Raw genomic sequence first — 125,352 nt, 5'->3', positions numbered from 1 at the left:
TCTCTCACCACTCCCAACCACTGTATATTAATATTAAAAAGATTCTACACGGTTATGAAAACATTCTAGGATAAATATCTACAGTAACTTATTAATAACTAGCAAATGTTCAAGCCATAAAGAGAGAGAGGATTTTTCCCTGTGACAAATACCATTTATATACTATTTGCCCAGCAGAGTGGGCTGGAAACAGATTCTTCTCTATGGCAGAGACAATAGATATTACAGAGGCATTAAATCATTCACTTACAATTCTGATTAATCATCAATCACCCTCCAGGGCTATGTCACAGCCTATTGCAAGTGTCCAAACTTCAGGGGAGTCTTTGTCCGTGGACTTTGAGGCTGGAATACTCCCGGCTTCAGGGGAAAGGAGAATCTTCCCGGCTCCTGGGGAAATGACAGTCTCTGATCTTGTTCTCCTAGCAACGGATGCAATCTCTGCCTATGTGCTGCTGGCTTCTTCTGGATGCTCTGTCCAGGGATTCTTAGCAGGCAGGACCTCAGGTGCACGAGTAGGATGGTGCCGTGTGGTCTGAGCATGGTCTCAACATTGGCTAGCAGGCCGATAGCATGCAGACAATACAGTCTGCTTTCTGGTAACTCAGCGATCATGGCGCTTAACAGGTGATGATAGGCAGCGGGCATGCAAGGTGTGCACGGCGTCTTGTGAGATTGTGCTCCATAGGTAAAGGCAGGCAATACAGGATCTGGTCCTGATAACACGGTGTCGTGCAAGTGTGCACAGCTGACTGGGAGACTATGGGCTCCACATATATATATAGGCAAGCTTAAGTGACTCTGCAACAAAGTACGCAGGCAGGCAATCAATGTACGGAGTCCGGGCTATGCAGGGGGAGCCTGCGCTGCAAGTGGGTCAGAGCATGAGGGTCTGAGCATGTTGTTTACCTGTGTACCCCTATTTATTGAATGTGGGATGAGATTAATGGCCCCTTGGCCACTAGAATGATCAATCAGGTTGGCAGCCAGCCAAACCTTGCCACAATAGGCAAATGTACTTGCCTGGACCCCTAACACCCTGTGATCCTGTGATCCTCCATGGCAGGGAGGTTGGAATTGACTTTCCCCAAATATGGGAATCACATGGGCTTACACCAGGGAAGCATGAGCTGGGTGTGTGGGGGCTTACACAACGTGTTTACAATCAGGAGTCCTGGCAGACCAGACTTTGTGGCACCAGGCCTATTGTATCCCTTTTATCCATTTAATGTGTTTAGGCAGAAAAACATGTCTAGGCAGGGTAAGGCATAAACAAGCCTATTTTTCGGCCTACAGGCCTTCCACAACACTGTTTTCCAAGTTCTGATTATTTAAACTGTTTAATTCTAGGAAATTACTTCCTATCAACCAAAAATCCAAAGAATCTCAAGGAATTTTCCCTGGTTTTGAATATTAATTAAAAATACATTCATACAGAAATTAACATTCATAACAAATTATTAACTTCCAATACACCAAGGCATTCACCTGACTGCCAGGATTTTTCAGATGTTATAGAGAGTGGCTTTGCAACCACATCAGACAATTCCTTCAAAATTCTTACATGCATCTCATCAAGTTCCATAGATTTATTTGTGTTCAGGTTCCTCAGGTGGTCCTGAACCTGACCTTCCCTTACAATAGGAGAGACTTTATTGCTTTGGTCCTGATGTAGTAGTCTGTAAACTTGGAAGGAGTACAGAGCAAGATTGCCAGTGAAGACTGAGGAAAAATGTTGAATACTTCAGTCTCCTTCTCATCTGTTGACACCAGCTCTCCATCCTCACTCATCAGAGGGATAATTCTTTCTTTAACCTTTCCTTTCTGGCTGATATACCTGCAGAATATTTTCTGTTGTTTTTTTTGCATCCCTTGCCAGGTTCAGTTTCAGCTGTGCCTTGGCCTTCCTGACTTCATCTCTACACAGCCCTGAAGTGTCCCTATTCAGTCAGCTGTCTTCCACTGAGGCCAATAAATGAAAGGGAGCTATAATAACTTAAATTTCTGATGAAAACTTGGATCATTCCATCAAAGATATGATCCTGGTTTTACTACAGGCTGCCCAGGGAGATGGTAGAGTCACCATCCCTGGAGGTGTTTAAAAAAATGGATGTTACACTTGGTGCCATAGTTGAGTTGATTAGATAATGTTGGGTGATATGTTGGACTTGACGGTCTTGAAGGTCTTTTCCAACCTAACTGATTCTGTGAATCTGCAATTTTTCTGAGTTCTTAAAGCCATGGCTTTTTAGACATGAGGCATCTATGGGTTTCCAGAGGTGATATGAATGTGTCCTTGTATATATTTCTTGCAACACAAGTCCCTCCTAAGGACATAAATGAATAGGATATAAAATGCTGCATAATGACTAATTTGAGAACACAGTAAAGGAAATAATACTAGTTCAGAAAACATGTTTTGTAGATGAAAGTAGATTAATTCTATGATTCTGTAAAGGCATAGGTACTCTTGTAATTTTTTACGTAGACTTAGTCTCTTTGGGAATACTTGAAACACAGAGCATTAATGTTCTGAGCAAAACAGAGATAAATGAGTGGATGTTCTTTGTATGTAAACTGAGTTTCAAGTTAGATTAAGTAATATGCATGGCAAAATGCTTTGTCAGCATTTCCAAGATCCCTCCAATACTAAAATGTAAAAATGAAGAAGGCAAAGTATCCAGCTTCAATATAAACTTCCTTCGGACATCTGAATGACAACTCCAAAGAAACATAAGTGGCTTGAATAGTCAAGTAAGAGGACCCAGAAACTACTGAGGAGCATGTGAGAGAGTGTGATAATTCTGCAGATGTTGATTTCTTTTTTTCAATCTAGTTCATTGAATGAATTCCAGGTGGTGAGTTCTAGGGAAACTGAAGAAATTGTCTGCTTAAATACAGATGAGATATTAATTTTGTGTTGTTTTATTTGTAAAATGTTGTATTTGCAACAAAGAGTTTTAAATATTTTGCTTCCAATCCTGACTTTTCTTGGTAATTAAATTTATGCTTTGTTTCACTATTAAGCCTGTCTGTTGTAGGTACAAGGTAAATCAGGGTAAAACTGGTAAATTTGGGATTCAATATCTACATAAAGGTAAAAGCAAGGCATCTTAAGAGAACTGCAAGAAGATGCAAATATAAATCAGCAAATACATAATCTTTCAACTCTTTTTACTGAGATGTCTTAAATCAATGTCAGGCTGCAAAGCTATGCAATTTAAACATGCCTAAGATAAAATCTATATTTCATATGGAAAAAATAATCGATGTAATGTCCTCTACATGCTTAAGTGTGCTCACATGAAAAAATGTGAGCATTGCTTAGTAATGCAATTAATAATTTAAGCACTGTTAGTCACAAGTAAGCACATTGAAGAAGGTTTTTATTTTTTCAGAAATAATAATGATTTTTAACAACTTCTTCCATTCTTCTGACCCTAGCATGCCAACCCTAAATAGTAAACTAAACATCCATGAAAGATTAATCACTTAGGAAATTAGTATCTTCTTATATTTCAGTCAGTGAAACTTCACCAGCGCCACTCGTTCAGTGACTGACAAGACAATGTTGATGTGGTACATTTCATCTTGAACCACTCGACCTTCAGACAGTTTCTTTATGCAGACAGCAGCTGGAGGAGCCTTGTGAAGTACCCACTATGGTTAAACACGAAACCATCACTAACGGAAATGGTAATTACAACAATCACGAATCTTAAGATCATATTAATCTTGCTTGTAACTCAACTCTGTGCAAATTTTGTTTTGTTTTGTTTTCCTTGTTCTTTCTAACACAAAATCTACTTTGTTACATTTCATTACCTGTTGTTCATAAATGTGTTTTACTTGGCTTTTGAAAGCAGTTTTCCTATGTAAGTTGGGTACTTGTAGCAGGGCAGTGTGGCTTTCCACTTGTTAGTAAATTAACAGTGCAACCACATCCCTGTTACTTGTCTTATGCCTATATGTAGTTTACAGGAAAGAATAAATAAACAATAGTATTTTGTAGTGTCTGAGGCAATGCCCTCTTACTGTTTTCAGTATTCTATATGAAATTTCAAACATTCTTCAAAATAAGATTAACAGTATTTATATACTGATACTGAACTGTTATGGACCTACAAAATATTTTGGTAGAGTAATAATGCCTAAGGGCTTATTCTGGCAAACTACAAAGTTATTGCTTTAGGACACACTTTCAGTTTCTATGGGCAATACTACTCATTGCAAAATATGAATCTTTCTTATGTGGAACAGCCGTGATAGTTCTTATCTTCAGCAAGGAAGAAAATTACCAGAGATTTTATTCTAGAGTAATTTCTGAAAGAATTTTTCAGGTCTTGCTGAGTACCAGGGCAGGTAATACTGAACAACAATTTCTCTATTTTTAATCCACACTTGTAATGTGCAGTAGTAATGAAATGGGTTAAAATTCCATGGAAAATATCAGTGGGGATTGCTTAGCATTTTGGCAGAAGATGTCCTATTTTCTTCCCTTTTATTGCTTGAGTACCTTATTTTTTTATTATTTTTCTTTCAAATGCCTTTACTGGCCAATTTGATTTTGAAGCAGTGGCTGCTAAAGGAGCTCATTTTAACATGAGAGAAGCAGAGAAATCAATGCAGCATAGGCGAAATACTTCCGAACTTCAACAGAATTTTAACATGAATAAGAAACAAAATAACATGATCATAGAGCACATATTTTACAAGCATTTCTAACTATCAGAATATCAAGGTTCTGAGTTTACCATAAGCATCTGCCTTATACTTGTAAATATCTAATGGAGCTAAACTATGATTCAGAGACTTTATTATTCATTCAAAGTGCATAAATTAGCATTCCCATAGTGAACAAAACCCACACATCTTCTAACTGGAGAAGTTTAAGATCTTCAGTCCGCAGAATCATGACTACTCTGACACATTTTGCATGAAAATTTAACCTCTATGTATTTTATAATAAAATAAAACTACCTTAATGACAGATATGAATATATTCGAAGATGAGATTATACAAATAAATCCAAGACTCAGTCTTAAGAAGATTTAAAGATTTGGATGTCTACTCTAAGTAAGAAATACTCTTACAAGGAATGGACCACCTCAATAATTGCAAAATTGCACTCTAGGGCTGTACAGTTTTGGTTTTGATATCTTTTTCTCAAATGAAGCCCTGGTTTGGCTATTCTTTTTGTTTCGTGGCATGTCTTCTTCAAAGCCCATGGTAGTAGAAAATATGTGGTTCATCAGACTAAATTCATGAACGAGAATTCTTTGTTCTATGTTTCTCATATAGGTAAAGCAGATTAGGACGCAGATTTTCAGAGTGGATATTTAAAGGAGATCTGATAGAGAATGCCTACTATCTTCCAAAAACAGTAAAGAAAATATATGGTGAACTGGTCAGCTGTAGGTATCAACCAAAAAAGTGATGACTTCTCATGAGATAGCAAAAAATATAACTGACTTCAAATTCACCAAGAATGCTACATTTGGAAATTGAATATAAACTATTATCTCCACAATAGCTTGTTCTTCTCTTCACAGAATTGTGGATGAGTAACAATAAGAGTATATTGAACACAATATTCTAATCCTAATTCTTACAGTAAGACTGCAATGAAAATGAAAAATTGCCCACCATGAAGCCATCTGTGTGCTGAAGAGACAAGAAAAATGTGTCTTCAGCTTGTTGTTTTACCATAGTAACCAATGGTCCCTCAAGATTGTCAGATCTCTAGTCTTGTGAAGGAGAAAGCACTGTATTGTTAGGCCATTGCCTGGAGACACTGTAAGACAGGGGCATGTAAACTTTCAATCGTGCTTTCCTGATGGTATTGGAATGCTAAGTGGTTTCTCACTAAATACCTTCTTCCTCTCCCTTCTGTAGATTTTGTAAGAGCAAAAGCAGATATGGCCTAAATTCTCATACTGAAATAATGCAATAAACTTATGTATCATTGAAGAGGAACTTTGCCTGACCCATGGACTGAGAGACAACACTCAGACTTTGTGGTGTGCAAGCACAGCCCAGAAGCAAACTAGAAAGAGGAAAATGTAATGAGTATAACAACCGCAGTTCCTGTTTGATCAGTATGAGCTTAGTCTCTGTCATAGAGCATTTGTAATTTCTCCTTACCAGTGGAAAACAAACAAGCAGCTTATGGATGTGAATGGAATGGGTTCAATTTGTTCATTGTGGCACCCATGTCTAATTTAAAAATGTTGACTGGACTACAGTTAGTTGGACAAATTCTCTCCAGTGGCAATCTGCAAAGAGTGTAAAAATTACTGCCCCTCAGGCAGCTTGTGGAAACTGTGTGGATGTAGAATTCTGCAGGCCACAGCATATACATCAAGACTAGTAAATCTGAGACTTTAGTGGATTATGATGCTATATTATATATAGTGTTCATATTTTGATATTTACAGTCTTGTCAGTTCAAGTACAGAAAAATAACCACTGTATTTACTAGTGGAAGTGTAACTGGACAGAAATTATTATTTTATTTCATAAATTCATAGCTGCTGTTGGACAGGACATATTTGAGAGGTTGTGATTTCCATTTTAGTCCACTGGAAAGAAAAAATGCTACACTAACTGGGAAAAAAATATAGAGGAAGAATCAAACATGGTCTTGAATACTAAGTATTCTGGTTATTCTATAGATGTAATTTTTTCTTTGTAATTTCCGTGTTTCAATTCCAGTTCTATTTTGCCCAAAAGTGAGCAAATCTGTTATCACCAATGTTTGGAAAAATATTAAGAGTCTGGGGATTGTAGTGTTGATGTCTTGAATCTTTGATGTAGAAGTCTGATCTGTTCATTCTTGCCCTAGAATTTCTGTGAGATCTTGGTATATTATTTCCGGTGTGTTTCACAACTGCTGCTTCTAATGATAACCATCCTTACAGAAGTGTTGTGAGACATTTGTATTTACATGATCAGAAAGAATAGCGTGGACACGTACTGTTTGACTAGTACTTTACATATATTTGTTGTCTAATACAGTCTTGCATTGCATTTAGTCTTGTTGGCTCATTAATGGCTATAGTCTAAAACATAAATAAAACTTCAGGTAAAATGATAGCTTCTTCACATTACTCAGTTTCCCTGAGAAGGAGACAGTGGTGCACAAGACATGGAAGGAGACTAATTCAATCAGGCCAGCAAGCTCTCACCAAACTGTGGTTAAGACTCCTCAGATAGTACCACAGATCATGACATAAAGTAGTGTGAGGAAACTGGAGGATCAGAGAGTTCCCTTTGGCTTCCAGCTATTAAAAAAAATAAATTCTAGTACAACACTTTCTGCATCACACCTCAAGTCCTGGGAGAGATGTGTTAGTTTGTGGATATACCAGAATTAGGACAAATTTGCAACATTCCTCCCCTTCACATGTTTTGTCCCTGTGTGTCGGCGAGGCTTTGGAGGAAGGAATTTTCTAAAGTTCCTTTTGGAGTATTAGTTCTAATTTTTTTGAGAAATAACTTTTGAAGCTGTGTTTGTGCTTGTTGAGTATGTCCATACTACTCACTAATCTTATATCTACATGATTCCTTGTAATCACTGGTAATGCTTTCTAGGCCTGTTTTGTGGCATTGTATACTTCTATTTGATTTTATGTTTTTTCTTCATTTGTTTTAAAAATCCTTCTTTACCACTCATATTTCTGAGCATTCCAATGAAGAATAAGGACATAATCACAGAGGAGTCACTCTTTGGATACATTTATCCCTAGCAGTGCTCCTGCTATTTACCATAAACAGCCCAAAATCTGTTAATTAGTTTAATACTTCAGTATATCTATCTGAAATGTTGGATTTAGACTAGGACATTTGTTATCCCTGTGTTATTGGAATTAATTAAACCCCACAGCCACCTTCTACCCTGATTAAGCTTCTGTATTGCATAATCCTTTGTCACTTTCATAGTTATGTCAATATGAATCAGCTCCAGGAGGATGCACCTTCTATGAAACTATACTTCAAAGCACAGATACCTCAAGAGAGCTTATTCCCTCCTGGCTTCTCAAGTGTTAGCTGGATTGCTTCTGAAGCAATATTTTCAGTATATAGGATAAACCTCCAGCCATTTGCTTGTTGTATAGGCTCATTAGAATCATCAGTGAGTCCAATCTTATACTTTTAAAGTGCTTCCCTGGGAATTTATGCTTGGCTGGAGGAGATTAACAAAAGTAGTAGTTGCAATGAAAGACCATGCCCTATTGTTGAGTGTAAAGAATCTCTTTATAAGTGTCTGTCTACATCTTTGCAAACTTTCAAAAGCAACATAATGATCTTTGTCAAATAGAGATCCTATTACTCTCATCAACAGAAGGCATATGCCCAGACAGGACAAAGAAGCACTCATTTTCACATGCCACTGATGATATCAAGTTATATTTTTGCATAACCTTAACAAGTGACTGTGTATATGCTGTGGAAATAACAGAAAAGGTAATTACAATTGAATATTTTATGATGTAATGGGTAAACTCTTATTATCTAGAATTTAACAGATGTTTCAAGAGTTGTGCATTACTGCACACAGTGAAACAAGACCTTAGATTCCTACATATCTTACTGCTGTTTTTGATACCAGGTAAACTTAAGATGTACCTGTTAGAATAATTTGGCTACAGCAGCTTCCAAATAAGTGGATTTGTGTATAAATTTTGGATAAGTCTCTTAGTGGCTTAACAATATTTATAAAATAAAGTGAGAAACTAGGGTGTGGGTGGAGAAAGAATACAAAGAAAAAAAAAAAGAAAATATTACAGATAAGTGAAGAATGAAGAAACTGCACTCTCTTTTGAAAAATGCAACTACAGGGACCACGACATGTCGCTTGTTCTGTACGTATAGAGAGGAAGTTAGACAACGTTTATCTGAAATGACAATGGTATATAGCAGCAGAATAACAGTTGCCTATTTCCATTCATAGTAATATTTCTTAGTGTGCTCATTAATCTCCTACGGCCGTGTGTTTTTATATATTCCACTCTGCCCCACGTGTACAAGGTCAGAGAGCTTATTACTTCCTGGCTTCACAGGTATTAGTTGGATTGCTTCCGAAGAAACATTGCTGGTGAATACCACTAGCAATTTCAGGACTGACCTGGACTGGCAGCATTTGCAAGGAGTGTATTAATTAAATGTTATGATGAATATAGTGCATATGCATGAGGAGTGTTTTTGCTTCTTTGCATGTGCAGGATCTCAGTTTCAAAGTGTATCAGAAAAATGAATTGGATACTTTCCTGATTTTTGGTGGGCAGAAGTTTCTTATTCGAGCACTTATTGAACTCACTGAGACTGAAAAAACTTAACTGAGAGATTCCACTCCAAAACAAAGATGTTTCTGATCAGAAATACTACTCACTTTTGCAAGACTACTCTATCTCTAGAGTCTCCAATATCTTTCTGTCTTGTGAGTATTAGAAGAGGACTGTGACACAGCATACAACCAAGCTGGGTCAAATTCTGTCTCTATGCTTTGAGATTTGCTCTGTGGATGGAAAGTTAAGTCTTTTCTTTCTCCTGGTCCTGCATACTTCAGTTCTGCAGCAGCTCTGAAGCTTCCATCTCCACAGAAAATTATTATTTTAATATTCTTTAATCTCTGCCAGTGTTTATTTTCATATGTTTAAGAAAAGTGAGAATTGTCTAAAAAAATATTTAATTTTCCTTATTCTTGTCCCCAGATTGTGTGATATTGCTATCATCATTTTGAGGGTCCTCCTGTCCTACATCTTTCTTCCATGAGAGCAAGTTCTTAACGGTATCACTTTGGGGTTTACTTATTCAGGTGCTGAAGTAAAGTATAATGACTTTTTCTGTCTTCATCTTATTTCTTTAAGGCTGTTTACCATGGTCCAAAAAGCTGGGTTTGTGAAATGGTATAAGGCAGTAAAATGAAGGAGTTTGCTAAACATGTTTTAAAAACTCTGCATTCCTAGTGTCTGATCTACACTTCACATGCACTGATCTTTGTTTTCACTCCACAGGTGGCAGTGATGTTGACAATGAAGGCAGTGCAGCTGAGAATGAAGAAAATGTCAAAGGAACTGGTCAGTACTGTGGATTACCTTGAGGCCACCCTCGGAAGTTTTCTGATCAACTACAAGAGTAAAGGAGAAGAAAAGGTCTCTTTCTAACATATTGCCATCTTGTTTCTTTCTTTCTTTTTTTTTTTTTTTTTTTTTGTGTGGTTTTTGTTTGTTTGTTTGTTTTTCTCCATCACAGATAAAGGAAAGAAGAGAGCACCGAGAACCAGAAGGGGACGTGCCAGAGGGAGAGCCAGGCGTGGTGATGAGGAAGATGAGGATGATGAAGATGAGACAGGAAAAGCTGGGAACCGCAGACATAGAAACCGCAGAGGACGGGGACGAGTAGCAGGAAGTGAGGGTGATGAGTCTGATGGAGAACCTGCAAAAGCCAGGAAGAATCAAGAAAATCAGAAATCTAAAGAAGATGGTGAAGAAGTGGAAGATGAGAAAGGGGGTAAAAGTGTCAAAGGCAAAAGTGATAAGAAACAGGACAAAAAGGCTGATAAGAAAGGAAAAAAAGAGAAAGCCAATAAGAAGAAAAAAGAGAAAAAGAAATCAGGATCTGGGTAATTTTTTTTTTTTTTAACCTTTGTTATATTACATAAAACCTACTTTATTTTATAGCTGTGAAATACTGAGTCAGTATAACTTCCTTAGTCATTACAGGACAAACATAATTGGACAAATATTTTTTTCCTGCAGTGAAGAAATGCTCGCTGAGTGAAGTGGAAACTTTCCGCAAGGCTCTATCCACTTTGGTGGAATAAAGTCAAGAATTGTCTCAGGTCAGGGGTAGGACCTCAGGAAATGGCCAGCCAAGCCCCTCTAGGCTAACTGATATCCTGAAAATTTAGATCAAATCTGCTTAGGAAAAATGGGAACTCAAGCCAATGTCACCCTAATTGTAGTCAAATATCCTAAGATTACAAGCTGTTCTCTAGAGAAATGGAGAGATAATAATAGTGGAGGGGAGCAAAGAGAGAGGGAGGTGATAACAGGTGAGATCGTTCCTGCTTTTTAATTTCCTCAAAATTAAATTCTCCCAAACTCCAAGTTGATAATCCTAAAAAAAAAAAAAAAAAAAAAAAAGGCAAGCTAATTTCCAGTGCAGAAATAAAATCTTGACATTTGCTACAAGATCATGTTCCTGTTTTGACCCAGCTTTTATTTAAGATCTTAACATCAAAATAACATGTGTTTGAGTTAAATAATTAGAAATTGCTATGTGGATCAAAACTTTATTCTTGAACTCATGAGCACAGCATTTGGAGAAAGATTAATGATGCTCTGGAAATACCTCAATAATATTATATTTGTGGTCTTTTAGGGGACCAGCTGACAAGATTTCATAATAATTACTGTAAGAACATTTAAAAAATATTTTTAAAGAAAAAAAACCCCAAAAATAGGGAAATAGGCTGGTCAGTTTAGCTGTTGTTCGGATATAGGATTTGCAGACCTTCACAACAGAAGAAAACGGTGCCATCACAGAAATATAGCTTGCCTAGCAAGTCCAGGAGGACCTATCAGAATAAATCCTAAATAATGCTCAAAATGTACATTATACTGATGTAGTTTTTAATTGCTGTGACATTTCAATATGAAAAACTGTAACAGTAAAATAAGAAGTTGAGAAGAAAACCCAAAACAACAAACCAATATAAAAATCTTAAAATAAAAGGAAAAGTGAAATGACATGTGATATTGCTCCACAAGGACATGATACTGTAATTGCTGCTATCGTTACAGATGACTCTACAAGTGAAGCCCTTCTATCTATATCATAGCACAAGCCAATAGAATCTGCTGCTGTTGCCCCCTTCCTCTCTCTCTACTTTTCTCTGAAGTGGGGAAAACCTCTTTAGACATTAATTATTCTACATAAAGGAATCCTGGGTGGATTCTGTCTTAGTTCTTTTTTTAGCTTGATTATTTTCATCTCTGTTAATTTGTGGGAGTGAGTTTCACAGGGTAATTCCTTGGTGAAGAGTTGTTTCTGCATGGATTTTAAATTCTCCTCTGTTCGCTCTCATTGGTTGTTAATGTAGCTCATTGTTAACTGTTAACAAGGGTAGAAGGAAGGCCTGCTCTACACTGGTCATAATTCCAAAATTATTGATAATAAATTACTTCTTACAGTCTCACTGTGAAGTTCTGTGATATTGCTAGGTTGAAAAGCTACTTATTTCTTTACAAGCTTATCTAATTATGACTGATTTGCTTTAGAAACAATAAGCAGTGGCCCAGACTACAAATCATTAGAGGTGGAATCTTATATTCTTCCTAGCCTGTAAGATTTCTGTATTTACTGTATAGCTCTGTAGCTTTATCTGTGAGCAAATAAACTGATTTTTAGTAGGAAGATCAAGGCAGTAAAAACACTCCATCTTGTTGCTAGCAGGAAAATTGCTGAAGAGCTCTAACTTCCAGAGCATGCTATGGGGATTATCAATAAAGAGAATTAAAAAAAAAAAAAAAGTGTAGTCAAATACATTCACTTGTCACTCAAGACTATTAAAGTCTTACTAGACTTTTCACTGAAACTATCCAAGCTCCAAGAAAACATTTTCGTCTTGGTTTTTACCTCTATAAAATGGCTTTTAGGGGAAAAAAAGAAAGTGGATAATGTCCATAAAATGGAGAGGAAACTAAAACCATCACACACATATATTTAATATGAGCATAAACCCAAAACATAGAGAGTAGGTAACAGATGTGTGATTTGAGGAAACATTCTTAATTTCAAGCACTATACTGAGTCAGGAAAAGATCCATTATATGTATTAAATTGAAGCCAAGGAAGATAGGGGCCTGATAGGAAGATATTTACTGATGCTTTACACTCTGTATTAGTTTTAAGGTCACAGGGAACCTTTCTGGCCTTCAAAAGTATGCCTTACAATCTTCATGACACTGCAGAAAACAAAATTCTGATTTCCTGACTTGAATCTCATAGCATCCAACCACTTGAGCTAGAGGAAATCCCTGCTGTAACTGCATGAAGTTTGACTCTGCAGTGTAGACACACTTGGAAACAATTATTTCTTAAAGATGCTTGGAAATATGGAATTTTTTTCCTGGTTCCAATGTAAAGTGAAAAGTGAAAGATGGGACATGTTTGCGAAGACAACGCAGTAGTGGGCAGTATTCACAAGAGGCAATGTTATCCCTACTTTAGCTTCTGTTCTGATTATCTTCCTTTCTTCAATAAGCTCTCTGTTTTACCACCTACCACTTGTATTTCTCATCACACTTGTTGCAATATTGTAAAACTGAATTTCCAGTTTGCACAACCCAGGTATCTTCTGTTGAAGGAAATCCTTAATATTTGCACCTTACTGTCTGCTTTGTAAAATCCAAGGCAGCTCCTTATAACAACTACAGGTTTAAATCTTGCTCAAAACCAGATTCCTTTAATCCTTTTCCTCTTAAAGACATGACTCCTGTTGGATTATAATACCTCAAAATTGTATGCACGAGTCTTTTTATTGACTTCCACGTATTTGACTTAAGTTCTTCACTTGCTTGTCACAGTACTAGAATAACAGTAAACATGTCTGGTATTTGGGATCAGTCTTTCTGTAATTTCTTATTTCTATGGCATTAGTTTTTATCACAGCAAGTTTTATGACTGAGGGGTTTCATTTTCTTATAATCTTTGCAATGAACAGTGTTTCACTACTTAATAGCAGGGCATATGATAACTGTGAGAGCCTCTTTTTTTTTGTTAACTTCTATGTGAGATTTCTAGACTGACCTTTTGTTTTCTTTTGCTATAAGGCTGCATATTTAGTGAAAATTAAAGGTACATGGCCAACGAGAAATTTGTATTTTGCTGTATTGCAGAAAGAATTTTGCATTTATTATGCTTGTTTGTTTTGAAACTTTAAATACTCTTGTTGATAGAACTTTTTATCTTTTATATCATATAAAGAAGCCTTTTGACTTTCATGTCAAAGCTGTGTTTTAGCTAGCTGTGTTATCCTTTTTGGTAGAAAAATAAATTTAGAATGCTTTAGTTACAGTTAGGTGACATAGGTAATGAATCATTCAGTTCCAACACTGGATTTTGAACATAACTCTCAGAATGGTGGACTGTAAGCAAAAGAGTCCAGAAAGTGCTTGCTTGGCAAAAATCTGAACAAACCGTTTCTGAAAAAAAAACTAGAAAACTGTTAAAAACTACTCTGCAATACATTTTCAAACATCTAAAACAATTAAAAAGGCAAAAGAAAAAAAACTAGGAACATACAGATCAAACATACAAAAATACAGATCAAACTGATTTTATTAAGAACTCACCTATGGTAGTTGTCACTGTCAGGTTTTTAGGGTAGGAAGTCAGTGTCTGATAATTTCCTTTTTATCAGTTTCCTGTTTGCTGGCATAAGAAGATGAAACACCTGTTGCTAACAATTTGCTATATACTGTTTGGTGAGATGTAAGATTGCTCACAGAAAAGGGTGTCTATGCATGCTATAGGAAAGTGGATATTGCCTTAACCAGACATGCTTTCTGAAGATACTAGAAGCTGTTACATGGATAAGAAATTCAGATTACGAGCACAACACACCTGAACATGATATTACTGATTCATTTGCTTACTTTGTGTACTAGGACACATCACACAGCCTTACTGCAATGCAGATTTCATTTGTTTCTGTCTCTGAAAAGTTACTGTCTTGATCAGCGGAGAGGCTGTCATTTGGTGCTTAAAACAGCCTTTGCTGTGGCTGTCGTGCCTCTTCTTTCTCCTGCGCCACACTGAAGGGGGTGAACAAATTTGGTTTTATGGCTGCAGTTATAGTGCCCTAACTTGCCCATTTTGAGGATAGGCTGGTCTCTCAGGACAGCTACTCTTGCAGAAACAGTCTGTCAGACAGTTTCCTAAGAGCACTACCCACTTTCCATGGAACACTCAGCACGTAGAGCTGGTTCAGCTGTGGTTTTGTATGCAGGCTTTGCCTTTCATGCTTAAATTAGTCACAAGTCTAACTGCATATTCCCTTCTATGTAATAGAGAAGGCATTTATCTAGGCCACAAAGTTAACAAGAACTAACACTAAGTACAGGCTTCAGTCAAAACTTTTGTTCTTTCTGAGGTTTAGTTATGGATTTTGTTTATGCTTCTGTTTGAAGATCTGATTCTGACTCTGAGGAGGAGCCAATTACAGAGGAGGAATTGGCCAAGCTGAAAGAAGAGGTAGAAGAAAAAAAGAAACTAATTGCCACACTACGAAACAAGCCATGGAAGATGAAAAAGAAGTTGTCTGTCCTGAAGTACGTTTTGATTTCCTTTTTATGTTTCTATTGCACCTCCTTGCAATTTTCTTTAGTTGGGTTAATTGTTGGGTAAATGATTCCATTTGATAAGTTAAATATCTCATTTAAAGATAATGATGCTGTTTCTGAAATATATGAAGATTACTGGGGTGGGAAGGGAGCACCTTCTATATTAACTTTCTGGAAACAAGCCTAAGATTTTGTAAGTTATGAAAACGCAAACTGATTTGAGCTTTCATTTTCACACATATTTAGGTAGGCCACATATAAAACTATATTTCCCCCTAGCAAATCTATCACTGCATTTCATGAAGGTGAAAAATTAAGTCTCCAATTATGGTAAAATTTCTACAAAGCAGAAAAATGAGTAAACTCAGGGAACATCATTCTTTTGTGAAAACAGTGGAATTCTTCTGTTTTGAATAACTCATCCAATGCAGTACTACCCAAATGCTTATAAAATATATGGTCATGTATTATTAGACATGAAACATTCACTTTCTTGCAGATAGTTTTTTGATATGGATAAACCCCACAGGCATAATGTTAAACTATAGGCAATCCAGGAGATTCTTGGAGCATACTGAGGACAAGTTCTTAGGCCAGGGAATAGCCAGCCTTACCAGAAGGGATGCCAATAGAATCAAAGAATCAACCAGGTTGGAAGAGACTTCCAAGATAATCCAGTCCAACCTATCACCCAGCCCTAGCCAGTCAACTAGACCATGGCACCAAGTGCCTCAGCCAGGCTTTTCTTGAACACCTCCAGGGACGGTGACTCCACCATCTCCCTGGGCAGCCCATTCCAATGCAAATCACTCTCTCTGGCAAGAACTTCCTCCTAACATCCAGCCTATACTTCCCCTGGCACAACTTGAGACTGTGTCCCCTTGTTCTGTTGCTGGTTGTCTGGGAGAAGAGACCAACCCCCACCTGGCAACAGCCTCCCTTCAGGTAGTTGTAGACAGCAATGATTACACCCCTGAGCCTCCTCTTCTCCAGGCTAAGCAACCCCAACTCCCTCAGCCTCTCCTCATAGAGTTTATGTTCCAGGCCTTTCACCAGCTTTGTCGCCCTTCTCTGGACACGTTCCAATATCTCAAAATCTCTCTTGAATTGAGGAGCCCAGAACTGGACACAGTCCTCGAGGTGTGGCCTGACCAGTGTTGAGTACAGGGGGAAAATTACCTGCCTTCTCCCACTGGCCACACTCTTCCTGATGCAGGCCAGGATGCCATTGGCTCTCTTAGCCACCTGGGCACACTGCTGGCTCATTTTCAGCCTACTATCTATCAGTACCCCCAGGTCCCTTTCCTCCTGGCTGCTCTCCAGCCACTCTGTCACCAGCTTGTAGCACTGCTTGGGGTTGTAGTGGCCAAAGTGCAGAACCCTGCACTTGGCCTTGTTAAATCTCATCCCATTGGCCTCTGCCCACCCATCCAGCCTGTCCAGGTCCCTCTGCAGGGCTCTCCTACCTTCCAACAGATCAACACCTGCTCCTAGCTTGGGGGGCATCTGCAAACTTACTGACGCAGGACTCAATGTCCTTGTCCAGATCATCAGTAAAGATATTGAACAGGACTGGGCCCAGCACTGATCCTTGGGGAACACCACTAGTGACTGGCTGCCAACTGGGTGTGGCACCATTCACCACCACTCTCTGGGCTCTGCCATCCAGCCAGTTCCTGACCCAGCACAGAGTGAACCTGTCCAAGCCATGAGCTGCCAGCTTGGCTAGGAGCTTGTTGTGGCAGGCTGTGTCAAAGGCTTTGCTGCAGTCCAGGTAGACTACATTCACAGCCTTCCCCACATTCAGCAGGCGGGCAACCTGATTGTAAAAGGAGATTAGGTTGGTGAGACAAGACCTGCCCTTCCTAAACCCATGCTGGCTGGGCCTGATCCCTCGGCCATCCTGTAGGTGCTTTGTGAAGGCACTCAAGATGACCTGTTCCATGACCCTGCCTGGCACTGAGGTCAGGCTCACAGGTCTGTAGTTTTCTGGTTCCTCCTTTCGACCATTCTTGTGGATGGGCATCACATTGGCCAGCTTCCAGTCTTCAGGAACTTCTCCAGTGAGCCAGGAGTGTTGATAAATGATGGAGAGTGGCTTGGCCAGCTCAGCTGCCAGCTCTCTCAGCACCCTAGGATGGATCCCATCTGGTCCAGTGAGGATCCAAGTGTCTCAGCAGGTCCCTTACTTCTTCCTCATGGATTACAGGGGATTATACTGGGCCTCGACTCCATGGAGACAACCTGTCCCACTATTGAAGATTGAGGCAAAGAAGGTGTTAAGCACCTCTGCCTTTTCCTCATCCTTTCTCACTATATTCCCCTCTCTATCTAATAAGGACTGGAGGTTGTCCTTGGCCCTTCTCTTGCCATTCATATATTTATAGAAACATTTTTTATTTTCCTTGACAGCCATGGCCAGCCTGAGTTCTAAATGAGCTTTTGCCTCTCTAATTTTTCCTCTACAAGACCTAGCAACTTCCTTGAACTTTTCCTGGGACACCTCCCCTTTTTTCCAGATGCAATATACTCTCTTTTTAATCGTTAATTCCTTCAGCAGTTCCCTGCCCATCCACTCTGGCTGCCTCCCTCGTCAGCTCATCTTCCTGCTCAATGGCACCGCCTGCTCCTGTGCCTTCAGGAGTTCTTTCTTGAAGCAGGTCCAACCTTCCTGGACCCCTTTGTTTTCAAGGGCTTTTTCCCAAGGAACTTTCTGAGTTAGTTCCTTAAATAGGCTGAAGTCTGCCCTTCAGAAGTCCAGTGTGGAGGTTCTGTTGATGCCCCTCCTGGTTTCTCCATATTTTGAAAACTCTGTAATTTCATGGTCACTGGACCCCAGGCAGCCTCCAACTACCACATCCCCTACCAGCCCCTCTCTATTTGTGAGCAGCAGGTCAAGCAGGGCTGCCCCCCTGGTAGGCTCACGTAACAGCTGGGATAAGAAGTTGTCTTCCACACATTGCAGAAACCTTCTAGACTGCCTCTTCTCTGCAGTGTTTAAGTCCCAGCAGATGTCTGGTAGGTTAAAGTCGCCCACCAGAACAAGGGCAGGTGATCTTGAGGCAGCCTCCAGTGGCTTAAAGAGTAATAAACCAACCTCTTCTTCCTGGTTGGGTGGTGTATAACAGACTCCAATGAGGATATCGATCTTGTTGGCCTTCCCCTTAATTCTCACCCATAAAGACTCAACTTGATCATTCTTGATTTCTACCCCCACGACATCCAGAGCATCCCTAATATACAGAGCTACTCCTCCACCTCTTCTCCCTTGCCTGTCTCTCCTGAAGAGTCTGTAGACATTGATTACAGCACTCCAATCATGCAAGCCATCCCACCATGTTTCGGTGACGGCGACATCATAGTTTTCCTCCAGCACCAGAGCTTCCAGCTCCTCTTGTTTGTTACCCATACTGCTTGCATTAGTGTACATGCACTTCAGCTGGGCTGCTGCTTTTACCCCTATCTCTAGCCTACCATCCTCAAGTTCCTTTGATTTATCTCTAGTGCTATCATGTTTAACCCCCTCCCCCTTCCACTCTCGTTTAAAGCCCTCTCAACAAGCCCAGCCAGCTCATGTGCCAGGGTCCTTCTCCCCCTCTGCGTCAGTTGTATCCCATCTGTTGATCGCAGACCTGTGGCAATATAAACATTCCCAAGATCAGAGAATCTGAAGTTATGTTGGAGACACCAGCCTCTGAGTCACTTGTTAATCAAATGTGCTTTCCTATTCCTCTCTGCACCCCAACCTGTGACTAAGGGTAAAGATGAAAAGACTATCTGTGCTCCTGCTCCCTCAACTGCTTTTCCTAGTGTCTTGAAGTCCCTTTTGATAGCTTTTAGTCCTCTGGTATCAACCTGTCAATAATGCAAATGAGCTGATCGCAGATGTCAAGACTGGAGGCAGCCTGGTGGAGTTTGCAGTGTTAAGGTATATGGATCAGGAGAGGAATAAAGTTTGGACAATGCATTTTAGGAAAACATAACTCCATCTGTTCACAAGATTAGTCAGTGGGACCTTCTGGGAAACTACTTGCAGAAACAGGGACTGGAACAGATGTAGCAGATTTGTGAGAAGGGCTAGAAAAAGGGTTCAGAGAACTAGAGACCTTCCCTGGAACCAAGGCGAGACTGCAAAGTAGATCATCCTCAGTCCCATTATACAGCATGTGTAGGGCAAGCAGGTGATCAGGCCTAGTCATCATGGATTAATGAAGGGCAGGTCCTGCTTGACAAACACAATTTCCTTCTATCACAAGGTGACCCACTTAGGAAAGGTTGTGGGTGTTGTTTACCTGGACTTCAGTGCAGCATTTAACACTGTCTTACATAGCATTCTCTTGGAGAAACTGGATGCTCGTGGCTTGTTTGGATGGGTGGATGCTTCATCTGGCTGCATGGACAGGCCCAAACAGTTGTTGTGAAATGAGTTAGAGCCAGTTAAACAAAAGCAGCATCCTCCATGGCTCAGTATTGTGGCCAATTCTCTTTAATGTCTTTATCAATGATCTCTATAAGGCAGGACTTCACTTACAAAAAGGATATTTAGCTACTGGACTGTGTCCAGAAAAGAGCAACAAAGTTGGTGGAGGGTTGTTGAACAATAGAATAGGTTCCACAGGGAGGTGGTTGAATCACAATTGTTGGAGATGTTGAGAAGATCCAAAGATGTGATATTAAGGGACATGGCTTAACACCAGACTTGACAGAGTTAGATTATGGTTGGACTTAATGATCTTAAATGTCTTTTTCCTACCAAAAGGATTCTATGATCTTTAAGGACATTTTCTATTCAGTGCAAGAACTCTCAATTCCTAGGTGTAAGAAATCAGAAAAGATGACAAGAGGTGGGTATGGATGAATCAAGATCTTGTTGGTCAAATTAAAGAGCAAGCAGGAAATGCATAGGCAGTGGAAGCAGAGGCAGGTGTCCTGGTAAGAGTATAGGGACACTGTCCAATTATGTAGGGATGGGGTCAGAAAGGCAAAGGTGCAGCTGGAGCTGAACTTGGCAAGGGATGTAAGGAATAAGGAACACAGGAGAAGCATGGACCTTCTGGATTTGGTCCAGAGGAGGGCCACCAAGATGGAGAGCTGGAGTACCTCTCTTGTGAAGGTAGGCTGAAAGAACTGAGGTTCTTCAGCCTGCAGAAGGCTCTGGGAAGACCTTACAGCTACATTTCAATATCTGAAGTGGACCTATAGGAAGACTGGAGAAAGACTGCTTTGAAGGGCTTGTAGTCATAGGATGAGGGGCAGTGATTTCAGACTGAAGCACAGTGGATTTAGGTTAGACCAAAGGAAGAAGTTCTTTGTAATGAGTGGTAAAATAATGGATATTATGGGCTGACTTGAGTCTGCTGCTGATAGTCATTACTGTGCTGCCATCACACCAGCTTAAAAATGAAAGAGCTGGCTGGAGCAGAGCATCCTGTGCCAGTTGCTGCTTCTGATTTATGGGCTTAGGCTGTCGGTCTTTGCCATTGAATGGGCTGTAGGTTGGTGGACTGGAGGTGGTCTCTCTCTTCTGCTGCTGTTTGTGCTCTTTAATGGCCTTTTCTGCAAACAGGCTAACACATCTTATCACCTCAGCAAATTCTTTATCTCAGCCCAGATTATTTTTTGTGTGTTGTATTCCCTCTCATCTGTTTTGGGGGATTGAGGCTAGAGAGAGTGAGTTGTGTTAACCCAGGGCAGCTCATATTTGGCATCCCAATGTGAGGCTTCAAAAGCAGCTGTCTTAACCAAAATGGCCAATTTCAGCAGGAGATGAAAGGACTGAGATAGCAAGAAGCAAAATACTAAGTGTGCTAATTTGAAGCAGGGTAGAATGTTTTGGTGGGAAGAACTAGATCATAGGCTGTGAAAGGAAAACAATGGTGATGTCTACTCACCTCACAGTCTCGTTGAGATGTATGGGAACAAGAAGGGTAAACACTAGATAACACTTTCGCCATTTTGCTGCACTCTCGGGCTGGGCTTTGACTGAGCTACATCTCCCTAACCTCACCTGCCACTCACCTCTGCTTCTTAACCTCTTGGCTGAACCTCTATTCTTCTTTAGGACTGGGGTAAGGTTGAGAGGGGCAGGGGGAAGGTGCAGGGGTGGTTGAGAACCCCTCCTGGGGACTCAGGTTTCTGAGAGGGGAGTTGTGTTTTGTATTACTTTTACTTTGTATATTTCTGTCTATAACTGTATATATCTGCTTGTATAGTGTGCTAGCTGTAAATAAATAGCTTAATTCATATTCCCAGAGATGGCTGAGACTAGTCTGGATACCTTCTAAAGTCTGGGGGGCAGGAAACACCCAAACCATCACACTAAGACAATGCAATTAATGTTTGAGGCTTGTTATCAGAGTTTTAACATTTTTTTCCCCTGTGCTGTATTTGCTATGTTGATTCATTTGCTTTCTGGCAAAAAAAGCTTGCAGCTGATGTGTTGGAGTCCTGTTTGTGCTGTCTCTTGTGGTATGTGTCACCTCTGGGGAATGGCTTAGAGCTGTGCTGTTGCAGTGCTGGTTTTTGGAGGGCCAGGTTTTGTCTAGAACAACACAGGTCTCTCCAAGAATACCCCTTGGAGATCTGCCTGAAGGCTGGATAATTCTGAGTGGCAGGGCGCATGGACAGTATGGGCAAGTGCCTAGGATGATGATTACTTCTGGCGTTATGGAATTGCACCCCTGAACAAGTGCAAAATCCTGACAAACTGATGAGATTTTTAGAAAAACTATATTATCATCCTGGAAGTTCCCAAAAGGCAGAAATCACTGTGAGGTGCTGGGACCTGTCCCATGCTTATATAAACCGTTCCATCACTTTTCAGAGTACTCAGGGGCAAGCAAAGGTCTCTGGGCCTACAGACAGACCACTAGGCATGGAAGCTGCACCAGAGAACCTGCCTGTGCCATTATCTGCTGCTCCTGTAGATAAAAAGAAACATCCAAGGAAAGCAGTTCATCTTGTAAAAGATAAAGATTAACCAGAGCCATCATGGGAACAACAGAAAGAGTCAGAGGTCACCACCTGGTCTTTACCTATGACTTTTGAAGATGGCTAAGGACAAATGGTGGATGAAATGACTACCAAGTCTTGGTAGTGTGAGGGATGTCTCTCTTCCTATGCACAGGCCTGTGTTTCAGCTATGGAGGAACTGTCTTGGGACATCCATCAACTCAAGAAGAACTTGTACTATTCCCTGCTTATATAGTCCCATGTTTAAACTATGAGGAGCAGGCACTTTCCTGTCCAAGGGAGAGAATTTGTAAGATACACTCCATGGTGCACACTGTGATTTTACTTACATGACCTTGAGAAGGACATGAAGAAGTGGGACAGAAATGCAGCTTTGGCCCTAGCTGCATGAGTTAAGGAATTACAAGGAAATTCTCCCCAAAAGAATTCTGCCCCAGTTTGTGGAGGAAATTTGCCTCAAATGAGCAGTTACTGTCCCTGCCATGTGTGTGTGGGGAAGTGGGCTTGTGAGAATATATTGTGTTAATCCAAGACGCAGAAATAGGCTCCCCGGGTATGTGGTTGAGGATCCATCCCTGAAGACATTCAGCATCAGATGATGTGGCCTTGGGCAGCCTCATCCTGTTGAATGTGTCCCTGATCACTGCAGGGTGTTGATCTGTAAACCTGTGAACAAGAGCTTCTACAGGTGTATCACCCAGAAAAGGATGGTTAAAAGATCATGTCCAGCATGATGAGCAAGAACAGCAAGCTAGTAAAAACAGACAAGGAGATAGAGATATCTTGAATAAAATCTGATTATATTAACTGAAGAAAAAAATCCAGCTTTATTACTATGTTTCTATGTGAAATAAGATTTAAAAAATAATCACCTTTTATTCCAGACAATTCTATCAAACTGTCAGCTCATGGAATCATAGAATCAGCCAGGTTGGAAGAGACCTCCAAGATTATCCAGTCCAACCTATCACCAAGCCCTATTCAGTCAACTAGACCTAGGTCCCTCTCTTACTGGCTGCTCTCCAGCCATTCTATCCCCAGCCTGTAGCGCTGCTTGGGGTTGTTGTGGCCAAAGTGTAGGATCCTGCACTTGGCCTTGTTAATTCTCATTCCATTGGTCTTGGCCCACTCATCCAGTCTGTCAAGGTCCCTCTGCAGGGCTCTCCTACCCTCCAACAGATCCACAACAAGTATAGTCCCCCTGTAATTCATGAGGAAGAAGTAAGGGACCTGCTGAGACACTTGGATCCTCACTAGTCCATGGGACCAGATGGGATCCATTCTAGGGTGCTGAGAGAGCTGGCAGCTGAGCTGGCCAAGCCACTCTCCATCATTTATCAACATTCCTGGCTCACTGGAGAAGTTCCTGAAGACTGGAAGCTGGCCAATGTGATGCCCATCCACAAGAATGGTCGAAAGGAGGAACCAGAAAACTACAGACCTGTGAGCCTGACCTCAGTGCCAGGCAAGGTCATGGAACAGGTCATCTTGAGTGCCTTCACAAAGCACCTACAGGATGGCCGAGGGATCAGGCCCAGCCAGCATGGGTTTAGGAAGGGCAGGTCTTGTCTCACCAACCTAATCTCCTTTTACAATCAGGTTGCCCGCCTGCTGAATGTGGGGCAGGCTGTGGATGTAGTCTACCTGGACCTCAGCAAAGCCTTTGACACAGCCTGCCACAACAAGCTCCTAGCCAAGCTGGCAGCTCATGGCTTGGACAGGTTCACTCTGTGCTGGGTCAGGAACTGGCTGGATGGCAGAGCCCAGAGAGTGGTGGTGAATGGTGCCACACCCAGTTGGCAGCCAGTCACTAGTGGTGTTCCCCAAGGATCAGTGCTGGGCCCAGTCCTGTTCAATATCTTTACTGATGATCTGGACGAGGACATTGAGTCCTGCGTCAGTAAGTTTGCAGATGCCCCCAAGCTAGGAGCAGGTGTTGATCTGTTGGAAGGTAGGAGAGCCCTGCAGAGGGACCTGGACAGGCTGGATGGGCGGGCAGAGGCCAATGGGATGAGATTTAACAAGGTCAAGTGCAGGGTTCTGCACTTTCACAGTATCACAGTATCATCAAGGTTGGAAGAGACCTCACAGATCATCAAGTCCAACCCTTTACCACAGAGCTCAAGGCTACACCATGGCACCAAGTGTCATGTCCAATCTTGCCTTGAACAGCTCCAGGGATGGCGACTCCACCACCTCCCCGGGCAGCCTACTCCAGTAGCCAATCACTCTCTTAGTGAAGAACTTTCTCCGCACCTCCAGCCTAAATTTCCCCTGGCACAGCCTGAGGCTGTGTCCTCTTGTTCTGGTGCTGGCCACCTGAGAGAAGAGAGCAACCTCCTCCTGGCCACAACCACCCCTCAGGTAGTTGTAGACAGCAATAAGGTCACCCCTGAGCCTCCTCTTCTCCAAGCTGAACAATCCCAGCTCCCTCAGCCTCTCCTCGTAGGGCTTGTGCTCAAGGCCTCTCACCAGCCTTGTCGCCCTTCTCTGGACACGCTCAAGCATCTCAATGTCCCTCCTAAACTGGGGGGCCCAGAACTGAACACAGTACTCAAGGTGTGGTCTAACCAGTGCAGAGTACAGGGGCAGAATGACCTCCCTGCTCCTGATGACCACACCATTCCTGATGCAGGCCAGGATGCCACTGGCTCTCTTGGCCACCTGGGCACACTGCTGGCTCATGTTCAGGCGGGTATCAATCAGCACCTCCAGATCCCTTTCTGTCTGGCTGCTCTCCAGCCACTCTGACCCCAGCCTGTATCTCTGCATGGGGTTGTTGTGGCCAAAGTGCAGCACCCAACACTTGGAGCTATTGAACGCCATCCCATTGGACTCTGCCCATCTGTCCAGGAGGTCAAGTTCCCACCACAACAACCCCAAGCAACGTTACAAGCTGGTGACAGAGTGGCTGGAGAGCAGCCAGGAAGAAAGGGACCTGGGGGTACTGAGAGATTGTAGGCTGAAGATGAGCCAGCAGTGTGCCCAGGTGGCCAAGAGAGCCAATGGCATCCTGGCCTGGATCAGGAAGAGTGTGGCCAGTAGAACAAGGGAGGTTATTTTTCCCCTGTACTCAACACTGGTCAGGCCACACCTTGAGGACTGTGTCCAGTTCTGGGCTCCTCAATTTAAGAGACATGTTGAGATATTGGAACATGTCCAGAGAAGTGCAACAAAGCTGGTGAGGGGCCTGGAACACAAACCCTATGAGGAGAGGCTGAGGGAGTTGGGGTTGCTTAGCCTGGAGAAGAGGAGGCTCAGGGGTGTAGTCATTGCTGTCTACAACTACCTGAAGGGAGGCTGTTGCCAGGTGGGGGTGTAACTTTTTGAATACTCTTATATTACCATCCTTGCTTTTGAAATTTTTGGTCAAAAGTTATAATTACTGCGTACTTCTCTATGTCGTCTGTTTCCTTCCCTGTGTAGTTTTAAGGATATTATGTGTGGGGGAAAAAAAAGCCTCTGTTCTTAGATGTAGAAAAAAATTTCCTATTCTTTGCCTTTGAACTTCCACATTAGAAAAATAATTGTTGGTGATTTCTTCCCAGCATTATAAGAAATGTTCCTTGCTGTAAGCCAGACTCTGCTTCCATGTTTGCTCTGTATTACCACTTACATTTTCCAAATAAAGTACAGATCTGCAGGAACATTCAAGGATTTTCTATGTATTTGTGACAAATTAAGACCCCTCAAAATATGTATTTTTTAATATTATTTTGAAAAGGGACTTTTTTTTTTTTTTTAAAAGAAGTGGTGGTTTGTTATATCAAACTACTTCTAGAGAAAGATTTATTTTCCACTAAATTTTGTACTTAAAAAAATCTATAAGAAAATTTAAATTGTTGGAGTAGTTTGTTTAAGAATTTTTATCCCACTCATTTTGATGATTCAAACCATTTTTCTCCTGTGGTAGTGCTTTTTCATAGCTTAAAATGTATAGGCTGGGAAAGGTTATTTCTACTTAGCCCTTGTGAGTATTTGTAAAGTAGATAATGTTTTCCTTCATACTTTTGTTCTGAAAATGCATGCATGGATAATAACTTCAGAATACACATACAGAGCTAACTGCTCTGTAGGAAACATTGCTCTTTCAAAACTTGGCTCTGATACTTAGTGGTAAAATGGCATTCTTAATCGACAAGCACTGGTAAATTAGATCAGCTCTAATTTCTAATTTACATCCCTATATCTAGAAAGATGCATTTCAAACAACCCTGATTATTATCTGAAGAACTGTGAGAGGATACTGCTATGCTGCAGTGTGCCTCCGTTGTTTGAAGTTGAGATGTACTGGCTCTGTTAAACTGCAGCCTCACCTTGAAACATTGTGGTCACATCTTTATCCATCTGGTGATGAGGGAAAAGTGAGGAAGAAGCCACAGAGATAAATGAAAAGATGCTATGCAGGAAACAGCATCACCACTCTCTCACGCCTCAAGCCACAGTCATGTTAGAATGCAGGCTGGGGACATAGTGGTCTGTGTTGGAAACATGAGTGTGGCTATAGTCCAGTCTTTTTCTCATTTTCAAGACAAATATTATCCTTCAGTAGAGTTTTGTGTTCTTTTCCTTTTTCTTCTAGTGGTTTATGAGTACTGCTGTGCCTTTTATAGAAGTCATGATTTGTGCACATATCCTACTGACTCTGCCTACTCAGGCCAGTACATAATTACCTGAAAAGCCATCAGATGATGAGAACTAGCAATCATTGATAACAACATTGAGATTTCGATGGAGGAGGAAACTACTTAAAGTATTTTTGGATTAAACAAACCAAACAAACAAGCAAACAAAACCCTCCAAACTAAAGAAACCCAGGGACAACAGTTTCTGCTGATGCACATTAGAAAACTTTCAGGGAGAATTATCCCAATGTACCTATGAGAGTCTGACTTTGGGGACTGCATCACTGTCTATGTCTTTTCCAGGTTGAGTTTTGAACAGGCGTGAAAGAAAGGGGAATATTTTAGATAGCCAAAGTTTTGTACTATAAAACAGCAAATATTATTAACCACTCTGTAATTTACATCCACCATCAAAGTCTATTATGGTGCCTGCATAATCAGAGAATTGAACATGAGAACGTAGACATGTGCCAACATTGATCTCATTCTAAAGCTGTAGCACCCACAAACCAGTTATCAAACTATCAGAACAAGCACAATGACTACATATACATACATATACACATACATACATTTAATTGTCTGTGTTTATACATATGCATGTATATATATATAGGCAATTAAACATCATGTTCAGACTTTGACTTTTTAAAGGACTTGAAATTAAATACAGACCATAAACAGAGCCATGACCACATCTGAGTTTTTCTAAGGAAAGCAGAGCAGTTTCCTCTTCATCTACCAGGGACAGAATATAATGTAGTGATTTTTCAGTACTTTTTTTAGTGTAATGTATTTGTTAGAGGCTTTAGATTATGCATGAAGACAGATGACTTTGATATAGAGTATTTTATAACTATTCCAAAGATGCATAAAAAGCTTATGTGGAGAAGTTTATGTGGGATGGTGGAGATTTCTCATTTTTTGGATTGTAAGTCCAGGAAATTGGTACTTCATCTCTCTTACCATGGGCATTTGGGCAGCCATGAATGCCACTCTGGATGTCCTGGAGACCAGCTGGGTATTAAATAACTCTATAATTTTTCCATTATTGCTTCTGAATTGTCTTTCAATTGAGCTGTACATGACAACAGATGTTTTGCAGTCAGTTTTTATTCACTATTTTTAAGACTTGAAGAGATCCTCGGTCATCAATATTAATCCAACATTTCTTTTTAATGAGTTTTTAGGACTTGGAGATTGAAACCTTTCTGAACTGTTACTGAAAAATGTAAGCAACTCAGTTGAATCTTATTCATTAGCAGCAGCCTCTGAGGGCTGTAATTCATCCTTCTCAGCAACACTAACGCACCTGAACTACCATACACCTAGCACTTTGGAAGCTGTAACTCCACACCTAGTATTAATAATTAACTCAATCTTCTCTGGGGCGATAATGCCCAGCCCCATGAAACATTTAGTAGTTTCTTGTGTCTGTAATTCAGTTAATAAGGTTTCTCTGAAGCTTCTTTAAATTCACAGTTAGCTAACGGGGCACACTTTGGCTTGTCCTCTGATATAGATAATTTACCTATAACACATGATACCAGTGATTACAAAGCTCAGTTTTGTCACTCTGCATTGTTTTTGACACATCTTCATGTTAGTGAAGTTGTGCTACTTTCAAATAGGTGTGTATATCTATATATGGGGTTTTGGTTGTTGTGGTGTTTTCTAAACCAATTCTATGGGTTTAGAACCACTTTTGATTGTTTCACCCTCACATTTTAACAGAAAAAAAAAAAAACCAACAAAATGTGGCAAAAATCTGCAGGGATGTGAAAACAGAGGTCTTTAAGTGAGGTAGTTTAGATACCAAGGTAGAAATCTGAATTAAGTAGCATATTGAATTATATTCAACAAAAGCAACTGTAACAACAACAACAAATCCCCAAGACCCAAAATCAATAAAAAACAACCAGCAAACAAACAATCAAAAAAGCCCAAATGAAAAAACAACAACAACAACAACAACAAAACAAACGAAAAGAAGTAGTGTCACACACATGGAAAGGGCACTCCAGGCCTGTTCCCAGGGTGAGTGGTGTCAAGTCACTGCTGAACTTTTAAAGGAAGTTTAAGCAGAAGTCAGGGAAACTTCTCCTTAACCTACAAATCACAAAGGTCAGGAATAACCCAAAGGGACAAACTTGTTGCAAAGCCGGTGCAGGGAGAAATGTGGAAGGGTCAAAGGAAAACCTGTTCCATTTGAAGGTTCCAGCATTGCCTAGTAGGTACAGTTTCTGTATTCCTTACACATAACCACATATATTTTATGCCCTGTTACCCACAGGCTTTGCTTCTGCACTGAATTTGTTTGGTTTTTTTTTTTTGGGTGGTTTTTTTTTTGTTTGTTTGTTTTTTTTTTTTTGGTATTTCATTAAAACTCTGGTGGGATTTTTTTATAGAATCAAACTCTTATTAAGATTTGCATTGAACTGCCAATCATACAAATACTCATGTATGCAGCTAACAGATTGGCTGTTGATGTTTGTATATCTGCATGTGGTAGAGTACCCTTTGTAAGACTTTATATCTCTAAATAAGTGTTATGGAAATGCTGCTTATAATGTTATCAGTAAAATCCACCATGCATCAAAGTTGTGACGTGCTTGTAGAACATCAAAGGTAATTTCATTTAATATATTCCAAGAGTGGTAGAAGACCCTTGCATTTTTCTTTCATAAAATAATAGCTCTTTTTTAAAAATAAGTTCATTTCTTGTAAGTGGATGATAATAATAGAATAATATAATCATAACATTGTTCTGATTAGAGAAGACCTTTTAGATCATTGAGTCTAACTGCTAACCTAGCACTACCAGGTGACCACTAAACCATGTCCCTTAGCATCACATCTATAAATGTGTTAACTACCTCAAGGGATGATCACTCACCTCTTTCCTGGGCAGTCTGTTCTAGTGCCTCATAACTCTTTCAGTGAATTTTCTCTGATATCCAGTCTTAACTTCCCCTGTTGCAAATTAAGGCTGTTTCCTCTTGCCCTATCTCTTGTTACATGAGAAAACAGGTCAACATCCGCTTTGCAACAACTTCATTTCAGGCAGCAGTGGAGAGTGAGAAGGACTCTCCTAGGCCTCCATTTCTTCACACTAAGCAATTCCCATTACCTCAACCATTTTTATTAAGTCTACTTCTTCATCAGCTTTGATCCTTTTCTTTGAATATGCTTCAGAACAATTGTCTTTCTTGCAGTGACTGGCCCAAAACTGAACATGGTATTTGAGGTGTGGCCTCACTAGTGTAGAGTACAGAGGGTGATCACTTCCCTAGTCATGATGGCCAAACTATTTCCCATACAGGGCAGGATGGTTTTGGATTCAAGTTCAGGACCTAGCACTTAGCTTTGCTGAATCTCATACAACTGGCTTCAGCCCATTAATCCAGCCTATCCAAATCCTTCTGTAGAGTCTTTCTACCCTAAAGCAAATCAGTACTCCTGCCCAATTTAGTGTCATTTGTAAACTTACTGAGAATGAACTCAGTTCCCTTGTCCAGATCATTGATAAAGATATTAAAGTGAGCTGGGCCCAACACTAATCCCAGGGAAACACCACCTATGACTGGCTGCCAACAGGACATAGCTCCTTTCACAACCCCTATTTGGGACATACAGTACGTGCTGCAACTTTATTATCTATTCAATGATTATTAACTGAGCAGTGAATTTGCTCATATCACAATGGGAAATCTTAATAATCACAAATTTCAAACCATATTTGAAACATCTTCTTGTCGTGGTTAGTGTGAAGTACCCATTAATGACAAAAGTTCTATCAGTTCCAAAAATCACAGTGTATAATTAGTAGGCTAGAATATAACTACAGTGTAAGTGGGAAACTTATTTGACTTTTCCCAAGATTTATTCAACAAATTTATTAATACTGGAAAGTAACATATAAATAACTAAAGGAGTTGCTTCACACTTCATTAATAAAACATGAAAATAGCCTCACAAATGTTGTGTGTGCATGGATCTAAGTGATTTTTCAGTGCAGTTTAGCTGTGTTGTGGAGGCAGGGAATTAATGTGGCCGAGTCAGGAATTTTATAGAAAAATAGAGTTATTTTATTTTCCTGAAAACCTGCCCCCAAAACTATACACAGAAATTAATTTAGTTTTAATTATCAGATTCAGCTCGTTTGAGAAAATCTACAGGATGCCATAGATAAGTTGATTATTTTGGAAGTCAGAAGTTGGAAAAGGCTTTAGGTATTATTTTATAGCATTTTTCCAAAATAAACTCACAGTCAGGCTGGCTGAAAAGGGTGGACTGCTACTCGTTTTCTCGGGTTCTCTTTCAGAAGCCACAGGAGGGTCGATAAGACCTTAATAGGCATTAATGGGTGAAGCAGTCCTTTGAGCAGAGCGCCCAGCTCCTTCTGTAGAATCTATCCAGGTGGAGGGGAAGAAGTGTCAGGCAGGCAGGAATGCTCAGGCAGGCACGATCTCTAAGGTGGGAACGAACTCCAAGGTGGGAACCCTGAAGGCAGGAAGTCCTCCAATATTTATACCCTCCCTAGACAAAGAGCAGAGTTACCACTTCCTAGGCACGAAGACCACAGCCAATTACAGCCCAATTCCAGAGCGGGCACTGCACGGGCATCCCTCATGCCAGAAGGGCCCTTCGCTCTCCCCCCTTCACGCCTGCAGGGCAGGGGGAGGAAACAGGTCTTTTCAAGCCTTTTCCTCTCCCATTCAAGCCACGGAGGGAGAGGAATTCAGGGGTATACAGGACTCCAGGACAAGCTGGTATCAGATCATTTTCTGGTTTGTCTGTGCTGGGAAGATGAACTTTGATACAGGCCAATGGAGTGAAAGTCTGAGAAAAAAATAGTTTATAACACAGTTGTATTTAAGGGTGGTTTCTTGCAGTTTTGTAACTAGCACACACTGATGCAAAGCAGTGTTGGAGGAGAAGGGATGCAGTGAGAAAGGAAACTTCAGCCACTGGCACTTGGAGATAAAATCACCACCTTCAAAAAGTAATGGAGTAAATTCTCAAATAGTGCTAAAACTGTAACTTGGAAGATTGATTGATTGATTGATGAAGAGTATGAGAGACAGGGATAAAAAATACTGGGTTTTGTAGAAAATCATGTAAAAAAATTTTGAATAAGTGAACTGCAGGCTTGGATTGAGAGTGTAAAACAATTTTTTTATGATACTCCTTGTGGAAAGTTCCTTCTTGCTCTGGCCTAATTTAGTTTCATAGTAGAACATGTTTGTGGAGAAATTTTGTGTTCAGCTAGAGAGATTAAATGCCTTCAGAACCACCATGGAGTATTTTTCATGTCTTAATGATTGTTGTTATGTTACCTCCTTTAATTTTAATGTACTGCTTTACTCCTAAAATAACTTATGATTTGAAATCTTCATAATTAGTAACATAGCTGCATGTAATTAGTGACTTGAGAGCACAGGTTTTCTACAGCTCTGTAGGTTCTGTTTTCAGTAATTTTTCATAAACAGGCTCCAATGCTTGAATTACTTAGTGACAGAAGTCATGGCAGAAGGTTTTCCTCTTTAGTCCAGAATATGATATGCTGACTTGGTAGATTAACAGAGATTCAGTTTATTGATTCTGGCTGCTTTTATGGAGCTACTTCTACAATAACTGCTGACTTTACAAAGAAGCTGCTATCTGTGTTAGAATTGCCTTGTGTCTCCTTATGTTGCAACAAGATTTTAACAACTGAGGACACAGATTTAAAAGGGACACTGGGACACGAGTTTCCTAAAGCAGAAATAATCTTTTTGCTCCTGCTTTTTTTTTTTTTACCCTGGCTCCTCTGTTTTTCTTATGGGAAAAGTCATGATGAAGTCTTGTCAAGACGAGGTGAACTGATTCTGGTGCTTCATCAGCTGAGATTAGGTGTGAGCACTTGGAAGGCAGAAGGATCTCAGAGATGGAAAGTCCAATATCAATAGTTTGATTTTGCACTGTCTTGGGAAGTGTAGAAGCAAAAGGCAAGTGGGAGCCTTGGTACTGCAAGGTAAAGAGGTTAGTGTGGAAGGTGTCTGGTGGAGAAAGATTTTGGTAGGTCTTCAAATGATAGTATGACAATTATCCTAAGTGCGGAGTTGGGAAAGTCAAGAGACAATCCAATATGAGTTAGCTACAGGACAATCCAAAGTTGATTGCGAGCATCAGCCTTTTTATAGTTGGTGCATGAGCATACATGTTTAGTGAGAACCCAGAATACCTTTCAGTACTGCTATTTAGCGATCGAATCATCTAAAGGTTGGAATTTGCACGGTCCTTCTACTTGCAGTTTCCTGATGAAGCTAGCTTCCCTTTCTATCTGGACACAGTCCCATGGAAGCTGTTTATCAGAAAGCTCAAGGACAAATGCCTTTGAGCTTCATCACACACACTACTGCAGCTTACTGCATTTCAATACACTCAGAACTCAAGGCAAAGGCTTGATTGTATAAGCTTCTGGGGACTCCTGACCCCTCTCCTTCAGCCAGTTCCCATCATCTAAGCATTTGCCGTTACTAAAAGTCTACAGTATTTTTAAAGACTTTGAGACTCTTAACCATGAGTTAAGAGAAACTGTGACACAGCTAACAGCTGTCTTCATACATAATTTGATTTCATCTTTATCACAGTGTTGTGGAGGCAGGGAATTAATGTGGCTGACTCAGGAATGATAAAAATAGAATTATTTCATTTTCCGTGAATCTCGCCTCAAACTATGTACAAAAATAAGTTTAGGTTTATTTACAGATTCAGTTCAATTGGGAATTTCTTCAAAAAGGATATTATAGACAATTTCAGATATTTAGGAAGCCAGAAAATGGAAAAGGCTAAGCTATAAACACAGCTTTACCCCATTATTAATCAGGCTGAGCAGAAGATGAAGGGAAGAGCAGGTCTTACTCATGGAGGTGAGATAGGCATTCGGCAATAATCCCTTACTGGATTCCTCTGCAGAAGCAGCCTTCTGACACTGCAGCCAATATCCAGTAGTGTATGTCCATGAAGCAGAATCCCAAGGTGAGTGGCAGAGCTGCCAAACTCAGAAATATCTCAAATATTTCTTCCATGAGTGGGATGATGATGGAACAATGCTGCCTTCACAGCAGCAGGGGAGGGCCAAAACTGCTAGTGTCCCTGTTGTGAAGGGGGATTTCTATTCCTTCCTTGTTAGAGGAAGGTGAGAAATTAATTTGAGGTGGTATTAATTGTTTATAATTTTTTTAATTAAAATTAATATTTACAAATTTGTACCACCCCCAACCACTATGTAATTAAGTTCTATTGCATGGTTATGAAAACAGTTGGGATATGATATATTTACAGGGATTGGATTATTAATTATCAAATTATCAACAACTATAGGCAGAGAGAAAGATTCCCTTAGGCTTAATGCCTCTTAACAACTATACTGTTTGCCCAGCAAGGGCTGAAACTGTGTGTGCTCTTAAGACAGAGGTAACTTATCTTACAAAGGAATTAAAGCTTGCTTAAATGTGTTGCTCTTAAGTATTAATAATCACCCTCCCAGGATTGTGTCACAGCGTGTGCCCAGTATTCGGATCTTTATGGAGATGAAATCTTCCCGGCTTGCAGGAAAATGATAGGTGTTCCCAGTGTGATGGTTTGGGGGTTACCCCACCCCCCCACACTTATAGGTACCCAGCTAACTCAGACGGACCCTGGGAATATAGATGAAGCAATTTATTTACAGCTAGCAGAATTTACAAGCAGCTATTTACAATATATACAGTTATATACAATTATATACAGAAATATACAAAGGATAAACAATACAAAAGCACAACTCCCCTCCCAGAAACCTGAGTCCCCAGGAGGGGATTTCAAACCACCCCAACATCTCCCCCAGCCCTCTCAACCTTACCCCAGTTCTCAGGAAGAAGAGAGGTGCGGCCAAGAGGTTAGGGAGCAAGGTTAGTAGGAGCAAGGTTAGTGAGATGTGACCAGGTCTGAAGGCAAAGGCAGAAGAAGAAGACAAAATGGAGAAAGTTTACTTCTTCTTCCCAGAGTTCTCAGCATGACTGTGAGAGAAGGAGACACCATGTTTTCATTCCACTGCCTGTTATCAAGTTCTTGTACCAAAACATTCCAGCTTGCTTCTAACTAGCACGCCCAGTTACTGGGGTAAACAGGATTTCTCTGACCTTCTCTCCATGCAGTCTCTGGCACGGTTGTCTCACAACTAGCAAGCTGTGTTTGGGTTAGCAGACAGTCTGGAAGATCTGCTGATCCTGGATTCTCCAGGTTTACAGGGCAGCGGGCAAGCAGTATATGCTGGGCTGCAGGGAGTCTGATCTCCATGAGCAATTTGAGATAGCTGTAGGCTTAGGCAGGGGGCTCTCGGCTCCCCATATGTTCATCAAGTGCAGGCGTGCATGTGCTCTGCTTCTCAAAGGGTACGCAGACAGCTTAACTGCACCTTGAGATCACTTCAAGAGGGCTGAGCCTCAGTGAGTTTGCAAGTGAGTGAGTAAGGGCCTGACTCTGTGTCTAGGCTGTGTAAGCAAGTCAGGGCCACAAGATGCTGCTATATGGATCAGAGAGCTGAGCTTGAACCTCTGAATACTCTGAACACGTGGTGCACCTTTGCACTCCTCTTTATAGACTCTGGGCCTAGATTTGTGGCTCATTTGGCCATCTAAAGTGACCAATCAGTCTGGCAGTAAGCCAAACCTTACCTTAATAGGCAGAAGCTGTTTGCCCGGACCCTCCCAATAGGGGATTACCTAAGCGGACCCCAGGGGTACACAGACTAGGTGTGTGTTTGTTACACAACCTGTTTACTGCCGTGGATCCTGGCAGAAAAACACGTCCAGGCATGTAGAGGCATAGAGAGGCCTCAGTTTTGGGGCTGCAGCCCCTCCACCACAGTCCCCCAGTACTGGAAGCAGCCAGGAAGTTGGGTACTGATATAGTCTGAAAGTGGCTGACACAGATGTCAACGGTGGCTCTCCCAAAGGACCCCAGGCCATGCCAAGCCTTCCAGTTTGCACAGAAGGGTGCAAAAATGGTGACAACCATCCAAAAGCAGGGATGGGGTAAAAACAAAAGCTGTGTAAAAAGGTAGGAGCCTGTTGTGGAGGGGGGAAAAGTAATTGATGCGAGATGATATTCTATAAAAATATATAATTTATTAATTTCAATGTCCTGAACTCTTGCCACTCCTAACCACTGAATTTTATTATTTGTTCTTACATGGTTATGTGTTGGGGAATGGAAGACATTGAAGGAATAACATCAAACAGTAACTAGTTAATAACTAGCAAATATTCAAACTATAAACAGAGAGAGGAATTTCCCCACAGCCAAATGCCACTTGGGGTCTATACGCTGCTTGCCCAGTAGATGGGCCCAAGCTCCACGGCAGAAGGCAGTAGAGATTTACAGAGGCATTAAAGCATTTAGTCACAAATTCTTAGTAATTATCAGTCACCATCTGGGGCTATGTCACAGCCTATACAAGTGTTCAATCTTCAAGGACTCTGCCTGTGGACTTTGAGGCTGTGGGATCCTCCCGGCTTCAGGGGGAAAGGACAGTCTCTGACCTTGTTCTGCTGGCTTCTTCTGGACGATCTGTGTACATGTCCAGGGATTCTTAGGCAGGAATTTCAGGTGCAGAGGCAGGATGTCACGCAGTCTCAGCACGATGTCATGCTGGCCATTCAGGCGAATTGCGTGCAGACAATCCAGGGTCTGCTCCTGGTAACTTGTGGCAGTGGAGCTTACCAGACAGCGATACGGCAGTGAGCATGCAATAGGGTGCACAGCTGCATGGGAGACTATTCTCCGTTGATAAAGGCAAGCGATACAGGATCTAGTCCTGATAACTCACCACAGTGGCGTGCAAGTGTGCATGGCTGGCTGGGAGCCCATGGGAGACTCTGTCTCCATAGAGAAAAGTAGATAGCACAGGCAAATAGCAGCAAAGCAAGCAAGCAGGCAGGCAGCCATAAGCATAAGCAAAAAGCATGTTGTTTACCTGTACACTTCTATTTATCAAATGTGGGCCAAAATTAATGTCCCTTTGGCCACCAGAATGATGATTCATCTTGGCAGCTAACCAAAGCATACCATAATAGGCCAGGTCCACGAGCCTGCTTTTCCCTAATTTTCAAAAAAGCAAGGGCCTTGCACTAGGCAGGTGCAAGCCAAGTGTGTGTATCTTACACAACAATGTTACACAACCTGGGCCCTGGGCAGGCCAGACTTCATGGCACCAGGTATATTGTGTTTCTTTGTGCTTCTTCATGTGTTTACCTCTGCTGTGGGCAGAAAAACATGTCCAGGCAAGGCAAAGCATGAATAAGCCTATTTTGCGCCTATGGGCCCTCCACGACAGAGCCATCCAAAAGTGAGAACCAGTCCTATAGGGCACTCTGTAAAGATGGAGACCTCTGAAGGCAGGACCTCCCAAAGTGAGAGCTCTCAAGGTGGGAACCTTTTCCTGTTCTCTCTTGCTCTATTTATGCTTTTCTAGACAAAGTGTCCATTTACCATTTATACTGGGTGTGGCATGAAGGACACTTAAACTTCTTAAATTGAGGCATGGCAAAGTTTTCCAGGCAGACAAGCTTGGTACAGCAGCAGGGCTGGTCTTGAAGCAGCAAGGCTTCCTGGTCCCCAAGGCAACAAGGCAACGCTTGGCTAGACAAGGCAAAGCAAAGCAAGGCAAGACATGGTATAGCAAGGAGAGGCTTGGTAAGGTGAGGCATGACAAGGCAAAGCAAGGCTAGGTGACGCAAGCTATTTACAAATTCTGGCCTACTTTTATCAATTGCCTGAGTCTTAATTGCTCCAATGGGCAACTGTGATTAACAAATCAGGATGGCACGTCACCAGAACTAAGCATATTAGGTGAAGCTATAGGCCTTGCACGAGTCAGGCACAAAGCAAATGTATGTTACTTGTTTACCACAGGGTGTAAACAGGAGCAAAACAAGTTTGGGCAAGCCACGGTCCTCAGACTCAGTGGCTCCTTCTCCTTTGTCCTTTCTTGCAGGTCTCTCCCAACTCCAGAAGGAGAAGGGGGAGTGGTGGACTATGCCTGGACTCAAAGTGGGCCTGTTGTGGCCTATCACCACAGGGATCCAAAACAACACAATACTCAAAGTGTGGCCTTACCATTGCTGAGTACAGGGGGACAATCACTTCCCTTGTCATGCCTGTCACACTATTCCAAATACAAACCAGGATGATGTTGGCCTTCTTGGCCATCTGACCACATTACTGTCTCATGTTCAGATGGCTGTCAAGAAACACCTAGTTTTTTTTCTACTGTGCAACTTTCCAGATACTCAGCCCTAACTCCAGGTGCAGGACAAAGCACTTGGCCTTATTGAATTTCATACAGTGAGACTTGGCCAGTCTGTCCAGGTCTCTCTGTAGAGCCTACCTACCCTCAAGCAGATCTACATACCTGTCTAGCGTGGTGTCATCTGCAAACTTACTGAATGCACTTAAACCACTCATCCAGATCATTGATAGATTGATATTAAAGAGAACTGTACCCAGCACTGGGTCCTGTGGAACATTGCTTGTAACCAGTTGCGAGCTGCATTTAACTCTGTTCATCACCACTCTTTGGGCACAACCAAACAGCCAGTTTTTAACTCAGTGAAGCATCCACCCGTCCAAGCCAGAAGCAGCCAGTTTCTCCACAAGGATGTGGGACACAGTGACAAATGCTTTACTTAAGTCCAGGTAAACAACATCCACAGCCTTTCTCTCATCCACTTAGTAGGTCACCTTGTTGTTAGAGAGCAGGTTTGTCAACCAGGACCTGCTGTTCTCAAACCTATACTGACTGTGCCTGATCACCAGGTTGCCCTACACATTCTGCATAATGACATTTAAGATTATCAGCTTTATGACCTTTCCTAGTACCAAGATCAGACTAACTGATTGTAATTCTTTGGATCCTTCTTTTGTGCCTTGTTGAAGATGGGTGTCAGATTTACTAATCTTGAGTCATCTGGAATAGCTCTGGTTAGACAAAACTGCTGGCAAATGATTTAAAGTATCTTGGAGAGCACTTCTGACAGTTGTCTTAGTACCTTTTTGTGTACTATCAGGCCACTTAGACTTGAGTATGTGTCAGCAGTGCAGCAAGTCACTAACCATGTGCTACTGGATAACAAGGCTTTGTTCCACTCCTCATCTATGTCTTCCAGCTCAGGAGTTGGATATCCAGGAAGAAAATATTCTTCCTAATAAAGACTGAGACAAAGAAGGTGTTCAGTACCTCAGTGTTTTTTTCACTTTTACCACTATGTTCCCCCTTGCATACAATTAAGGATTGAAAATTTATTTCATCCTCTATTTGTTGATAATATATTTGTAGAAGCATTTTTTTGTACTCTTTAATACCCAGGTTTATTTGTATTTTGGCTTTGGCCCTTCTAATTTTCTTCCTCCACAGTCTCATGACATTGTTATAGTCCTCCTGAGTGGTCTGCCCCTTCTTTCAAAAGCCATAAACTGTCATTTTTTCTATAAGCTGGAACCAAAACTCTCTATTCACCTAAGATAGTCTTCTTCCCTGACAGCCTATGTTTCAGCACACGCAGACAGCTTGTTCCTGTGACTTTAAGACCCCCTTCTTGAAGAATGATCATCCAGACTCCAAAACAAGACAAAGTTTGCTTACTGGGAGTCCAAGGTGGCAGTTATGCTGACCTCCCTCTTTGTTCCAACAACTGAGAACTCTTTTATTTTGTGGTCTCTGTGTCCAAAATGGCCCCCAAGTGTTACATCACCCACAAGTCCTTCTATCTTCATGAAAGCAGGTCCAGCAGGGCACCTTCCCTAGTTGGCTCCATTGCCAGCTATCTACCACGCTCTAGGGAAGTCCAGGACTGTTACTTCTCTGCTGTATTGTATTTCCGGCAGACCATCAGAGAAGCTGAAATCAACCACAAGAACAAGAACAAGTGATTTTAAAACTTCTCCCGGATGCCTAAAGAATATTTTTCTGTTTGGCTGGTTGCTCTATAACACACTCCCAACAGTTTATATGGCTTGTCGGCCTTCCTCCTGAGTACTACCCTTGAGCACTCAACCTTACAATCACCATCTTTAATTTCAACGCAAGCAAAATGTTTCCTGACATACAGGACCACTCCACCTCCTCTCCTTTCTTGCCTGTCCCTTCTGAATGTTTTGTAGCCATTGATTGCTGCACTCCAGTCATGTGACACATTCCACCATGTTTCTGTGATGACCACAATATCATAGCTCTCCTGATGCACAATGGCTTTGTTATGAATAAAGTGGTGGGGGGGTGGAAAACTAATAAAAATATTTATTAATTTTAAACCCCCACCACCCATGTAACTAATATACAAGAACTAGTAAAATATTATTTACAAGTTCTTTGTTTCATTGCACAATGCCTCCAGGTTACAGGAACAGCTACAAATAGTTAAAGATCGGTATTTGAGAAATGGTTGAATCTGCAGCAGTATATTGTCCCTACTAAAAAGAGGAAGGCATTCCCCAGAGACTTAGGAAAATTCCAGATTTATTGGTAACACTGGTTCTGCTTGTGAGAAGTCCTCTGGTGTCTCTTTTTCTCTGAAAATCCTCCTGGAACGGTGACTTTGTAATCCACACATGAAGGAGATAGAACCCTAGGGAGAAGACAAATTGTGCTCTCTGTCCAACTTGTTTTATATCACCCATGGACATATATCTTGCAGATGCCATCAGAAGACCATATTCCAACATGCAGAAAAAGGGCAGGAAACTGATAAGTATCACTTCTGCATGTCTAGGCTTGTGCTGGCACAAGAGTTCTGCCTCTCCCATGCAGCTAGGGGGAAAGGGCCCATATGTCCACTGAAACGGCCTTGGAAGGCTGGAGTTGTTTTCTTCCTTGCTCTGTTTTCCCACACTTCTGCTCTCCCCACCAATCCTGACTTCACAGAGTAGCAGGGAGAATGGGTTTGGCTGCATTGCCACAGGCTTCCAGCTCCTGCACTTAGTTCCCCATGCCTTGTGAATTACTATAAATGCACTTCAGTTTGTCTAATGGTTCTACCATGTTTTTTTCTCAGGAGAAAGTCCTAATTCTTGCCTAACTGTTCTCAGGTGCTCTTACAGTTATTGACCTGTCAACAACCCTTCCATCTGCTGCCACACAGGTGTCTGTTCCCCACTTCTGCTTATACGTCAGACCAAAAGACCTTGTTATCACACCATCCTTCAAACATTGGTGTCCTGCCCTAGGGCAAGCCAAGTTTTGTTCCCTACCATTTTCCAATCTAGTTTAAAGCTCTTTCAATGAGCCCAGTTAGCTTCTGGGCTAGGATGCCTCTTGTGCTTTGAGACAGGTGTATCCTGTCTATTGCCACCAGCAGTCCACCAGACTTTGTGTCCTGTAAATTATCTTATGATTAAAGAACCCAAATTCCAGATGTGGACATGACACTTAGAGACAGGCATTGATCATGTGTTTATTTCTGTTTATTTACTCATCACACCCTGCAACTGGAGCAATAGTGGAGAATACTGCTTGTGCTCATGATCCGTTGACTAGTCATTCCAGCACTCTGAAGTCTCTCTTTATTGTCTGTGGACTTCTTATTACTACTTCATCAGCATCTACATGAGAGATCAATAGTGAATAGTAATCTGAGACACACATGGAATTCATCAATGAAAATTAAACAAAACAAGAAATATAAGTATGCTTTTGTTCTCACCTGTTTGTTGTCTTAATCCATAGATACCAGGCCTTTTAAAAACAAATCTAAAATCTTCCTTTCCTATATGTATCACCAGCGTATTATTTCATTTCCATATATTTCTAAGCAAAATTTTAGGGTTTGGGGAATTATTGAAACTGCACTTCTAAGAAATTCTTCCAAGAATAGTATAGTTAGAGATGATATATGCAGAAATTCTGAATAGTTGCATTAAATCTCATCTTGAGAAAGCTAGACACAGGGAAATGACGGCTCTACTGTACACATAGCTCCAAAATAAAAAATGAAAATAAATTTCCTTCAGATAGCTGGATCATTTGTATTAGGTGGAAGGAGGTGGAATAAGTTTGTGAGTTTGAATGGCACAAATGGGCAGTAGCTGAACTACAAGAGGAAGTCACTGTAACAAAAGATGTTTGATAACATTAACTGAATGTAGGCTGACTTCAGAACCACAAATGCATATAAATCAGTCTTCTGTGAAATATAAAATCTCAGAGGTCTTCTTTCTAAACATTACTAAGGCAACAGAATTATACAAAACTCTATGAGAAATTAGAGCACATGAAAAATTACCTTGCCATGGTAGAGACAACAGAAAATTGACAGTAGCATCAGCTATATCTCTCTTTTACCATAATTTTCCAGGGAAGCTCAGCTGTTTGTTGACAAGTTTGAAGGTGCTCTTGGAAAAGGAAAAGGAAAAAAATTCTATGCATACAAAGTGATGATGACCAAGGTAAATAGGTTATTTATTTCAATTTATATAATTCAAAATGGGAAGCCTTTTGCAGATTCTTTTAAATAGATACCCATCTTCCAAAACAGAGTTTATTGTCTTTCTTTGAATTTTAACACTTTTAGTTCCACTGCTTTTACATGAAATGATTTATAATGTGCGTTATCAGATTGGCTGAGACTTATCATCAAAACAAGTTGTTAATTTCTCTTGATGTAGATTGGGCTTTTCTGTGGACAAAGTCAACAATACAATGAAATCCACAATGGAATCACAAGGATGAAATCCTTGAGAGAGCCCTCTGTGAAAGATCAAAAAATATCTATTTTACTCCACAGAAAAAGTCCTGTACACATCTAGACTGAACCAAGGCTCTAGGGCATATATAGCTTAGGAAGTGATATGTCTCTGTAGATTTAAGAATGGAAATATGACCTGTGGTTACTTAACACCATATGACCATACACTATGCGTTCTGGCAGGTCTTTCTTTGGGCTAAATTCTGTGTGGTCCCCAAGACTAAGCACCCAGTGACAGTGAATGTGGATAACATGCTTCTCAAGTACGCTCCTTAAGTACATATTTTGATTTAGTTTTATGTCATGATACTGCTTTACAGTGCAGGTACAGGTGTGATAAATTGTGATGATGTGGGAGATTAATTTAAAAAACACCGTCTTGCTCCAAACTAAAATGTTGATACAGAATGTTGCTAAGAATATTTGGCACGATTACTTTTTAGGTTTACTCTCAGACTGGATTTTCTGCAAGCAGTTGTATAGTTGCACCTTATAAGCATTAATGTCCACAAAAAATAATAAAGCACTGGAATCTCAGTTAGACAACTTACACTTATTCAATAGATAAACTACTGCATGGAGTCATTGCAGTTAAATGACACAATTCAAGCTCCAGATCTGAATCTTGAAGAGGAAAGGAAATAAATAACATTCACAGAAATAATTCTAAAAAACATTAATTATATGAAAGGATTATTTAACAATTCTTGTGTAAGGGATAGCTATTTCACAAAAAGTCTGTAGGAAACATATTCAGAATAAAAATAAAACATGGTATTTCTTTACAAAATAGTACTTCCATTAAATGGACTATGTTGCACTTAAGAGGTTACATTAGCTAAAGATGAAATGGAGTATTTGGGAACTGAAATGATGGCTGGTGTTTTTAATCTACAACTTTTTTTTTTTTTTCAGAAATGGATGAAATTTCAAAGAGATTTTGAAAATTTTAAGACAGCCTGCATACCTTGGGAAATGAAAATTAAGGAGATTGAAAGTAAGTATCTAATATCATATTCATGATGCATGCAAAAATGGTAAATTATACTTCAATATTTTAGAAATACTTATCTGTATTTGAAATGTAGTATAAAATCAATAAGTATTTAATTTTAATTAAGAATTATCAAGTTTGATATTATAGTTAGATGAAAATTTCTTTGAGTTAGTTACCTTACAGATAAAAATCTTGAACATGGAGGCAGCATCTCAGGAGCCAATGTTGAAGCTAATCCTAGAAAAGTGTAAATTTTGTTTGTTTGTTTTGGCTTGTTTGTTTTTATACTGTAATTATTTCTGTGACAATTTTCCTTCATCTTGAGCAATACATAAGAGATATTTTCATGTTGTTTCTCTCATTTTAAACACAGAAGGAACAGTAATGATTTTGACTGTCCCTATTAAAATAAACAAAACATTGTCATTAGTACTAGTGGTGTATTTGAGAGGATCATTTGGCACAAGTATGTTTTGTTTTTTAGTTCAAGTAATAAATTTAAACTTCAGCCTTCTCTTTGAGAGAAGTTTGACTTAACTTCATGGACACTTTAGTGGTTCTGCCACTGATTAAATTCATCTGAAGGTACAATGGAAGTGTTTTAGAGAACGTCCTCCTGCCTTTTGAAGGAGCTGAGGGTTGAATCAAGAGAAAATAACTAGAACAATGAAGAACAGCAAAATAACAAACTGTAATTTTTGTAGAGCTTTGGACTGCAAAATAATCCTTGAGAAGTTATAATAGCCTTAAACATAAATGCTACAGACTGATAAACAGATCATTTATTCACTAAAGGTATTGTTTTGAAAGAAGACATTGCATACGTGTATTTAAACACAGCAAGATGCAAGTGGTCTCTTAGTGGTCTAGACACATAATAGACATCTTGAAGACATTTGAGAGCAAGTTTCTGTAATGAAGGACTCCTGGCATAAAATGTTCTGCTAGAAATAACTTAAAATAGATACATTAATTTCCTTGTAAAATCAGAATGGCAAAGTAGAACAGGAAGATTTTTTTTTCCAGTCCTGCTTTTACATATTTTTTTTTTTAATTTGAAGGCCTGGAAGGTCTGAAAATCTCAGCATAATAGCACATTTTATAAACTCAATGAGTAAGATTATTAAGTTTGCTCGTTTTCTATCTTTTTTTTTTTTAAAATATTCAGCGCATCATTAAGCAAAGTGTGATTTCTTCTAAAACTTTATACTTTAGACTTATGCCTTATTTCAAGGCGACAGGTCCAAAATATCAATCAGAATTTTAAGTCACAATTTATTTGATTCTGGTTAATTTGAGCTGCAGCTCTCTGCATATATCTTGTATTGGCAAATCTGTGGTACTAAAATCAAGAACAGGTTAATGATGGAGTTGATAAGGCGGCGCAGAGTTTCATTGAGCCTCACTCTGAGTATCTCCAGGGATGGGGCCCCAACCACCTCCCTGGGCAACCTGTTCCAGTGTTGCCCTCATGGTAAAGAACCTGATCCTAATATCCAATTTAAATCTGCTCCTCTCTAGTTTGACTCCATTGTCCCTTGCCCTATCACAAGAGGCCTTTGTAAGCAATTTCTCTCTGTCCTTCTTGCAGGCCCCTTTCAAGAACTGGAAGGCTATTATTAGGCCTTGTGACAGTTTGGGTGTTACCCACCCCATTACACTTTGGAAATCACCCAGACTAGACTCATCCAGCTCTGGAAATTAAATGAAGCTTTTATATTTACAGATTAGCACAATTATACAAGCAGATATTTACAGTATATACAGTTATATACAGAAATATACAAGGTAAAAGGTAATACAGAAACACAACAGCCCTCCCAGAAACCTGAGTCCCCAGAAGGGGCTCCCAACTACCCTTCCACCTTCTCCCACCCCTCTCTACCTTACCCCAGATGTTCTCTTGTGTCCAAGGCAGAATAGAGGTTCGGGCAGGTGAGTTAGGAAGCAAGTGGATTAATCTAGTTAGGTTAGAGAGAGAAAATGCAGCCCAAAGCCCAGGCAGTGACAGACTGTCTTATCTATTGTTGGGAAATAATTCAGTGGAGCGCTATGGGAAAATGACTCTTTGTTCACCAATATGGCTAAATGGTCAAATCCACTTTATTTCCGTGATACAGTGACTTATATGCACTTCTAGCAAGAGGCGTGCTCCACCAAGATCGGTTAGTCAGAGGGTCCACAGTTACATGTAATGCGTGCATAGGTTAGCTTATCACAACATTCTAAGGGTCAGCCTCCCAGACCACCCATTCCAGCCCCCTTGGTTATCTAGTCTCTGCCCACTGCAGCTGTGTGTGGGGTGCTCAGTTGTTTACAGATCGATTTCCTGGGCTAGCAGGGTTCCAAGGACGTTCCCAGCACAGGTTGCTCATGTTTATCAATTCTTGTGTGCTCTGCTAACAAGAATTTCTCCAACAATCTATGTTTGAATTCTTACTCTTATACATCTCAGCAAGCCTATGAGTGAAGTAAACCTCACCCTTGTTTCTCTTTCACAGCCTGTAATCTAGTTCTTGACACCAAAACATTCTAGCTGGCTTCAAACTAGCACAGGTCACTTCCATACTGAACAACTCTAGCTCCCTCAGCCTTTCATTGTAGCAGAGGTGCTCCAACCCCCTGATCATTTTTGTGGCCCTCCTCTGGACCTGTACCATCAGGTCCATGTCTTTCCTGTGTTGAGGGCTCCAGACCTGAATGCAGTAGCCAGGTGAGGTCTCATCAGAGCAGAGTAAAGTGGCAGAATCACCTCTCTGAATCTGCTGCCAATGTACATTTTGATGCAACCTAGAATGTGATTTGCCCTCTAAGCTGCAAGCACACACTGTCTGCACACATCCAGCTGCTCCTTCATCAGCACCCACAAGTTCTTTTCCACAGGGCTGCTTTCTATCACCTCATTCCCCACCCTGTATTGATAGTGAGAATTGTTCCAGTCCAAGTGCTGAACCCTGCATTTACTCTTGTTGAAACTCATGATGTTCACCTGGGCCCACCTTTCCAGCTTGTCCGTGTTCCTCTGGATGACATCCTGTCCCTCTGGTGTACTGACAACACCACTCAGCTTGGTGTCATCTGCTAGCTTGCTGATGGTGCACTCAATCCCACTGTCTGTATCATTGACAGAAATATTAAGCAGCACAGGTCCAAACACAGGCCACTGAGGGGTGTCCAATTGTCACTGCTCCCCATATGGACTTCAGGCCATGGTTTTTGACTCAAGCAATTACAGTGCATAAGGGTGTAGAGATTAAGATATATTAAGTTTCACAGAGGCCATTTTTCTCCCTAAAAATCTATTTTACATCTTAATTTGTGGGTAGATAGGTCCTGTACTATACTGCTGATGTGTGATGGTTTGGGTGCTACCCAAACTAATGATGAAATCTCTTATGAAATCATCCAGACTAGACTCAGCCAGCTGGAATTTAAGGAATGAAGCTATATTTACAGCTTAGCACAATTTACAAGCATATATATACAAATATTTACAGTTATATACAAGTTAAAAGTCATACAGAAACACAATACCCCTCCTAGAAACCAGAATCCCAAGAGGGCTCCCAACCCAAACCCCTCCCCCCTCTCTCTTTCCCTCCCTTCAGAAATAACCAGATCAGCCCACATATATCTCACATGATAAATCTGGAGATCTGAGGTGAGATGTCAAAAAAATATAGCAAAGAGGTTAGGGGGAAAAAAGTTAGGTCAGATCAGAGTTAACACAGAGACAGTCACAGAGACTTCCAGAAAGAAGGCACAGCCAGAAGTGAGAGTTGAGAAGTGTATGAGCAAAGTCTTCTCTCTATTTTGACTAGTTGGATTTCTCAGAAGAAGAATGGGTGCTATAGGGTACTGTGGCTTTTTTTTCTTTTTTCTCACAGCCAAGGATTAAATTTATCTCAGTAAAATACTCCAGTTAGCCTCATTCAGCATATCATGTTTTACTGATGCTGACTCTCTCAGATCACCAGATATCTAGAAAGACCAGTTATCAGCCTGAAGAGCAGGGCTATCTGAGGTAGGCCTCCTGCTTCAAGAGGAGAGTCCTTTCTAGCACATGGAGTACAGCTTCAGAACAGCAGGAATCAAGTTCTGCTGTGCTGCATCTTTGTCTTGGAAACAGGTGAATCAGATGTTGGAGCATTGATGTTTAAGAATGATAGAAGTATGAAGTAATTATACTTAAAAAAGAGGCAAGATGGACATTCAATGATAATCTATGCCAGAAAATTTTATGAGTTGTGTTGGGATAGAAGACTGAGCTTCATTGTTCCACTGCTGAAATTTATACTATGCATGCCAATCTGCATGCAAATGCATAGCATGCTGAGGCACTGGATGCAGGAAATTGTGGCCAAAATCTACTTCAAAGTATTACTCTTTCATTCATACCTGGAATGTGTTGGACCCCAAAGTGGACACAAAATACTGGTGAAACTTGTTTTAGTTTTGTTCCCAGCTGGCACAGGCTATAGGTACCTTTTGCAATGTCCATTGTTGCCCACTGTTTGGACCTTCTTGCTCTGTAAATGTAGTTAGGGGAATCCATATCTAAATTATCCTCATTCTCACCTAGGCTTTTCAATTATCAGAGATTGCTGTTCTTGCCTCAGTGGTGAAAATGCCCATATACTGTATGTGCACTGTGACTTGCAGCAACTCTATCAATTGATGTAATTCCAATGGAGCGCCTTAATGAAGATGTTCCAAACGCATGCATGGCACCAATTTCATCAGGATAGCTGATACAAGAACTGCAAGTTTGCAGATGTCACCAAGCTGGGGGCAGATGTGGCCGGGTTGGAGGGCAGAAGGGCTCTGCAGTGGGTCATTGACCGCCTGAACAGATGGGCAGAGTCCAAGGGGATGGCGTTCAATAGCTCCAAGTGCAGGGTGCTGCACTTTGGCCACAACAACCCCATGTAGAGATACAGGCTGGGGTCGGAGTGGCTGGAGAGCAGCCAAACAGAGAGGGATCTGGGGGTGCTGATTGATACCCGCCTGAACATGAACCAGCAGTGTGCCCAGGTGGCCAAGAGAGCCAGTGGCATCCTGGCCTGCATCAGGAATGGTGTGGTCAGCAGGAGCAGGGAGGTCATTCTGCCCCTGTACTCTGCACTGGTTAGACCACACCTTGAGTACTGTGTTCAGTTCTGGGCCCCCCAGTTTAGAAGGGACATCGAGATGCTTGAGCGTGTCCAGAGAAGGGCGACGAGGCTGGTGAGAGGCCTTGAGCACAAGCCCTAAGAGGAGAGGCTGAGGGAGCTGGGATTGTTTAGCCTGGAGAAGAGGAGGCTCAGGGGTGACCTTATTGCTGTCTACAACTACCTGAGGGGTGGTGGTGGCCAGGAGGAGGTTGCTCTCTTCTCTCAGGTGGCCAGCGCCAGAACGAGAGGACACAGCCTCAGGCTGCGCCAGGGGAAATTTAGGCTCGAGGTGAGGAGAAAGTTCTTCACTGAGAGAGTGATTGGACACTGGAATGGGCTGCCCGGGGAGGTGGTGGAGTCACCGTCCCTGGGGCTGTTCAAGGCAAGATTGGATGTGGCACTTGGTGCCATGGTCTAGCCTTGAGCTCTGTGGTAAGGGGTTGGACTTGTTGATCTACAAGGTCTCTTCCAACCTTGATGATACTGTGATACTGTGATACTGTAACTATGACTGAATGCATGAAAGGAAGCCATTACCAAAGGAATGGGGATATTTAGGCAAAGGAACTAATGTGGCATGGACAGGTCCACTTGAAACTGGAAATATTAATAAATTCCTTAACTAGACTGTATGTGAAAAAATATGAGGTCACTTTTTTCTGATGAGTAATTCATAAGAGAACTGAAATTTGGTATTTTGCTAACTCTGACAGACAAATAAGCATGACTGTCAGATATCCTGTAATGGTGGAGCAAGCTGGGGGGGGGAATTTGAATTGTTATTTCTGTTTGGCCTGACTTGCACTCTTGGTCATATCAGGCTCTCAGTACTCACTGCTTCCCCTGCATCCTCTTCACAGAGATCTGGGTCAGGGGTCTAAAGCGAGTGGAATCCAAGCCTTCATCTGCGTGCCTGGTGAAGGAACTGCCTCCACACCTGGGTGCAGATGTAACACATAAATAGCAAAGTAAGATAGACTACAGACACTTGCAGATTTTTTTATTGTACCCTGGTGAACACTCAAATATAATCTTTTAAAAGTGCTTTGTACCCTTGGAAAGAATATCTTCAGGGATTAGTTCTGTGCTTCTGCCTATTAAAACTGGGTCTATGCTGGCTTAACATGACAAGAATGCTTACGATCCACATGAGACAGAAAATGACAAAACAAAACAAAATAAAACAAAACAAACAAAAAAGAAAAATATGCTTTGCTTTGAATCCTGCCACTACAGGGTTTGATATTAGTAAATACCACAGTTTTTACCTGACCTTAAATATTTTGTATAAACAATACTTTCATATATTTTGTTTCTTTTCTCTTTGCCAGGTCAGTGAGTGTAATTTGGAAAAAGTTATTAGAATTTTGTTAATAAAGAAAATTCAAAAACTCCTTTGATTTTGTTTCTTTCAGTTAAGCTTTGAGTATCTGCATCTTGAAGACATAAGAGGACTTATCTCCCTTTTTTTCACATCTCATGTTTCCATAGGTCACTTTGGCTCATCAGTAGCATCTTATTTCATATTTTTGCGCTGGATGTATGGAATAAACATGATTCTTTTTGGACTGACCTTTGGACTTGTAATGGTGCCTGAGGTAGGAATCTTAAGAACTATTATGTGTAATTTTTGTCTTTACAGTGTGCTTTCATAGCATGGGACCTTTAAAGAAGTTTGTAACCTCTTTGTGCTTCATTTAAAAATAGTAAAGTGTACTAAGACTGTAAAGATTTTCTGTGGACAGTTGTCTCTACAGAGAGATATCTTGAAACATGAGTAGCAGAAAAATGTGTAGAGAGTTGTATTCTGGAAGTGTTTTTTTTCATGGTCTGGGATGGTGCAAAAAATATTTTTCTATTGAGAGCTAAGCAGAAGAACTGAGATTAAGAAGCTGCCAAGTGAAGTACCTTGGCTAAAATGAATACTGCAGTACATTTCAGGTTTCTGGGGCATGAATCTTTTTCAGTTTCCTTAGCATCTACGTGCTGATAAGGCCCAACAGAGAGATAAAGTCACAAGAGAGACCCTTCATGTTTCATTGTGTGTGCAGCATCACTCTTAACTAGGCTGCTTCGAGCAGATGTAATTCAGGCAGAAATTAATTCTGTGCAATGTGATGTCTTTCTAGTTCTCTTGAGCCACCATATTACCTTTCTGAAAAGAGGCCTTATATGGAATGAAAAGCATTGTGCCATTTTCCTGGTTTTACAGTTCCACAATTTCTTTCTTGTCCTATCTTCTAGTAAGTAGGTGGAAAAGAGGTAGGAATTTCCAGCAGCTTTTCAATAGTGTGATACATCTTCCATTGAAGGTAAATGAGAAAATGCCCAAGTTTTCAGGGTAAAGCCCAGAAAGGACCCTGTATTTGGTGGCTGAGCAAGCATCGTGCCAGCAGCAGTGGGACTGCCAGAACCTAAAAAAGTGAATCCATATAAATGTTCCATATATTTCAATTAAAAAAAAAAAAGACAAAATCTATAATGCAAGAAAAATAAATCTTCTGGACTACTCTGTAAGACAAACTCCAAGAGACAATTTGGAAATCCATTGGTGGTAGTGGAATGTCATTCTCAACATAGAATACACAATGCATTCTTTAAGCACAGTTCCAGTCATAATGTGAGGAATAAGTCATCCTTACTGAGGGGTTTAGGAGAATAAAAGAAGTCTTCCAAAGAAATGACAGATAACCCTTCCTTCCCTTTGTTGGTGTTTTGCTTTAAGATGTATATTACTCTTATTATTTGGTTCCAGGCTTTGATGGGGAAGCCATATGGCTCTTTGCCTAGAAAAACTGTCCCAAGAGCTGAAGAAGCAACAGCTATGAACTTTGCTACTCTTTGGGATTTTAGTGTAAGTGCATAAACTGGCAATACTGCATATTCAAGTAACTCAATATTACTCACTTAATATTCAGAAATTTAATACAAAATCTATCAGGACAAAATGGCCATAGAGTCAGTGTTTTGTTTTGTTTTGTTCCCCCCCCCCCCCAAATTCTAAATACAAATGTTTTGTTCAGACAAAACAAATGATGAAGCTCAAGATCCACATGGAGGTTTCAGTGTATGTAGCAATCCAAACACAAAAGGGAAAAAGTCTCAAAGCTGAATTTACATCCCTAGGTAATGACTCTCCATTTCTTACGGGTGAATTTAATCCTCTGTTTTCATATGACTAAGATTCCAAACTTGAGGATATAGTGTGAATTAGAAAAAAAAAGAAGATAAATGTGCTCTATAGGCTTTTTCTGAAATAAGGGATGCTGTTTTATTTTTTTTCTCAGTCCTCCAGAATATGTAGATCTTTTTACCTCCATTGAGAATCATGTCTTAAATTTTCGCCATGGATGCAATGCCCAGCCTAGGCTGCAGATCTGTATCTTCTCTGCTAACAAACTAATGGCACATTCCTAAACATGTCATACTGCTTTTTCTTCCTCAAGACAGCTTTATCTAATTGTGCTTATGGCAAATCTCTGTAGTTGGCCTTTCTATACAAAGATGACACAACTTTGCATGGTCATGTTATGGTAAATTTGGTATTACAATATGTTGTATGAAAGTCTGTTAAATTTGTCTGTGGCATGCAGGCAATGTCACTAAAAGATATTCTTCACCTGTAAAAGAGTGCAACCATTAAGATAAGGGTTTCCCTCAGATTAATGGAAATAGCAACTATTGAACTGTGTGTGATTTCTTCCTCAGTGTGAAGAACTCTTTCCCTTTTGAAGAAGTGCTAAGATGTTTAAAGTGTTATGAATATACATATCTTTTGATACTGAAGTTGTTTGAAGAATGGCAAGCAAGAATATGATTTTGGAAGCAGGCTGAGGTTTGTTTTTCTTTTAAGAAGATTTCAGTCCAGGTTCCTCCAGTTTACAGCTCAGCCACTTCATTTCATCTGCAGAATTGCTTGTGTAAACGTGACCACCTCCTCTCCACGTAGTTTTGGCTCATGTGAGCTCCTGCTCCACTCACATACAGTTCTCCTCGGAGAGCTGTGCAGCCTTACATGAGCAGTCCCAAGACAGGCATAAAGAGTTTTTCACATTGTTCCACTTTCTAACAGGAGGCTGAGTTTTATCATCTCCTCAGAAATCATAAAAAGAGTACAATGTCCATGCATGCTTCTGCTTAATGTAGCCATTTTTTATTATGGATAAGGGATAGAGAGATTCCTAATCTTGTGACATGCAAATCTCTAACAGGATCCTTTTGTTTGTGGCTCAGTACCTTCATGCAGAGACTCAGATGATGTTAGATTTGGTTTCTTTTTTAGCATCTTTGGCTTTATTTACAATTTGCAGGTATCAGTGGAGGAAGAATTAAGTTGTAAGATGGCAAAGCACTGAAAAAAAAAACCTGGAAATACCAGTTTTCTCATTTACAAGGAAATCTTCGAGGCTTATTATCTGTAGATAATGATATTTAAAGAAGACATTTGCTAGAGTAGCAGCAAATGCCCCTTAGCTGCCTTCAAGATGAGACCTAGAAGGTCAAATACTTCAAGGGTGTATATCACTGTAATGGATTCTCTTGCATGTCTCCAGGGAAAACTTCTTACTCCACTACCCCTTTGAACGACCTCTACACACACAGCATGTGCAATAAATAGGAAGAACAAAGGGTGCACATGGGGTCACAGGGTGTCATGGTCTGAACAGTGGGCTCATGATGGTTTGTCAGTGTGACTTTAAAGTGCAAAAATCTCAGATGACCATTCCGAATGGGTTTACTTCAATCAACAGTAAAACTTTATTTTTTGGCCATAAGAGGTAGAGAAAAGTTTGAGAGCAAAAAGGGAAAGGTAGAGTGAAGAGAGAACAGAGAAAAGGGGTATACAGCCACCAACAATGCAAGGGTCCAAAGACCTCTTTCTGGTCCTAGGTCCAGCGCTGCTGGTCTTTCTATTCTTTTCTTGATCTTGGTGGGGAAAACTTTCTTTCAAAGTCTTCTTCTCCAGCTTCTTCTTGTTCTTGCTCTTGCAACCTATCCTATTGCTAGGGAGACATCTTTTATATTCAGTTTCACACCTGCCAATGTCTGAACTCCACCTCTCATGCCCCCCAAGAGTAAGGCTTCCACGCATGTTCAAGGAGGTGTGTTCAAGGCACGGTCTGCCTTGGAGGTGGGCAGCTTGAAGTATGTTTTCGCATTACAATAATATTAACATGAGAAGAGTTCAGTAAGTGTTGTGGGAGAAGGGAATTAATGCAGCTGAGTCAGGAATATATAGAAAAATAGAGTTATTTTATTGTCCCAAAAACCCGCCCCCAAAACTATATACAGTTTTCAATTAGCAGATTCACTTGATTGAGAAGATCTACAAGGATCCCATAGGTAGATTTGACTACTTTGGAAGTCAGAAGTTGGAAAAGGCTAAGCTATTAAATACAGTATCCCCCATTATTAATAAGGCTGAGCCAAAGTCACTCACAGGTGAGTCAGGCTGGGTGAAAAGAAGGGCAGTCCAGGTGCTTGTCCCCTCGCTCACTTTCAGAGGCTGTCCGAGGGTCATTAAGGCCTATTCAGCCTGTATAAAGGGTGCTTAACGTGGAAACCACCCAAAACAGAGACAGTCCTGTCCCTCAGGAGCTCGTCCTTCGGAGTACCAGGGGTCTCTTTCTTGCAGAATCTATCCAGGTGGGGGGAGAACTCTAAGGTGGGGACTCCAAGGTGGGAAGTCCCCCAATATTTATACTCTTCCTAGACAAAGAGCAGAGTTACCACTTCCTAGGCACAAAGACCACAGCCAATCTTCAGCCTGATTCCAGTGCAGGCATCTGCATGGGGCACCCCTCGTGTCAGAAGGACCCCTTGCTCCCCCACTTCACACCTGCAGGGCAGGAGGGGAAAACAGGTCTTTTCATGCCTTTTCCTCCCCCAGTCAAACCACAGAGGAGAGGAATTTTTGGGTATACAGGACACCAGGACACTAAATTCATGGTTTGCTTAGCAACACCAGGGCATCAGTCTCTCTTGACAGCAGTTCCATTCCTCATTTCTAAAGCCATAATCACATACAGTAGAATTGTCCATTGTACTTGGCAGGTATGGACCACTGGTACCCAGCAGGTTTCTTTCCACAAGGTCTGCACCTCTAACACATTCCATTGTACAGGTTCAGTAACTTAATTAGTAACTCATTATGTAGTAAGCTGTTGCAAAATCTTGTGCTGAGATATTAAGCTGGATATCAGTCCACGTTGGGCGCCAATTAAAAATGTGACGGTTTGGGCTCTTACCCGCCCCCCCACACTTTGTATTTGCCCCAGCTAACTCAGACGGACCCTGGGAATATAGATGAAGCAATTTATTTACAGCTAGCAGAATTTACAAGCAGCTATTTACAATATATACAGTTATATACAATTATATGCAGAAATATATAAAAGATAAACAATACAAAAGCACAACTCCCCTCCAAGAAACCTGAGTCCCCAGGAGGGGCTCTCAAACCACCCCAACACCTCCCCCCAGCCCTCTCAACCTTACCCCAGTTCTCAGGAAGAAGAGAGGTGCAGCCAAGAGGTTAGGGAGCAAGGTTAGTGGGAACAAGGTTAATGAGATGTGACTAGGTCTGAAGGCAAAGGCAGAAGAGAAAAACAAAATGGAGAAAATTTACTTCTTCCCAGAGTTCTCAGCGAGACTGTGAGAGAAGGAGACATCAATTGTTTTCATTTCACTGCCTGTTATCTAGTTCTGTTACCAAAACATTCTAGCGTGCTTCAAACTAGCACATCTTTGAGGTAAGGGAGGTTCTACTTCCTGATGATAACAATGATAATGCTTTTCAGACTGCTCCTTACACAAGGCCATGAGCTCATAGCAGTTAGAGAGACATGGTGTGATGGCATGCATGACCAGAATGCTGTCATGGACAGCTACACGTTTTTTGAGAAAGACAGACCAGCAAGACAATGTGGTGGAGTTGCTTCTTATGTAACAGAGCAATTGGGCTGTATTGAGCTCTGATTATCTGAGAAAGAAGAAAGTGTATGAGTAAAAAAGGACAGGCAAATACAGATGAGATTTCGGTGGGTGGCAGCCTGACCAGGAAGAGGAAGATGATGAGGCCTTACACAGACATTTTGAATTAGCCTGGAAATCACATGCTCTGATTACCAATGGCAGACTTCAGTCATCCTGATATTTGCTGAAACAGCAACACAGTGGTGCACAAACAGGTTCCTGCAGTGCATTCATGATAACTTTTTGACACAGAAAATGGAGGACTCTACAAGGAAAGATGTGCTTCTGGAGCATGTGCTAACATACATAAAACATTTAGATGGGGATGGGAAAGTTGAGGGCAGTCTCAGCTGCAGTGACCATGAGATTGTAGAGACCAGGTTCATGCGAGGATGCAGATGGGTAGCCCGGGATGCATCCCTGGGCTTCAGGAGAGCCAACTATTACCTCTTCAGAGGCCTACTTCGAGAAATTCTTCTAGAGGGAAGGGGGGTGGAAGAGAGCTGGTTAATAGTCAAACACTACCTCCTCCTACTTCAAGATCAATGCATCTGCATGAGTAAGAAATCAAGCAATTCCTGGCCTTCAGGAATCCCAGTCTGTGGATGTAACAAAGGAAGGAATACACTCTTTTAGTTGGGAAAGACTGGGCCAGAGTTCATAGAATCAACCAGGTTGGAAAAGACCTCCAAGATCATCCAGTCCAACCTATCACCCAGCCCTATCCAATCAATTAGACCATGACACTAAGTGCCTACCCAGTCTTTTCTTGAACACCTGCAGGGACAGCGACTCCACCACCTCCCTGGGCAGCCCATTCCAATGGCAAATCGCTCTCTCTGTGAAGAACTTTCACCTAACATCCAGCTTATACCTCCCCTGGCACAGAGACTGTGTTCCCTTGTTCTGTTGCTGGTTCTTTTCTATTGAACATCTTGACAAGCTGAATATCAACAAATTGATGAGCCCCAAAGGGATGCAAGTATGAAAGCAGAGGGAGCTGGCTAAGTTATTACTAAGCCACTCTCCATCATTTTTGAAAGGCCATGGAAAACAGTGGTCATACCTGAGGACTAGAGGAAAGACAGTAATGCTACAGCCTTCAAAACGTGCAAGAAATAGGACACAGGAAACCACAGGTCACCTCTGTCCCTGAAAAAGTTATGAAACAGCTAATGCTGGAGATCCTCTCTAAAGATGTGGAGGAAAATCAGGAACAGCCAATATGGAGTCATGAATGTGAAATTATGCTTTTTCTAGATGATAAATTTCCATAATGGTGTGGTCATCTACGTACATGTAGATAGAGCAGTGAGGTGTTATCTACCTTTAATTCAGCAAGGCTTTTGACAGTGTCTCATGTAACATCCTCATAGATAAGCCTATGATGGGTTAAATGACTGGACAGTTAGGTGGATGGAGAACTGGCTGAATGATAGAACACAGAACAATATAATCTATAATGTGGGGTCTAATTGGGAGCCTGTGGCTAGTGGTGGTCTCCAAGGTTCAGTTCTGGGCTCAGTCTTCTGCAATGCATTCATGAGTAACCTGAATTAAAAAATCAGAGTGCACTCTCAGCAAATTTGCTGTTGGCACAAAACTGGGAGGAGTGGCTGACACACTGGAAGGCTGTGGACAGGATGGAGACCTGGGCAAAAGGAAACCACACAAAATTCAATTAAGGCAAGCATAGGGTCCTGCATTTGTAAGAAATAACTTCCTACATCAGTACAGGTTAAGGATTGACCTGCTGGAGAGGAACTCTCTATGGGGAAGGATCTGAGAATCCTGGTGGACAAGAAGATTATCGTAAGCCAGCAGTGTGCACTACTTTGTCCTGGTGAGGTCACATCTGGAGTATTGGATGCTAGCTGTGGGCTCTCCTGTTCAAGAGAGGCATGGAACTACTGGAGAGAATCCAATGGGGAATCATGAAGATGATTAGGGGAGTACAGCATCTCTTTACAAGAGTTTGAGAGGCCTGAGACTCTTTAGCCTGTAGAAGAGATTCTAAGACTAAGAGGGCGAGACTACACCTTTTTGTAGTGGCACAAACTAGAACACAGGAAATTTTCTTGAACTTAAGGAGAAACTTATTTACTTTGAGGGTGCTGGAGCAGGCTGCCCAGAAAGACTGTGGGGTTTCCTTCAGTGGAGATTCCAAACCCACATGGCCAAATTCCTTTTCACCCTAATCTAGTCAAACCCGCTTTAGCAGGGAGTTTGGACTAGATGAATCCCAGAGGTCTGTTCCAACCACTACTATTCTGTGCTTCTGTGAAAATGCTATCTGTCCTTTTTACTATAACAATATGTAAAATCATTTTTGCTTTGTTTTGCCACATAAATCGATGAGCCTCCCTGTGGTGCAAAAAGGGCAGAAAAATCTTCGTAAAACCCACATATTTAACATTTTGCAATGACTGATCCATAAACTGACATTGTGTCTGGTTTATCAACATCTACGTATCTGAGTGACAGGAAGAATACATCTAGATATCTGGGAAGTTAGATATTAGTGAAGTTATGAAATGGCAAATTAAAACAGGGATATATTGGACAAAAAAAAAAAAAAAGAATCCTGGTAACCTGGAGATTTTGTAAAGAGAATAGAGATTAGAAGAGCTTTATACAGCAAATAGGTGGTTAAGTTTTTAAAAGAGATGTGTTTGAGAAATGATGAATGAAGATGACAGAAAGAGAGGAACAGTTTATGACTATCAAAATCAGGATCTGATAGCTATGAAGAAGAAATGATAGTAAACAGCAAAGTAGCAGTTAACACAAGGAGCAAATATACATGTTAATAAACACGGAACAGGGTAGTGAAAGAAATTGATCCCCTGAAATATTGAGGGGATAAAGAATTTTCCTGAGTTGTGTCAGATTGATAAATACTCTCTGAGGACAATAGCATTTCTAAACAGCACAGGATATGATGCCATTTATTTTCCAGCCGCTCTTGAGTGCTACTAAGTTACAAATAAATGAACACACAATAGCAAGCATTTTTTTTTTCCTGAAAAAGCTCCAAAACCCCACCAGTCCTTAAGGCAGTAAAGAAATGAAGAGCTAAGCATATCTTCTGCTTTTTTTGCACTTGAAATTGTATTCAGTTTACTGATGTGACAAAGAGAAATAATTTTGGAATTTGATGTATTTTAGTAGGAATTCAGTTTTTGTATTGCATATTTGACAGTTCAGATAATCCAAACCTAAAAATACATCTGACTGTCAAGGCTCCTTACAATAAAGTGTATGATCAATATTATTATCTCACTCCCCTTTTATGTTAGCCTTAGAAAGGATTGAGACCTTCCATGCAAATTCATCTTTACATATCTATTACAAATCTCATGATGAAATGCAGCAGGCAGAGCCCAGAAAACAACACAGTGAATGATGTGCAGTGGAGGAATGAACTCTGACATTCCTGACCTGAGGAATCCAAAAGGCTTTCCATAAGTATATTAGACTGTGTTGAGACATGGGCTAAGATGGAATTATAGGATGCTTTAATGAGTAAAAAGATTCAAAGACATCCTAATGAATTTTAACATGTCCTATTGATGTTTTATTGGTAATTAGTAACACATGTCTTCTATAACAATATTTCCTTTATCAAATAACCACAGAATCACAGAATATATTTAGCTGGAAGAGATTTCAAAGATCATCCAGTTCATCTTTTGATCCAGCACTGAAGGGTCAACACTATACCACATCCCTACGTGCCAGGTCAACTTGCCTGTTCTACTCCTCCAGAGATGGTGACTCCATCACTGCCCTAGACAGACCATTCCAATGTTTGATAACCCTTTCAGTGAAGAAATATTTACTAACATCCAGCCTGGCACAGCTTGTAACCATTTCATCTAGTCCCATCACTTGTCATGAAGTTTGAGAAGGCAAATGACTTAATGTAACCTGAGGATTAGCAGAAAGATTTTATACCAGCAATACTTTATAGTTAATAATGTGCTCTTAAATTAGTTTGAAAAAAAACTCAACAAACAAACAAATAGCAATTTGACTTTAGAAGAACAGTTAATTCTCATGTATTTTGAAAAAAGGAGGTACAGATTGATTTGCTGTGAGAGTACACTTACATTGCACTTTTTATAACCCTGGAGCTTAAATATTAAAAATCCTTACATACCAAATAATATCCATAAAATGAAACTATTGTTTGATGATATGAAATTATATGAATCCAATTAACTTCAGAGAACATTTCTAGACAGAGAAGATCACAGGGTCACAAGATCACAGGATGTTAGGGCTGGAAGGGGCCCAAAGAAATCATCAAGTCCTACCCCCCTGCCAGAGCAGGACCATACAATCTAGCTCAGGTAACAGAAGAACACATCCAGACAGCCCTTGAGAGTCTAGAGAGAAGGAGACTCCACAACCTCTCTGGGCAGCCTGTTCCAGTGCTCTGTGACCTTTACAGTAAAGAAGTTCCCCCTTGTGTTGAGATGGAACCTCCTGTTCCAGCTCCTGTACTGCAGCTTATGTCCATTGGTCCTCGTCCTATCACAGGGAGAAAGTGACAAGAGCCTGTCCCCCCTCCCTGACACCCAGCCCTCAGATATTTACAAACATTTATTAAATCTACTCTCAGTCTTCTCTTCTTCAGACTGAAAAGCCCTAGGTCTTTCAGCCTCTTCACATGAAGTATGTGTTCCAGACCCCTAATCATTCTTGGAGCCCTCCACTGGACTCTCTTGAGCAGACCCCTATCCCTCTTGAACTGGGGAGCCCAAAACTGAATGCAGTACTCAAGATGAGGTCTCACCAGTGCAGAGTAGAGGGGGGAGAGAACCTCCCTCAATTTGATGGATACACTCTTCTTAATGCACCCCAGGATCCTGTTGGCCCTCTTAGACACAAGGGCACATTGCTGTCCCATGGACAACTTGTTATTCACCAGGACTCTCAAGTTCCTCTCCACAGGACTGCTCTCCAGCAGATCACCCCCCAGCCTGTACTGGTGCAGTTTATTACTCCTCTCCAGGTTCAGGATTCTGCACCTACCCTTGTTGAACCTCAACATGTTCTTCTGTACCCAGTTCTCTCCACTCTGTCCAGTTCTTGCTGGATGGCTGCACAGCTTTCAGCTGTATCAGCCAAGCCTCCCAGTTTGGTGTCATCAGCAAACTTGCTTACCAGTCTCTCTGTCCCCTCATCAATGTCATTGATGAAGTTGTTGAACAGCACTGGACCCTGCACTGATCCTTGGGGGACACCACTAGATGGACCTAGCACCACTGATCACCACTCTTTGAGCTCTATCTTGTAACCAGCTCCTAATCCACCTCTATGTCTGTTCTTCCATCCCACACATCCCATATACAAGGATGTCATGGGAGACAGTGTCAAAAGTCTTGCTAAAGTCAAGGTAAACTACATCCACTGGTCTCCCTGAATCTACCTACTCAGTTCAGGTATCATAGAATACTATCAGATTAGTCAAGCACAATTTCCCTTTGGAAAATCCATGCTGGCGATGCCTGATAGCCTTCATCTCTTCCAAGTGCCTAGAGATGCCATCCAGAATGAGCCGCTTCATCATTTTTTCCAGGGATGGAGATGAGGCTAACTGGTCTGTAACTTCCTAGAACCTCTTTCTTGCCCTTTTTGAAGACTGGAGTGACATTGCATCTCCTCCATTCCTCTGTCATCTCTCCTGTCTGCCCTGATTTTGTAAAGATGATGGACAATGGCAGAGTGACAACATCAGGCAGTTCTCTCAGCACTCTTGGGTGTATCTCATCAGGGCCCATGGACTTGTGAATGTTCAGTTTGTATAACTGATCCCTAATCCAGTCTTCACTGAACAACGGGGAGCACAAGTGATATGAGATATATGACAATTTTATATCAAATAGACTTTGCAATTAAATTTTAGAAATGTGAAAGCTGATATTTTATCTGCAAGTAATTGATAAATCACCTTTGTAGATCAAAATATGTTTGTCTTTACTACAAGTAGTGTGTGGATGAAAATGTTTAAACTGCACATTGAGTGCCTATGAAGAGTTTTAAATTGAAAGATTTGAAAGTTGGCATGAAATACCCTAAGTCTCTAAATGAAGGAGAGATTTCTTTTGTCCTATCAGATATATTATAGTGATGTTTGCAACTGTTTTGAATGCTTTGAAATTAATGTTTTAGTACAATGCTATTGGTACATGCACATTTCACAGATATGACATAAATTTTGCTGACTTTTCAGGGGTTTGCACAATATTCTGTGCTATTTTATGGGTATTACAATAACCAGAGGACAATTGGATGGCTCAAGTTCAGGATGCCGCTTTCTTATTTCCTTGTTGGAGTTGGGACTATTGGCTACAGCTTTATGATTGTCATTCGAACGTAAGTTCTCTTTGGATATGGAATAAACTACGTTCAAAAAGGCAGATAATTCCACTGTTAACCACTGAGAGTTTTATAAAATGTGATGACTGCAAGAGTAGGACAATGCTAGGTCAAGCACAAGGTCACAGCCATGAAAAGCTCCTTCAACCTATATTTATGCACCTATTGCTTAGCATCAGCAGCTGTGTTGCAATATTGTGAAAGTGGGGAACATTAATGAAATTCAATTCAATTGCTCTGCCTTTAATGATACCTTATGTGAGTTAAATTCTTTTATGAAGGAAAAAACTAAGAAGGAAAGAAGCACATGGTAAGTAATTTTGTGTAACACATTTTTCAGCAAATGATTCTCATCAAGACTAAAGTGATTAGGTCATATCTGCACAATGTTTTAGAAAAATTAATGCTATTGGCCATAATAAGGACTAAATGTTCTATGGAATGCAAAGTAATTTTTGACAGTGTGAAAATTGTGCTTAACAAACTGCTAAGTACATAATGTTAAAACAGTAGGAAGTATAGAAATGAGTGAAACAGTGCCTAATTGAATATTTAGTGAAATATTAGCCTTTGTCTATCAAATTCTGGACCTGAATTTTGTCTTAGGATCAGATGTTAAAAGACATTTTATTTTATACCCAAACTTGCTGTTGAAACAAACTGTGACACTTTTGATAGTTTCTAAGGAGATAGGATGCTAGTGAATACAATCTTCACTATGTTTGATTCAAGCAAGGTAACCACAATGATACACTTGGATATAGTGGTGGCTTTAAAAGGTGCCTCTGGGGAAAAAAAAAGTCAGACCATTACAGGTCAAAGTTGAAGGACATTTGAGAATAGAGAGAAAGTGCAGTTAAGCTATTTCCACTACCTTTTTTTGTCCTGCTGAAGTCAGTTTTTTTCACTTGCACGAGCACTAATTTTTTAAATATTACATAGTTTCCTTGACAGGACATGAAGCACTATGTCAAAATAAAAATCCCCATACATTCAGTTTAGCTTGAAAGTACATCTAAAAATATTTTCTGATGATGTGGCTGAGAAGATTAGAAAAGTCCTAGTCTCATGTATTTCAATGCCTGTCAACCAAACAAAAAAACCCTAACAACAGTGAAAACAACAAAAGACTGAAAGCCAAACCCCAACCCCCCCTAATCTCCTAGCACAAAATCTCTGTGGCCCAAAGAAAGGAATATCCTTGAGGAAAAATACATTGTATGTGACAACTTCTTATCTAGATATATTGCACTAGTATTTGTAAATAGTCAGCTGCACATAGGAACTGTTCTTGTAATCTTCATCTCTGTGTTGCTTCTCCAGAAAGCAACAGAGTGAACATAGGAAATAAAAGCAGTGTAACAGAAGGTGCTACCATTTTCTCTTCTCTTGACTGAATTCTGGGAAAGGCAATGCCCACATAAAAGAGTTATTTAGTAAAGATTATAACTTATGGGAATATTATAACTGATGACGAGGAAAAGGCTGAGGTCCTGAATGCCTTCTTCGCCTCAGTTTTCAACAGTAAGGAGGGAGGAGGAGGCAAGAGGCCTCTTGAACTGGGGGATGGGGTTGGGGAGCGGTGTGTTCCCCTGGAAATTCATGAAGAATTAGTTCAGGACCTGCTGATCCATCTGGACACCCACAAGTCCATGGGACCAGATGGGATCCATCCCAGGGTGCTGAGAGAGCTGGCAGCTGAGCTGGCCAAGCCGCTCTCCATCATTTTCCAGCAGTCCTGGCTCACCGGAGAGGTTCCAGGAGACTGGAAACTGGCCAAAGTGATCCCCATCCACAAGAAGGGTCAGATGGAGGAACCTGGGAACTATAGACCTGTCAGCCTGACCTCAGTGCCAGGGAAACTGATGGAGCAGGTTATCTTGGGGGTGTTAAGAGCGCACCTAAGGGATGGCAAAGGGCTCAGGTCCAGCCAACACAGATTTAGGAAGGGCAGATCCTGCCTCTCCAACCTGATCTCCTTCTATGACCAGGTGACCTGCTTGGTGGACGTGGGGAGGCCTGTGGATGTGGTCTATCTGGACTTCAGCAAGGCCTTTGACACTGTCCCCCACAGCAAACTGTTGGCTAAGCTGTCAGCCCACGGCTTGGATGGCAACACTCTGTGCTGGGTTAGGAACTGGCTGGAGGGCCGGACCCAGAGAGTGGTGGTGAATGGTGCCACATCCAGCTGGTGACCAGTCACTAGTGGTGTCCCTCAGGGATCAGTGCTGGGCCCCCTCCTCTTTAACATCTTCACAGATGATCTGGATGAGGGCATGGAGTCAGTCATCAGCAAGTTTGCAGATGACACTAGGCTGGGGGCAGATGTGGCTGAGTTGGAGGGCAGAAGAGCTCTGCAGCAGGACCTTGACCGCCTGGACAGATGGGCAGAGTCCAATGGGATGGCATTCAATAGCTCCAAGTGCAGGGTGCTGCACTTTGGCTACAACAACCCCATGCAGAGATACAGGCTGGGGTCGGAGTGGCTGGAGAGCAGCCAGACAGAGAGGGATCTGGGGGTGCTGATTGATACCAGCCTGAACATGAGCAGGCTGTGCCCAGGTGGCCAAGAGAGCCAGTGGCATCCTGGCCTGCATCAGGAATGGTGTGGTCATCAGGAGCAGGGAGGTCATTCTGCCCCTGTACTCTGCACTGGTTAGACCACACCTTGAGTAGTGTGTTCAGTTCTGGGCCCCCCAGTTTAGGAGGGACATTGAGATGCTTGAGCGTGTCCAGAGAAGGGCGACGAGGCTGGTGAGAGGCCTCGAGCACAAGCCCTAAGAGGAGAGGCTGAGGGAGCTGGGATTGTTTAGCCTGGAGAAGAGGAGGCTCAGGGGTGACCTTATTGCTGTCTGCAACTACCTGAGGGGTGGTTGTGGCCAGGAGGAGGTTGCTCTCTTCTCTCAGGTGGCCAGCTCCAGAACAAGAGGACACAGCCTCAGGCTGCGCCAGGGGAAATTTAGGCTCGAGGTGAGGAGAAAGTTCTTCACTGAGAGAGTGATTGGACACTGGAATGGGCTGCCTGGGGAGATGGTGGAATCGCCGTCCCTGGTGCTGTTCAAGGCAAGATTGGATGTGGCACTTGGTGCTATGGTCTAGCCTTGAGAATTGTGGTAGAGGGTTGGACTTGTTCTGTGAGGTCTCTTCCAACCTTGTTGATTCTGTGATACTGTGTAATTACTTTCTTATTCAGAAGACATATTTAGATTTAGGGCTCCTCTCTGCAGCTCTTCCAGTACACAACATAACACAGAAACATTGCTGGTCTCTGTTGCAGAGGGGAAATTAACTTATGTGAGATGACTTTTTTTTCCAAAATTAATATTGTTTATTAATTTTGATACTCAGAACTCTCACCATCTCCAACCACTAATTTCAACAATATTTTGGTCCTTACACGGTCATGGAAACACTCTATGGATAATATCTAGATCTAGTAATAACCAGCAAAATTTATAAACACTAGAAGAGAAGATTCCTGTGGTCAAATGCTGCTTGCAGTCGATATGCTGCTTGCCCAGTAGATGGACTTAAGGAGCTCTTTCTGCATGTGCAGAAGGTAATGGAGAATTACAAAGAGGCATTTAAGCATTTACTCAGAAATTATTATTACTTTACTCATGGAGGCTAGTCACAGTCCAGACAGTGCCCAAGCACTTTCAGTGAACTCTGTCTTGTTGGACATTGAGACTTAATTCTTCCCAGCTTCCGGGGAAAAGGAGGCAGGCAATCTTTGACCTTGTCACCTGATTCTTCTGGACCAACTGTGTATGTCCAGGAATTCTAAGCAGGACTTCCAGGTGCAGAGGCAGGATGTCATGCAGTCTCAGCACAATGTCACTCTGGCCACACAGGCCAGTCATGTGCAGACATCCAGGGTCTGCTCCTTGTAACCTGTGACAGTAGAGTTTACTGACAAACAATAAGGCAGCAGGCAATTGCAGCAGGCAACAGCAGAGCACGGCTGAGCACAGCAGACAGCACAGCAGAAAAGCACGTTGTTTACCTACATATCTCCTTGTATCAATGTGGGCTCAGATTAATTGCCCTTTGAACACAAAATTAGCCAATCAGAATGGCAGTTAGCCAAACCTTACCATATTAGGCAAAGCCATAGGCTCGTTTTTCTCAAATCTGGGAAAATCACAGGCCTTGCACTAGGTGGGCATGAGCTTGTGTGTACCTTGTTTACCACAGGACCCTGGGCAGGCCAGACTCAATGGCTACAGGTTCTTTTGTGTCCTTATCCTGTGCTTGCCTCTCTCCTACAGCAGAAAAACATGCCTAGGCAAGGCAGGACATGTATAAGCCTATTTTGGGCCTACCAAGCCTACTACAACAGTCTCAAAGAAATAATACCTCAAGATATTGACTTCAGTTATGAGAAAAAAAAATTACCTTACTCCAGAAACCACTAGCAGGGCAGTTCCTAGCCAAAACCTTTCATGATCTCTGTCACTTCAGTAAAAAAAGAGCAGTAAAAAAATACCAACCATCTTGGTATTCATTTATGACAGCTCAGAAGAATTTTCTGTACTACTGACTTACTATTTTCTTCCCCCATCTTCAAGCAGATATTTTACTGGACTATTAAAAATGTGGAGAGTGCATTGGTATTAATAACAAATCTGCTGCATCAGTGAACTTTAACATAGATGTTGCCATTTTCTGACCAGGGAATCAATACAACACTGAAGACTAGTTTATGCCCTACGAATATACAAAGATAGAGTCATCTTTGTGCTTAATGCTTTGAACTAAGTGATAAGCATGAAGATTCAAGATTACTATCATATGAATGACAACACATTGAAACCAGAAAGTGAGTAGTCAAGATCAAGTCAAGTCACTGAAGAAATAATTCACCATTTCTGGATACTTTTACAAATCTTGTTTATGGTACATAGAAATGAAATGAGAGACAAGATAGTAAGCTGTAATACACATACTTTTATGTGACATAACCAGCTTTTGTACTGGGTTGTAATTTTTTTTTTTTTAGCTCTTTATTAAGTATCTGGCAAACCCAGCTGTAACTCAGCAATCTCTGTAGCTTTCTATCTGAGAAATCTTCTGTCGTTTCCCTACTATGTATCATTTTCCTAATAATTTCTTACTCACCAGAGTTTCTCTAAGGTGTTAACAAATTACATTTATCTCATAAAAAGGTGTATTTAGAGCCCATTAGGTTTTTAAATATTAAAATCTCCATCTATCTGTCTTCTTTTGGACTGAGTTTTCCAAATCTGGTGTAACATGACTGCCTGCAATACTTTTAATTTCAGAACATTAACCTGTAGGAAGAATCTGATGACTACGCTCACACAGTAGAAGTAGCTCTAACAAGATCTTTCTGTGTCTTTCTGAATTTTGTAGAATGGCAAAGAATGCAAATGATGATGGTGGTGGGGATGATACTAGTTTTAATTTCAGCTGGAAAATGTTCACAAGCTGGGACTACCTCATTGGCAATCCTGAGACAGCAGACAATAAGTTTGCCTCCATCACAACAAGTTTTAAGGTAAAATAGAGTTCAATAAGGAGAGTTAGCCTTGTTTATCTTTCACACTGGTGCAAATCAAATGAAAGTAAGATTGAGTATTAACTGTGATTATGGCCAAGAAGCCTAAACTAGAATTGGCAATTCAATATCCTTTTGAATCTGAGCCTTTGTGCTCTGCCATTTTAACTATTTTGATTTGATTGCGGGAGAAAAAAATATTAAAAAAGGTATTAGTGGAATCGTCTATGTCCTCTGTGACTGCAGTAATAGTTCACAAAAAAATATTCTTCTGTAGAAATAGTCTCCTTTTTCTCATTTCTGATGGTTGCCAGTCTCCATGGCATTCTTCTCAAAAACTTTTTTAAAGTACTGGCAAAATTTTACCGATCTCATACTACACCAAAAAGATACTGTAAGACAAAGAAGAAAGATCATCTCCAAGGGGCCTTTTGTCATGTCAGAAGAACTTGCCTATCAGGACGAAAAAGCGTTGCTATCTTTGCATAATTTTTCTTCTTTTCAAATTAATTCTGAAATGTATCCCAGTTTTCAAGGCAATACAAAGCTTTCTTAGTCCTCTTTTTAGTTTATAGGAGTGTAGTGATTTCAAGAGTCACTGGCTGAAGATTCTGGGACAGAATTCAGGATGCACTGATGTGAAAAGAGTGAAAGGATATATTCTTTCTATCTATGCTAAAGAAAGTATTTATACTTTGGGATCAGCATGGGAATTGGAGCTGGAGGACCAAGCACTATCTGCACTATCCAACCACATACTACACCCTTCCTTTCTGCAGTGGTGATATAGCCACCAACACTCAATAGAAATAATGTGAACTCTGGCAATCAAAATCTCAGGATCCACTAAGGTCCAAATCATATTTTATGAGACAATGTAAGCTCATCTCAAAACATGATACCCAAATGTTCATTTGAATTTTGCAATTTATTTGGCTTTTAAAAACTACGGAATCAATGTGGAGTCTTGACCTTCATAGTACTCATAATATTCTTTTCTTCCTAATAAGTGCAGGAAGCTATCGTGGAGGAGCAGGAAAGCCGAAAAGAAGAAAATATTCATTTGACTCGATTCCTGAGGGTTCTTGCTAACTTCTTAGCTCTATGCACACTTGCTGGGAGTGGCTACCTCATCTTTTTTGTTGTTAGAAGATCCCAGAAATTTGCGCTGGAAGGTCTGGAGAACTACGGGTGGTGGGAAAGAAATGAAGTTCGTGCTAGCAAATTTCTAAAATAGATGTGGTTTGAAACTGTGTTCCTCTACTCTGCATGTTGCTTTTTTTTTTATTTCTTTTTCCCCAAAGTATTTAACTATTAAGTATGAATGGTAAATTTATTAACAGTTAATAGTTATTTTTTTTTTTCTCTCTCTGCTTCCTGCTTAATTAAAATTATTATTCCTTAGTTGGTTATTTCAAAGGCCCTCTTACGTTTCATTTTTATTTGAGGCCTTTATTTTTCCCTTTCTTTGTTAAGATTATTTTCCAGCCACTCTATGGACTCACAAGATCTCTTCATGGAACTCACTCTGCTGTTGCTTTCTTCCTGATACTGCCCCAAGGAAAACAACTGGTTTGTGGGCCTATCCAAATTTGCTTGGAGCCTCATAGATACAACTCTGCAGTTTAGCTACAGAATGAAACACATACCTTCTAGTTCCATCTGCCCAGTCCAAGAGTCCAATATCATTCTTTTGTGCTTAAGCTACTTTTCTAAACTGGACACAGATCTGCCTGACAGAGGTGTATAATGACAATGATTGCTTGTGCTGTAACTGTGCAATAAGCTCCTAATGTCACAGTAGCTATGTGAAAACCTGAGCAAGTTTAACTTTCTTAGCAAAGGCATTGCTGTGTATACTGCTGTGTATACTGTAAAAAGCTGTTGAGATTAGGTTAAACTGCTGAATAAAAATAACTACATTTTGATTTTATGAGAAAGAAATGTCATGTACAAAATTATTTGGCTTAAAGCAACACAAACTCAAAGAGTGACAACAGACTATCAGAAGAAGACAGGTCAGGAGGAGTTCAGGTTTGTCTCACCTGAAAGGTGTGGTAACAGATTTGTGCTAACAAGAGCTGTGCTGCTGAAAGCTGTTACATTGTGTTATCTTCTTCTGCATCCTGCAAAGAAGTTACACGTATGTTTATATTCATTACTTTACCTTTGTGCGCTTTGCAAAACAATATTGCTAATGAGACTCTATATCATAGAATTAAGATCTGGAGCAGGTGTGCCTGTAAAGGGAAGTGGTTAAGGCAATATTTCCATTATATGGCTAAAGATTTTTTTCTTCTTGGTGGGTAAAGAACATATTTGTGAGATATGAAATATTGCTCTTGATTTAATATTAATCTTTAATAACACATATTTGACTTCTATGTTGCAGCTATTTAAACATGTAGCTTCCTCTCTAGAGCAAACTTTCTCATGACAGTTATCATTAGTAAGTGAACTGAGATTGCAGCAAGGAAAAAAAATAAACATAGTCACTTGATGTACTATTTAGAAAAATGCAGATGCAGCTCTTGAACACAATTCAAGGAACACTATGTAAAATATACATATCTCATAAAAACATTGAACTCATTCTATAGGAATTTTTTTCATTACACTGAAAACTATTTAAGGGACACTATTAAGGAATGAATAAAATGTTTACAAGCAATTACATTGTCCTTGGAGCAGTCCAGGGTAAGTGCATTTTCTATCATCTGTTCCTGAAGCTCCCAGCCTAATAAAGGCGGCTTTGTGGAGAAGACACACTTTCCTTTCTGTCCTCTTCTGACATAACATTGTAAATTTCTTAATTCCCTCTCTGTTTTGTCAGTACCTAGTTCTATTACATCATGGTTCAGATAAAATTTCCTAGAGTGTCAAGGAGAACAGCAAATTGGGGAACACCAAATTAGTGGAAACAGGCAAGCTGGGACAGCTGAGGCATGTCATCAGCCTTTGTGTCACTTCTTGTACATGGCTGTATCTTGGTGACTGATCAGAGAGAAATGAAGATTTTGTGCTATGTAATTTCCCCATGACTTCAGAGATTCTGGCAAAATGGAGAATAATGCCACTGATTTCCGTGATAATGTGTTCTGAAATGGGATGAAAAATGTTGAACAAAATTGACTTTACTCATTTGTAGAAGGTAATTAACACAAGTAGTTAGGAGGTAGTATGAGCATATTACAACCTGAAAGAACTCAACAGATATTCTGCCAGAGAATATTCTGCTATTTATTTTTATACGCCTAGTAGTGTATATGGAATACATTTGTACTGACATTATTAAACCATGTTGTCAATGCTCTAATTCTAGAAATAATAGGGGAGTGTTTATTGTTATGAAATATAATTTCTCTTTCTACTTTTTTAAAATTTTATTTTTAATGGAACTGTATTTACTGGAAACATAAGTTGTTAGTCTCTTATGTAGCAGGTTCCATTCAAATCTATAACTACTACAACAATCTTTTTTAGTGGAAAACATGGTTTATTTTAATTAGACTGGTTACTTTCAATGAACTTATCATTTAACCAATGAGAAGGCAGTATTCAATATTTAATGTTGCATTGGTACAACATTATGCCCAGATACTGGTGCTTAAATATGGTACTAGTCACAGAATTTCTCACTAGATTCATAACACTTGGAAAAGCTTGTATAAGCAGTAACTTTCTAGCTATTATAGTGTGATGTAGAGACCTGCTATCTAAATCAGGTAATGTCACAGAGAGATAAAATGTGGTTTGAATCAGAATTTTAATAATTAGTGTCTGCTTCTTCATTGTTGTTCCTGGCTTAGGGAAAATTCTATCTCAATAGGGAGAGAAGGTTTTTGAGATTCACTCAGCAAGTAGTAAATACAAGGCCACAATGGCTATCAGCTGTAATTTCACCTTATACTCACAGTGTCATTCAGTCTTCTTCTGGTAAATCATTTCATATTTTTTGTCACAGAGAGTAGTCAAACTCTCAGTGATAAAGAAAAGGGAAGAAAATCAGTAGCTGAGCTTCAAGCTGACAAGAAGACCAGAATTCTAGAAGTTCAGCTCCTTTCTGAAATTAGACTGTGTTAAAGTGGCTAAGATTCAATTGATTTATTTCTTCAGCAAAATCTTTCAAAACCAACTAAAAATATGATAACATATCTATGAAACTATATGAAAAAAAGTTTATGCTTTTCAAATATATGAGTATACATAGTTTTCGGGCTTTGAAAAGTCAATGTGCTACATTTTGTCCCAGCAAAACCTTGCATTTTTGATTGTGATAATTTCTCACTTCTCAGTTTTGCCAGTTTCTGTATCTCATTTCACCTATTCTCTTAATAACATCCTTTGAGGGGGGGAGCTTTTGAGACAGGGAGCATTAATAGTCAAGGCATTGAACAATGAAGATAGAAAGCAACTAAGAAAGAATGAGCTAGCTTCAGATAAGTGGCTAGAAAAGACAGAATGTAATAAAAACATATAAAATACTGAATGTTTTAAGAGAAAGAAAACCAGTGACTTCTGTTATTGTTGCCATGTACCAACAAAGAAAGTTTCAGTAAAGCAGGTACTATATATAAACTGCCCTAAAGGACATGCGTTTTCTCCAAATTATAGGTTCACTATGTTTTCTAGTATCAGAACCACAATAAATTAATTGAGTAGAAGCCAGTTTCAGAAAAAGCAAAAGAGAAGGAACAGTGGAAGGTACATAGTGATGCTATGAATGACAAAATTTACATCTGTCTAAAGAAAGACTAATCTAAGGTATGAAGGGCAAATCCTCTGGAGATGACTAAATGAGTGAAAACCACACCTGGTTCAACATGTACTCAAACTGGTTCCGATGGAATCTAGGAGTTATTGTTTATATATGTTCACCTATTCCTGTCTATCCCTTGGCATTCTTGGGCTAGGCTAACCCTGGTGTGACACAGGACATCTACTCTTCTAAATACATTTATCCCTGGAACTTTTTGCCACAGGAGGGTCTGAGACCTCAGAGTCAATGAGGATTCTGATTTGAGATTCATCAGTATCGAGACAGAATTGAATATTTCTATTAATAAACAGGACATATAGCCTGTTAAAATACATTTGAATCTTAAGATTCATGACTGGTTGTGACTCCTGCAGATTTACCATGTTGAACTATGTTTGCTATAAAGCATTAGATTTAATGGTCTTGGCAGCCAAAAAGCCAAACACATCCTGGGGTGCTTTCAAGCACAGCATTGCTATCTGGTCGATGGAGTTGCACTAGTGCATCCTCACCTTGAGTACTGCATGCAGCTTTGGGTTCCTCAGGAAAAGACAGACATTAAACTGTTGGCAACATTAAACACAAGATAGGAAGAGACTGCGAGGGCAATATGCCTTGGCTCATTCAGCTTGGAGAGAAGGCTGAGGGGTGACCTTATTAATGTCTACACAGTAGGGGACAGTGGAGGAGGACATGATGATCTCCTTTCTCTGGTGTCCAGCAATTAAGACACAAAGAAATGGAATGAAGCTGCATCAGGAAAAAGTTCAGACTGGACATTATGAGAAGGTTGTTCACTGAGAGGGTGATTGATCACAGGAATGGGCTACTCAGTGAAGTGGTCATAATACTAAACCTGTCAGGATTTCTACAGTGCTCTTGGTTGTTGTACAGGTTAGTTTTAGGTAGTCTTGTGAAGAGTGGGGAGTGGGGCTCAGTGATTCTTATGGGTCCCTCCTAGCTTGGGATGTTCTGTAATTCTATGATTTTGTGACATGTCAAACAAATGTTGTGTAATATCTCAGATGAATTTAAATTAGTGCAGCATTTTAGTAAGAATGTTTTTTTAATAGAAAATCTATTTGGAATATATGATATAGTCTAAAGCAGTACTGGAAAGAGGTTTTGCTAAGTTCTCTGATATAATTTTGGTTAAAGTGTAGCTACTAATCAGAATAACTAACATTTGATTATTTCAGATGTTAAATTGATACATAAAAACATAAAAAGAGATCTCATATCCATCTGCAGTAAATTACAATTGAGTTTCCATCTTTTTCTTCTTTTCTGAAGACATCTTGTGACTCACAGTGTGGATTTTGCTTTTCATTGAATCAAAAAACAAATAAAAATTAATAAGAGAAAAATACTCTTCTCTCATATTAGTAATAATAATAAGAGAACTTGTCTTTAGTGTCTTTAAACTTTTTTCCCCCTCTTTTTCCCCCTTTCAGGTAAACATGGTCATGTCACTTTTAGGAATGTTCTGTCCTACCTTATTTGATGTAATCAGTTCTCTGGAAAACTACCACCCTCGAATAGCTTTAAGATGGCAGCTGGGACGAATCTTTGCTCTTTTTCTTGGCAATCTCTACACTTTCATTATCGCCCTAATGGATGAAATTAATCTCAAGGCAAGCTATTTACCTCTCTTCAATGTTTTTAGTGCGTAGCTGGACAAAGAGGAGGATTTCTAGCCGGTCACAGACATAGCAAAATCTGTAATTTTCTTTCTATACTATAAATTATGCCCATGTCTAATATGGCAATGGGAGTGTTGGAGTAGAAAAAGTTGAGAGGTGCTGACAAGCTCATGTTGCTATCCCCCTTTCCTCTCCCCCAATTTTTTTTTTTTTTGTAGTTGGAAGAAGAAAAGATAGTAAAGTATAATATGACAATATGGGAAGCCAGTCTGTACAATGGTACGATTCCAGAAAACTCAACCGCTCCTCCAATACAGGTGGACCCTGCAGATGTTCCCAGAGGGCCGTGCTGGGAAACAATGGTAGGACAGGTAATGTAACTCATTTGAGCTTATATTCAAAAATGGATCATAGCCTCCTACAAGATGTGATATCTTAGACCTCTTTATTTCTACTGCTAAGTTGTATTAAGGTGAGATAATGAGAAGAAGCAGATGTGGGGCTTTTTCCTGAGCTTAAAAGTTGAGAAAAAATTATTTGGGTTTTTTTTTTTTTTTTTTTTTTTTTTTGATGCTGTCTGGTAGCAAATGCTTTATCCAGGTTGCTGGTAGCATTGAAAGTATTTTCTTCCTCCAACTCCTACCCTTCTTTTCACTATTTTCTCACTTTGCCTTCCCCTTCAGCCCATCTTTCCCCCACAAAACCTGTTTATCAATTTTGGGAAGCTGGATTCATCTCAGCTCCTAATAGAAGTTGTAATTCTGATTAGAATTTTAATTAGGCAATGCCACTTTCTGACTACAACAGACCTAAAGAAATAAAATAAATGAAATAGCTTAACAAGGAAATACAGGTAAGATAGCTCTTCCAGCACGGTGCTTTTGAGAAGGCATCTCTATCTTTAGTCAAGTAAGACAGATGAAGGAGGAGCAGTGGATATTGTCTGCTAACTTCAGCAAGACTTTTAATACTGTTTCACATAACATACTCATAGGCAAACTCAAGAGAAGTGGATTAGATGACTAAATTGTGAGATGGATTGGTAACAAGCTCAACAATACCATTCAGAGAGTTGTGATCATAGCTGCAGAGTCCAGGATCCAGTGGTGTTCCTCAGAGTTCTGTCATGGGTCCAGTTTTGCTCCACATCTTCATCAGCACTCTGAATGAGAAGATTGAGTACACCCTCATCAAGTTCGCTGATGACATGAAACTGGGAGGGTTGGCTGACACCTATCAGGCTATGCTGCCATCCTACAAGATCTGGACAGGCTGAAGAGCTGGATGAAGGTGAACCTCACAAAATTCAAGGATGAATGTAGAGTCCTGCATCTGGGGAGAAATATCACCAGGCATCAGTAAAGATACAGGGTTTTCCTGCTGGAAAGCAGTGGAGAAAGACACTGGTGTCCTAGTGGACAACAAGTTATCAATGTTACAGCAATATGCCCTTGTGGCCAGGAGAGCCAATGGTATCCTGAAGTGTATCGAGAAAAGAAGGTCCTGCAGATCCAGGAAGGTTCTCCTCCTCCTCTACTCTGCCCTGGTGAGACCACATCTAGAATACTGTCCAGTTTTGGCCTCTCCCAGTCTGAGAGGCACAGAGATCTACTGGACAAAGTCCAACAGAGAGCTACAAGGATGGCTGGGAGACTTAACTTAAACCTAAACCTCCCGTGGTGCAGATTCAGAGCATGCCCTCTTGTCCTGTCACTAGTTGTCTGGGAGAAGAGCATGACCCCTATCTGACTACAGCTTCCTTTTAGGTAGCTGTAGAGAGTGATACAGTCCCCTCTAAGTCTCTTTTCCAGCACTGAACAGTGTTTGAGGTGGGGCCTCACCAGTGCTGAGTACAGAGGCAGAACTGCATCCCTAGTCCTGCTGGCCACACTATTCCTGATGCAGGCCAAGATGGCCTTTCGTGCCATCTGGGGACATTGGTGGCTCATGTCCAGCTGTCAAGAAGTGCTCCCAGGTCTCTCTCAGCTGGGCTGCTTCCAGTCACTTAACCCCAGTCTGTAGCACTGCATAGGGTTATTGTGGCCAAAGTGCAGGCCCCTGCACTTGGTCCTGTTCAATGTTATATCATTGACACAGCCTGTCCAGGTCCCTCTGCAGCTTCTTCCTACCCTCCAGGAGATTGAGTCTCCCTCCCAACTTGGTGTCATCTGCAAATTACTGATGGTAGATTCATCCCCACATCCAAGACATGATAAAGATATTGAACAGAACTGGGCCCAACACTGACCCCTGGGGCACACCACTGGTCACTGGACACCAGCTAAACACGGCACCCTTCATAACCATTCTCTGTGTCTGATCATCTGGCCAGTTTTTAACCCAGTGAAGGGTGCACCTGTCCAAGGCATGGACTGCCAGCTTTTCCAGGAGGATGCTATGGGAGACTATGTCAAAGGCTTTGCTGAAGTCTAGGCAGACCACATCCACTGACTTGCCCTCAACTACCAGGCAGATCCTCCAGTCATAGAATGAGATGAGATTGGTTAGGCAGGACCTTCCTTTCAACCCACGTTGGCTGGGTCTGATCCCTTGGTTGTCTTGTACGTGCCACTCAATGGCACTCAGGATGACCTGCTCCATAACCTTGCCAGGTACTGAGGTCAGACTAACAGGCTGATAATTTTCTGGATCTTTCTTCTGGCATTTCTTGTGGATGGACCAACCTCCAGTCCTCTGGGATCTCTCCAGTGAGCCATGACCAGTGGTAAACGATGGAGAGTGGCTTAGCCAGCTCTTGGCCCAGCTCCCTAAGTACCCTAGGATGAATCCCACCTGGACCCATACACTTTTAAAATCTAAGTGGCACAGCTGGTTACTAACTACTTCCTCCTGGATTACAGGCCGGATATTATGCTCCCCATTTCTATCTACCACCTCAAGAGCCCAGTCTTTTTGTTAAAAACTGAGGTAAAGCAGGTGTTAAGTACCTCAGCCTTTTCCTTGTCTTCTGTTATTGTGTTCCCTCTTCATCAAATAAGGAATGAAGATTTTCCCTGGCCCTCCTTTTGTTATTAGTGTGCTTATAAAAGCACTTTTCACTATCCTTGACAAAATTTGCCAGATTAAGTTCAAATTGAGCTGTTGGATCTCTAATTCTTTTTCTACATGACCTTACAATGTGCTTAAATATCCTTATGTTATTGACTTACTAATATGAAATGTCATTTCCAAATAGTTTTCTAACTTTTCTTCCCCTATTTGATCATATCTCATTGGTGGTTTTGGTGCACAAGAATGAACTTGTGACAGAATCACAGCTTCTGCCATTGCTCTATCACTCTGCCAATCTCACCTTCTAACTGAATAAATTACCAACAGTCACACTCTCCTTTTTACTGATGTTGAATAATAAGATAAGAAAATAAAGGGATCATCATTATGCTATTTTTTTTCCTTAATTTCAGATCAGGAGAATTATATCAGAGAAGGATTTAGTAGGAGGAATAAGGGTTTCCATTAGGAATTTTGTCTTTCCTATGCCTATTTATTGAGAGTTTCATGGTCCTTGAGAAAGAAAACTTTTGGGTTTGGTCCAAAAGTCAAAAGGATCCAAAGCAATCTTGATTGGAAGCCTTTCCAATTTAATCCCTGAAAGTCTCATCAGATAACATGAACACAAATTAGAGCAAAGGATTTTTCTAGCAAATAAGCAGCAGTTTTTCTTGTGGTACTTAGAATCAGTGAATATAGAAGGGGAGCAGATCCTTTTCTGTGTTAAAGCAAGATAAGCAGTATTAGGGACCTGGTCCAGTATTTCAATATTATTGTAATTATTGTTTAAATATAACATCAAAATAAAATATTACTCTTATAGGAATTTGTGCGTCTGACAGTCTCTGATACGATGACAACATACATTACAATTCTAATTGGTGACTTCTTGAGAGCTGTCTTTGTTCGGTTTTTCAATTACTGCTGGTGCTGGGACTTGGAGTATGGATTTGTAAGTATCTGGTTTACTATTTTAAATGCCTTTGTCAGAGTAACACTTCACATTTTTATAGATGACTGCATTTTCCTTTTGACCCTACAAAGTTAAGTGTTGGCTGATGCACAGCTTTAGAATCCCTGAAAGGACTGTGTCAGTTTTTCTTAGAATTTGATTTGCCTTAATGGTTCTCTTATTCTTTAGGAAATGTGGGACTTATATTTTTTTTCCCCATGAAATTGTTTAAGGAAGCTGGGTACACATTTTATACAAATTTCCAAATTGAAGTTCCACAGAACACTAGCTTATTGATTTCTGTGGAGTTTTGGATAGGGTCTTCCAGCACACAATGTGAAGAAAATTGTGAAGGAACTTATTCTAGAAATACTGTTATATAAGTATATACTCTTATTAGAATTAGTACAGCTAAAATAAACTTAGTAAGTCTCATAACATAAGCCAGTGTAAAGCTCTTCACTAGGCAGCTGAGACTATTACTCTTTAATACAGATCTGAGGTTAACTTAACGAGCTAAGAAATCTAAAGTTTAAGGTTTGATGCTGCTTTTCTACCTGTTAAGTAGCAATCAGGGTACTGGCAGAGCTTGTGAAGCTCCTGAAGTGTCTTTTGCAATTAATGAGAGGTGTGGAAAGGAGCTAATTCATTTAAAGCTGTCTGCATGAGCAGCCACTGTAGCTGTTCTGCCACACTTTTGTCTCCCTTTTCTCAAAATTTTATCACAGTATCACAGTATCACAGTATCACCAAGGTTGGAAGAGACCTCACAGATCATCAAGTCCAACCCTTTACCACAGTGCCCAAGGCTAGACCATGGCACCAAGTGCCACATCCAACCTTGCCTTGAACTGCCCCAGGGATGATCTTCATACCTGCACAATTTCTTGTTTTACTAAAAGTAGCCTGTCATGAAACTGTAGTTTTCACGAGCAAGAGGAAGTTTTGGTGCCTTCTATAGAAGAAAAAAATATAAATTCTGCTACAGCAACATCTTTGTTATTTGCTGGCCTTTATGGAAAGGCTGAGACCTCCAGTTCTATAGTGTGCCTCAAGCAGGACTTGTGGTTCATTTTATCTGGTGCTACACCTGACAGGAAATAGCTCAGACACCATGTTTTCCAAAGACATTAAAGTGATAACCTTTCCCCTCTCAAGACATCCATGATCAATGAAGGAGTCTGAATGAATGCAAGCATGAAAACCATTCTGAAGACTGTAGGACAGACTCTTCACCTAGGATAATTTATCATCCATTTGAACATTCTGAAGTCTCAGTCTTATTATTTCTCTCTGAATCTGGTGGCTTCTATGCATCAACATTTTGCTGCCTGTGCCTAGTGCTATTTGAGATGATCCTGGATATCCAGAGCAGCTGGAGGATGTGGTCTCCTAGTGTTGGGATAAGCACAGAGAACTGTAGAGCTATAGTACATTGCCTTTAAAGGAAAAAAATTCTAATTAAGTGTCTAGACTAAAGAACTGCACAAGTAACAGCTTTCTTTCTAGACATTTTTCTGCATACAAAAGAAAGAATATAGTTCAAACAGAAGTTAAACCACACAGCCTCATGTGTCGTACAGCATTGGAGGACACTTTAGATGATCGCCACTGGCTACTGCAATTGAAAATCAGTTGGTTTAAAATTAGGACAGCACCCAGAACTATTTCAAGTTCTTCATCAGCATCTTACAATAACCAAATTAAAAACAAATAAATCAGTAAAATACTGAAAGCTGTATTAACATCTGTCTATTGTCTTCAAGTAATACTGATTTGTTTTGTAACTCACTGATAAGATGCAACAAGAGGCTTTACAATGCAATGCCAGTATGCTGCTGTTGCTGGATGTGACTGTAAGTCATCACCTTAACACCCGTTGTGCCAGCTTAATGAAAGCATTTGTATTATTTCTTCCAGCCATCATATTCTGAGTTCGATATAAGTGGAAATGTGCTGGGACTGATCTTTAACCAAGGCATGATCTGGTAGGTGTGGCAAAGAAGGTTTCATCTGCAGGAGTGTAGTTGTATTTGTGAAAAATTCTGACCCTATCCCTTTTCTTCATTTTGATGAAAGCTTAATGCCATATAAATCCAACTCTGGTGCATTGCAATCAATGGGACCACTTCAAGACTAGTTCTGGGCTAAATGCAACTAAATGTGTCTGGATTTTTCAAAGAGGTGTTAAGAGTAACCAGCAAAGAACTTCATGGATCAATCTTACCTTTTTGTTGACTGCTTAACAAAACAAGCACTTGGCTTGTAATACTTCAGCTTTTTGAAATACCATATCACTCTTTCCCCATGCATCCTGTGAAAAAAGGCCTCAAAACAAATGTTTGTACAATTCTAAGCTGCTGAGGAGCACCAATATACACATTCTGGCACAGAAACTGCAACAGCACCCTTCAGCTAACTGCCTACCGCTGAGTCATGACCACATTTACATGTTGCGGTGGTTTAAGGTTCATTGTAATATTCTAGTACGAGAAATTAGATAATTGGTTATAAAAGAATAGTAATGATAAAGTGTGTTTGCTAAAAGGGATAAAAAGCCAAGTACAAACAGTTTGTCCTTCTTTGCTCTGGGATGCTTCTCCCTTTCCTTCTTCCTTGCTCCAGTCTAGTATCTTCCACTAACCTTGGCTAACAGATAACAAGTAAGAGTTGCTGGTTGTTTTCTGTCTGGGAGAGAGAGAGGGTAGTGTTTGACCCCCTCTAGGCTTCTTTCATTTGTCCAGGAGGGAAGTCTGAGTTTCTGTATTATTTCTAAATTGTATATAATTGTAAGTACTTGTAAATATATGCTTGTAAATTTAGCTTTGTTGTAAATATAGCTTTATCTTACTTCAAAGCCATCTGAGCTGGTCTGATAAATTTCAACTGGGGGGAGTGGAAAGTTCCCAACCCACTAGACATGTCAATTACTATTTGCAGTGCCAAGTGAGTCCCTAGAGCTAGAGTGTCTTTCAAAATAACGTCTGAAGACTTAAAATGAACCAAGGGCATCAGATGAATAAAAAGGAGGTTTGATTCAATTATAAAAAACATATGCAGCCAAAACCTTAGTGTCTGTGTGTATGTGATGGTTTGTGTATTACCTGCCCCTTCACTCTCATGAAATCATGCCGACTAGACTCAGTCTAGCTGGGAATTGAGAATGAAGCTATGTTTACAGTTTAGCTCAATATACAGGCAGATACGTACAATATATACAGCTATATACAGAAATATACAAGTTAGAAAAAGTAATACAGAAACACAACAGCCCTCCCAGAAACCAGAGTCCCCAGGAGGGGCTCCCAACCACCCTTCCACCTCCTTTTCCCCCCTCTACCTTATCTCAGACTTTGCTTTACGTTTAAGGTGAGTTTAGAGGATTAGCCAGGGGAGTTAGAAGGCAGAAAGATTAGCTACACAGGCACACAGCAACTCTGTCAGCTGTGTTTGTGTTCTTGTTTTCATACATCTCAGCAAGCCTATGTGTGAAGTAGACATAAACCTTGTTTCCTTTTCACTGCCTATGATCTAATTTCTCTCACTAAAATATCCTAGTTAGTCTCAGACTAGCCCAGAGTATATATCTATATTTATATCTATATCCATCTATCTACATAAATATATAGATGATTAATTGGTTTCTGTTTTATCTGAACTTTACAAAATCTGCTGCAAATGTTTCTACTCATCTGAAACAGAATTGAAAATTTTCAAGTATAGCTGGTGAGCTGTCACCATTACAGACTCAGAAAGAATACCAGAGGCATTTATTTTTATGTTTGAGAGAGAGAGAGCATGCAGCTAGGAAAATTCTTCCCCTCTCTTTGTTTTTACAAACTGTGACAGTTTGGGTGTTCACCGCCCTCCCCCCCCCCAACTTTAGAAATCACCCAGACTAGACTCAGCTGGCTCTGGATATATGAATGAAGCTTATTATTTACAGCTAGCACAATATACAAACAGATATTTACAGTATATGTAGTTATATATAGAATTATACAAAATAAAAGGTAATACAGAAACACAACTCCCCTCCCAGAAACCTGAGTCCCCAAGAGGGGCTCTCAACCACCCCTTCACCTTCCCCCTACCCCTCTCAACCTTACCTCAATACCAAGGAAGAATAGGGGTTCAGCCAGGGGGTTAGGAAGCAAAGTGGATTAGTCCAAAATGGGGGGTGAGGTTAGAGAGTAAATGCAGCTCAGCCAGCAGCCCAAGTAAGAGTGGTTATTCATGTTTTTATTTCTTGTTCCTATACATCTCAGCAAGTCTATGATCAAAGTAGACAGCACCAGTGCTTTCTTTTCACAGCCTGCAATCTAGTTCTTCTCAACAAAATATTCTAGTTACCTGTAAACCAGCACACAAATCAAGTTGGATGCAAACTATGTTCAAATCTTTCCCATATTAATCAATTTGGATAAGAGTTTGTCTACCATTTAATAAATTTTATACTGAAATCTTAGGATAATAGCTGTAAGCTACCCAGATTTTGAACCTTGTGAAACTGAAGAGTATTTTAAGTAACATGGTCATGAGGTACCCTCTCCCATCAGTGTAGACTAGCAAATGCTTTATCTTTTAATTGAAGATATATGAAAAGGGGAAGGAGACATTAACATAATAGAATATCATAGAATCATAGAATCAACCAGGTTGGAAGAGAACTCCAAGATCATCCAGTCCAACCTAGCACCCAGCCCTAGCCAGTCAACTAGACCATGGCACTAAGTGCCTCATCCAGTCTTTTCCTGAAGACCTCCAGGGACAGCAACTCCACCATCTCCCTGGGCAGCCCATTCCAATGGGAAATCACTCTCTGCCAACAACTTCCTCCTAACATCCAGCAAATGCCTACCCTGGCACAACTTGAGACTGTGTCCCCTTGTTCTATTGCTGGTTGCCTGGGAGAAGAGGCCACCCCCCACCTGGCTACAGTGTGCTTTCAGGTAGTTGTAGACGGTAATAAGATCACCCCTGCACCTCCTCTTCTCCAGGCTGAACAACCCCAGCTCTCTCAGCCTCTCCTCATAGGGTTTGTGTTCCAGGCCCTTCACCAGCTTTGTTGCCCTTCTCTGGACATGCAGGTCCCTTACTACTTCCTCATGGATTAGAGGGGGACTATACTGGTCCCTGACTCCATCCACCACTTCAGGAGTCCAGCTGTCCTGGAGACAACCTGTCCCACTATTGAAGACTGAGGCAAAGAAGGTGTTAAGCACCTCTGCCTTTTCCTCATCCTTTGTCACTATGTTCCCCTCTCTATCTAATAAGGACTGGAGGTTGTCCTTGGCCCTTCTCTTGCCATTCATGTATTTAAAGAAGCACTTTTTATTTTCCTTGGCAGCTGTGGCTAGCCTGAGCTCCAAATGGGATTTTGCCTCTCTAATTTTTTATCTACAAGATCTAGCAACCTCCTTGAACTTCTCCTGGGACACCTCCCCTCTTTTCCAAAGGTGATACACTCTCTTTTTAATCTTTAATTCCTTCAGTAGCTCCCTGCCCATACAATCTGGCTTCCTCCCTCCTCAGCTCATCTTCTGGCTCAATGGCACAGCTGCTCCTGTGCCTTCAGGAGTTCTTTCTTGAAGCAGGTCCAACCTTCCTGGACCCCTTTGTTTTCAAGGGCTTTTTCCCAAGGAACTTTCTGAATTAGTTCCTTAAATAGGCTGAAGTCTGCCCTTTGGAAGTCCAGTGTGGAGGTTCTGTTGATGCCTCTCCTGGTTTCTCCATATATTGAAAGCTCTATAATTTCATGGTCACTGGACCCCAGGCAGCCTCCAACCACCACATCCCCTACCAGCCCCTCTCTATTTGTGAGCAGCAGGTCAAGCAGGGCTGCCCCCCTGGTAGGCTCACGTAACAGCTGGGATAGGAAGTTGTCTTCCACACATTGCAGAAACCTTCTAGACTGCTTCTTCTCTGCAGTGTTTAAGTCCCAGCAGATGTCTGGTAGGTTAAAGTCGCCCACCAGAACAAGGGCAGGTGATCTTGAGGCAGCCTCCAGTGGCTTAAAGAGTAATAAACCAACCTCTTCTTCCTGGTTGGGTGGTGTATAACAGACTCCAATGAGGATATCGATCTTGTTGGCCTTCGCCTTAATTCTCACCCATAAAGACTCAACTTGATCATTCTTGATTTCTACCTCCATGACATCCAGAGCATCCCTAATATACAGAGCCACTCCCCCGCCCTTTCTCCCTTGCCTGTCTCTCCTGAAGAGTCTGTAGCCATTGATTACAGCACACCAATCATGTGAGCCATCCCACCACGTTTCAGTGATGGCGACAATATCATAGTTTTCCTCCAGCACCAGAGCTTCCAGCTCCTCTTGTTTGTTACCCATACTGCGTGCATTAGTGTACATGCACTTCAGCTGGGCTGCTGCTTTTACCCCTAGCTCTAGCCTACCATCCTCAATTCCCTTTGATTTATCTCTGGTGCTGTCATGTTTAACCCCCTCCCCCTTCCATTCTAGTTTAAAGCCCTCTCAACAAGCCCAGCCAGCTTATGTGCCAGGGTCCTTCTCCCCTTCTGTGATAGTTGTATCCCATCTGCTGCTTGCAGACTTGTGGCAAGATGAAGTTCCCCAAGATCAAAGAATCCAAAGTTATGTTGGAGGCACCAACCTCTGAGCCACTTGTTCATCAAATACGCTTTCCTAGTCTTCTCTGTATTCCAGCCTGTAACTAAGGGTATAGATGAAAAGATTACCTGTGCCCCTGCTCCCTCAACTGCTTTCCCCAGTGTCTTAAAGTCCCTTTTGATAGCTTTTAGCCCTCTGTAATTAATCTCATCATTCCCTGCCTGTATAACTAATAAGGGATAGTAATCAGAGGGCTGCACTACAGTAGGCAGCCTCCTGCTAACATCCCTGACCCGGGCTCCAGGGAGGCAGCAGACCTCCCTGTGGAAGGGGTCTGGCCGGCATATGGGTCCCTCTGTTCCCTTCAGAAGGGAGTCACCGATAACAATTACCCTCCTCTTTTTCTTCTGGGTACTTGTTCTGATGCAAGAGGAAAACTGATTTGTCTCAGTTGCCCTCCCAGCCGGTGATGCTTCTGCCTGCTCCAGGATCACCTCATCCTCAACCTCTAGTGCCCTATATCTGTTATGTAAGGGCAGCTGGGGATGTGAAGGTGGCTGGAAGGGTTTTCCCTTACCCCTTCTGGCAGGCACCTGCATCCATTCTTCTTGGTTGCTCCGTTCGTCTCCCTCTGGCAATGGGGACTGCAGAGCATGTTGCTCTCTTTTACATTCCCTTTCAATGTTCAGGTGTTCCACCTCTCCCTTGAGTTCAGCCACCAGGCTAAGCAGACTATTAATCTGCTCACACCTAATGCAGCCAATGTCGGTGTCTCCCTCAACTTCGAGTGCCAGGCTCCAGCACTCCTCACATCCAGTTGTCTGCACACCTGCATTCCTACAGGTGGACTCTGTTTGGGTGCCCACAGTTTTACAAGTATTGTACAGCTTGGACCTAGCTTGCACCATGTCTGGCTTTCCTGAAGGTCCGATGGGAGTTGTTTGGTGGCGTTTTGTTTTGTTTTGTTTTGTTTTGTTGTTTGTTTGGTTTTTTTTAACCTCCCCCGGTGCGCGCTGCGCTGGGCTCAGCAGAGACACCTGCTAGCTCCTCGTTTAAATCTGCTGCTTGCCAGGCACCGCCCTCTGACTCACCTTCCTGTGAGCACTTAGCACCCTCCGCTCCCTACCCCCTTCTGGGCTCCTCAGATCGAGAGAGTCTGGAAATGGAGGAGAAAAAAAGGCTTTGAGAAAGCGCGTTTCAGCTGAGCTAGCCTCGGTCCTGCTCTCTTGCCGAACCAGGCAATACGTAACCATATTTTGAAGGTCTTTCCAACCACGTAGATTTGTTTCCTATTTCTTAAATAGAAAAACTGAAGCACCTGGAGGCAAAACAGATTAGTCCCATTCACCCAGAAAGAGGTTAAGAAAGAAGATGATTCCTGATCTCTTACATTCTGTATTACTTGGCCAGACAAATCAATGTAATTGCCTTTCGGTTAGCATGGCATAAGAAGCGAAGCGTGATGAAAATAAAATAATTTCAACTGTTTCAGCATCGTAATCTTGCAAAGACGTATTTTAAGGAATCTCCCCAAAATTTAGCAGAATTGATAGTTTGTTGGAGTGTAGCATTGAACTACAGTGGTAAGAGGAATAAAATAAATCTCAACTAAGCATCTTTCCTAAAGTACTATTAATATACCAAGAAAACAAATAAAAAGCAAGGTTATTTTGCTAATAACTGGCTTAAGAACTATCCTTTTTTTATACAACACAAGTGAGATGGTACTTGAACTAGTGGGCCAAAAACTGGAGAGTATTATTGCAAAGCAGTTTTTGTGACTTTGAAACAACAACAAATAATTATATGAGAATTCTTTCCACACATCTCCTTCTTAAAGCAAGACTAAAGATACAAGATTTCATGAACTTCATTTCTGAATGCACAACGCATATGGCTGAAAAGCACATTGACATAGGTATTGAGTGACTTAGGAGCACAAAGGTCCTAAAAAAAGTAAAATAAAGAGATTTTTTAAAATGTCCTTACTTCTTTTCTAGGATGGGATCTTTTTATGCCCCATGTCTCCCAGCAATCAACGTATTCCGCCTCCACACTTCGATGTACCTGCAGTGCTGGGCAGTGATGTGCTGCAATGTCCCCCAAGAGAGGGTCTTTAAGGCTTCCAGATCAAATAACTTCTACATGGCTATGCTGCTTTTCATCCTTTTTCTCTCCACATTGCCTGCTGTGTACACCATTGTCTCCATCCCACCATCTTTTGATTGTGGTCCATTCAGGTTTTTTGCATTTTACATTGATTTTTTAATTATTGAAGTAATGAACTGTTGTATCACATCACAGTGAACGGTGCAATAGTGAAAAAGAGTTTCTGTTATATTTATTAGCACCTCATTGGCTGAGTATTTAGCTGTGTCACATTTCTCATAGCAGATAACTCCTGAAGCTGAAATACTAGAAAACTGAAGAGGTCCTTAGACAGCTTTATGAGAAGTGTAGACCAGAACCTTTTCTTTCAAATTGTAATGAAAAAATTGTCGTTACTACTAGAACTCTAAAAATTTCAGTACTAGAATAACATGACAACAATAAGTATATGAAATTAATATTTTTAAAGACTGTCACAGTTTGTTATTAACAAAGCAACAGTAGAATAATAGTTAGAGACACATATTGATTCCAACAAAACTTTTGACTGAAACAAGGAAAATGATATCCAAGCAATCCCTAGTGCACTTTGTAAGGGAACAGTAATCCTGCCATGTTAACTTTGGCAAATAGGATAATATCTGTCAGATTGCTTCTAGCCACCTTTAGTAGAGACAGGGAGAAATGCATGACATGCCAAAACATTTGAAGTGACAGAAAATTGTTTGAATTTACATAAGCAATGATAACGGGAAATAAAGAGATTTTTTTTTTTTTTTAAATTGAACTCATGAAAAAGGAAGTACAGAGGGAGACATCTGGAGTCATGTATGAATAGCTGCAGTTACTGAAATGATTACTGAAATGCTCATACTGCTGTTCAAAGTGAGAGTAGTGCCTGCATATTTTTTTCTCTAATGCAAAAATATTTTGTACTTCAGAAAGAAATCTTCAATATTAAATGTAACTTTTACTGGCAATTTGGTGACTGCTCCTTTAACTAACTAAAACTACCTGTTAGTTTCAATGCATTTAAAAAATCCATTCTGCTGGTCCTGTTCAGGCAAGAAATGTCAAATTCTATATTGTAGCACACAACCAAACCCAACATAAACAGAAAGGGGCTCTTGGAACATTAAAACATTTATGCAACAAAAAGTTATTAAGGGTCCTGGGAGAAAATGCTGTCTAGATAAGCTGCCCATGGAATCATTAGAGAGAAAGGTAATTAACAAACATCTAGCACAGAGCCACTGGCTTCTACAGGTTTAATACAAAGTTAAGAGAAAGAAAAGCTCGACAGAACAGTGCTATCAGAATCCAACTGCAAGCTGACCACTTATTTGCTTTTGACCACCAAAAAAAATTTTTTAAAAAATTCACCAGGCCATCATGGAGCACAAAATTCAATTCTCATTTTTGTTGGTGGTATGGAGTTCACAATTTGGTACACTGATTCTGAGTAGTAATCTTGACAAATTGTGGAAAAATATGTTAGCATAAAAATTCAGTGTTCAGGTTTAAAATAATGCTCATATATTGCATTTTTTCCCAAGCTTGATATGATTAATAGATATATTCATAATACTGCATTGCCATTGCCATAATATTTGCATATGATATATTGTCAAATTTTCTGTTTAATAGTGGAAAGACCAGAATGTTTGAAGTCATATCAGAAACTTTGGAGCTTGATTTCCCTTCCTGGTTTGGGAAAGTGTTTGGTTATGCCTCTAACCCTGGACTCATCTTGCCTTTTATATTGCTGATGGTGTACGTATAGAATACTAACTCAGAGCTTTCTTAACTTAAGGACTGTCAAGGTTTTTTCACTCTGAATATTCACTGCCCAAATATCTAATTGCATACAGTGCTAACTGCCCTGTGATGAGTGACTTGAAGAATTAATGAATTCAAGAATTCATGGCTTTCATTTTGGTTTTGTTGCTGCTTTTCAAAAACACTGTCATTACCATGATAATGGTGATGCTATTAAGATGCAAGACCTTACAGGCCATCTGAAGTACTGACATTTGTCAGTTGGTGTGTCAGACACATTACAAATCGTTAGCAATTTCAATAGAAACATGACAATCATGAAGCAGTATTATTTCTCAGGAGCATTCAGTATGTCTGGTCATCATTTCATTGGCCTTTCCTTGATGAACAATGTATTCTATGCTGTTGGAACAGGAGTGTGAGACAAGATGATGGAGACTTAATAAAATAAGGCTGCTTGAGATTTTTTGTAAGTTAGTATCTGGAGAGAACAATAACCCAGAATAGACTTTCTAGGAGATTGTATTGACTCCTGATTCATAAGGACATTTTAAAATGCTATATATATATCTCCATATAGCTAATAGCAACATGAATTATTTGGCATACCTCTGAATTGAAAGCTAACTCTATGTAGATACGAGTTGGAATTTAACTCTGCATTGCAGAACTTCCAGTAAATATAGAGAAGGTACCAGAATACAGTAGAAACTACAGAAGGATTTTAAACAAGAAAAATGAAATTTTGGGATTAAATTTTGCCAAGTTTTACTTAACATAATATTCCATAACTATGTTAAGATTGAATGTTGAGTGTTAATAGACATAATAAGTTTTTTAAAGTACTTTTTCCCTGAAATAACAGTGCCTTCTTCATTCTGTAAGGAAGACTACTGTTCATTGTCAAATTACTGTCACTGATTAGGTACGATAAATGAGGAATGGAGAAAGACCTTATATTAACACAACTGTATTTGCTACAGGAATGTTGTAGGAGTCTTTATATTCAAATCACTACCTAACGATAAAATATTTTCCTTCACATTTAGCCTGAGCATTTATTATCTCAATGCTACATCCAAGTCCTACAAAGAAGCTAACTTGGAACTTAAAAAGAAGCTACAAAGTGTAAGGAATAGAGAATTACTGATTTTTGTTTTTAATGAATACTAGAAAATACATTCAGGTCACTGAAATTTGCCCTCTCTCTCTCCCAAACATCAGCAAGCAGAAGAAAATAAGCGAAGAAATAAACAAAAGGCACAAAAAACTAATGAACAAGATGAAAATCCATTTGAGACAGAACCACCAAAGCAAAAAGAAAGCAAGAAAGATGAATCTCCTCCAAATCAAGGTAATGACTTGTTCTGAAGTCCTCAAGATGAGGAATTCATGCATGCCAGACAGTATTCTTCCTCACACCCCTGACTGCTTCCTTTGTCACAATCTCCTGAAAGGTATTCACAATACGAAACTCAAGTACTAGTTTAATCTCCAGTGCATTTTTCTTTCAATACTGTAATATTATTCCACACCAAGCAGCAATAAAGTAATAAAGCCTTTAATAGAGATTTAATGAATCACAAGATTCCAGCCCTGAAAGAAATACTTAAAAGCCAGGTCTTAATGACAGAAAAAACTCTCTATCTTGAAACAGTTGGGTCCAGATCTTGCACCCTTGTATCGTATTTCGTTGATCCAGGGCTACATGAGACAGTGTATTGCTACAGTGATTACAGTAGCAATCCTTCTCAGAAAGCCTAGCTTGATCAGGCAAGTTTCAGTTTGTCCTGAGGGATTTTACTATTTGTTTCCTTTCCCATGTACACTGCTAAATGTTCCCTACCATGCACCCATGTCATTTAACCAGTATAAGATCAAATCTAGCAGAGAAACCTGTGTTGGATATTCCTGGTTTTGGAAGGCATATCTGAGGCCTCAAAACCTGCAGGATTGACTTTGGAATTGCTGCCTTCATCATCATTTATAGATGATACATTTGCTTATCCTTCCGCTTGGGAAACCATTCTGCTTTCCTCCGCTAGGATCTTACAGAAAGGACTAGAGGAAAAATAAGGTGCATTACTGCAGAGCTCAAGCTGCTGTCAGAGAAGGCAGCAGGCTTTCCACCACACTCTGAAGTGGACAAATAGCTGCAATATTTTTCCTCTCAGGAAACTTATGGGTTGCATGTTCAGTTTTGCTGTTCTCTGAACACTTTTCAGACAACAAGAAAGAACAGAGTGGCAATGAAGTGAAGAAGACAGACCAGCCACAAGATGCCAGAGATTCACAGGCACTCCAGCATCCAGGCCCTGCTCTGAATGGCCACTACCCACCACAGAGCAGAGGAGGAAACCTTCCTCCTCCGTCTATAGCTGTAACGAGGCCACCAGGATCCAGGAGCTATGGAGTGCCAGGATATCCACCTGGAAATCCACGCTTCCCAGGGCCACAGCCAGGAATGCCCAGGAACTCTCTCAACTACAGATAAAAAGCTTCAAGTACATGGAGACAAGGTGAAGGACTCTGAGGGAAAGAAGCATAATATTGCAAGTGCAGGACTCCACGATGTTTGTTGTTTATTTTTGTGTGCATGGAAGTTACCCATGTACTTAATTTTCTAAAGGATGGGAGACTTCAGAAGAAAATATTGTATATGCCTTCTTGCATTTCAAGGCATTGCAAAAATGTTTTATCTCTATCAATAGGTTATTAAACTTGGGGATATGTATTGGATGAATGAAAATCATTTTGTATTCAGTTATCTTCTTAAGAGCCTGAAAGTGTGTCCCTAACATCTTTTCCTTTTTCTTAGAAGCACAGTTTATTGAAAACATAACTTTGTACTAAGTGTATGAGAGTTAGTTATATTTAAACACTGCGTATAGCTTGTCTTCTGCAGGTCAGATATGCTTACCCAAAGACTTCAGATTTTACATAGAAGAAAAAATATAAAATTATCAAAAGCTGGATGATTATTCTAAAGTCTTTGGGAAAGTATAAAGAATGAATGAAGCATGATGTATGCTGGTTCCCTGACATGTAGAGAACATGATAAGACAGAAGCATAAATGCTAATAAGGATTCCTTGTTCTGTTGTGAGTAAAAAGTTTCTGCCAGTATTAAAGGCTTTCTCATACTTAGAAAGCTTACCATTTAATTCTGGGGAATTTCTTTAAATCATGAATAGGAGAGAACCAGCAAGGAATCTAATAGTTGGAATCTTGAAATTATTGCAATGAACTTTCTGTCAGATTCAAATGATGCAGTAATTTTCCACAATAAATGTATTCTCAAAATGCACCTGTATATGGAGTGATGAGAATGTAATGGCCAGCATGAATAACAAGACTAGATATTGCTAATGCCTTGTGATCAACATCAGTCTGCTGTCACTGAAAATGGCGTATTTAATGTTTACTCACACTCTTCCTTCACTCTGCTTTCAATGGTTCCTAGCATTCAGAGCTGTCTGACTGTGATTTTACAGATAACATAACATAGAATTAGAATTACAGAATCATAAAATCATAGAATCAACCAAGTTGGAAGATACCTCCAAGATTATCCAGTCCAACCTATCACCCAGACCTAGCCAATCAACTAGACCATGGCACTAAGTGCCTCATCCAGTCTTTTCCTGAACACCTTCATGGACAGTGACTCCACCACATCCCTGGGCAGCCCATTCCAATGGGAAGTCATTCTTTCCCTTGGAAGAACTTCCTCCTAACACCCAGTTTAGACCTCCCTTGGCACAGCTTGGGCCTGTGTCCCCTTGTTCTGTTGCTGGTTGCCTGGCAGAAGAGTCTGACCTCCACCTGGCTACAGTCTCCTTTCAGGTAGTTAAGACAGCAATGAGGTCACCACTGAGCCTCCTCTTCCCCAGGCTAAACAACCCCAGCTCCCTCAGCCCCTGGGACCCTCAATTCAAGAAAGATGTTGAGGTGCTGGAGCATGTCCAGAGAAGGGCAACAAAGCTGGTGGAGGGCCTGGAACACAAACCCTATGAGGAGAGGCTCAGGGGTGATCTCATTGATGTCTACAGCTACCTGAAGGGACATTGTAGCCAGGTAGTGGGTGGCCTCTTCTCCCAGGCAACCAGCAATAGAACAAGGGGACACAGTCTCAAGTTGTTCCAGGACAAGTACAGGCTGGATATTAGGAGGAAGTTGTTGGCAGAGAGAGTGATTTCCCATTGGAATGGGCTGCCCAGGGAGGTGGTGGAGTTGCTGTCCCTGGAGGTCTTCAAGAAAAGCCTGGATGAGGCACTTAGTGCCATGGTCTAGTTGACTGGCTAGGGCTGGGTGCTAGGTTGGACTGGATGATCTTGGAGTTCTCTTCCAACCTGGTTGATTCTATGATTCTATGATTCTCTCCTCAGATGCCTTGTGTTCCAGGCCCCTCACCAGCTTCATCAGCCTTTTCTGGACATCTTCCAGTATCTCAACATCTCTCTTGAATTGAGGAGACCAGAACTGAATGCAGTAGTCACATGAGCCCTGACCAGTGTTGAGTACTGGGGAGGAATAACTTCCCTTGTCCTACTGGCCACACTGTTCCTGATAGAGGCCAGGATGCCACTGGCTCTCTTTGCCACCTGAACACTCTGCTGGCTCGTGTCCAGCCTGCTGTCTACCAGTACCCTCAGGTGCCTTTCTTCCTGGCTGCTCTCCAGCCACTCTGTCCCCAGCCTGCAGTAATGCTTAGGGCTGAATAAATTTTATATTCATTAATGGTACATACATTGTTTTCTTTCTTCAATACTTTTTGACCTGAAAATTATACTAGAGATAACTCAGAGCTCTGTCATCTGGTTACTTTCAGTGAAATCAATCCTCAGCACATCTTTCCATCTCTTACATCTTCCTTTGCTCAGTTTATACACTGTTTTCATTGCATTTGATAAGCATTTCACGTATTCTGTGTAATAAAAGTGCACTTCACTATTTTACTGTACTGGTACAGAGGGACCTTAACATTTTGCAGTGCCCTGCCAAATATTTAATTTCTTCCGGATCTGTGAAAATGATAATTCCTGTTAAAAGATCATTATTGAATATGTCTCACTTCTCCTATTCATCCTCTTTTCTGCTGTTGAATTAAATATTTTTACTCCAGGGCAAAGCTCAGTTTTAGGATGTCAGTGTCTAGCTGCTTCTCCTCAGTACCCTTTTGAGCAGCAGCTGCAAAGCAGAATGTCTATGTGTTCATAGAAAAAAAAGAACAAAATTAATCCCCAATTTCATTCAATTCACAGCGAGAGGATGTTTTTTGTAACATATCCTTTTTAATTGTGCTTTGATAAAAGAAAGTATAATACATACAGTAAAATTATCCATGGATACTTGTGTCCAGGGCTGTTGTAAAGCTTATAGAGATTTAAATCCAAGGGATCATTCTAACACCCTGTTAGAACACCAACCAAATAACAAAAAACACAAACAGACAACCCCAAAACAAACAGAAAACCCACACACAACCAAACCAAACCAAGCAAAACCCCAAAACCAAATCACAAAATGCTTAATGGAAATCAGAATTTATCTAAGAAGAATTGTCTTCTCCACTTTCTAGTCATCCATTTTAAAACAGGCTGTTAAACTCATTGTGGCTAGAGATTAACTTCAAAAGCAGGTGTCATGTTTTTTTAAAGAGAGACAACAGAAATTAAACTCTCAAATAAAATTGGAGAGAAAATACAGAAATATATTTAGAGAGAGAAATACAGGAATTACCAAGCAATTACCATGGCGAAACCCCTTGAAGTTTTCCCCATCCCAAGAAAACTAGATCTACATTCCCCAGTGCCCCAATCCTCCCCCCCACCCCTACCTCTACCATCCAAAGAGGCCTAATGATTACATGTTCTTCCCGACAAATTGGCTCCCCACACACACACAGGGCAGGAGGAGGAAAGGAGAATGAACTGACCTTGTTGTGAGTCTATAAAGAGATAGCAGAATTATGGGATTGAATGACAATCTAGTCCCCAGAAATTTTTTTTAACCCTGTAGCCTCAACCTGGGACATTCCACCCTTATAATCAATCCCATAATTCCTGCTCATCACACTACTCATCTAACTAGAAACAGATTCTCTATATAGTGAACAGTGCCATCCAAATCCTGCACCTTTCCAGTGCTTTTCTTCAAATCCATATGTTGCTCAGATCCTGGACACAACTCTTCTCATCGAATGGGACTTCTCAGATGACATCCACTATCTGAAAAAGACTTAATAACAACGTGTACATACTTTAAACTCAAACTTTCTCAGTCCAAATCAAAACTTATTTGCAGAACACACTTGATCTTACCACTTTCCTGCATTGAACAAATATATATGTCCTGGACTTCCCTCACCAGGAAATAGCCAACCCTTGGACAGGTTGTATTCCCACCCAAAGACAGAAAACACCCATACAATTTTTCCAACAAATCCTTTTCACAAACAAAGGAACTCTATTTCCATCTGTATTGTGCTAGGCAGCACTCAACATCAAACAATGGACAGTCCCAGTCCATTCTCACTCAAATCTTTGCAGTCTGTGCACCCAAGCAACCGCCACTGCAAAGTCTCAATTACTCATTGCAGATTCTCTTAGACTCCTTCTCGGCACAATCTGGATCAGTCCACAGTGGTATCAAATGGCATGTTTCCACCCCTGGGGCAGTCAAATGGGGAAAGTAAGTCCAGTTCACTTCCATTCTTCAAGCTGTTGCTCCAGTTTGCCTCTCACTTATGCAGGAGTGAAGATCCCTTTGTCACAGATGAATTCCATCTCTCTGTCACAGATGAGTTCCAGTATCTACAAGAGTGCCACACTTCCTCTTGTCTCTTGTACCAGGCTATCAACCACCCCCGAGGGTTCTGTCCTGCAGTTCCTGGGCTCTAGCTGCACAATCAGAAGTGAACCGGCCACACCACCAGTCCATGCCCTTCTCTTCATTCCCCAATCTGATCAAAATATTGTCAAATTTTATTTACCCTTTCCCAGCACCTCTCCCTCCACCTTCTGAACAGACAACTGAAAAGGAGAAGGATCTGGTGGCGGATGAGGAGCAGGTGGCAGAACTGGGATAAAAAGTGAGCCTACTAGGGGTCAAGCTCAGCTTGACCTACTGCTCTCCAACAGAGGAGGGCTGGTAGGAGATGAGACAGTGGGAGGCTGCCTGGGGCATAGTGATCATGAGATAGTGGAGTTTTCGATATGCAGGGAGATAGGGAGGTACTACAACAAAACCCACACCTTGGACTTTTGGAGGGCAAACTTCAATTTGCTTAAGAAACTTATTTCCAAAGTCCCCTGGGCAGCAGTCCTTGAGAACAAAGGGGTCCAGGATGGTTGGACCTACTTTAAACAGGAGCTCTTGAAGGCTCAGGAACTGGCAGTTCCCATGTGCCGAAAGAGGAGCTGGCGGGGAAGGCGACCAGTCTGGATGAATAAACAGCTCCTGAAGGAATTGGGGGAAAAAAAAGAGGGTGTATCACCTCTGGAAGGAGGGGAAGGCTTCTCCTGACATGTTTAAGGAGGTAGCCAGATTATGCAGGAGAAAAATTAGAGAGGCTAAGGCCCAGCTAGAACTTAGGCTGGCCACTTCCGTGAAAGATAATAAAAAGCACTTCTATAAATTTATCAATGCTAAAAAGAAGGGCAAGAAGAGCCTCCACTGCTTACTGGACCAGGAGGGGAACACTATAACTGATGACGAAGAAAAGGCTGAGGTCCTGAATGCCTTCTTTGCCTCAGTTTTCAACAGTAAGGAGGGAGGAGGAGGCAAGTGGCGTCTTGAACTGGGGGATGGGGTTGGGGAGCGGTGTGTTCCCCTGGAAATTCATGAGGAATTAGTTCAGGACCTGCTGATCCATCTGGACACCCAAAAGTCCATGGGACCAGATGGGATCCATCCCAGGGTGCTGAGAAAGCTGGCAGCTGAGCTAGCCAAGCCACTCTCCATCATTTTCCAGCAGTCCTGGCTCACCGGAGAGGTCCCAGGAGACTGGAAAATGGCCAACGTGATCCCCATCCACAAGAAGGGTCAGATGGAGGAACCTGGGAACTATAGACCTGTCCGCCTGACCTCAGTGCCAGGGAAACTGATGGAGCAGGTTATCTTGGGGGTGATAAGAGCGCACCTGAGGGATGGCAAAGGGCTCAGGTCCAGCCAACACAGATTTAGGAAGGGCAGATCCTGCCTTTCTAACCTGATCTCCTTCTATGATCAGGTGACCCGCTTGGTGGATGTGGGGAGGCTTGTGGATGTGGTCTATCTGGACTTCAGCAAGGCCTTTGACACTGTCCCCCACAGCAAACTGCTGGCTAAGCTGTCAGCCCACGGCTTGGATGGCAACACTCTGTGCTGGGTTAGGAACTGGCTGGAGGGCCGGACCCAGAGAGTGGTGGTGAATGGTGCCACATCCAGCTGGTGACCAGTCACTAGAGGTGTCCCTCAGGGATCAGTGCTGGGCCCCCTCCTCTTTAACATCTTCACAGATGATCTGGATGAGGGCATCGAGTCAGTCATCAGCAAGTTTGCAGATGACACTAAGCTGGGGGCAGATGTGGCTGGGTTGGAGGGCAGAAGGGCTCTGCAGCAGGATCTTGACCACCTGGACAGATGGGCAGATTCCAGTGGGATGGCATTCAACAGCTCCAAGTGCAGGGTGCTGCACTTTGGCCACAACAACCCCATGCAGAGATACAGGCTGGGGTCGGAGTGGCTGGAGAGCAGCCAAACAGAAAGGGATCTGGGGGTGCTGATTGATATCCACCTGAACAAGAGCCAGCAGTGCACCCAGGTGGCCAAGAGAGCCAGTGGCATCCTGGCCTGCATCAGGAATGGTGTGGTCATCAGGAGCAGGGAGGTCATTCTGCCCCTGTACTCTGCACTGGTTAGACCACACCTTGAGTAGTGTGTTCAGTTCTGGGCCCCCCAGTTTAGGAGGGACATTGAGATGCTTGAGCGTGTCCAGAGAAGGGCGACGAGGCTGGTGAGAGGCCTCGAGCACAAGCCCTACGAGGAGAGGCTGAGGGAGCTGGGATTGTTTAGCCTGGAGAAGAGGAGGCTCAGGGGTGACCTTATTGCTGTCTACAACTACCTGGGGGGTGGTTGTGGCCAGGAGGAGGTTGCTCTCTTCTCTCAGGTGGCCAGCGCCAGAACGAGAGGACACAGCCTCAGGCTGCGCCAGGGGAAATTTAGGCTCGAGGTGAGGAGAAAGTTCTTCACTGAGAGAGTCATTGGACACTGGAATGGGCTGCCCGGGGAGGTGGTGGAGTCGCCGTCCCTGGAGCTGTTCAAGGCAAGATTGGACGTGGCACTTGGTGCCATGGTCTAGCCTTGAGCTCTGTGGTAAAGGGGTTGGACTTGATGATCTGTGAGGTCTCTTTCAACCCGGATGATACTGTGATGCTGTGATACTGTGAAAATGGGATCAGTGCCATTCACAGCAACCACTGCCTGACCAGGAGCACCCATCCTCCCTCACCACTGCCTCACCGGCCATAGGAGGCGCTACTGTCAGGGCACCCTTGCAGCTTGCCCTGCCGCTTGAACTCGGCTCCAGGGCTGCCACTGCCACTTCTGCCTCCACCAGAAACTCAGCAGGGATGCACAGGGACACACTGCCCTTCGTCACTAGTCCTGGCTGGCTACCCTGTGCAGAACCAGCAGGAGTGCACGGGAAGAGGCGTAAACCCTCTCCCCCTACCATGCTCGGTACCACCAGTTCCACCACAGTAAAGTTAAGGCTGAGTTGCAGTGGGGGAAGGAGATCCCCATCGCCGCTCACCTCATGTTCCCTAGCAGGACACACTCCAAATGCAGGCCCGTCATTTACAGATGCAGCCTGCCCGTAAACATTGCTTGTGCTGGGACAAGAAGGGTACAGAGGCACAGCCATTTCTTCTGGAGTCACCAGATCATCCCCAGAATAGGGAGTGGCTTTGCTCAGCAAGAGGATGGTGCAAATGGCAATCAGCCCACCAAGGAGGACGGCGCTCTTTCCACGTGGCGCCATCTTCGAAATGCTGCCTGGATCTACAGGTCCAGAGGAGGCTACCGGCATTGCTGGAGCCGCCTGCGTTTCCACTGCCCCCGGATCCCAATCAGGAGGGGAAAACACGGAGGGGTTTGCCTGCTCCGCTCTCCCCCACTCCTCCAGCTCGCCTCGTGCAGGGCCGCTCGGCACCCTGCTGTGGGTTAGCAAGAGCCGTGGCCGCATCAGGGGCGGGGGTCCTATATCATATACAGCCACCTCACACCTTTCAATTCACTTCTTGCTGCTACCTTCCACCCCCTCCACCACCCAAGAGGGAAGTGTCTTACTTCTCCAAGCCTTCCAGTTCTCCATGCCAACTTCACTAAGAGGCACCATTTTTCCTTGGCTTTAATTCTGTATTTTTCTCCAATTCAGTCCTTGCACAACCAACCATCTCGTTCCCCGTACAGGCCACAAATTATTCTGTCATATTTTTTTAAAGAGAGATGACAGAAATTAAACTCTCAAATCAAACTGGAGAGAAAATACAGAAATATATTTAGAGAGAGAAAAAATACAGTGATAGACATTACAAAGCAATTACCCCATCCATGGCAAACCCCACTGAATTTTTCCCCATCCCAAAAAAACTAAATCTAATACTCCCCAGTGCTCCAATCCTCCCTGCCCCCCTCCAACACCTCTACCATCTAGGCCTAAACAAGCCTCTGGAGGCCTACCGCTTACATGTTCCCGATAAAGTGGCTCCCGCCACACACACAGGGCAGAAGGAGCAGGAGAGGAGAACTAACTGAACTTGTAAGTCTGTAAAGAGATAGCAGAATTATGGGATTGAATAACATTCTTCTAGTCCCCAGAAATTTTTTTTAACCCTATAACTTCAACCTGGGACAGCAGGTAACATCTGCTTTGTATATCCTTTGTTGAAAAATTAATCTGTGAATTCACTGTAAGCTTTGTTCTTTATGTCACATAACCAGAAAAAAAAATATTATAATGATATTGTGACAGAATCAATATTCCACTCTCTCCTGTGGAAAAAGTCATTAAAATCTGAGGATCACACCTGACTGATATTTATCAAAAAGTTATGAAAATCAGTAATGCCCTAAACTGAAGAATCACCTGGACTTAGTGACAGAAGGTCCTGAACAGTTATAGCAAACTCTGCTGCTGTTTACAATCTACAAAGACTGAACTACAAATATATCCCTACGTGATTGCATTACATAGTACTCTAGTACTGCCTCTATATAGCTGATGTTGTCTACCAGGTTAAAAACGTACTCAGTGACAGCTGTTCTTCAAGTTGTTACAGTCAGGCTAATTCTGAAATAATGAAAGTCACTTTTAGATGAGTTGTCTGCTTTCTCCACCTGTTTCAGGTCAGCTAAAGTGTTGAATGCGTCCAGTTCTGGGCCCCTCAATTCAAGAGAGATGCTGAGGCACTGGAACATGTCCAGAGAAAGGCAACAAGGCTGGTGAAAGGCCTGGAGCACAAACCCTATGAGGAGAGGCTGAGGGAGCTGGCGTTGTTTAGCCTGGAGATGAGGAGGCTCAGGGGGGACCTCATTGATGTCTACAACTACCTGAAGGGAGGCGGTTGCCAGGTGGGGTTGATCTCTTCTCCCAGACAACCAGCAACAGAACAAGGGGACACAGTCCCAAGTTGTGCCGGGGTAGGTATAGGCTGGATGTTAGGAAGAAGTTCTTCCCGGAGAGAGTGATTTTCCATTGGAATGGGCTGTTTAGGAAGGTGGTGGAGTCCCCATCCCTGGAGGTGTTCAAGAAAAGACTGGATGGGTGTGGCCGTTTGAGCTGATTCTCTAGCTCAGACATAGAGGAAAGATGAACACTCCAGGGATAGGCCACATAATGGCAACAATAGATAAATTAATATAATTTCATGGGAGCATCAAGAGCTTAATGTCTAGAAGCACAGCTTGTTCTTCCCCCTTCTCCCACTGGCTTCTGCTGCTTCAGCTGTGCCTGTCTTCCCTGGCTGCTGTTTTGGCTGCTGCTGCTTCTGCTGCTTCGCTGCCGCCTGACCCCTCCCCCATCTCCCTTAAGGTTATTGTATTGTGTTTTTTTTTCTTCCTTCTCTAGTTATTATATCTTTTTACATTGTTATACTTATACTATAAGAAATACAGTTTCATCTTTCCCTGACTTTCAAAAAAAGGTCTGTATTGTGGTGAGTTTATTTCTCCCCGGGGGAGGGATCTGCCTTAACCCGGGACATTAATTTTGGTGCTTTTCCAAACGCGGGGCACGATCTTGATTTTTTTTTTCCTTTTGATTGGTAATCAGAATAAGAACATCAGGGAAAAATGAAATTGTTTGATATATTCTGGCCTATTATTGCCTCAATTCTGACTCTGTTGGTTCAGCAGTGTTTTACAGCTATGGTGCACTATCAAGTGTGTTCATTCTTTGCTAAGATGGTCTGGGACTCGGTAAAAGCTGTGCTAACGAAAGTTGGAGAAGTTGTTAGGAATGTTTTAGGGTTTAGGAATGTCACTGAGGGCGTGCCATATGTTACATTGGTGTCAGAGACTAGGAGTTATTTGGAAGAGCTGAGCTACCCAGTAGCATGCCTAATATGTGTGAATTTGATGGTTTTGGCTGCTGTTGTAGGTCTGGTTGTAGTTTGGAGATGAGAGAGATGCAGGAACAAACAGGCTGTAAGTGAGGTTTTTGCCTTTTCTGGAGGCAATAGCAGAGAGCTAAGGGTTAAAGAAACAGTCTGTGACTGAAGCTGGGGAGGGAAGGCCACAGCACCGGGCAGACAGACTGCTCATAGAGCAGTGAAACGTCCTGCCTTGGAACATTTGAGAGGAGGAAAAATTGTTGGACATGGCCCGTACCCCACTGATCCTGAAGCATGGAGGCAGGAAACAATCTGGTTCCCATTTGTACCTAATAGAACGGAGGAAAGTAAAGGTAGAGGCGATGTAACCCCTGCAGAAGTGCAGTCACAAAGGGCTGCGGTGGAGGCACTGGATCTGGCTGCAGACGGTGTGGGCTATGGAAAAGTTCCTTGCACAGATAAAGTTGAGGAACTGGTTTGTGGAAAATGTGGCTCAAATATTTTGATCTATAGGAGGGTGGCTGACACCAGAGCCTCTGCCAGTAGAGAGGCTGCTGAGGCAAAGGTTCTTTCGCCTGCAACCAGGGGACTGGAAGCAGTACTAGGGGGTGTGGCGGGGTCCTTGGAGGGCGAACCAGCTAACGCCATCAAGCCTGCTAATGCCACTGCTCCTGCCTTAGCCCCGTTTGCGTCTGCTGAGCCGGCTGCTGTTGCTGCTGTGGGGAAGGGTCCTTCTGCCTCAGTCTCAGCTCCAGTGCTACGTGAGGAACAGAGCCAGGCAGACAAACAAAATCCAGATGATTCAATGAAAGGCACCTCCCAGAGTAAGACACAGTTTACTTTAGATAAGGTCTCTCTTGCTCCGATTAAAACGAGGAGAAAAATGGCAGCTAGCCTTGGGGGGTCGAGATAGCTCAGATGACGATGGGGATAAACCAGAGCAGAGTAACCCTTTTGCTGTGGATGAGTAGCTTCAGAAGTCTGCTCAACTCACGAAGCAAAGGGAAGAGGATCCAGGAGAAGGTACATCAGCTGGTGTGAAGGCCAGCACCCTTGTGGGCACAAGGAGTGGAAAGGCTAGAGCTCAGGGAAAATATACTCAGGAGATGGATGATAGTGATGATGAGGAGAAAGCCCTGTTGCCAAGCAAGCAGGTCAGGCATATTAGGCAAGACTATGCCCGGAAAGAGCGAGAACTGCTCATGAGTTGGCTGAACAGATGCTGGGATGGAGGCATGGACACCATAGAAATAAACCCTCGGACAGTAAGGCAGTTGGGAGTTTTCTTGAGAGACAATGGCATAGATCACAGTATCACAGTATTATCAGGGTTGGAAGAGACCTCACAGACCATCAAGTCCAACCCCTTACCACAGAGCTCAAGGCTAGACCATGGCACCAAGTGCCATGTCCAATCCTGCCTTGAACAGCTCCAGGGACGGTGACTCCACCACCTCCCCGGGCAGCCCATTCCAGTGTCCAATGACTCTCTCAGTGAAGAAATTTCTCCTCACCTCGAGCCTAAACTTCCCCTGGCACAGCTTGAGGTTGTGTCCTCTCATTCTGGCGCTGGCCACCTGAGAGAAGAGAGCAACCTCCTCCTGGCCACAACCATCCCCCAGGTAGTTGTAGACAGCAATAAGGTCACCCCTGAGCCTCCTCATCTCCAGGCTAAAAAATCCCAGCTTCCTCAGCCTCTCCTCGTAGGAGAGGATGTCCTAAGATAAGCACTTAGGACATCTGGGTGGCAACTCTAACCTCTGGTCATGCATATTGACAGCTGGGGTACTGCGGTACCCTCACAGGGATGATTTACCCTGGGGACCCTTACACTGGAATACAATTGAACAGGGGGTTCAGTGCTTGCGAGAGATGGCCATAAGAGAGCTAATCTATGGAGATTATACAACGGAGGACCCTGAGGAGATACCTGTGAGCTGAGCTCTCCTAAAGAAACTTATTCAGCTCACCCCCTCTAATTATGCTCATTCATTGGCAAGTAAAATGGTAGGGAAAGATGATGCAACAACTTCTCTGGCTGTGGGTGAATTCGCTGATCAAATGAGGCAAATGGAGGATAGCCTTACGGTTAATGCTATGGTGTCAGCCATAAATACTATGACTGAAGAGATTAAAGATAGCATGAGACAACTCAAGGAGGAATTTAAAACCTCCATATCCCAGTTGGCAAAGGACAGTGAACTTTCTTCTTCACCATCAGAGTGGGTACATGTCTTGGCCCTCAGGGATAGGTGTCCTCCTAGAAGACCAATTCAGTCTAACTCACTAAAAAATAGACAACAGTCACATGGGTCTCTTTGGCTAATCTTATGTGACCAGTTTGGTGAAAACATGTATAAATGGGATGGGAAACCTACCTCACTTCTCCTAAAAAGAGTGAGAGAGTTACAGAGTGAGAAGACTAAAAGAGTAGTTGCCTCAGTTTCCCCACATGACTCAGATGGTTCTGGCAATGATTCAACTAACACCATTAAATACCGTGCCAATTGCACTTGTAATGGCCAACATTATGGGGGCCCTGCCTCTTACCAGGCGGAGGCCAGGGACCAGGAAGACAATAGGATATACTGGAATGTATATGTTAAAAGGCCTGGTACCTTGAGAATTCAGAAATACAGGGCTCTAGTGGACACAGGTGCACAATACACATTGATGCCTTCAAACTGTAAAGGAATGGAGTCTATTACTATTTCTGGAATTACAGGAGGCTCTCAAGAATTGACAAGGTTAAAGGCAGAGATGAATTTGACTGAGAGTGATTGGCGAAGGCATGCCATTGTAACGGGTCCAAATGCACCTTGCATCTTGGGAATTGACTTTCTGAGAGAAGGGCGCTTTAAGGATTCCAAGGGTTTTAAGTGGACCTTTGGAATAGCAACTGTAGAAGCTCTTGGAGATAAACTGAAGTTGTCTGCTAGGCCTGAGCTCTCAAATGAGTCTGCAGTTGTTGGGCAGCATAATGTAGAGGATGTGAAGTTGCCAGTTGCCACTCAGATTGTACGCCACAGGCAATATAGAACAAACCGTGACTCTTTGGTGCCCATACATGATCTGATTCATCGTCTGGAGTGCCAGGACATCATTAAAAAGACCCATTCACCTTTCAATAGTCCCATATGGCCTGTGCCAAAGGCAAATGGAGAATGGTGACTTACAGTTGATTTCTGCGGCCTAAATGAAGTGACTCCACCCATGAGTTCTACTGTGCCAGACATGTTAGAAGTCCAGTATGAGCTGGAAGCCAAGGAGGCCAAATGGTATGCAACCATAGATGTTGCTAATGCTTTCTTTTCTATTCCAATAGCAGAAGAATACAAGCCTCAATTTGCTTTCACTTGGAGGGGGATTCAGTATACATTTAATCGTTTGCCCCAGGAGTGGAAGCACAGCTCAATGATCTGTCATGCAGTGATCCATGATGCATTGGAGAAAGGTGGAGCTCCAGAGCATCTGCAGTTCATTGATGACATCATTGTCTGGGGAAACACAGCACAAGAAGTTTTTGAGAAAGGTAAGAAAGTAATTGACGTTCTGCTGAAGGCAGGTTTTGCCATAAAGCGAGACAAGGTGAAAGGACCTGCTAGAGAGATTCAGTTCTTGGGAATTCATTGGCAAGATGGTCGCCTTCACATTCCAATGGATGTGATAAAGTTTCTGCCATGGCAAATCCCACAAATAAGAAGGACACATTGTCTTTCTTGGGAACAGTTGGATTTTTGGAGGCTGCACATCCCTGGGTACAGCCAAATTGTAAAACATTTATATGATGTAACTCGAAAGAGGAACAACTTTCAGTGGGGACCTGAACAACAAGCAGCCTTTGATCAGATAAAACAGGAAGTAGTTCATGCAATGGGTTTGGGGCCTGTTCGAACTGGTCCAGACATTAAGAACATTCTGTATATGGCTGTGAGTGATAATGGTCCAACCTGGTGCCTATGGCAAAGAGCCCCAGGAGAAACACGTGGTCAATCACTTGGTTTCTGGAGTAGAGGATATAGAGGGTCAGAAGCAAACTATACACCAACGGAGAAAGAGATCCTTGCTGCTTATGAAGGTGTAAAAGCTGCTTCAGAAGTAATAGGAACAGACTCTAAGCTTCTTTTGGCTCCCAGATTACTAGTTTTGAACTGGATGTTTAAGGGAAAGGGGTCATTGCCACATCATGCAACCGATGTTACCTGGTCTAAGTGGATGGATCTCATAATACAGCGAGCATGCATGAGGAGTCTTGAACGACCTGGCATAGTGGAGATGATCACCAACTGGCCAAAAGGCACAAACTGTATAAATCCTCCAAAGGAGCGAATAAATCAGGCTGAGGAAGCTCCTCCTTACAGTGATTTGTCTAAAGAAGAAAGGACCTATGCTCTATTTACTGATGGTTCCTGTCGCCGTGTTGGAAACAAGCTAAATGGAGAGCTGCAGTTTGGAGCTCTATACGAGCAGTGGCTGAAGCAAAAGCTGGAGAAGGTGAGTCAAGCCCATTTGCAGAGGTAAAAGCTATCCAACTTGCTCTTGAAGTGGCTGAGCATGAGAATTGGCCCATGCTTTACCTCTATACTGAATCATGGATGGTGGCTAATGCCTTATGGGGTTGGCTAAAAGACTGGAAAAGAAATAATTGGCAACAGAAAGGAAAGCCAATTTGGGCTGCTGACTTATGGCAGGACATTGCTACCTGTCTAGAGAAAATCCCTGAAAGAGTATGACACATAGATGCTCACATGCCCAAAAGTAAAGCTACTGAGGAACATCCGCACAACCATCAGGCAGATTTGGCTTCCAAGGTGTTTCAAACCGATGTGAATTGTGATTTGGATTTAGATTGGGAACTCCAAGGTGAACTGTTCTTAGCCCGGTGGGCCCATGATTCCTCAGGACATCAAGGCAGAGATGCTACCTACCAATGGGCACGGGACAGAGCAGTCAACATATCCATGGACGCTATAACACAAGTTATACATGACTGTGATATTTGTGCTGCTATTAAACAAGCCAAGCGTCTGAAGCCCTTGTGGTATGGTGAGTGATGGGCAAAGTACAAATACAGTGAAGCGTGGCAGATTGATTACATCACTTTACCTCATGCTCAGACTGGAAAGCAATATGCGCTGACTATGGTAGAAGCAAGCACCGCATGACTGGAAACTTATCCAGTTTCCCATGCTACTGCACGTAACACCATTTTGGGCTTGGAAAGACAAATCCTGTGGTGACATGGTGCTCCAGAGAGAATTGAATCAGATAATGGTACCCACTTTAAAAATAATCTCATAAAATCTTGGGTCAAAGAGCATGGCATTGAGTGGATCTATCACATCCTCTATTATGCACCCACCTCAGGCAAAATTGAATGCTACAATGGCTTGCTAAAAACAACTTTAAAGGCAATGGGGGGAGGAACCTTAAAGAACTGGGAGAAATATCTAGCCCAAGCCACTTGGGTAGTGAATAGTAGAGGTTCCACCAACCAAGCTGGCCCAGCTCATTCAGAGGTCTTACAAAAGGTAAAAGGTGACAGGGTTCCTGTCATTCGTGAAAAGAATTTGTTGGGCAAGTCTGTTTGGGTATTCTCCCCTTCAGGGGAGGCTACACCTGTCCGAGGGGTGGTTTCTGCTGAAGGACCTGGTCATACATATTGGGTTATGCAGAAGAATGGTGAAATACAATGTGTGCCACAAAAAAATCTGACATTGGCAGAAAGAATGTAGATATGTTGTTATGAGTTCTTTTGTGGTGCCCAAAAATCATGAAGAGCCCACTCTCCATGAGCATGAACTCCGTGAGTGCCAAGAGTCCTGCCCTATTCCACTCATCGAAGAAAACATCTGACTGTTCTAGAAAACCATTGAGCTAGCCAACGCCTGAGACAGACAGAAATGGGAAGATGAATGACCGGAAATTGAAGAAAGATACTTGAAGCCTGGAAAAATGACCATCTACAATACTGATGTTATCCCTAGTACATAGAATGACTTGATGCTGCAATGGTAAATTATATTAAAGGGGTGAATTGTGGCCGTTTGAGCTGATCTTCTAGCTCAGACATAGAGGAAAGATGAACACTCCAGGGATAGGCCACATAATGGCAACAATAGATAAATTAATATAATTTCATGGGAGCATCAAGAGCTTAATGTCTAGAAGCACAGCTTGTTCTCCCCCTTTCTCCCGCTGGCTTCTTCTGCTTCAACTGCGCCTATCCTCCCCGGCTGCTGTTTTGGCTGCTGCTGCTTCTGCTGCTTCGCTGCCGCTTGACCCCTCCCCCATCTCCCTTAAGGTTATTGTATTTTTTTTTTCTCTTCCTTCTCTAGTTATTATCTCTCTTTGCATTGTTATACTATAAGAAATACAGTTTCATCTTTCCCTGACTTTCAAAAAAAGGTCTGTGTTGTGGTGAGTTCCTTTCTCCCTGGGGGAGGGATCTGCCTTAACCCAGGACAATGGGGCACTTGGTGCCATGGTCCAGTTGACTGGGTTGGGTGATAGGTTGGTCTGGATGATCTTGGAGGTCTCTTCCAACCTGGTTGACTCTATGATTCTATAAGCCTTGTTATCATCCAGTAGCCAAAAAGCAGCATTCACTATTAATGTCTTTGGTTGCCTTATGGATATGCACCATGCACTGGAAAGATAAAAAACATTAGCATGCACACCTATCTTGTAACTATGAGGGAAAGGATGCAGTTTTCAGTCTCCTGGCAAAGAAGGGCTGTAGTTATTCCTGCTGTACCCCTTTGTTGCATTGTCTGCCACTGGGAGAAAGTTTTTTTATTTTTTATTGCTGTCTGGTGAGTGGAAACAAAAGTATTTTGAGGATGTTGGAGTCAGAGGAAATAGCAAGGAGAAAGGATGCAAACTCCCTAACAGTCTCCCTGTGGCTCAGGCTGCTGTCTCAAGGGATCATCAGAGTGAATCAGCAACAGGCTTCTTCCAGAGAGCCACAGTGCAGGAGACTTCGCAAGTCACAGTAGGAGACTTGCATAGCTTCCTTCGACAGGTCAGTGATAGTGACCTGCAGCACTGCAGTGGGATACAGAGCTCCACTGCTGTGTGTAGATGAGCTGTCTCACACAGATGATTCATACAGTGACACAAAATCTGTGTGTAAGGGAAAGAAGATTGCGTCAGAGTCAATAGGATGATAAGGTAGTAGTTGGTGAGATTCAAATTCATTGTTGCTTGTCAAATATGCACTGAAATATTTATTTGGATTAATCTAGGCTGTGTGAAACTGTGGGACTTTGATTGCTGCAGTAGCTGCTTTGGAAGGGAGACAGGGCTCAGAATGATGGCTGCCAACTCTTGATCCTAGCCATCTGGTTTCTCTTGGTTTCAGCATAGGAAACAAGTCAAGCCTTGCCCTTCTCTTTCCTGACCTGTTTTAATTTATCTTCTTTTACTCAGTATCACAAGAAAGAAGCTGTAACTCTGTGGCCATACTCCATTACACATAGCCAAGTCCTTGCATGCATCTCTTGTGTACATACTGTAAATGACAGGTGGCCATTTCACTAAACAGTGAGCTTAGCCAGGGAGTTCACATAAGTCTTTGTTAATGATGAAGCAAATCTATTCTCAGTATTACACTATTTTTTGTCAATGGCATTCCTACTGATTTGTATTTCAGTCACTTGACTGCTCTGTAGATAGATACATGGCCTCAGGCACCTTGCATAAAGGATATTTTTAGAATCTTTGCAATCCACAAAAAATTAATGAAAGGAATGATACTTCAAACATTAAAGACATTATCCTCAACACCTCATAAGTCTTGTTATTGCTTCCAACAAGCAATAGAGGCTGAAAGCCTTCAATCTTTCTTATATAATTTACATAATTTCAAAGGCATATCTTGTCACCCGTGTATAGCACCAGTGTGGCACTTCTAAGTGCTTATAATGAACATACTTAGTAAAGATGCTGTTGGATTGTAACCCAGCTTGTGTTCCAGCTACAACTAGATTAAAAATACAGAATTGTGGGATTTACTAATGAGCAGTTTCTTTTCATCAAGGCCCCTCAGTACTGCCTATCATGCAGAAGAAGTCTGATAGCTTTGCTTGTGCCCCTGGTGTTCCAATGTGCTGAATTAGCATCATGCAGGTGGATATTCTCAGGTCATAAACTCTGCCGTTACTATTTTTTTCTGCTAAAACAAGCTCGCTCGCACTTGGTATTTCCCGTCCTTGAACAAACTTTCCTGTCCAGTGGAAAGCAAATATTCTGTCAGAGGAAAGTACCGTAACATAGAATCATAGAATCATAGAGTCATAGAGTCATAGAATCAACCAAGTTGGAAGAGACCTCCAAGATCATCCAGTCCAACCTAGCACCCAGACCTAGCCAATCATCTAGACCATGGCACTAAGTGCCTCATCCAGTCTTTTCCTGAACACCTTCACGGACAGTGACTCCACCACATCCCTGGGCAGCCCATTCCAATGGGAAATCACTCTCTCTCTTGGAAGAACTTCCTCCTAACACCTAGTCTAGACCTCCCTTGGCACAACTTGGGATTGTGTCCCCTTGTTCTGTTGCTGGTTACTTGGCAAAAGAGACTGACCTCCACCTGGCTACAGCCTCCCTTCAGGTAGTTTTAGACAGCAATGAGGTCCCCCCTGAGCCTCCTCTTCTCCAGGCTAAACAACGCCAGCTCCCTCAGCCTCTCCTCAGATGCCTTGTGTTCCAGGCCCCTCACCAGCTTCATCAGCCTTTTCTGGACATCTTCCAGTATCTCAACATCTCTCTTGAATTGAGGAGACCCGAACTGAATGCAGTAGTCACATGAGCCCTGACCAGTGTTGAGTACCGGGAAGAATAACTTCCCTTGTCCTATTTGCCACACTGTTCCTGATAGAGGCCAGGATGCCACTGGCTCTCTTTGCCACCTGAACACTCTGCTGGCTCGTGTCCAGCCTGCTATCTACCAGTACCCTCAGGTGCCTTTCTTCCTGGCTGCTCTCCAGCCACTCTGTCCCCACCCTGTAGCACTGCTTTGGGCTGTTGTGGTGTGGTGGAGGGTCACATAGACCCTAATAGGCTTATACATATGCCTATGCTTGCCTGGACATGTTTTCCCTCCGAAACGTGTTTTTCTGCGAAACCAGAGGTAAACACATTAAGCGGAGAAAAGGAGCACAATAAGCCCTGATGCCATGAGGTCTGGCCTGCCCTGGTTATATAAGGTGAATGCAAACAGGTTGCATAAGCCCACGTGCTTAGTGTATGACCCACCTGTGCTCTTCCCATATTTGGGGGTACCAGACCTATGGACCCTTCCTTATTTGGTGTGTTTTGGCCTGCTGCCAGATGATTATTGGACAGTATCATGGCCAAAGGACCATCAGTCTCGGCCCACATCTGATAAATAGGGCAATTCAGGTAAACAAACTGCCTCTTGCCTCCTGCCACCTCCTGCACTCACCTCTCCCAGCTTCTTTGCTGCCTGGGGCCACTACCTTTATCTGCTATGTATGACTCTTTGTCCCACGGTACTTTGCACCGATCCTTGTGTGATTGACCAAGGTGTTCCTGGCTGGTTGCCGCTCCAGCCCACCACTGCTCCAGCTCGCTGCATCAGCCTGATCGTGCCAGTGGAATCTTCTTAGACAGCGCGCCACAATATCCAAATTGAACGATTAGCTCCACGAGGATTAACTACGTGACTCTCTCTATACATTTTAGGGCCACAAAGACTGAGATTTCCAATTAGTGAGTAATTGAACTCTCTCAATTTGAGTAACTAAGAAATTTCATTGACTTTACCAGTGGCACATTATGCCACAAGACTCTCTAACCAGAATCTTTCTAAACCTCTACCAAATTGGTTAATCCTGCTGTAAATAGACATTCTGTAAAAATAGTTTCACTAACCACGTACAAAGAATTTGTGTGGGTCAGCTGTACATAAGCTTGGGGGAAATTCTCTGTGTATATATTATTAAATTATTTAAAAAACTTCAAAATCGGCCTCATATCTAACCCCAAATGCAGACTCAAACCCCTCCAAAACATGTGGCCAAAGTGTAGAACTCTGCACTTGGCCTTTTTAAATTTCATCCCATTGGCCTCTGCCCACCCATCCAGCCTGTCAAGGTCCCTCTGCAGGGCTCTCCTACCCTCCAGCAGATCAACACCTGCTCCTAGCTTCCTGTCATCTGCAAACGTACTGATGGTGGACTAAACCCCCTCGTCCCGATCGTCAATGAAGACATTGATTTATGTGAATTAATCTATTACCTGAATGCATAACAAGAATCTTTTAAAGCTTACAGAGAAATAGAAAAGTGTATTTTCCCTTCCCAAATAACTAAAGAATCCCAAACAAATAAACAAACAAAACAAAAAACAAACCCATGGAAAACCCCAAACCCAAACAATTAAAACCAAACAATTCCCCTGCACACAAAAAAAAGTGTACTTTTTTTCCAGCAGAGGTCGCAACAGAATAAGTTATTGCCCTACCTCCCTCCACAAAAGATAAATCCTTACTATTTGATCCTGCAAAAGCCGGCAACACTAAGGCTGGTAGGAGAGTTTTCAGATAAACCGGGAACTCACAGGAATGTCAGAAGTTTACTGTTGAGATGTTTGTACTAGCGTCAATAGTACAGCCTTTGCTGTGTTGTGATTATCTTAACAGCAGCAAAGAATTCAATCAGCCATCTGCAATACTGCAAGGACAAATGTAATGGAAAAGAAATCATTCCAACATTTGTGTGCCTTTCAGATATAATAACAGGCATTATAACTACCTGAGAATTCGTTTCTTGGTTTCTAGGTTCAAATGCCACGTTGCTGAATCACATAAACTTACCCATAGAGATTTTGTAGGTTAGACGAATCTATCTATTCTTTCACTTCAAGTATGACAATATGCAATGTTTGTTCAAATGTCAGCTTTAAACATTTTTATAAGTACATAAAAATAAAGCAGACTATAAATTCATAAAAGGGCATTTTCCTTTCAAGACTATATACTTGTGAAGGAAAAATAATATTCTCTGTCTTGCCTGTCTTGTTTAGAGTAACTGAGTAATGATTTTTGTTTTGTTGGCTTCCATTTTGCATAGATTTACAGTGACATTCAGATAGAAAAAACTTATCCAGAATACTTCGTGTAATGTTTCTGCAAAGATGTCTGGAGAAAGGAAATTGTTATTCCCTCAGAGCAGGCAGCAAATAGCTCTGTGAGGAAACTAGCAGTGCTTCATACTATGGAACATATATAAAGGCCTAAACATCACAATAATCATAGAATCATAGAAACATTTCAGTTGAAAAAGCCCCTCAGGGTCACCAAGTCCAACCCATATCCCTACTCCACAAGACGTATCCTAAACCATATCCCCAAGTATCACATTCAAATGACTTTTAAACACATCCAGGGTTGCTGACTCAACCACCTCTCAGGGAAGCCCATTCCAATGCCTGATTACTCTAGCTGGGAATTTCTTTTTCCTAATGTCCAGTACAAACCTACCCTGTTGCATCTTGAGACTTTTGTTCTATCACTATTTACCTGTGAGAAGAGACCAGCACCAACCTCTCCATAATGTCCTTTCAAGTATCTGTAGACAGTGATGAGGTTTACCCTCAGCCTCTGTTGGAGGTCGGAGACCGGTGCGGCGAGAGATCGGGGCACTGAGAGTCGACTCTGTGGCTTCTGCGCAGCAGTGCAATTTATTAGGGCGATACAGCGACCTTTATAGCCCCCAAAGGGGGTGTAGACAACTGACTTAGTTCAAGATTGGTACAAGTGGAGGGTACAGATTGGCTCCAGGTTAAGTGTAAGGCAGAGATAGGTTAACTTACAGTAAACACCTTAAGGATCCCACCCAGGGGGGGTGGCCAGAGTCAGCCCCCTGGGCCGTGCCCACCTCAGAGGCGGGCAGATTCCACCCCCTGACATCTGTGCGTGGGTTGCTCATAGTTGCAGGCTCAGGCCCCTGGGAGCCTCAAGGCTCCAAGGACACTTCTCATCACAGGGTCTGATGTTTACCTTTCATGCTCCGCTGCGGGAGGAAGCTTCCCACAATACCCCCTTCTTTTCTTTTGAGCAACCCACGTTTGATTCTAAACGAGCTGTGCTCAGTGGGAGCGCAGGTCAATGGTGCTAAAGTAAAGAGAATACATTTGTTAAGAATTTTGCTAGTGACAACAATCTGGCAAACCAGCCACCCAAGCTTAGCTAATGATCCCAAAAGCTATTTCTGCAAGCGACAGTGAGTCAAATGTTCAAAAACCCAAAAGTCCAGACGAACATCACAGCTTCTGGAGGGTGCAAGTCTGTCACCTCTTCATTAACTCACTGTGGTAGCCGATGTTGTGGGCGAGTGAATTGTCCAGTATCTCTCCATAGCTTTAAGTTCACTTCATACTTCTCAGAGATCTTGATGTTCCCAGTGCAGTCCTCGGCTATGAGCTGCGTCTGACGATTGTGCTTAAGAACTGCCAACCCCCAAATATAATACAAGAGTGCGTCTTAGATGTTGCTTTCAGGCTATTCTGCTTAGGCCTTTTCCCACAGCTCTCAATTCACTTCAAGAATTTGAAGCAGTGTTTTTTCATCCCTTGCAGGGCCCTTGCAAGAGATAAAGAAATCACTTGCCAACTTATGCCAATTTTAAGTGGGCTTTGGCCTTCATCAAAGGGACCAGACCGAATCTATTCCATTAAGCTACAATCATTGAAGCTCATGAAAATACCCAAATTCATTAGCCAAGATCCAATGCCTTATAATCCAAATACTCATGATCATCATCTCTATGACTCTCCCAAGATCTTACCACAATTCTGCCATCTGAGCAGGATTTTCTGCTCACTTCATGAAAGGACAAACCAATCATATTCAAGTTGGTATCCACCTTAGGGCCTGTACAGACAGGTGATAAAGCATAATACGAACATATTCAATACCTAAGCTGATAAATCCACTGATCTTACTTGTATGATGTGTCCAAAAAAGCTGTAGTGTTTCTCCATGCCTCTCTTCTTATTTTACTAGCTCCTCTTCCACCTCGCCCCCTTTTCCTCTTTTTTTTTTTTTTTTTTTTTTTTTTTTTTAATAAAAGACAAAATTCTACATTTCTATACGTTAAAGAAAAAAAAATAATCATATAACTATAATACTGTCTTAACTTATAAGCCTAGTAGAAAAGGAAAAGAAAGAAGGTGTGTGAGTGAGTGTGTAAAAGAGAATATGGTACCATATTATCTTCAGTATAGAAAAAGTGAGTAGGGACTTATAAGTATAAAATATGATGCCTTACCATAGTATATCAGTATAATAACTATCAAAAGCTAATTATGTTCTATCATGATTGCCTAAGAATTACTGCATTATTAACATTACCCTAAAAATTCCAATATTATTAATAAGCATCAGTACCTTATCCAACAAATGTCCAAAATACAAAACATATTACAATTAAAGTCAAAAACAATGGTAAAGTCCCAGAGTCCAACATAGTCATCAAGACCCCAGTCTATATCTTGAGAATTCAACCAGGCTGTGTTTGCTGAAGAGCACCCATAGCTTGCATTTGTTCGTTAATAGCTCGAAGGTCATGTAAGAGGCGAAATTTTCCTGACTTTTTTGGTATTACAAAAATTGGGGTGTTCCATGGGCTGGTTGAAGGTACAATATGGCCTGCAGCAAGTTGTTCTTCGACGAGCTTGTGTGCTTCTTGCAGCCGTTCCTTTCGCAGCGGCCACTGATCTATCCAGATCGGTGTATTAGAAAGCCACTGGAGTTTGATTATGGGCGGCTGCCGTCCAGTGGCCGCTGCTGAAAAATTACCTGCGGAGTAGTCATCACAACTCCCATCTGTGTCATGACATCCCTACCAATCAGCGCATTTACACCTTGCGGGAGAGGTGCGATGGTTGCAAAGACGTGGCCTGTCCTGCCATCTATGGTTATACTGATTCGCTGTGAGCTTGTCAGAGTCTGAGATACTCCACCAATACCTTCAATACCGTCTTTAGCTGGGCCTGCTGGCCAGTGCGAGGGCCAGGCAGATATGGAAAAAATGGTTATATCGGCACCTGTATCTAGGAGAACGTCCATGGTTATTGTGTCCTGACCATTACTAATGATAGCTGATGCAAGTGGTCGTCTATTCAGGGACAGGGTCAGCATGGCTAGGCCACCCGTAGATCCAAAACCCTGATCTCCTCTTTGTGGCAAGGCGCGGCCCTGGGCCACATCCTGCAGCAGGTTGGTCAGGGGCACCAGTTGAGCAATGCGACTGCCTTCCGGCACCACGATAGGTGGGCTGTTAGTGTATGCAACAATTTGTATGATGCCGGTGTAGTCTTCATCAATCACCCCGGGAACAATCATTAATCCCTTCAGCCCGGCAGAAGATCTTCCCAGGAGTAATGCGCCAGTGGGCTTGCCATTTATCATTAATGGGCCTTTCATGGAGGTGGCAATAGGGACTGGGCGGTTGTCAATCAAAGTGATGCTTACTGCTGTTGTAAGATCCAGCCCGAGGCTGCCGGAGGTTGCTGGGCAGATAGCATCACTGGGGCAGCAACTTGTGTCCTCGCGCGGCTGCCTGCCGCGCTGCGCTGGTAGTTTCCCGAGCGCTTGCAGGCCGCAGTTGCATGAGAGTCAAGTTGGCAGTGGTCACACCAGACTGCAGCCTGTGGGCAATTATCGCGCGCGTGCCCAGTTAGACCGCAGCGGAAGCAGGGGTTCCGTGGGTTGTTGTTTCGGCGGCCACAATTCCTTGCATCTGCGGATCGCAGTGCTGCCATCACGAGCTGCGTGTGCTTATCTAGAACTTGATCCATTTGGGTTGCAACAAATGTCTGTTGCTGGTTTGTAGGCATTCGAGCAACTCGCTCCAACATATCGTCCACTGAGGCTTCCCTAGGCAGAATGGACAACAGCTGCTTGGTCTTATTATTAGCATTCTCAAAAGCTAGGGTTCGAAAAAAGGCTTGTCTGGTTGCAGCATCTAACTCAGTGGCTGCTTCAACTGCAGCTGCTAGTCTATCAATGAAATGGTTATAGTCCTCACTCAAACCTTGCTTAACAGCGGTATAGCTAGGTGCTTTTGGCTCTGTAGGCACCATATTAAAAGCTGCTCTGGCAGTTGTCATGGACGCATGATGCCACTCAAAGGGATGACGTATCTGGGCATCCAGCGAGCTGAAAGCCCCTTTTCCCAGCAGTATATCTGCTTGAACATTGAGTAAGGGGTCGCCTAGTTGTCGTGGCTGCTCCACCACCTTCCTGCACTCATCGCGCCATGCCCTTTCCCACAACATAAATTGGGATGGTGTTAAAATCAGTCTCGCAACAGTCTCACAATCTGCTGGGCATAGCACATAGGTGGAGAAGATGTAATTCAGCAATTGCTTAGTCGGTTGTGAGTGTAAGCCATGGGAAGATACTGCTGTTTTCAACTGCATAAGCAGTTTCCAATCAAGAGCCGTGTGAGTGGCTCCTGGCTGTCCATCTGCGGTCCGTGCTGCCACAACTGGGAATGCCGCTGCACCTTCCAGAGCAGCAGCTGCCTCCCAATCACCTTGTAACAAGGCGTCGCGAATAACGGCACGCCACCGATGTTGTGGACCAACGGGTGTAAGCTGGAGAGTCTTCCCGGTGATCTCTGTAGCTTGTGGTGCCGCCAGGGGCTGGGCATTGCCAGAAGGCATTATTCTAAGTTTCTGTAAGTCGTCGGCAACATTGTCAATAGTGTCGTCGGCATCGGACTGTGAGGAGTCGCTAGCGTCCGAGTTAATCACAGGCGGCGGTTCCCGGGCTTGAGAGGAAGGACCGGCTTCCGTGGCGGAAGTCCAACTCGGGCCCGCTGCAGCCGGGGGGGCGGGTCGGAATGTAGCAAAAGGAGTTTGCGCCGGACGTGGCGAGATGGTAGCGGAAGCCGGGAGTGGGGAAAATGGACCACTGTAGGGCGGTGGCGCTGGGAGTGGGGGGGCAGACGGCTGCACCGGAACGGCAGGGATGGTAGGGATGTTTTGGGGAATTGGTGCCGCTGGCATCGGGGGTGCTGGTGGTTGCACTGGAACGGCAGGAACGTCGGGAACGTCTTGAGGCAGCGCAGGGTATAACGAAGGGTCCTGAGCCGGCGGCACCGGCTGCATTGGGACATCCTGCTGAGGCGGCGCTGGCTGCATTGGGACGTCCTGCTGAGGCGGCGCTGGCTGCATTGGGACGTCCTGCTGAGGCGGCGCTGGTTGCTGGGGCGCTGCCGGCTGCGTCGGAATGTTTGGAGTTGGCGGCACCGGTTGCTGGGGCGCTGCTGGCTGCGTCGGGGCGTTTGAAGTTGGCGGCACCGGTTGCTTCGGCACTGCGGACAGCATCGGAACAGTAGATGCACTGGGGAGAGTCATCAAAGGCACCACCGTGCCTGGAGAAATTTTCAGGTCGGAAAAGAGAGAGCTAGCTGGGGGTAACCATTGCCTCTAGTGGTCTCTCCCCCCGAGTGTCCAAGCCGTCAGCAAGCCGTGCCGCTGCTGTAGCTGCAAGGGTCTGTTCCAGTCTGTATTTCTTCAAGCAATTGATGACATCACGCCATTGCTTCTGTACGCTTTTGGCTGTTTTGTCACCGTCAATAGCCTGGTCAAAAATAGTATCGCCACAGCGGCGCCATTCAGATTCATCAAAAAGAGAGTCTGAAGTTTGAAAGTGTCCTCTTACTAGTCCATATGCTACTAAGGAAGTCAATTTTTTCTTTGACATGGAAACTCCTCGCTTTTCTAAAAAGTTCAAGAGGAGAGAAATTGCTACTTGTTTATCCAAAAGTGCTTGTGAGGTCGGTTCGCCAGCTCCCCAAAGGGAGTCACCAATACTTTGAAAAAACCGCGGAAGAAGGGAGGGGCGGCTGGGAGGTTCCATGGTAACGGCAAGGTTCCGTAAGCGCGCGGAAAAAGAGAAAAAAAAAAAAAAAGGAAGGAAGGAAGGGGGGGGTGTGGGGTGTGGGGGTGTGGGTGGTGCGTTCGCCTTCCGGCGGCAACTGCCCTGGGGGGATCTGACTATGCACGATCACTGCCCCCAGAAGTGCCCATCTATATGGTCACACCTGTCGTCACACCAGCTGCCGTTATTAAAATTTTTGCCCCCATATTTATGGGCGGCGACTCTTCTTTTTTTTTTTTTTTTTTTTTTTTTAATAAACGCCTATCTATATAGGCCGTCCGTATCGGCAGACACCTTTCCCTTGGTTAGTAACGGGTTTAACGAGGGGGAAGGAAAAAAGAAAAAAAAGGAAAAAAAAGGAAAAATAGAAAGAAAGAAAAAAAAGGAAAAAGGAGAAAAAAAAAAGAGACGTGTTTCCCCAGCAGGGGGTATAGTAGCGTCCGATCTCTTGCGTTTCCACCAGCTCCTTTTATGTGGAAGCCTCTATGTCCTTCGTGGCCGGAGGGGGGGGGGGGGGGGGGGGGGGGAAGCGGCCTGGCGGTTTTCTTCTCGGCCTAGCGGTGGGGGGGAAGCGGCCTGGCGGCGGTTGTCTTCTCGGCCTAGCGGTGGGGGGGAAGCGGCCTGGCGGCGGTAGTCTTCTCGGCCTAGCGGTGGGGGGGAAGCGGCCTGGCCGCCGGTTCCTCCGCGGCCTGGCGGTGGGGGGGAAGCGGCCTGGCGGCGGTTTTCTTCTCGGCCTAGCGGTGGGGGGGAAGCGGCCTGGCGGCGGTTGTCTTCTCGGCCTAGCGGTGGGGGGGAAGCGGCCTGGCGGCGGTTGTCTTCTCGGCCTAGCGGTGGGGGGGAAGCGGCCTGGCGGCGGTAGTCTTCTCGGCCTAGCGGTGGGGGGGAAGCGGCCTGGCGGCGGTTGTCTTCTCGGCCTAGCGGTGGGGGGGAAGCGGCCTGGCTGGCGGTAGTCTCCGCGGCCTAGCGGTGGGGGGGAAGCGGCCTGGCCGCCGGTTCCTCCGCGGCCTGGCGGTGGGGGGGACGCGGCCTGGCCGCCGGTTCCTCCGCGGCCCTGGCGGTGGGGGGGAAGCGGCCTGGCGGCGGTAGTCTTCTCGGCCTGGCGGTGGGGGGGGAAGCGGCCTGGCGGTGGTAGTCTTCTCGGCCTAGCGGTGGGGGGGAAGCGGCCTGGCTGGCGGTAGTCTCCGCGGCCTAGCGGTGGGGGGGAAGCAGCCTGGCCGCCGGTTCCTCCGTGGCCTGGCGGTGGGGGGGAAGCGGCCTGGCGGCGGTAGTCTTCTCGGCCTGGCGGTGGGGGGGGAAGCGGCCTGGCGGTGGGGGGGGAAGCGGCCTGGCCGTCTTCTCCGCGGCCTGGCGGTGGGGGGGGAAGCAGCCTGGCCGTCTTCTCCGCGGCCTAGCGGTGGGGGCCCGGGGTGCGGGTCTCCCGTACCTGGAGTTGTCCGGAGGTTCAATCGGTGTGTTCGGGCGCCATCTGTTGGAGGTCGGAGACCGGTGCGGCGAGAGATCGGGGCACTGAGAGTCGACTCTGTGGCTTCTGCGCAGCAGTGCAATTTATTAGGGCGATACAGCGACCTTTATAGCCCCCAAAGGGGGTGTAGACAACTGACTTAGTTCAAGATTGGTACAAGTGGAGGGTACAGATTGGCTCCAGGTTAAGTGTAAGGCAGAGATAGGTTAACTTACAGTAAACACCTTAAGGATCCCACCCAGGGGGGGTGGCCAGAGTCAGCCCCCTGGGCCGTGCCCACCTCAGAGGCGGGCAGATTCCACCCCCTGACAGCTGTGCGTGGGTTGCTCATAGTTGCAGGCTCAGGCCCCTGGGAGCCTCAAGGCTCCAAGGACACTTCTCATCACAGGGTCTGATGTTTACCTTTCATGCTCCGCTGCGGGAGGAAGCTTCCCACAAGCCTCCTCTTTTTTGTACTAAACAGCCCCAGCTCCTTCAGTTATTCCTCATATAATTTATTCTCTAGGCCTTTCACCAGCTTCCTTGCCCTCCTCTGCACTTGCTCCAGCACCTTCACATCTCTGTGGTAATGGGATGCCCCCAAAAAAACCACAATACTCAAGGTGTGGCCTTATCAAAGCCAAGTACAAGAGGAGTATCACCTCCTTACTTTTGCTGGACACAGCACTTCTAATACAAGCCAGAATATCATTGTCTTTCTTTGTCTCCTGGCCACACTGCTTGCTTATACTGAATAGCTTGTCTATTACAACCCCCAGCTGCCTTTCTGCTAGCTTTCCAGCCACACTTCCCCAGGCCTGTAGCATTGCTTGGGGTTGTTATGACCCAAGTGCAGGACCTGGCATTTGGCCTTGTTGAAGCTCATCCTGTTAACATGGCCCCATTGATCCAAACTATACAAGTCCCTTTGAAGAGACCACATGCAGAGATATGACTAAAGAAAAAGCCACAGCCTTATCAGCTGTGACAAAGTAGAGCAGAGGGGAAGATGGTCCTGTGTCTCACAAACTGTCCATGTAGGCAACTACAACACAGAAGAAAGATAGGCATTTGACTTCTGTTTTGTTGTGTGTATTCAGTATTACAGGAAAAACATAACTTTCCTTTCTGTTGCCTTCCCTGAAATTATATGAGGTTTCTGTGAAAACTTCTTTCCACTATCAAAGTTATCCTGGTAGGCAAGTGTCTTTCTAGGGCATGCACAGACTTGCTTAAAACTCGTGAGATAGGCTTTCAGCAGTGATCCTTTACTGATGTTACCCAATTTACACCTTGGCCAAAATGGGTCATTCTTGATTCTACTGGATTCCTCTGCAGGAGCAGACTTCTGATGTTGCAGGCAATATCCAATAATAGAGATCCATGTCGCAGAAGTCTGAGGCAAGTGACTGAGCTGCCAAACTCAGAAATGTCTTGAGCACTTCTTCCTGAGTAGGATGGTTGCCATCACAGTGGCAGGGAAGAGTCAAAACTGCTGAGTCCTCTGGTCTGGGGGGCAGCCATGAAGTTGTCTACTGATACAGTCTGAGAGAGGGGCAGTCCAGATGTCATCAGCTCTCTCTCAAAGGACCCCAGACTTGCCAAGCCTGCCAGTTTACATAAAAGGGTGCAAAAAACAAGAGCTGTACAAAATGTAGGAGCTGTCCAAAAGTGGGGACGGTACAGTCACAGCAGAAACCTGTCCTTCACAGTGGCAGAAGACTCTCAATTTGGGAATTATCAAGGCAGGAACCTTTGCTCTATTTATCTTTTCTAGACAAAGTGTCATTTATACTGGGCGCAAAACCACAGCCAACCACCAGCCCAATCCCAGCACAGTCTTCCAAGTGGGTCAGCCCACATGCAGTAAGGCACCCTTTGCTCCCTCTCTTCAAGCCTGCGGGGCAGAGAGAGGGGAGGCAGGTTTTTGTGTCTTTCTTCCCCCACGCAAACCCAGGGAGTGAGAGGCAGAAGACAGGAATCTGGGGTGCCCCAGGACACTGCTGCACCCACCACTATGTTCCCCCACTGCTGTTTTGGCTGCTGCTCCTTTTTTTGATTCACGGCCTCTTGACCCCATCCCCATCTTCGTTAAGGTTATTATATTTCTGTAGTAGTTTATTCTCCGTATAATGTTGTGTTTAAACTATAAGAAAGTAATTTTCCCCTGACTTTCCAAAAATCCATGTTGTAGTGAGTTTATTCTACTGGGGGAGGGATCCATCCTAACTCGGGACAAGCCTTGATCTAGACAAGTAGATCTGATGTCCAGTATGTAAAAAAAAAATAAATTAAAAAATCATAATCTTCTCTTATGAAATAAAATTCTGCTATGTTCTGTTCTTGTAAACATGTTCCATAGTACAGTGACCAACACATAGGCTCATATTTGTAGAACAGTTGAACAGGATAGACGTGTGGTTTTGATTTTTGTGAGCAAAGTATTGATAGGAAAAGATATTTGAATCAAATAGGCAGTAAATGTGCTTTGGGGTCATTTCATTCAAGTTTATAAATATGTAAGAGGTGAGTGCCAGAAGGATGGAGCCCCCTATTCTTGGTGATTGCCAGTGACAGGACAAGGGGCAATGGGTGGAGATTGAGGCATAAGAGGTTCCATGTGGGTGATGGAGCACTGGAACCAGCTGCCCACAGAGGTTGTGGAGTCTCCTTCTCTGGAGATATTCAAAACCTGCCTGGATGCATTCCTGTGTAATCTGGTGTAGATGATTCTCCTCTGGCAGGGGTGTTGGACTAGATAATCTTTTGAGGTCCCTTCCAGCCCCCAGCATTCTGTAATTCAGTGATTCTGTGTAATTTCGGTATGCTAGCTGGCAGTGCTTCTCTCCTCTACCTCTTTACTGTTACTTAGAATTGTTATTGTTACTACTCATTTGTGATCAACCCTGAGAATAGGTAGCCAGCAGATGGTGTGCAAAAAGGCACTCTGCACCTAACAGTTTCTTTATTGTTCTACTATTTAACTTGGGCTTGCACAAGATTTCACCTCTTTCTTATCATAGAATGGTCTGGATCTTCAAAGGCCATCTAGTCCAATGCCCTCTACACTAAGCATGGGGATCAGGCTGCCCCAGAGCCCTGTCAAGGCTTACCTTGAATATCTCTGGTATTCCACAATCCTCATGGTGAAGAATTTTTTCCTAACGTTCAATCTAAATCTGCTCTGCTCTAGTTTGAAAGTGTTGCCCCTCAGCCTATCACTACAGGCCTTTGTAAACAGTCTCTCTCCGTCCTTCTTGTAGGCCTCCTGCAAGTACCAGCAAGTACTTCTCTTCTCTAGGCTGAATAACTCCAGCTCCAACAGCCTGTCTTTGTAGTTGTTCCATGTTGTTCTGATGATGAGTGCTTGTGAGTTCTTCCTCCTTTTGACTGAATCTCTTTTGTGACATGGATATGTGGAGCTGTGACCTCATATTCCTCCCAATAGGTTTAGTTAAGCTATGCCCAAGGGCTCCTTTATACAAGAAACAGAACCCCTTTATCTCTCAGGACAGGAAAAACACATAAATATTAGGAGGAAGTTCTGGACAGAGAGAGTGATTTGCCATTGGAATGGGTTGCCCAAGGAGGTGGTGGAGTTGCCATCCCTGGGGGTGTTTAAGAAAAGACTGGATGAGGCACTTAGTGCCATGGTCTGGTTGATTGGCTAGGGCTGGGTGGCAGTTTGGACTGGATGATCTTGGAGGTCTCTTCCAACCTGGTTGATTCTGTGATTCTATGCATTTGTTTTGCTTTAGAGAATTTTGGCTTAGTATATACAGAAGAAATAGAAGGCTGATTTTCTCTGGAAATTCTATAACAGAAAAAAAAATAATAAAAATCAGTATATTAGTATAAAATAAATTACTTTCAATGGATATTTAGGTATTCATCACAGTCCTCTGCTGATAAATATCTTCAGACAGATGATGAGTTTATTGTCTTCATTCATCATCCAAACACATGCACTGGCATTTTTTCCTGTACTTTGAGCTTGACTAACGTGTTGTATGTAGGCCCATGTATGTAGGCCCTCTTGATTAGTGATGAGGGTTTGCAGGAGAAAGCTTGCATAGATTCCTCTAAGGATTTCTGGAGACAGAGAATGCCACATAATCTTACATCTTTTAAAGTGAGTAAGCAAGGTCAAAGATCCTTTACATAAGAGTAAGCTCTCTGGCAGGCATTGTGCTTAGTAATACACACTGTTTACCCACAATAACAGTTCTAAAATACATGACTGAATATGATGGTCATATGACACATTTCTTCATTCACACTCATACAGTCTCCCTTAGTTCTTCTAAGTAGTTAATTGTAGAATGCTGCTTATTCTCAGTTGGTCCACTTATTTACCTGTCATTCTTCTCTTCCAGGGCTCAAATTCTGTTTGTTTTATTCTTGCTGTTGCTACACAGTATGTTCCTTGGTTTTAAGCATTCTTATTACATATAATAAAGAACAATATTCAGAATGAATGTAGAATCTGTATTACTGCAGTCAGCAGCCTGCAAGGGTCTTGAGAGCGTGTACCATTTGGCAGTTCACACTTCAAGCCCACAGTGTGGGGGGAGAAACAGTTTTCGTGCCTTCTTCTCCCATGTAAATCCGGGGAGGGGGGAGGAAAGAAGGAATTTGGGGTACCCCAGGACATTGCCATGTTAGCCATAATCCACACAGAATTATAAGAGATATAAGGCTATGAAGTAAAAACCATTCTCCTTGCTGCTATCATTTTGAGTTTGTTTCAGTCTAAATCATCCTCAGTGTTACTAATTTGGAGTTGACTTGAAGAGTTAACTGCTTCTGTTCTGCTCCTTTAGAGAACAACTTGATTGTATTTCAGTTTATGCTTCTCCCAAACCTCTCTGCAGTGCTTGTTAGCAACATGTAAAAGCAGCTGTGGTCTCTTTCCCTTGCCTGAAGAATTTATTATACTGTATATGAATCATCTTTGTTTATAGATTGTTTCATGAGTTGACTTTTTAACAGTCAAACCACCTGATACTCTGTTCTGTTTATTGGGTCGTTATGATTATCCAGTTTTTCATGCAACAAGTGATTTATGTGCTTCCTACAAGACTACGAAGCATTTTATTTGACTCAGTTTATGTTGTGCTTCCAGATCTTTAACTTTTGTTTCCAGAGCAGTATATTCATCAAGCCACTGTTTTTCTCACAGCATACAAAGGTTATAATTCAGTCCTTAGGACCTCCCACTAAGTTCACAGGGAAATATTATTTTCAAATTTCAAAGACTTTTCTGCTACTTTATTTTAAAGCAAACTTTTCCTAATAAGGAATCATTTAAACTCACTTTATATTAGGGGAATAGATGGAAGACAACATTAACACCAAGAGAACTGGAGCGTGACTTGAATGAGGAGTAGGAGAACAGAAGGATCAGGCAGGAGAAATTCAGTCTCACAACAAATATGGTGATGGAGAGGCTAGGGGAGAACATTTTATCTGTTAAAGCCTTTCATGTTAACTCTTGAAGAATTATAAAGAGATCTTTCAGTGAGATCTTTCAGAATTTTGAAGTGATACTTAGTTTTATTTTCATGCTCCAGACTCCTTATAATTCTGTTACTGCTCTTTCTTTTTCTCTCTTTTTTTTTTCCTCTTGTCTTTTCTACACTTACCTTTCGTGTCACAGATAGAATACACCATTCTCTTCCTCCTGCACACTCTTGGGTGCCATGATCTCACATCTTTCAAATTCCTCCCTAAAACCTACTTCATCAAGGAATTATCACTCCTCATCCAATCCAGGTGCTTCTTTTTCTCTGAATATTTCTTCT

The 125,352-nt window shown here is 42.3% G+C and overlaps 1 protein-coding gene across 1 annotated transcript; it reads left to right on the top strand.

Annotated features, from left to right (window-relative positions):
- Nucleotides 1-3,662: 3,662 nt before the first annotated feature.
- Nucleotides 3,663-91,085, top strand: TMC1 (transmembrane channel like 1). The gene is made up of 20 exons (XM_064176341.1): nucleotides 3,663-3,696; nucleotides 10,018-10,080; nucleotides 10,256-10,625; nucleotides 15,199-15,339; nucleotides 42,326-42,416; nucleotides 43,631-43,712; nucleotides 50,357-50,463; nucleotides 51,621-51,719; nucleotides 62,082-62,224; nucleotides 67,604-67,748; nucleotides 68,764-68,958; nucleotides 73,962-74,141; nucleotides 74,369-74,521; nucleotides 77,986-78,114; nucleotides 80,035-80,102; nucleotides 86,704-86,943; nucleotides 88,460-88,585; nucleotides 89,641-89,719; nucleotides 89,816-89,945; nucleotides 90,817-91,085. The coding sequence occupies exons 1-20, from the start codon at nucleotides 3,663-3,665 to the stop codon at nucleotides 91,083-91,085; spliced, it is 2,844 nt and encodes a 947-aa protein (XP_064032411.1).
- The last annotated feature ends 34,267 nt before the right edge of the window (nucleotides 91,086-125,352 follow it).

Source organism: Pogoniulus pusillus, chromosome Z (genome assembly GCF_015220805.1).
Source record: "Pogoniulus pusillus isolate bPogPus1 chromosome Z, bPogPus1.pri, whole genome shotgun sequence".
NCBI classification, from domain to species: domain Eukaryota; kingdom Metazoa; phylum Chordata; class Aves; order Piciformes; family Lybiidae; genus Pogoniulus; species Pogoniulus pusillus.
The sequence above is the reverse complement of the archived record's forward strand: the minus strand, read 5'-3'. Positions and strand labels throughout refer to the sequence as shown.

What these genes read in the sequence shown, in the direction of transcription:
- TMC1 (XM_064176341.1), top strand. Translation starts at nt 3,663, where the DNA reads ATGGTTAAACACGAAACCATCACTAACGGAAATG. An exon ending in AAGAAGTTGTCTGTCCTGAA is followed by an intron (nt 15,340 to 42,325) that starts GTACGTTTTGAT and finishes ATAATTTTCCAG; the next exon opens with GGAAGCTCAGCTGTTTGTTG. An exon ending in TTTATGATTGTCATTCGAAC is followed by an intron (nt 62,225 to 67,603) that starts GTAAGTTCTCTT and finishes TGAATTTTGTAG; the next exon opens with AATGGCAAAGAATGCAAATG.